This window comes from Oncorhynchus tshawytscha, linkage group LG14 (assembly GCF_018296145.1).
Source record: "Oncorhynchus tshawytscha isolate Ot180627B linkage group LG14, Otsh_v2.0, whole genome shotgun sequence".
Classification (NCBI taxonomy): domain Eukaryota; kingdom Metazoa; phylum Chordata; class Actinopteri; order Salmoniformes; family Salmonidae; genus Oncorhynchus; species Oncorhynchus tshawytscha.
This window is the reverse complement of record NC_056442.1, coordinates 19,579,716-19,703,490: the sequence shown is the minus strand read 5'-3', so window position 1 is coordinate 19,703,490 and position 123,775 is coordinate 19,579,716. Positions and strand designations below refer to the sequence as shown.

The following is a 123,775-nucleotide window of genomic DNA, read 5'->3' as shown; positions in this document are numbered from 1 at the left end:
AAAATAGGTATTTGTAGGAGGCCATTGGTAGTGTTTCATAGGCCTGTTACAAGAGGTTTCTAACCTACATTGTACAAATTCTGGAGCTTTGAGACATTACAACCAGACTAGAGAGAGCCGGATGGATGGAGTGAGATGCCTATGCAAAATGACAATCACCTTTGTTGGTTTCAGGTTGGTTTGATGCTCTCTGGTGACGATATAGAATAAGAATACTGTGTATCTCAATGAGTGTTTTGCTGTCTTATGTTCTGAGGTAGGGGATGTGAACCTGGTCTGTAGTTGTATGAGGTTAAGGTGATACTGCTTTGTATGGAAGGAATTAAGACTGTTAATGTACGAGGGTTACATGTAGTAATCCCCTTCACTTAGAACCACGGACACAATCAAATCAAATTGTATTTGTCGCATGCGCAGAATACAACAGGTGTGGACTTTACTGTGAAATGCTTACTTAAGAAAATATTTACTAAATAAACTATAGTAAAAAATAAATTTAAAAAAATCAGAAGGTAACACACAAATGACTTAACAATAACAAAGCTGTATACAGGGGGTACCGGTACCGAGTCAATGTGCGGGGGTACAGGTTAGTGGAGGTCATTTGTAAAGTGACTATGCATAGATAATGAACAGTTGCAGCAGTGTAAAAAAAAAGAGAGGGGGGGGAAATCAATGTAAATAGTACAGGTGGCCATTTGTTCAGCAGTTTTATTGCTTGGGGGTAGAAGCTGTTAAGGAGCCTTTAGGTACTAGACTTGGCGCTGCGGTACGGCTTGCCCTGCAGTAGCAGAGAGAACAGTCTATGACTTGGGTGACTGGAGTCTGACCATTTTTGGGGACTTCCTCTGAGACACCTAGTGTAAAGGTCCTGGATGTCAGGAAGCTTGGCACCAGTGATGTACTGGGCCGTTCGCACTACCCTCTAGTGCCTTACGGTCAGATGCCAAGCAGTTACCATACCAGGCGACGATGCAACCGGTCAGGATCCTCTCTGGTGCAGCTGTATAACGTTTTGAGGATCTGGGGATCTTTTCAGTCTCCTGAGGGGGAAAATGTGTTGTCATTGCCCTTTTTTTTCTTCTCACCTTTATTTAACCTGGTAGGCTAGTTGAGAAAGTTCTCATTTGCAACTGCGACCTGGCCAAGATAAAGCAAAGCAGTTCGACACGTACAACAACAGTTACACATGGAATAAACAAAGATACAATCAATAATAAAGTAGAAAAATCTATATACAACATGTGCACATGAGGTAGGATAAGAGAGGTAAGGCAATAAATAGGCCATGGTGGCGAAGTAATTACAATATAGCAATTAAACACTGGAATGGTAGAATGTGTAGAAGATGAATGTGCAAGTAGAGATACTGGGGTGCAAAGGAGCAAGATAAATAAATACAGTATGGGAATGAGGTAGATTGGATGGGTTATTTACAGATGAGCTATGTACAGGTGCAGTGGTCTGTGAGCCGCTCTGTCAGCTGGTGCTTAAAGCTAGTGAGGGAGGTAAGAGTCTCCAGCTTTAGTGATTTTTGCAGTTTGTTCCAGTCACTGGCAGCAGAGAACTGGAAGGAGTTGCGGCCAAAGGAATTGGCTTTGGGTGTGACCAGTGAGATATATCTGCTGGGGCGCGTGCTACGGGTGGGTGCTGCTATGGTGACCAGTGAGCTGAGATGAGGCGGGGCTTTACCTAGCAGAGACTTGTAGATGACCTGGAGTCAGTGGGTGTGGTGACAAATATGACGCAAGTGCCAGCCAACAAGAGCGTACAGGTCACAGTGGTGGGTAGTATATGGGGCTTTGGTGACAAAACGGATGGCACTGTGATAGACTGCATTCAATTTGTTGAGTACAGTGTTGGAGGCTATTTGTAAATGACATCGCAGAAGTCTAGGATCGGTAGGATGGTCAGTTTTACAAAGATATGTTTGGCAGCATGTGTGAAGGAGGCTTTGTTGTGAAATAGGAAGCCAATTCCAGATTTAATTTTGGATTGGAGATGTTTGATGTGAGTCTGGAAGGAGAGTTTACAGTCTAACCAGACACCTAGGTATTTGTCCACATATTCTAAGTCAGAACCGTCCAGAGTAGTGATGCTGGACGGGCGGGCAGGTGCGGGCAGCGATCGGTTGAAGAGCATGCATTTAGTTTTACTAGCATTTAAGAGCAATTGGTGGCCACGGAAGGAGAGTTGTATGGCATTGAAGCTTGTTTGGAGGTTAGTTAACAGTGTCCAAAGAAGGGCCAGAGGTATACAGAATGGTGCCGTCTATGTAGATATGGATCAAAGAATCACCAGCAGCAAGAGCGACATCATTGATGTATACAGAGAAGAGAGTCGCCCTGAGAATTGAACCCTGTGGCACCCCCATAGAGACAGCCAGAAGTCCGGACAACAGGCCCTCCGATTTGACACACTGAACTCTATCAGAGAAGTAGTTGGTGAACCAGGCGAGTCAATAGTTTGAGAGACCAAGGCTGTTGAGTCTGCCAATAAGACTGTTGTGATTGAGAGAGTCTAAAGCCTTGGCCAGGTCGATGAATACGGCTGCACAGTAATGTCTCTTATCGATGGCGGTTATGACATCGTTTAGGACCTTGAGCATGGCTGAGGTGCATCCATGACCAGCTCTGAAACCAGATTGCATAGCGGAGAAGGTACGGTGGGATTCGTAAGGGCCGGTAATCTGTTTTGTTAACTTGGCTTTCAAAGGCCTTTAGAAAGGCAGGGTAGAATACATATAGTTCTGTAGCAGTTTGGGTCTAGAGTGTCTCCCCCTTTGAAGAGGTGGATGACCGCGGCAGCTTTCCGAACTATATGAATCTCAGACGATACGAAAGAGAGGTTGAACAGGCTAGTAAATAAGGGTTGCAACAATTTCTGCAGATAATTTTAGAGAGAGGGTCCAGATTGTCTAGCCTGATTTGTAGGGGTCCAGATTTTGCAGCTCTTTCAGAACATCAGCTATTTGGGTGAAGGTGAAGTGGGGGAGTTTTGGGCGAGTTGCTGTGGGGGGTGGAGGGCTGTTGGTAGGGGTAGCCAGGTGGAAAGCATGGCCAGCCGTAGAAAAAAATGCTTATTGAAATTCTCAATTATAGTGGATTTATTGCTGGTGACAGTGTTTCCTAGCCTCAGTGTAGTGGGCAGCTGGGAGGAGGTGCTCTTATTCTCCATGGACTTTAGTGTTTTTAGTTTGTGCTATAGGATTCAAATTTCTGCTTGATAAAGCTAGCCTTAGCTTTCCTAACTGCCTGTGTATATTTGTTGATACATTTATATGAATGTTCTTACGTGATGTGGACACCAAGGAACTTGAAACTAATACCCGCTCCACTTCAGCCCTGACGATGTTAATGGGGGCCTGTTCGGCCCTCTTTTTCCTATAGTCCACGATCGGCTCCTTTTGTCTTGCTCACAATGAGGGAGAGGTTTTTAGTCCTGGCACCACACTACCAGGTCTCTGAACACCTCCCAATAGGATGTCTTGTCGGTGATCAGGCCTACCACTTGTGTCATCAGTGAACTTAATGATGGTGTTGGAGTCGTGCTTTGCCAAGCAGTCTTGACTGAGCAGGGAGTACAGGAGGGGACTAAGCACGCACCCCTGAGGGGCCCCGGTGTTGAGGATCAGCATGGCAGATGTGTTGTTGCCTAACCTTATCACCTGGGGGTGGCTCGTTGGGTCCTGAATCCAGTTGCAGAAGAGGGAGGTGTTTAGTCCCAGGGTCCTTAAGTTAGTTATAAGCTTTGTGGCACTATGGTGTTGAACGCTGAGCTGTAGTCAATGAACAGCATTCTCACATAGGTGTTCCTTTTGGCCAGGTGATAAATGGCAGTGTGAAGTTCCATTGAGATTGCGTCATCTGTGGAGCTGTTTACGCGTTATGCGAGTTGGAGTGGGTCTAGGGTTTCCGGCATGATGGTGTTGTGAGCCATGACCAGCCTTTCAAAGCACTTCATACTAATGTCCCGTTGGTAGGATAGTCTTAATTGTAGATCGTCCAGTTTGTTTTCCAATGATTGTACGGAGGGTAGTGGTGGTTTACCAATAGTACGGAGGGTAGTGGTGGTTTACCTACTCTTCGGCGAACTCTTACAAAGCACCCCTTCCCCTTTTCCTCCGTCATTTCTTCACGCTGATGATGGGGATTTGGGCCTTGTCTTGACAAACCAGTATATCCTTCGCGACGGACTCATTAAAGAAAATCATCTTCGTCCGAGGTGAGTAATCGCTGTTCTGATGTCCAGAAGCTCTTTTCGGTCATAAGAGACGGTAGCAGCAACATTATGTACAAAATTAGTTCCACAATGCGAAAAAACAAACAGCTGGTTTAGAGCCCTTAAAACGTCAGTCATCCCCTCCGGGGCCATTATTACACCATCTGGAACTACAATAACAATAGTGGAAGTCTGATTCGCATACCAGTCTAAGGCCCAGTACAAGAGCTGACGGAGATAGTTTGGTCAGGCTAGTGACCCCTCTGTGCAATATGTGACCTTTCAACTTTCAAGGGAAGTATTGAGAGAACTGGATATGTCACTGTCTATGCTGTTTTGGTTGTTTGCCATTGTTTTTTTTAAATGGAATATCCTTTTTTTTCTTTGAATTTCTATCTTTTTTTTTTGTCCATTGGACATGTGTACTGATAGAGATGGTTCTAAAAACAACAGAGAGACCACTTCGATCAGCGATTGCGTACTACAACGACACGGCATACATGAAGTATGAAGTGCCATCTTGGCCAAGCATTCAGTACTATTCTGGTATGGATATTTATATTCTCTGTTATGTCAAGACTCAAAAGGTTTGTCTTTTAAATCAGATTTTAGGAGATGGCAGATTCAGTCTTAACTTTCCAAAATGTGACCAAATGTTAAGATGGTACGTTGAGGGGTGAGGCGGTTCACCGGACCCCCTGAGACGGGCTCATGGGGCGAGGGTATTGTGTGTATGTTGGGGGGGGGGGTCTGTTCTCTTTATATTACTAATTCTGTTCTGAAGGAATTCCAGCCAATACTAATCCAACCCCACCCTCCCACCCCCAGCCGCTTGAATGATCATGAGCTAGAGAGAGGAAAGGAGAGGGGGCCAGAGAAAGCCTTAAACATAAACTTCAGAAGTGAAACTATATAGTGGATAAAAATGGAATGATCCTTCATTCCATTCTCTTTCTGTACAGTAGACTCATGTGACTTGATTGGATAGAGAGACTAAGGGCAGAACCTGGAATTTAAAAAAACTCAATAGCCATGTTAACATTTAAGAACTCTTTTTCTTTCATGTTTTTTTCCCCTTTTCCTAGTGTATCTATGCAAGTATTTCCTTTGTTCTACTTTTCCCCAGCCCAAACTGCCACCCATGAATTGGCTTAAATCCACAATGAAAACAACACTGAAAACGAATTAAAACGCGACCTTCAGTTCTAAGTCTGATTTTCTCAGCTTCCCCGTTCACCTTTCATTTCGGTAAACCTAGAAGTAATGCAGTGGGTTTCTGCTCCCAGTACACCTCACCTGAAATACATTGGTGTTGTCTTTAGCGCACAGGCAGGCTGTTGAGGTGAATCATATAAGCAATGGATGTGCAACATTGTGACCTGTGGTGTTTTGTAGCTTCACCTACGTCTCATAATGTGCTCTTCTAAACTATCTACGAAGGTGAAGTGTCTCTTGTTTTTCTTTATTTGTGTTAAAAGTTTTTATGGGATTTGTGTATAATGTTGGTTGAAATGAAGGGTTTCCTCATTTCCCGTGTCTCTTGGTTTCATGTTTGTTACCTTGCCTGACTCTTCTTTACAGCTAGGTTCATATGCACGTCTCCAAACTATGGGGGACAAAGCCTTCATGCTCCCTTGCCCCTCACCTATAGAATGCTCTCCCTGACCATCTGAGACCCGCTTTGTCCACGGGGGGCTTTAAAACCCACTTTTACAGACTTTCTCAAAACCTAGATTGCTTGCCCACTGTTTTTATTGTATCTATATTTATTTATTTTCCCTTGTTAGTTTCTGTCATGAAAAGTGCTTTACAAATTACATTTTATTTGTTATTTACTGTATTTTCCACAGGTGTCTTGGTGAAAAATTGTGTAGCATTTGTATGACAGAAAATCCAATGGGCAAACCTGCAGTGTCAACCGTGTTTCTCAGCTGTGTTGAGCACTAGTGTTGTGGTTGACACTCTGCTGTAGTTTTCTGTTCCAGCAGACTGAGTGAAACCGGAGGTGGGACAGAGAAGATGTCCCATCAACATTTAACAGGTCAACAATCTGGTGTCTAGTTAATAAACCAATGTGGATGTCTTGGAAAGTTACGAGTCAGCAATGTTAGCTATTAAACTATTTGGGAGTCAGTGGACAGACCAGGCTCATTGTCTTGTGTGTCCGTTCTGGCTAGTGATTCCCTTTGGCATCCGGACAACATACCCAAACATCACTGTCATAACGGTGATGACATGCCCAGTGAGCACAAGATGTCTTTTCAACATCTGATGCTCATAAGAGGGAAATGATGCACATCCACAGATGTCCCGTAGCTTTCCCAGCACCTGTTGATTCTATGTGGGGTAATATATTGTGTTGGCTGATAGATGAACAAATACTCCACGTTAGATGTTATGTCTTGTAATATTATGCGAGTTGTCTAATCAACCAACCGCTGGAGAGCGTGTGCCTGTGATGTTGAAAGAGCAGCTGTAACCTGAGAATGTATATGAGGAGAAACGTTACTAATTATCTGCTACTCTGGCTGATGTCACTCATACCTTTATCCTCTTTTTCATCAAAGGGTCACAAAATCTGTAGGAACCAGCTATTTAACCTTTTTAAAGGAGTGTTGTTTTTTTCAAAGGACAGTGGCAAGTGATCAAATGTTTCCTTGCCAGGCCTTTCCTTGGGCTTAGCAGGGCCTGAGGAATGTGCAGGCGTGTTGGTATAAGAGAGAAAGGGGACTTTGCCATGGTGTCAACCCTCATCTAGCCTGTTGGCTCACTGTCCACTGGACTGCACCAAGCTTCTGCATTTAGGCAGGGAGGAGCTGTCAGAGATGGGGCTCTGGCACCGTAATCTAACAGAGTGCCTTTGGAAAGTATTCAGACCCCTTGACTTTTTCCACATTTTGTAACATTAGTTTTATTCTAAAATGGATTAAATAAAAACACACAATACCCCTTAATGATAAAGTGAAAACAGGTGTTCAGAATCTTTTGCAAATTATTCAAATAATAAACGTGCTTTATATAAGTATTCAGACCCTTTGCTATGAAATGTGACTTGAAATTGAACTCTGCATCCTGTTTGCATTGATCATCCTGGAGATGTTTCTACAACTTGTTTGCAGTCCCACCTGTGGTAAATTCAATTGGTTGGACATGATTTGGAAACACACCCCTGTCTATATAAGGTCCCACAGTTGACGGTGCATGTCAGAGCAAAAACCAAGCCATGAGGTCGAAGGAATTGTCAATAGTGCTCAGAGACCGGGGCGGCAGGGTAGCCTAGTGGTTAGAGCATTGGACTAGTAACCGGAAGGTTGCAAGTTCAAACCCCCAAGCTGACAAGGTACAAATCTGTTGTTCTACCCCTGAACAGGCAGTTAACCCACAGTTCCTAGGCCGTCATTGAAAATAAGAATTTGTTCTTAACTGACTTGCCTAGTTAAATAAAGGTCAATACAAAAAACAGGATTGTGTTGAGGCACAGATCTTGGGAAGGGTACCAAAAAATGTCTGCCTCAATGAAGAACACAGTGGCTTCCCTCATTCTTAAATGGAAGTTAGGAACTACCAAGACTCTTCCTAGAGCTGGTCTGCCCAGCCAAACTGGGCAATCGGTGCCATGATTACTTTATATATGTGATAACCTTTGTATGCTTGCAATGTGCAATGATGAAAAAGTACTGGGTAAATGGAGATGTACTGCTTTAGTTCTGACTGAGAATGGTCTGCACCTGCTGATAGTCACGCAGCCTCAAGGCCCGAGACAGCAGAGTGAGAAACCACAGTCTAGACATGTTTTTCTCATTTTAGATACTTTGTATCTAATCCAATGCAACAATATGATTGGCGGTAGGTTGTCTGCACCAACTAGTATAAGGAGGGTTGTTTCGCCACACATCTTTACTATAGACTACAGAGGTATTCTGAATGTGAATCTGTCTGCAATTGCATTTTATTACTTAAAAGTTATATACCAATGTTCCTGTGTCTGTGTCCTCTATCTGGAAGACTGATTGTTGAAGGAAACTTACATCACCCCATGCAAAGGACCACCCAACAGCAGCATCATGCTGTGGGGATGTTTTTCAGCGGCAGGGAGACTAGTCAGGATTGAGAGAAAGATGAATGGAGCAAAGTACAGAGAGAGCCTTGATGCTCCAGAGCGCTCTGGACCTCAGACTGGGGTGAAGGTTCACCTTCCAACAGGACAACGACTCTAAGCACACAGCCAAGACAACGCAGGAGTGGCTTCGGGACAAGTCTGAATGTCCTTGAGTGACCCAGCCAGAGCTTGGACTTGAACCTGACCGAACATCTCTGGAGAGACTTGAAAATAGCTTTGCAGCGATGCTCCCCTTCCAACCTGACAGAGCTTGAGAAGGATCTGCAGAGAAGAATGGGAGAAACTCCCCAAATACAGGTGTGCCAAGCATGTAGCGTCATATCCAAGAAGACTTGAGGCTGTAATCACTGCCGAAAGTACTACAACAAAGTACTGAGTAAAGGGTCTGAATACTTATCAAATGACATATTTCAGTTTTTTTAAATGTTATATTTATTCTTATTGATACTATGTGCATATACTGAACAAAAATATGAAGCACACCATGTAAAGTGTTGGTCCCATGTTTCATAAGCTGAAATAAAAGAGCCCAGAAATTTTCCATACACACAAAAAGCTTATGTCTCAAATTTTGTGCACAAATTTGTTCACATCCCTGTTAGTGAGCATTTCTCCTTTGCCAAGACAATCAATCCACTTGACAGGTTTGGCATATCAAGAAGCTGATTAAACAACATTACACAGGAGCACCTTGTGCTGGGAACAACAAAAGGCCACTCATGTGCAGTTCTGTCACACAACACAATGCTGCAATTGGTATGCTGACTACAGAAATGTCCCCCGGGTCTGTTGCCAGAGACCAGCCACCTGGACAGCTGATGAAACTGAAGAGTATTTCTGTCTGTAATAAAGCCCTTTTGTGGGTGGGCCTGGCTCCCAAGTGGGTGCGCCCCTGACCAGACATGGGAAATCCATAGATTAGGCCCTAATCAATTTATTTAAATTGACTTGATTTCCTTGTATGAACTGTAACTGAATAAAATCGTTAACGTTTTTGCATGTTGCGTTTATATTGTTGTTCAGCATAGTATCATCTTTGTTCAGGTTTAAATTATTTTCACTCGGCATCATCTTTTCCTGAAGTGTGGTCAGTAAAGGGTTAAATGGGTGGGTGGGCTTTCCTCTTAACCCCCACAAGGGAATGGGACAGCGGATAAATGAGGAGGATGATGAGAGCGAATCACCTCACATGACAGCGATTATAACCTGGGAGTTTGGTGGGCGTGGGAGAGAAAGAGAACGAGAGAGAGAATAACAGAGCACAGAACACGTGAAGAAATGTCTTAATTCGGCGCGCAAATGTGCATGTATAATCTCACCGCCATTTACCGGGTGATTATTTGACGCTTGTGATCTACCGTTCATCAAAGGTAAAGAAACTCTAAAACAATAATATATTAATTCCTACCATTAAAAAGTGATAGTGGCAAACCATTTGCCAGGGAGTTTTTTTTCTTCCGTCAGACTAGCCTACATTTAAGTGCTCTGAATTTGGAGCATATTGACATATTGGTAAATTCATATGGTAGTGTGTGAGTGTGTGTGTGTATGTGTGTGTGTGTGTGTGTGTGTGTGCGTGTGCACGCGTGCCAAGCAGGTTATTCATGCTGTGAAACATGAATTCCTATGTGACTTTTTAGGATCAACTAGGCTGGAGTATTAGTGAGTTTGGTTGGGACCATTGCAAGGTAACACATTCCACTGAACAAGAGACATGCTAAAGCTCCTTTGATACATTTCAAATCAAAATGGTCCATTTATGGCACTGGGCAGACAGGCTAATACTAAAGGTTAAAGAAGGTGCCTGGTTTGTTTGTTTCTATCAGTGCAGTCTTAGAAAAAAAGGTGCTATCTAGAACCTAAAAGGGTTGTCCCCATAGGAGAATTGGAGTGTATATTGTACTTTGGGTTACCAAATAACCTTTGCAGCAGTGGTCATTAATAGGAAGTCCTGGCTTTTACAGACCTTTATGTCATTTTTACATTAACTTGCATCTGATGGGCTGCTCCACCAATATCGAGCATGACATTTGACTTTTTCGTGTGCCTGTATCTTCTGACAGGTGAGATGGCGAGCAGGTTGGGGCTCCCCCATGACAGTTCCCTACACAGATGCATGCTGGTCCTGACCTTCCTGCTCCTACTGTGTGAGATCGTTGTCAGCCGCCTCTGTAACTCCCTCATCACCATGGTGGATGTCTTCCACACCCTCTTCATCCTCATGCACATGGCTCTTCCTCAACCCACCCTGGGCAGAGGTTCCCCAAAACCCCCACCTGCCTCCCCTCTCTCCACCCCCAACACCTCCACCCCCACTCAGTCACCTGTCAAAACTTCCCCATATTCACCAGCCACCTCCGGTGTGTTACCCAGACCCCTCACCCCTGTGGCCTCCCTGTGTGGCCTGTCCTACAGTGGGGCGAGGGTCCAGCCCCTGGGGGCTCTGATCTCAGCTCTTCTGCTGGCTGCCTTGTGTGTCTCTGTCTCTCTAGAGATCCTCAGCCACACCCTGCAGCCCCACCCTATACAGCGCCCTCTTTTGGCCGCGGTGATGGGGGCTGTCAGCCTGCTCTACAACCTCCTGGTGCTGGGGCTCAGCTGGGGCAGCTGGCTTGGGACCAAGACTAGAGCTGCCTGGGAGGGGGAGGAGAGCTCTGTCCTTGGTGTGAATGGAAAAGGCACAGTGCATTCTTTGCTTTTAATATTAATGTCTGTGTGGGAGGGAATTGTGTAAAAGTTCTGCATTATTATAGTAGGTTCAGTAGAATATAAGCAATGAGCATCTGTTTGTTTTTCCATTCTTTCCAACACACCACAGTCAAGGTCCAGACCAAAGACAGCAATGCAGTGGGGGGAGAGAATTACATCAGTAACCTCCCTACATCTCTAGATGGTACCTTCCAAGATGGAACACTTGTACTCTGTAACCCTGGGACCTCCAGTGTCCTGAACCCTGACAGTGATACTCCGCACCCATCCCAGACATCCCCACTCCATACGGTGGCCCCTCAGGGTCCCCTTTCAGACCACTGCCACGGAGCACACACACTCCCTGCAGACGAGCACACACTCCCTGCAGACTGCAGAACTTCAGAGACACCAAGCAGCTTCCCACATCCAGTGGCCAGTGTCTGTCATCCAAAGGACCCCCACTCTGAAGTGTCTAAGTATAGGGCCTGCATGGGACACAGAGGTGAGGAATGGTATCTTCCTGCCTTTGGCCTTGGCAGTACATTTTACTATTTGGTAGATGAGTAATTTCTATGCTTAGGGACCATGTTGCATTTTGTGGTCTTATCTGTCCTAGTCTGGAATTTAAACAACAAATCAAAAGGAGGATTAGGGAGTCGAGACATGGTCAAAGACTATCCACTTATTTTTTGGGGGTGGGGAGGGCTACACCCCATCCTCTGATTGGAGTAAACTATCAGACAACAATACTTGTACTGCGACATACAGCCATTTTCACTCATGTAAGGTACATGTAGTTAAATAATTATACATACCTGTATATCCCTAATTTCCTTTTTCTGCAAATGCTGGATTTTCACTGACAGCAGCCAATCCACCATTCATTCTGATTTGAACTCCAACCCTCCGATGTCCACAGATTAACCCATCTTTCCCAGCAAAATACCATTTTGTATTGCAAAAGGAAATAGCATCTCCCCATTTTACTGTGATGTCTTACGAGGGTCTTGAACCTACCTATTTTTAAAATGTTGACTGATATTTCCCTATAAAATAAACACATTACCCAAGACTATAATGATATTTCCCATTGACTGATCATGATTTTTCAGATCCCCCAACAATATCTTGCAGGTCCATCTGAACCCGGATATTATGACATAGCCATCACAGAAGTGGTCCACCGATGGACAGCACTAGTAAAGATGCCCTATTTATTCTGTTTCCTCATGGCGGCCCCGGTCACACTGTTCAATGTCCTACATATTGAGCATTCTTTTTATAGCAAGTATTTTATATAATAGTTTAAATTGAAATGAGCTAATTGATGTGTCAATTTAATATAATAATTAATAATTAAGATATCAGTTCATAGTTCATGTTCATGGGGCGGCAGGGTAGCCTAGTGGTTAGAGCGTTGGACTAGTAGCCGGAAGGTTGCAAGTTCAAACCCCCGAGATGACAAGGTACATATATATAGGTTCCAGGTTCCAGAAAAACAGTTGCTTCCAAACTAGTGATTTTGTGCCTAGATTATGCATTTATGAAGTACACATTGACACTTCCAGCCCACTACAAAAAAAGTAGTAGGCACAAAATCACTAGTTTGGAAGCAACTATTTTTCTGGAACCTGTGCTGTGCCATTTCCCCCCATCTGGGCCAGCCTCCCAGCAATTCGATTTCAACCAATGAGCTTCAGCCCCTTGCTATATGAGTGACAGCTAGCAAGATGCACATGATGCACACACACAGCAGCACGACAGAGAGAATAATGACATGGTGCACTTATCTGCACATTTTCTGGGACCACTTTTGTCTCGTTAACACTACTTTCAGAACTACTGGGTAAAAAGTAACCAAAAGTACCAGAGAATCTCTAAGTGAGACAGAGGTGTTTTTCAGTGTTTATACTAATCAAGTTAAGCCATTTCATGTGTGGCAGACAGACTAATTATTACATTATTTCAGATTTGTTCAGTTCTTCCTGCCTTACCCTCTTTTTATCCTGTCTCCTCAGAAAATCAGACAGAGCCCACCACAGCCTCAGCCCTAAAGTCAGAAAGCCATACAAGCCTCAGGGTCCAACTTCCCGCCTGCCTCCCATCCCTCATCGCCCTCACTCAGGCACTGCTAGGTTCCATCCTGGCACTCACCAACGGACTTACCCTGCTACTACTGGGCCCAGACTGCATGCATGGCTCTGGGGCCTGTGGCCCCTTCGTCTACCTGGACCCTGGCTTCTCCATGGTGGCTGTGGGGGTGCTGCTGGCCACCACTCTGCCCCAGGTGTGCCGCTACGGTTGGCTGCTGCTCCAGGCCGTCCCGCCCCAGGTGTGTGTGTCTGATCTGGGCCGGCGGATCGCCAGTGTGCCAGGGGTGCAGGCGGTGCACGACCTCCACGTGTGGCAGCTGACAGAGAGCTGCCTGGTGGCGTCTGTACATGTCCACTGCCACGCTGGGTTCCAGATACACAGGTTTGTGTCTGTTTTTATAGTATAATACAATGCATGTTGCCGATGGGGAAATGGTTTTGGATGGACAGTAAATATAGTTAACTCAATATGCATCTATTCCCACAGGTGTGGTGATCTGTTGTCGGGGGTCACCAAGGTGCTGCAGAGTGTAGGTGTGAGCTGCTGCACCGTACAACCAGAGTTCCTCCTCTCTTCTCCCACAGCCAACGGCAACCTGGATAACAACAGCACCAACCCCGCCATCATCCATAGGGAGATGCCCTCACACCTCGCCTGCAGCCTGGCCTGTGGGAAGGGCTGTGCTGGGAAGATGTGCTGTGCTCCTCTGGAAGAAGGGTCTACAGAGCCACTGGCACCCCCTGCTGGGGAAACTGAGGAGGAGCCTCACGTGCTGATCATCGAGAACACCTTTCTTTGAGGGAAGGATCTCTAGGATGTATCTCAGTAGTGTAGAGTGGGCTCCTTGCATCCTTTCCTTCATATAAAACTGATGTGAGAGGCCTGAAGTGGAGCAAACCACTTTTGGCAATTAAGATTCAGCTTGGGGATTGAATAGAATACATTATTATTGTCAGAATATTCTTAAAGACTTGTGTCCCCATGTCATTGAGGTACTTTTAGAGAGCTAGATAGCCTAATGTAAGAATTAGGCTCAGGTAAAGAGTAGAAATCCCAGTAGTCATCATGCTTGTGTGTATTTTGGGATGGGGTTGGATAATAAACAGCATTCCTATGGGTACTCAGAAAGGGCCTGTATGTGTACTGTATCTACTGTATGTATGTATGTATGTACTACATCATTATGTTGGGATTGTATTTCATTGTATTAACACGGTGCCATAACAAAGATACAGTAGATTGTAAGCCAAGTCACTCACCTAATTAAGTGTTTATTCAATAATGCCATTTCAACATACACTACCGTTGAAAAGTTTGGGGTCACTTAGAAATGTCCTTGTTTTTGGAAAAAAAAGCCACCAAAAATTGTCCATTAAAATAACATCAAATTGATCAGAAATACAGTGTAGACATTGTTAATGTTGTAAATGACTATTGCAGCTGGAAATGGCTAATTTTTCTATGGAATTTCTACATAGGTGTACAGATGCCCATTATCAGCAACCATCACTCCTGTGTTCCAATGGCACGTTGTGTTAGCTAATCCAAGTTTGTCATTTTAAAAGGCTGATTGATCATTAGAAAACCCTTTTGCAATCATGTTAGCACAGCTGAAAACTGTTGTTCTGTTTAAAGAAGCAATAAAACTGTCCTTTAGACTAGTTGAGTATCTGGAGCATCAGCATTTGTGGGTTCGATTACAGGCTCAAAATGGCCAGAAACAAAGAATTTTCTTCTGAAACTCATCAGTCTAGTCTGAGAAATGAAGGCTATTCCATGTGAGAAATTTCCAAGAAACTAACCAGAATCGAAAGAGGAGTGGGAGGCCCTAGTGCACAACTGAGCAAGAGGACGAGTACATTAGTCTCTAGTTTGAGAAACAGACACCTCACAAGTCCTCAACTGGCAGCTTCATTAAATAGTACCCTTAAAACACCAGTCACAACGTCAAGATTGAAGAGGTGATTTTGGGATGCTGGCCCTCTAGGCAGCATTGCAAAGAAAAAGACGTATCTCAGACTGGCCAATAAAAAGAAAAGATTAAGATGTGCAAAAGAACACAGACACTGGATAGAGGAACTCTGCCTATAAGGCCAACATCCCGGAGTCGCCTCTTCACTGTGGATGTTGAGACTGGTGTTTTGCGGGTGCTAACATTAACAATGTCTACACTGTATTTCTGATCAATTTGATGTTATTTTAATGGACAAAAAAACGTGCTTTTCTTTCAAAAACAAGGACATTTCTAAGTGACCCCAAACTTTTGAATGGTAGTGTATTTTCACTGCCATTATTGCACATTAATGACAAAGTTGTATGTCTAATCATTCACTTTTTGTGTACATTGAATGTGTAAAATATTTAGGGCTGTCAAACAATCACAGTAATTGATGGAGTTAATTGCAAAATAAAGATTTTTACATTTAATTAAAAGGCAGTGCTTTGAGGTAGAGGCATACTATGCTTTGATTGTAAGGGACGGAAACACAACATTATCTACAACATAATTTTCACCGTAAACAACACAAATGTCACTAACATATAGCTATTAATGCTCCCAATGTTTAAGCATGTCTACTCCCTCTTATCAATGTTCTTGAAGTTTAATAACACTTGAGCACAGCAGACAAAAACACATACGCACATATACGCTCTCTTGTGTAACGATAGCAGATTTTAGAGAAACAACAAATGTCGGTACATATAAGTGTCTTATATCGGCTGAAAGCTTAAATTATTGTTGATATAACTGCACTATCCAATTTACAGTAGCATTTACTGCTAAATAATGCCATGCTATTGTTTGAGGAGAGCTCCTAACAACAAAACACTTTTTCACCGCGATAGGTTTGATAAATTCAACTCTGAAGGTGAAATGTGTACTTAAATTCTGAAATCTTGCTCTGATTTATCATCCAAAGGGTCCCAGAGATAACATGAAGTGTCGTTTTGTTAGATAAAATCCTTTTCATATTCTAAAAAGGTCCATATAGCATGCACGATCGATGTTGTACTTTACTCGTTCAATTTGCAAAGAAAGGAATCTGAAAATCTAACCCTAAACATTGTTTCAACCAGTCAAACCACGTTCATATTTATTCCTCAGAGATCCTAGAACGTAACCAGACTTCACTATATCATTAGGGGTGTAGTATATCCTATAGGACAATAATTTGGTCAGAGAGCGACGCCTTCATGGCACACCGATGATGCGGCCGAATCTGTCGCAAAATGTAGCTGCTAACCTTGTGCGACAGCAAGCCTTTTCCTTTTGGACAAAAATCATAAGAATATGGAGAGTTATAAAGATATGGAAACTGGGTGTTTTGCAAATGTTGAACTTATAATATGACTACTAATACTGGAAAAGCTAGTCCAAGTAAACAGATTTGACGATATTCTTGCAAAAAAATGTCATGTGAATGTCTCCTTCACAATTTGCCCAAATGTACCTGGGTATGGAGTTGGCTCATACTTCAACTTTGCTCATACACTGCTGCCATCTTCTGGACACTATTGGAATTACAACCAGGGTGATGGCTCGATGTGGGACCTTTCTGTTGCATTTCACAGATGGTGATCTATTGTGTTATATTCTCCTACATTCAATTCACATTTCCACAAACTTCAAAGTGTTTCCTTTCAAATGGTACCAAGAATATGCATATCCTTGCTTCAGGGCCTGAGCTACAGGCAGTTAGATTTGGATATGTCATTTTAGGCGAAATTTGAAGTAAAGGGGGCTAACCCTAAGAAGTCTCCAAAACACAACATAATGATGTCTTTTCAATGTAGTCGCCTTAACTACCAGTTAATCCAATAGCAAATGTAAGATATGTGTTTCAAATCACCCTTAGAAGTGCTGAAAGTAATATGGTACAGTACTGTAAATTACAGTACAGTTTTAACATTAGGCAATACACTTATATTACCCAACAAAATTGACAGAAAATCTTTCATTTCCATAATACAGTTCTGTATATATCCAATGTGTAATCAAAGGTGTGATCAATGAAGGAATCCTTTACAAAATAAGTATACTAACTGTAATCAAATGTAAGAAATTATTATTTATTTATTTTAAACAATGTTTAGCACACATTAATTTGCATCAAGCCTGTCTTGAGCATTTGGCCATAAATTCTCTTGCACATCACAGTGAATGTCCTCATTGTTCATGCACCTTGAGAAAAACCTTTTGCCATGGTGAATCCAAGCTTGACATTGGTCTGCATTGATGTTGTCGCATGCCTCATCCATGGAAGGAGGGTGGCACACCAAACCATCTTAAGAGATAGCTACGCACACACAAATGTTTCCCCCACATTGTGCAGGCACTTGGAGGGTTGCCTGTTGGCCTATGAGCTGGTTTCCATGTATTTGATAACATTCCATTTACTCCGTTCCATACATTATTATGAACTGTACATTATGAACACAGCAGCCTCCTGTGCCTTAGACACCCTTGGAGAATGGGGTCAAAGCTAGGGACCAGCCATTATTTGATGGTGACCCTGGATGCGCAATATAAACACTCCACCCCTTTTGTTATCAACCAGCCAATCAAATCTTAGCAATTTTGCATCCTTTCGAAAAGCCCTCCCATAACAACACACTTCGTTTAATTTGTGTGTTTCTTTCATTATACAGTCACTAAAATGCTTGCGATTTTCATTGTAGAAAAACGTACATTCCTTATACTAAATAATACGGTTGCTTTTACCACAACATTTTGTCACCGACACTGAAACATTTATGTACACGCTCAGGTTTATATAGGCACTGTGAACTCTCATTCAAGTGCCCGGATGAGCCTCGGTGGTCCGGTGTGCAGGCTTCAAACCTGTAGCTGCTTAGCGGCAGAGTGGTTCAATTCCACCTTTCGGGCGTAATTTATCAATATTCAAATGTATGTACTTCGATCACCAACAATGTTCGCAAAAATTCGCTGATATTATATACTACAGCAGCAAAAGAAACGTAATTGTGTTTTTGGAGGTAAATAAATATAAGTAAAAAATTGTAGATGGGCCACCTACGTCCTACCAAATTTTAAGAGATAAGTGCACACATTCCCTCCCCCACGCTGTCCAGACTGGCCAATAAAAAGAAAAAGATTAAGATGTGCAAAAGAACACAGACACTGGATAGAGGAACTGCCTATAAGGCCAACATCCCGGAGTCGCCTCTTCACTGTGGATTTTGAGACTGGTGTTTTGCGGGTGCTAACATTAACAATGTCTACACTGTATTTCTGATCAATTTGATGTTATTTTAATGGACAAAAAAACGTGCTTTTCTTTCAAAAACAAGGACATTTCTAAGTGACCCCAACCTTTTGAATGGTAGTGTATTTTCACTGCCATTATTGCACATTAATGACAAAGTTGTATGTCTAATCATTCACTTTTTGTGTACATTGAATGTGTAAAATATTTAGGGCTGTCAAACAATCACAGTAATTGATGGAGTTAATTGCAAAATAAAGATTTTTACATTTAATTAAAAGGCAGTGCTTTGAGGTAGAGGCATACTATGCTTTGATTGTAAGGGACGGAAACACAACATTATCTACAACATAATTTTCACCGTAAACAACACAAATGTCACTAACATATAGCTATTAATGCTCCCAATGTTTAAGCATGTCTACTCCCTCTTATCAATGTTCTTGAAGTTTAATAACACTTGAGCACAGCAGACAAAAACACATACGCACATATACGCTCTCTTGTGTAACGATAGCAGATTTTAGAGAAACAACAAATGTCGGTACATATAAGTGTCTTATATCGGCTGAAAGCTTAAATTATTGTTGATATAACTGCACTATCCAATTTACAGTAGCATTTACTGCTAAATAATGCCATGCTATTGTTTGAGGAGAGCTCCTAACAACAAAACACTTTTTCACCGCGATAGGTTTGATAAATTCAACTCTGAAGGTGAAATGTGTACTTAAATTCTGATATCTTGCTCTGATTTATCATCCAAAGGGTCCCAGAGATAACATGAAGTGTCGTTTTGTTAGATAAAATCCTTTTCATATTCTAAAAAGGTCCATATAGCGTGCACGATCGATGTTGTACTTTACTCGTTCAATTTGCAAAGAAAGGAATCTGAAAATCTAACCCTAAACATTGTTTCAACCAGTCAAACCACGTTCATATTTATTCCTCAGAGATCCTAGAACGTAACCAGACTTCACTATATCATTAGGGGTGTAGTATATCCTATAGGACAATAATTTGGTCAGAGAGCGACGCCTTCATGGCACACCGATGATGCGGCCGAATCTGTCGCAAAATGTAGCTGCTAACCTTGTGCGACAGCAAGCCTTTTCCTTTTGGACAAAAATCATAAGAATATGGAGAGTTATAAAGATATGGAAACTGGGTGTTTTGCAAATGTTGAACTTATAATATGACTACTAATACTGGAAAAGCTAGTCCAAGTAAACAGATTTGACGATATTCTTGCAAAAATGTCATGTGAATGTCTCCTTCACAATTTGCCCAAATGTACCTGGGTATGGAGTTGGCTCATACTTCAACTTTGCTCATACACTGCTGCCATCTTCTGGACACTATTGGAATTACAACCAGGGTGATGGCTCGATGTGGGACCTTTCTGTTGCATTTCACAGATGGTGATCTATTGTGTTATATTCTCCTACATTCAATTCACATTTCCACAAACTTCAAAGTGTTTCCTTTCAAATGGTACCAAGAATATGCATATCCTTGCTTCAGGGCCTGAGCTACAGGCAGTTAGATTTGGATATGTCATTTTAGGCGAAATTTGAAGTAAAGGGGGCTAACCCTAAGAAGTCTCCAAAACACAACATAATGATGTCTTTTCAATGTAGTCGCCTTAACTACCAGTTAATCCAATAGCAAATGTAAGATATGTGTTTCAAATCACCCTTAGAAGTGCTGAAAGTAATATGGTGCAGTACTGTAAATTACAGTACAGTTTTAACATTAGGCAATACACTTATATTACCCAACAAAATTGACAGAAAATCTTTCATTTCCATAATACAGTACTGTATATATCCAATGTGTAATCAAAGGTGTGATCAATGAAGGAATCCTTTACAAAATAAGTATACTAACTGTAATCAAATGTAAGAAATTATTATTTATTTATTTTAAACAATGTTTAGCACACATTAATTTGCATCAAGCCTGTCTTGAGCATTTGGCCATAAATTCTCTTGCACATCACAGTGAATGTCCTCATTGTTCATGCACCTTGAGAAAAACCTTTTGCCATGGTGAATCCAAGCTTGACATTGGTCTGCATTGATGTTGTCGCATGCCTCATCCATGGAAGGAGGGTGGCACACCAAACCATCTTAAGAGATAGCTACGCACACACAAATGTTTCCCCACATTGTGCAGGCACTTGGAGGGTTGCCTGTTGGCCTATGAGCTGGTTTCCATGTATTTGATAACATTCCATTTACTCCGTTCCATACATTATTATGAACTGTACATTATGAACACAGCAGCCTCCTGTGCCTTAGACACCCTTGGAGAATGGGGTCAAAGCTAGGGACCAGCCATTATTTGATGGTGACCCTGGATGCGCAATATAAACACTCCACCCCTTTTGTTATCAACCAGCCAATCAAATCTTAGCAATTTTGCATCCTTTCGAAAAGCCCTCCCATAACAACACACTTCGTTTAATTTGTGTGTTTCTTTCATTATACAGTCACTAAAATGCTTGCGATTTTCATTGTAGAAAAACGTACATTCCTTATACTAAATAATACGGTTGCTTTTACCACAACATTTTGTCACCGACACTGAAACATTTATGTACACGCTCAGGTTTATATAGGCACTGTGAACTCTCATTCAAGTGCCCGGATGAGCCTCGGTGGTCCGGTGTGCAGGCTTCAAACCTGTAGCTGCTTAGCGGCAGAGTGGTTCAATTCCACCTTTCGGGCGTAATTTATCAATATTCAAATGTATGTACTTCGATCACCAACAATGTTCGCAAAAATTCGCTGATATTATATACTACAGCAGCAAAAGAAACGTAATTGTGTTTTTGGAGGTAAATAAATATAAGTAAAAAATTGTAGATGGGCCACCTACGTCCTACCAAATTTTAAGAGATAAGTGCACACATTCCCTCCCCCCACGCTGTCCAGACTGGCCAATAAAAAGAAAAGATTAAGATGTGCAAAAGAACACAGACACTGGATAGAGGAACTGCCTATAAGGCCAACATCCCGGAGTCGCCTCTTCACTGTGGATTTTGAGACTGGTGTTTTGCGGGTGCTAACATTAACAATGTCTACACTGTATTTCTGATCAATTTGATGTTATTTTAATGGACAAAAAAACGTGCTTTTCTTTCAAAAACAAGGACATTTCTAAGTGACCCCAACCTTTTGAATGGTAGTGTATTTTCACTGCCATTATTGCACATTAATGACAAAGTTGTATGTCTAATCATTCACTTTTTGTGTACATTGAATGTGTAAAATATTTAGGGCTGTCAAACAATCACAGTAATTGATGGAGTTAATTGCAAAATAAAGATTTTTACATTTAATTAAAAGGCAGTGCTTTGAGGTAGAGGCATACTATGCTTTGATTGTAAGGGACGGAAACACAACATTATCTACAACATAATTTTCACCGTAAACAACACAAATGTCACTAACATATAGCTATTAATGCTCCCAATGTTTAAGCATGTCTACTCCCTCTTATCAATGTTCTTGAAGTTTAATAACACTTGAGCACAGCAGACAAAAACACATACGCACATATACGCTCTCTTGTGTAACGATAGCAGATTTTAGAGAAACAACAAATGTCGGTACATATAAGTGTCTTATATCGGCTGAAAGCTTAAATTATTGTTGATATAACTGCACTATCCAATTTACAGTAGCATTTACTGCTAAATAATGCCATGCTATTGTTTGAGGAGAGCTCCTAACAACAAAACACTTTTTTCACCGCGATAGGTTTGATAAATTCAACTCTGAAGGTGAAATGTGTACTTAAATTCTGATATCTTGCTCTGATTTATCATCCAAAGGGTCCCAGACATAACATGAAGTGTCGTTTTGTTAGATAAAATCCTTTTCATATTCTAAAAAGGTCCATATAGCGTGCACGATCGATGTTGTACTTTACTCGTTCAATTTGCAAAGAAAGGAATCTGAAAATCTAACCCTAAACATTGTTTCAACCAGTCAAACCACGTTCATATTTATTCCTCAGAGATCCTAGAACGTAACCAGACTTCACTATATCATTAGGGGTGTAGTATATCCTATAGGACAATAATTTGGTCAGAGAGCGACGCCTTCATGGCACACCGATGATGCGGCCGAATCCGTCGCAAAATGTAGCTGCTAACCTTGTGCGACAGCAAGCCTTTTCCTTTTGGACAAAAATCATAAGAATATGGAGAGTTATAAAGATATGGAAACTGGGTGTTTTGCAAATGTTGAACTTATAATATGACTACTAATACTGGAAAAGCTAGTCCAAGTAAACAGATTTGACGATATTCTTGCAAAAAAATGTCATGTGAATGTCTCCTTCACAATTTGCCCAAATGTACCTGGGTATGGAGTTGGCTCATACTTCAACTTTGCTCATACACTGCTGCCATCTTCTGGACACTATTGGAATTACAACCAGGGTGATGGCTCGATGTGGGACCTTTCTGTTGCATTTCACAGATGGTGATCTATTGTGTTATATTCTCCTACATTCAATTCACATTTCCACAAACTTCAAAGTGTTTCCTTTCAAATGGTACCAAGAATATGCATATCCTTGCTTCAGGGCCTGAGCTACAGGCAGTTAGATTTGGATATGTCATTTTAGGCGAAATTTGAAGTAAAGGGGGCTAACCCTAAGAAGTCTCCAAAACACAACATAATGATGTCTTTTCAATGTAGTCGCCTTAACTACCAGTTAATCCAATAGCAAATGTAAGATATGTGTTTCAAATCACCCTTAGAAGTGCTGAAAGTAATATGGTGCAGTACTGTAAATTACAGTACAGTTTTAACATTAGGCAATACACTTATATTACCCAACAAAATTGACAGAAAATCTTTCATTTCCATAATACAGTACTGTATATATCCAATGTGTAATCAAAGGTGTGATCAATGAAGGAATCCTTTACAAAATAAGTATACTAACTGTAATCAAATGTAAGAAATTATTATTTATTTATTTTAAACAATGTTTAGCACACATTAATTTGCATCAAGCCTGTCTTGAGCATTTGGCCATAAATTCTCTTGCACATCACAGTGAATGTCCTCATTGTTCATGCACCTTGAGAAAAACCTTTTGCCATGGTGAATCCAAGCTTGACATTGGTCTGCATTGATGTTGTCGCATGCCTCATCCATGGAAGGAGGGTGGCACACCAAACCATCTTAAGAGATAGCTACGCACACACAAATGTTTCCCCCACATTGTGCAGGCACTTGGAGGGTTGCCTGTTGGCCTATGAGCTGGTTTCCATGTATTTGATAACATTCCATTTACTCCGTTCCATACATTATTATGAACTGTACATTATGAACACAGCAGCCTCCTGTGCCTTAGACACCCTTGGAGAATGGGGTCAAAGCTAGGGACCAGCCATTATTTGATGGTGACCCTGGATGCGCAATATAAACACTCCACCCCTTTTGTTATCAACCAGCCAATCAAATCTTAGCAATTTTGCATCCTTTCGAAAAGCCCTCCCATAACAACACACTTCGTTTAATTTGTGTGTTTCTTTCATTATACAGTCACTAAAATGCTTGCGATTTTCATTGTAGAAAAACGTACATTCCTTATACTAAATAATACGGTTGCTTTTACCACAACATTTTGTCACCGACACTGAAACATTTATGTACACGCTCAGGTTTATATAGGCACTGTGAACTCTCATTCAAGTGCCCGGATGAGCCTCGGTGGTCCGGTGTGCAGGCTTCAAACCTGTAGCTGCTTAGCGGCAGAGTGGTTCAATTCCACCTTTCGGGCGTAATTTATCAATATTCAAATGTATGTACTTCGATCACCAACAATGTTCGCAAAAATTCGCTGATATTATATACTACAGCAGCAAAAGAAACGTAATTGTGTTTTTGGAGGTAAATAAATATAAGTAAAAAATTGTAGATGGGCCACCTACGTCCTACCAAATTTTAAGAGATAAGTGCACACATTCCCTCCCCCACGCTGTCCAGACTGGCCAATAAAAAGAAAAGATTAAGATGTGCAAAAGAACACAGACACTGGATAGAGGAACTGCCTATAAGGCCAACATCCCGGAGTCGCCTCTTCACTGTGGATTTTGAGACTGGTGTTTTGCGGGTGCTAACATTAACAATGTCTACACTGTATTTCTGATCAATTTGATGTTATTTTAATGGACAAAAAAACGTGCTTTTCTTTCAAAAACAAGGACATTTCTAAGTGACCCCAACCTTTTGAATGGTAGTGTATTTTCACTGCCATTATTGCACATTAATGACAAAGTTGTATGTCTAATCATTCACTTTTTGTGTACATTGAATGTGTAAAATATTTAGGGCTGTCAAACAATCACAGTAATTGATGGAGTTAATTGCAAAATAAAGATTTTTACATTTAATTAAAAGGCAGTGCTTTGAGGTAGAGGCATACTATGCTTTGATTGTAAGGGACGGAAACACAACATTATCTACAACATAATTTTCACCGTAAACAACACAAATGTCACTAACATATAGCTATTAATGCTCCCAATGTTTAAGCATGTCTACTCCCTCTTATCAATGTTCTTGAAGTTTAATAACACTTGAGCACAGCAGACAAAAACACATACGCACATATACGCTCTCTTGTGTAACGATAGCAGATTTTAGAGAAACAACAAATGTCGGTACATATAAGTGTCTTATATCGGCTGAAAGCTTAAATTATTGTTGATATAACTGCACTATCCAATTTACAGTAGCATTTACTGCTAAATAATGCCATGCTATTGTTTGAGGAGAGCTCCTAACAACAAAACACTTTTTTCACCGCGATAGGTTTGATAAATTCAACTCTGAAGGTGAAATGTGTACTTAAATTCTGATATCTTGCTCTGATTTATCATCCAAAGGGTCCCAGAGATAACATGAAGTGTCGTTTTGTTAGATAAAATCCTTTTCATATTCTAAAAAGGTCCATATAGCGTGCACGATCGATGTTGTACTTTACTCGTTCAATTTGCAAAGAAAGGAATCTGAAAATCTAACCCTAAACATTGTTTCAACCAGTCAAACCACGTTCATATTTATTCCTCAGAGATCCTAGAACGTAACCAGACTTCACTATATCATTAGGGGTGTAGTATATCCTATAGGACAATAATTTGGTCAGAGAGCGACGCCTTCATGGCACACCGATGATGCGGCCGAATCTGTCGCAAAATGTAGCTGCTAACCTTGTGCGACAGCAAGCCTTTTCCTTTTGGACAAAAATCATAAGAATATGGAGAGTTATAAAGATATGGAAACTGGGTGTTTTGCAAATGTTGAACTTATAATATGACTACTAATACTGGAAAAGCTAGTCCAAGTAAACAGATTTGACGATATTCTTGCAAAAAAATGTCATGTGAATGTCTCCTTCACAATTTGCCCAAATGTACCTGGGTATGGAGTTGGCTCATACTTCAACTTTGCTCATACACTGCTGCCATCTTCTGGACACTATTGGAATTACAACCAGGGTGATGGCTCGATGTGGGACCTTTCTGTTGCATTTCACAGATGGTGATCTATTGTGTTATATTCTCCTACATTCAATTCACATTTCCACAAACTTCAAAGTGTTTCCTTTCAAATGGTACCAAGAATATGCATATCCTTGCTTCAGGGCCTGAGCTACAGGCAGTTAGATTTGGATATGTCATTTTAGGCGAAATTTGAAGTAAAGGGGGCTAACCCTAAGAAGTCTCCAAAACACAACATAATGATGTCTTTTCAATGTAGTCGCCTTAACTACCAGTTAATCCAATAGCAAATGTAAGATATGTGTTTCAAATCACCCTTAGAAGTGCTGAAAGTAATATGGTGCAGTACTGTAAATTACAGTACAGTTTTAACATTAGGCAATACACTTATATTACCCAACAAAATTGACAGAAAATCTTTCATTTCCATAATACAGTACTGTATATATCCAATGTGTAATCAAAGGTGTGATCAATGAAGGAATCCTTTACAAAATAAGTATACTAACTGTAATCAAATGTAAGAAATTATTATTTATTTATTTTAAACAATGTTTAGCACACATTAATTTGCATCAAGCCTGTCTTGAGCATTTGGCCATAAATTCTCTTGCACATCACAGTGAATGTCCTCATTGTTCATGCACCTTGAGAAAAACCTTTTGCCATGGTGAATCCAAGCTTGACATTGGTCTGCATTGATGTTGTCGCATGCCTCATCCATGGAAGGAGGGTGGCACACCAAACCATCTTAAGAGATAGCTACGCACACACAAATGTTTCCCCACATTGTGCAGGCACTTGGAGGGTTGCCTGTTGGCCTATGAGCTGGTTTCCATGTATTTGATAACATTCCATTTACTCCGTTCCATACATTATTATGAACTGTACATTATGAACACAGCAGCCTCCTGTGCCTTAGACACCCTTGGAGAATGGGGTCAAAGCTAGGGACCAGCCATTATTTGATGGTGACCCTGGATGCGCAATATAAACACTCCACCCCTTTTGTTATCAACCAGCCAATCAAATCTTAGCAATTTTGCATCCTTTCGAAAAGCCCTCCCATAACAACACACTTCGTTTAATTTGTGTGTTTCTTTCATTATACAGTCACTAAAATGCTTGCGATTTTCATTGTAGAAAAACGTACATTCCTTATACTAAATAATACGGTTGCTTTTACCACAACATTTTGTCACCGACACTGAAACATTTATGTACACGCTCAGGTTTATATAGGCACTGTGAACTCTCATTCAAGTGCCCGGATGAGCCTCGGTGGTCCGGTGTGCAGGCTTCAAACCTGTAGCTGCTTAGCGGCAGAGTGGTTCAATTCCACCTTTCGGGCGTAATTTATCAATATTCAAATGTATGTACTTCGATCACCAACAATGTTCGCAAAAATTCGCTGATATTATATACTACAGCAGCAAAAGAAACGTAATTGTGTTTTTGGAGGTAAATAAATATAAGTAAAAAATTGTAGATGGGCCACCTACGTCCTACCAAATTTTAAGAGATAAGTGCACACATTCCCTCCCCCACGCTGTCCAGACTGGCCAATAAAAAGAAAAGATTAAGATGTGCAAAAGAACACAGACACTGGATAGAGGAACTGCCTATAAGGCCAACATCCCGGAGTCGACTGTGGATTTTGAGACTGGTGTTTTGCGGGTGCTAACATTAACAATGTCTACACTGTATTTCTGATCAATTTGATGTTATTTTAATGGACAAAAAAACGTGCTTTTCTTTCAAAAACAAGGACATTTCTAAGTGACCCCAACCTTTTGAATGGTAGTGTATTTTCACTGCCATTATTGCACATTAATGACAAAGTTGTATGTCTAATCATTCACTTTTTGTGTACATTGAATGTGTAAAATATTTAGGGCTGTCAAACAATCACAGTAATTGATGGAGTTAATTGCAAAATAAAGATTTTTACATTTAATTAAAAGGCAGTGCTTTGAGGTAGAGGCATACTATGCTTTGATTGTAAGGGACGGAAACACAACATTATCTACAACATAATTTTCACCGTAAACAACACAAATGTCACTAACATATAGCTATTAATGCTCCCAATGTTTAAGCATGTCTACTCCCTCTTATCAATGTTCTTGAAGTTTAATAACACTTGAGCACAGCAGACAAAAACACATACGCACATATACGCTCTCTTGTGTAACGATAGCAGATTTTAGAGAAACAACAAATGTCGGTACATATAAGTGTCTTATATCGGCTGAAAGCTTAAATTATTGTTGATATAACTGCACTATCCAATTTACAGTAGCATTTACTGCTAAATAATGCCATGCTATTGTTTGAGGAGAGCTCCTAACAACAAAACACTTTTTTTCACCGCGATAGGTTTGATAAATTCAACTCTGAAGGTGAAATGTGTACTTAAATTCTGATATCTTGCTCTGATTTATCATCCAAAGGGTCCCAGAGATAACATGAAGTGTCGTTTTGTTAGATAAAATCCTTTTCATATTCTAAAAAGGTCCATATAGCGTGCACGATCGATGTTGTACTTTACTCGTTCAATTTGCAAAGAAAGGAATCTGAAAATCTAACCCTAAACATTGTTTCAACCAGTCAAACCACGTTCATATTTATTCCTCAGAGATCCTAGAACGTAACCAGACTTCACTATATCATTAGGGGTGTAGTATATCCTATAGGACAATAATTTGGTCAGAGAGCGACGCCTTCATGGCACACCGATGATGCGGCCGAATCTGTCGCAAAATGTAGCTGCTAACCTTGTGCGACAGCAAGCCTTTTCCTTTTGGACAAAAATCATAAGAATATGGAGAGTTATAAAGATATGGAAACTGGGTGTTTTGCAAATGTTGAACTTATAATATGACTACTAATACTGGAAAAGCTAGTCCAAGTAAACAGATTTGACGATATTCTTGCAAAAAAATGTCATGTGAATGTCTCCTTCACAATTTGCCCAAATGTACCTGGGTATGGAGTTGGCTCATACTTCAACTTTGCTCATACACTGCTGCCATCTTCTGGACACTATTGGAATTACAACCAGGGTGATGGCTCGATGTGGGACCTTTCTGTTGCATTTCACAGATGGTGATCTATTGTGTTATATTCTCCTACATTCAATTCACATTTCCACAAACTTCAAAGTGTTTCCTTTCAAATGGTACCAAGAATATGCATATCCTTGCTTCAGGGCCTGAGCTACAGGCAGTTAGATTTGGATATGTCATTTTAGGCGAAATTTGAAGTAAAGGGGGCTAACCCTAAGAAGTCTCCAAAACACAACATAATGATGTCTTTTCAATGTAGTCGCCTTAACTACCAGTTAATCCAATAGCAAATGTAAGATATGTGTTTCAAATCACCCTTAGAAGTGCTGAAAGTAATATGGTGCAGTACTGTAAATTACAGTACAGTTTTAACATTAGGCAATACACTTATATTACCCAACAAAATTGACAGAAAATCTTTCATTTCCATAATACAGTACTGTATATATCCAATGTGTAATCAAAGGTGTGATCAATGAAGGAATCCTTTACAAAATAAGTATACTAACTGTAATCAAATGTAAGAAATTATTATTTATTTATTTTAAACAATGTTTAGCACACATTAATTTGCATCAAGCCTGTCTTGAGCATTTGGCCATAAATTCTCTTGCACATCACAGTGAATGTCCTCATTGTTCATGCACCTTGAGAAAAACCTTTTGCCATGGTGAATCCAAGCTTGACATTGGTCTGCATTGATGTTGTCGCATGCCTCATCCATGGAAGGAGGGTGGCACACCAAACCATCTTAAGAGATAGCTACGCACACACAAATGTTTCCCCCATTGTGCAGGCACTTGGAGGGTTGCCTGTTGGCCTATGAGCTGGTTTCCATGTATTTGATAACATTCCATTTACTCCGTTCCATACATTATTATGAACTGTACATTATGAACACAGCAGCCTCCTGTGCCTTAGACACCCTTGGAGAATGGGGTCAAAGCTAGGGACCAGCCATTATTTGATGGTGACCCTGGATGCGCAATATAAACACTCCACCCCTTTTGTTATCAACCAGCCAATCAAATCTTAGCAATTTTGCATCCTTTCGAAAAGCCCTCCCATAACAACACACTTCGTTTAATTTGTGTGTTTCTTTCATTATACAGTCACTAAAATGCTTGCGATTTTCATTGTAGAAAAACGTACATTCCTTATACTAAATAATACGGTTGCTTTTACCACAACATTTTGTCACCGACACTGAAACATTTATGTACACGCTCAGGTTTATATAGGCACTGTGAACTCTCATTCAAGTGCCCGGATGAGCCTCGGTGGTCCGGTGTGCAGGCTTCAAACCTGTAGCTGCTTAGCGGCAGAGTGGTTCAATTCCACCTTTCGGGCGTAATTTATCAATATTCAAATGTATGTACTTCGATCACCAACAATGTTCGCAAAAATTCGCTGATATTATATACTACAGCAGCAAAAGAAACGTAATTGTGTTTTTGGAGGTAAATAAATATAAGTAAAAAATTGTAGATGGGCCACCTACGTCCTACCAAATTTTAAGAGATAAGTGCACACATTCCCTCCCCCCCACGCTGTCCAGACTGGCCAATAAAAAGAAAAGATTAAGATGTGCAAAAGAACACAGACACTGGATAGAGGAACTGCCTATAAGGCCAACATCCCGGAGTCGCCTCTTCACTGTGGATTTTGAGACTGGTGTTTTGCGGGTGCTAACATTAACAATGTCTACACTGTATTTCTGATCAATTTGATGTTATTTTAATGGACAAAAAAACGTGCTTTTTTTTCAAAAACAAGGACATTTCTAAGTGACCCCAACCTTTTGAATGGTAGTGTATTTTCACTGCCATTATTGCACATTAATGACAAAGTTGTATGTCTAATCATTCACTTTTTGTGTACATTGAATGTGTAAAATATTTAGGGCTGTCAAACAATCACAGTAATTGATGGAGTTAATTGCAAAATAAAGATTTTTACATTTAATTAAAAGGCAGTGCTTTGAGGTAGAGGCATACTATGCTTTGATTGTAAGGGACGGAAACACAACATTATCTACAACATAATTTTCACCGTAAACAACACAAATGTCACTAACATATAGCTATTAATGCTCCCAATGTTTAAGCATGTCTACTCCCTCTTATCAATGTTCTTGAAGTTTAATAACACTTGAGCACAGCAGACAAAAACACATACGCACATATACGCTCTCTTGTGTAACGATAGCAGATTTTAGAGAAACAACAAATGTCGGTACATATAAGTGTCTTATATCGGCTGAAAGCTTAAATTATTGTTGATATAACTGCACTATCCAATTTACAGTAGCATTTACTGCTAAATAATGCCATGCTATTGTTTGAGGAGAGCTCCTAACAACAAAACACTTTTTCACCGCGATAGGTTTGATAAATTCAACTCTGAAGGTGAAATGTGTACTTAAATTCTGAAATCTTGCTCTGATTTATCATCCAAAGGGTCCCAGAGATAACATGAAGTGTCGTTTTGTTAGATAAAATCCTTTTCATATTCTAAAAAGGTCCATATAGCATGCACGATCGATGTTGTACTTTACTCGTTCAATTTGCAAAGAAAGGAATCTGAAAATCTAACCCTAAACATTGTTTCAACCAGTCAAACCACGTTCATATTTATTCCTCAGAGATCCTAGAACGTAACCAGACTTCACTATATCATTAGGGGTGTAGTATATCCTATAGGACAATAATTTGGTCAGAGAGCGACGCCTTCATGGCACACCGATGATGCGGCCGAATCTGTCGCAAAATGTAGCTGCTAACCTTGTGCGACAGCAAGCCTTTTCCTTTTGGACAAAAATCATAAGAATATGGAGAGTTATAAAGATATGGAAACTGGGTGTTTTGCAAATGTTGAACTTATAATATGACTACTAATACTGGAAAAGCTAGTCCAAGTAAACAGATTTGACGATATTCTTGCAAAAATGTCATGTGAATGTCTCCTTCACAATTTGCCCAAATGTACCTGGGTATGGAGTTGGCTCATACTTCAACTTTGCTCATACACTGCTGCCATCTTCTGGACACTATTGGAATTACAACCAGGGTGATGGCTCGATGTGGGACCTTTCTGTTGCATTTCACAGATGGTGATCTATTGTGTTATATTCTCCTACATTCAATTCACATTTCCACAAACTTCAAAGTGTTTCCTTTCAAATGGTACCAAGAATATGCATATCCTTGCTTCAGGGCCTGAGCTACAGGCAGTTAGATTTGGATATGTCATTTTAGGCGAAATTTGAAGTAAAGGGGGCTAACCCTAAGAAGTCTCCAAAACACAACATAATGATGTCTTTTCAATGTAGTCGCCTTAACTACCAGTTAATCCAATAGCAAATGTAAGATATGTGTTTCAAATCACCCTTAGAAGTGCTGAAAGTAATATGGTACAGTACTGTAAATTACAGTACAGTTTTAACATTAGGCAATACACTTATATTACCCAACAAAATTGACAGAAAATCTTTCATTTCCATAATACAGTACTGTATATATCCAATGTGTAATCAAAGGTGTGATCAATGAAGGAATCCTTTACAAAATAAGTATACTAACTGTAATCAAATGTAAGAAATTATTATTTATTTATTTTAAACAATGTTTAGCACACATTAATTTGCATCAAGCCTGTCTTGAGCATTTGGCCATAAATTCTCTTGCACATCACAGTGAATGTCCTCATTGTTCATGCACCTTGAGAAAAACCTTTTGCCATGGTGAATCCAAGCTTGACATTGGTCTGCATTGATGTTGTCGCATGCCTCATCCATGGAAGGAGGGTGGCACACCAAACCATCTTAAGAGATAGCTACGCACACACAAATGTTTCCCCCACATTGTGCAGGCACTTGGAGGGTTGCCTGTTGGCCTATGAGCTGGTTTCCATGTATTTGATAACATTCCATTTACTCCGTTCCATACATTATTATGAACTGTACATTATGAACACAGCAGCCTCCTGTGCCTTAGACACCCTTGGAGAATGGGGTCAAAGCTAGGGACCAGCCATTATTTGATGGTGACCCTGGATGCGCAATATAAACACTCCACCCCTTTTGTTATCAACCAGCCAATCAAATCTTAGCAATTTTGCATCCTTTCGAAAAGCCCTCCCATAACAACACACTTCGTTTAATTTGTGTGTTTCTTTCATTATACAGTCACTAAAATGCTTGCGATTTTCATTGTAGAAAAACGTACATTCCTTATACTAAATAATACGGTTGCTTTTACCACAACATTTTGTCACCGACACTGAAACATTTATGTACACGCTCAGGTTTATATAGGCACTGTGAACTCTCATTCAAGTGCCCGGATGAGCCTCGGTGGTCCGGTGTGCAGGCTTCAAACCTGTAGCTGCTTAGCGGCAGAGTGGTTCAATTCCACCTTTCGGGCGTAATTTATCAATATTCAAATGTATGTACTTCGATCACCAACAATGTTCGCAAAAATTCGCTGATATTATATACTACAGCAGCAAAAGAAACGTAATTGTGTTTTTGGAGGTAAATAAATATAAGTAAAAAATTGTAGATGGGCCACCTACGTCCTACCAAATTTTAAGAGATAAGTGCACACATTCCCTCCCCCACGCTGTCCAGACTGGCCAATAAAAAGAAAAGATTAAGATGTGCAAAAGAACACAGACACTGGATAGAGGAACTGCCTATAAGGCCAACATCCCGGAGTCGCCTCTTCACTGTGGATTTTGAGACTGGTGTTTTGCGGGTGCTAACATTAACAATGTCTACACTGTATTTCTGATCAATTTGATGTTATTTTAATGGACAAAAAAACGTGCTTTTCTTTCAAAAACAAGGACATTTCTAAGTGACCCCAACCTTTTGAATGGTAGTGTATTTTCACTGCCATTATTGCACATTAATGACAAAGTTGTATGTCTAATCATTCACTTTTTGTGTACATTGAATGTGTAAAATATTTAGGGCTGTCAAACAATCACAGTAATTGATGGAGTTAATTGCAAAATAAAGATTTTTACATTTAATTAAAAGGCAGTGCTTTGAGGTAGAGGCATACTATGCTTTGATTGTAAGGGACGGAAACACAACATTATCTACAACATAATTTTCACCGTAAACAACACAAATGTCACTAACATATAGCTATTAATGCTCCCAATGTTTAAGCATGTCTACTCCCTCTTATCAATGTTCTTGAAGTTTAATAACACTTGAGCACAGCAGACAAAAACACATACGCACATATACGCTCTCTTGTGTAACGATAGCAGATTTTAGAGAAACAACAAATGTCGGTACATATAAGTGTCTTATATCGGCTGAAAGCTTAAATTATTGTTGATATAACTGCACTATCCAATTTACAGTAGCATTTACTGCTAAATAATGCCATGCTATTGTTTGAGGAGAGCTCCTAACAACAAAACACTTTTTCACCGCGATAGGTTTGATAAATTCAACTCTGAAGGTGAAATGTGTACTTAAATTCTGATATCTTGCTCTGATTTATCATCCAAAGGGTCCCAGAGATAACATGAAGTGTCGTTTTGTTAGATAAAATCCTTTTCATATTCTAAAAAGGTCCATATAGCGTGCACGATCGATGTTGTACTTTACTCGTTCAATTTGCAAAGAAAGGAATCTGAAAATCTAACCCTAAACATTGTTTCAACCAGTCAAACCACGTTCATATTTATTCCTCAGAGATCCTAGAACGTAACCAGACTTCACTATATCATTAGGGGTGTAGTATATCCTATAGGACAATAATTTGGTCAGAGAGCGACGCCTTCATGGCACACCGATGATGCGGCCGAATCTGTCGCAAAATGTAGCTGCTAACCTTGTGCGACAGCAAGCCTTTTCCTTTTGGACAAAAATCATAAGAATATGGAGAGTTATAAAGATATGGAAACTGGGTGTTTTGCAAATGTTGAACTTATAATATGACTACTAATACTGGAAAAGCTAGTCCAAGTAAACAGATTTGACGATATTCTTGCAAAAAAATGTCATGTGAATGTCTCCTTCACAATTTGCCCAAATGTACCTGGGTATGGAGTTGGCTCATACTTCAACTTTGCTCATACACTGCTGCCATCTTCTGGACACTATTGGAATTACAACCAGGGTGATGGCTCGATGTGGGACCTTTCTGTTGCATTTCACAGATGGTGATCTATTGTGTTATATTCTCCTACATTCAATTCACATTTCCACAAACTTCTGTGTTTCCTTTCAAATGGTACCAAGAATATGCATATCCTTGCTTCAGGGCCTGAGCTACAGGCAGTTAGATTTGGATATGTCATTTTAGGCGAAATTTGAAGTAAAGGGGCTAACCCTAAGAAGTCTCCAAAACACAACATAATGATGTCTTTTCAATGTAGTCGCCTTAACTACCAGTTAATCCAATAGCAAATGTAAGATATGTGTTTCAAATCACCCTTAGAAGTGCTGAAAGTAATATGGTGCAGTACTGTAAATTACAGTACAGTTTTAACATTAGGCAATACACTTATATTACCCAACAAAATTGACAGAAAATCTTTCATTTCCATAATACAGTACTGTATATATCCAATGTGTAATCAAAGGTGTGATCAATGAAGGAATCCTTTACAAAATAAGTATACTAACTGTAATCAAATGTAAGAAATTATTATTTATTTATTTTAAACAATGTTTAGCACACATTAATTTGCATCAAGCCTGTCTTGAGCATTTGGCCATAAATTCTCTTGCACATCACAGTGAATGTCCTCATTGTTCATGCACCTTGAGAAAAACCTTTTGCCATGGTGAATCCAAGCTTGACATTGGTCTGCATTGATGTTGTCGCATGCCTCATCCATGGAAGGAGGGTGGCACACCAAACCATCTTAAGAGATAGCTACGCACACACAAATGTTTCCCCCACATTGTGCAGGCACTTGGAGGGTTGCCTGTTGGCCTATGAGCTGGTTTCCATGTATTTGATAACATTCCATTTACTCCGTTCCATACATTATTATGAACTGTACATTATGAACACAGCAGCCTCCTGTGCCTTAGACACCCTTGGAGAATGGGGTCAAAGCTAGGGACCAGCCATTATTTGATGGTGACCCTGGATGCGCAATATAAACACTCCACCCCTTTTGTTATCAACCAGCCAATCAAATCTTAGCAATTTTGCATCCTTTCGAAAAGCCCTCCCATAACAACACACTTCGTTTAATTTGTGTGTTTCTTTCATTATACAGTCACTAAAATGCTTGCGATTTTCATTGTAGAAAAACGTACATTCCTTATACTAAATAATACGGTTGCTTTTACCACAACATTTTGTCACCGACACTGAAACATTTATGTACACGCTCAGGTTTATATAGGCACTGTGAACTCTCATTCAAGTGCCCGGATGAGCCTCGGTGGTCCGGTGTGCAGGCTTCAAACCTGTAGCTGCTTAGCGGCAGAGTGGTTCAATTCCACCTTTCGGGCGTAATTTATCAATATTCAAATGTATGTACTTCGATCACCAACAATGTTCGCAAAAATTCGCTGATATTATATACTACAGCAGCAAAAGAAACGTAATTGTGTTTTTGGAGGTAAATAAATATAAGTAAAAAATTGTAGATGGGCCACCTACGTCCTACCAAATTTTAAGAGATAAGTGCACACATTCCCTCCCCCACGCTGTCCAGACTGGCCAATAAAAAGAAAAGATTAAGATGTGCAAAAGAACACAGACACTGGATAGAGGAACTGCCTATAAGGCCAACATCCCGGAGTCGCCTCTTCACTGTGGATTTTGAGACTGGTGTTTTGCGGGTGCTAACATTAACAATGTCTACACTGTATTTCTGATCAATTTGATGTTATTTTAATGGACAAAAAAACGTGCTTTTCTTTCAAAAACAAGGACATTTCTAAGTGACCCCAACCTTTTGAATGGTAGTGTATTTTCACTGCCATTATTGCACATTAATGACAAAGTTGTATGTCTAATCATTCACTTTTTGTGTACATTGAATGTGTAAAATATTTAGGGCTGTCAAACAATCACAGTAATTGATGGAGTTAATTGCAAAATAAAGATTTTTACATTTAATTAAAAGGCAGTGCTTTGAGGTAGAGGCATACTATGCTTTGATTGTAAGGGACGGAAACACAACATTATCTACAACATAATTTTCACCGTAAACAACACAAATGTCACTAACATATAGCTATTAATGCTCCCAATGTTTAAGCATGTCTACTCCCTCTTATCAATGTTCTTGAAGTTTAATAACACTTGAGCACAGCAGACAAAAACACATACGCACATATACGCTCTCTTGTGTAACGATAGCAGATTTTAGAGAAACAACAAATGTCGGTACATATAAGTGTCTTATATCGGCTGAAAGCTTAAATTATTGTTGATATAACTGCACTATCCAATTTACAGTAGCATTTACTGCTAAATAATGCCATGCTATTGTTTGAGGAGAGCTCCTAACAACAAAACACTTTTTTCACCGCGATAGGTTTGATAAATTCAACTCTGAAGGTGAAATGTGTACTTAAATTCTGATATCTTGCTCTGATTTATCATCCAAAGGGTCCCAGAGATAACATGAAGTGTCGTTTTGTTAGATAAAATCCTTTTCATATTCTAAAAAGGTCCATATAGCGTGCACGATCGATGTTGTACTTTACTCGTTCAATTTGCAAAGAAAGGAATCTGAAAATCTAACCCTAAACATTGTTTCAACCAGTCAAACCACGTTCATATTTATTCCTCAGAGATCCTAGAACGTAACCAGACTTCACTATATCATTAGGGGTGTAGTATATCCTATAGGACAATAATTTGGTCAGAGAGCGACGCCTTCATGGCACACCGATGATGCGGCCGAATCTGTCGCAAAATGTAGCTGCTAACCTTGTGCGACAGCAAGCCTTTTCCTTTTGGACAAAAATCATAAGAATATGGAGAGTTATAAAGATATGGAAACTGGGTGTTTTGCAAATGTTGAACTTATAATATGACTACTAATACTGGAAAAGCTAGTCCAAGTAAACAGATTTGACGATATTCTTGCAAAAAAAAATGTCATGTGAATGTCTCCTTCACAATTTGCCCAAATGTACCTGGGTATGGAGTTGGCTCATACTTCAACTTTGCTCATACACTGCTGCCATCTTCTGGACACTATTGGAATTACAACCAGGGTGATGGCTCGATGTGGGACCTTTCTGTTGCATTTCACAGATGGTGATCTATTGTGTTATATTCTCCTACATTCAATTCACATTTCCACAAACTTCAAAGTGTTTCCTTTCAAATGGTACCAAGAATATGCATATCCTTGCTTCAGGGCCTGAGCTACAGGCAGTTAGATTTGGATATGTCATTTTAGGCGAAATTTGAAGTAAAGGGGGCTAACCCTAAGAAGTCTCCAAAACACAACATAATGATGTCTTTTCAATGTAGTCGCCTTAACTACCAGTTAATCCAATAGCAAATGTAAGATATGTGTTTCAAATCACCCTTAGAAGTGCTGAAAGTAATATGGTACAGTACTGTAAATTACAGTACAGTTTTAACATTAGGCAATACACTTATATTACCCAACAAAATTGACAGAAAATCTTTCATTTCCATAATACAGTACTGTATATATCCAATGTGTAATCAAAGGTGTGATCAATGAAGAAATCCTTTACAAAATAAGTATACTAACTGTAATCAAATGTAAGAAATTATTATTTATTTATTTTAAACAATGTTTAGCACACATTAATTTGCATCAAGCCTGTCTTGAGCATTTGGCCATAAATTCTCTTGCACATCACAGTGAATGTCCTCATTGTTCATGCACCTTGAGAAAAACCTTTTGCCATGGTGAATCCAAGCTTGACATTGGTCTGCATTGATGTTGTCGCATGCCTCATCCATGGAAGGAGGGTGGCACACCAAACCATCTTAAGAGATAGCTACGCACACACAAATGTTTCTCCCACATTGTGCAGGCACTTGGAGGGTTGCCTGTTGGCCTATGAGCTGGTTTCCATGTATTTGATAACATTCCATTTACTCCGTTCCATACATTATTATGAACTGTACATTATGAACACAGCAGCCTCCTGTGCCTTAGACACCCTTGGAGAATGGGGTCAAAGCTAGGGACCAGCCATTATTTGATGGTGACCTGGATGCGCAATATAAACACTCCACCCCTTTTGTTATCAACCAGCCAATCAAATCTTAGCAATTAAGCATCCTTTCGAAAAGCCCTCCCTTAACAAGACACTTCGTTTAATTTGTGTGTTTCTTTCATTATACAGTCACTAAAATGCTTGCGATTTTCATTGTAGAAAAACGTACATTCCTTACACTAAATAATACGGTTGCTTTTACCACAACTATCATCCAGAAGGCGAGGTCAGTACAGGTGCATCAAAGCTGGGACCGAGAGACTGAAAAACAGCTTCTATCTCAAGGCCATCAGACTGTTAAACAGCCACCACTAACATTGAGTGGCTGCTGCCAACACACTGACACTGACACTGACTCAACTCCAGCCACTTTAATAATGGGAATTGATGGGAAATGATGTAAATATATCACTAGCCACTTTAAACAATGCTACCTTATATAATGTTACTTACCCTACATTATTCATCTCATATGCATACGTATATACTGTACTCTATATCATCGACTGCATCCTTATGTAATACATGTATCACTAGCCACTTTAACTATGCCACTTTGTTTACATACTCATCTCATATGTATATACTGTACTCGATACCATCTACTTTATCTTGCCTATGCTGCTCTGTACCATCACTCATTCATATATCCTTATGTACATATTCTTTATCCCCTTACTCTGTGTATAAGACAGTAGTTTTGGAATTGTTAGTTAGATTACTTGTTGGTTATTACTGCATTGTCGGAACTAGAAGCACAAGCATTTCGCTACACTCGCATTAACATCTGCTAACCATGTGTATGTGACAAATAAAATTTGATTTGATTTGAACATTTTGTCACCGACACTGAAACATTTATGCACACCCTCAGGTGTATATAGGCACTGTGAACTCTCATTCAAGTGCCCGGATGAGCCTTGGTGGTCCTGGGTGCAGGCTTCAAACCTGTAGCTGCTTAGCGGCAGAGTGGTTCAATTCCACCTTTTGGGCGTAATTGATCAATATTCAAATGTATGTACTTCGATCACCAACAATGTTCACAAGAATTCGCTGATATTTTATACTACGCAGCAAAAGAAACGTAATTGTGTTTTTGGAGGTAAATAAATATAAGTAAAAAATTGTGGATGGGCCACCTACGTCCTACCAAATTTTAAGAGATAAGTGCACACATTCCCTCCCCCCACGTTGTCCAGGCCCTTGGACAATGAGCTTCTGCCCACAGTCCTGAGTTTTGGCCAGGTTGAACCAGCATCAAGCACCATCACTCTCTAAAAATATATTTTGGTTCGTTATTTTTAAGGTACAGTTCCAATATGATATGGTGAAGTAAGTTGCATAGCATGTGCATCAAATAGTAACACTAATACACTATATAGTGCTGTACCTGAACATACTCGGACCCCAGTTGTTCCACCCGGTCATTGTTTCTCTCAAAAGGCACCAGAAAAAATGTGTTTCATAGATACCTGGTGCCTCTTCAAAAGGCGATTGTTGGTGTCAACGTTCTCCTCAATGGGCCAGCGTCATTTCCGACAGCCGTATGTCATTCCTGGCTTTCACCGTTTCCACCACTGCCCACTACTGCTGGTCGGTCAGCACACGGCCACCACCATGTGGTCTTCTGTCAATTCTGAGGGTAAAACAGGGTCAATAGAATCAGAATACTGTCAGAATACTGTAACATGTTTTGCGAATTTACATGTGTTAGAATGTAATTTACTGTAAATGTAATAGTAAAGTATTGATATGTAGGCTATGAGTGCCTTTTAAAAAAAACTATTTAGTTCTGTCCTTGAGCTTTTTCTTGTCTATTGATGTTCTTTATTATGTCATTCTTTGTAATGTTTCATGTTTTGTGTGGACCCCAGGAAGAGTAGCTGCTGCTTTTGCAACAGCTAATGGGGATCCTAATAAAATACCAACAAAAAAAAGTATAGTGCATATCCTGCAGACTGGTTTTCTTGGCGAAATGCTCGTGATCGAATTGGCAGTTGATCTTCTCAGATTGGGGTGAATTTATCTGGCAGCCTCTGCCATGGTAAGGCCGGTGTTTACCACATGGTCAATTACAACGGCCCAGACTTCATTAGACACAACAGTTCCCTGCCGTCTGCCTCTCTCCCTCTGATGTCCACATCTTTGATGGGGCCCATGCCCACCTCTTTGACCTCTTTGATGGGGCCCATGCCCACCTCTCTGACCTCTTTTCTGTGGCCCATGCCCACCTCTTTGACCTCTTTGATGGGGCTCATTCCCACCTCTTTGACTTCTTTGACGGGGCCCATGCCCACCTCTTTGACTTCTTTGACGGGTCCCGTGCCCACCTCTTTTGAGCTCTTTGATGGGGCTCATGCCCACCTCTTTGACTTCTTTGATGGGGCCCATGCCCACCTCTTTGACGGACCCTTTGTCCACAAGCTATTTGATTTCTTCCTCTCCCTTGCTGTCTATCCTGCTCCGTATTGAAATCAATTAGCAATAACAAGTAGTCATTATGCATGGTTATCATGTATCATACATGTCATTCAGATGTTTATACTTTAAACACATTTTATTTCTGTAGTTCTCAAAATCCATTAATCGCAGTTGGATTAAATGATGGTCAAATGTATTTAAGCAAATGAGAAGAAAATCATATGAAAAGTATTTTTGAGCAATTATTTTATATGAAAGGTATTTCAAGATGAAACTGATTAGGTTTGGTGAAAAAGTTACTGTGTGAATTTGTGTGTTGTACTTGAGATTGTGATTACATTTTTGGAAAATAAACAGCCTTTTTGAAGATTTGTTTTGAGTTTTGTATTAAGAGTTGTGAAATTTTATCACATACTTGTGAATATAGTTTACTTTCATCATCACTCAATGCCTAGGTTTACCTCCACTGTATTCACATCCTACCATACCTTTGTCTGTACACTATACCTTGAATCTATTTTATCACCCCCAGAAACCTGCTCCTTTTACTCTCTGTTCCGGACATCCTAGACGTCCAATTCTCATGGCTTTTAGCCATACCCTCATCCTACTCCTCCTCTGTTCCTCTGGCGATGTAGAGGTGAATCCAGGCCCTGCAGTGCCTAGCTCCACTCCTATTACCCAGGCGCTCTCTTTTGATGACTTCTGTAACCGTAAAAGCCTTGGTTTCATGCATGTTAACATTAGAAGCCTCCTCCCTAAGTTTGTTTTATTCACTGCTTTAGCACACTCTGCCAACCCGGATGTCTTAGCCGTGTCTGAATCCTGGCTGTCACCACCGGTAAATCCACTATAATTGAGAATTTCAATAAGCATTTTTCTAAGGCTGGCCATGCTTTCCACCTGGCCACCCCTACCCCGGACAATAGTACTCCACCCCCCACAGCAACTCGCCCAAGCCTTCCCCATTTCTCCTTCTCCCAAATCCAGTCAGCTGATGTTCTGAAAGAGCTGCAAAAGCTGGACCCCCACAAATCAGCCGGGCTAGACAATCTGGACCCTTTAATTCTAAAATTGTCCGCCGAAATTGTTGCAACCCCTATTACTAGCCTGTTCAACCTCTCTTTTGTGTCGTCTGAGATTCCCAAAGATTGGAAAGCAGCTGCGGTCATCCCCCTCTTCAAAGGAGGGGACAATCTTGACCCAAACTGCTACAGACCTATATCTATCCTACCCTGCCTTTCTAAGGTCTTCGAAAGCCAAGTCAACTAACAGATTACCGACCATTTCGAATCCCACCGCACCTTCTCTGCTATGCAATCTGGTTTCAGAGCTGGTCATGGGTGCACCTCAGCCATGCTCAAGGTCCTAAACAATATCTTAACCACCATCGATAAGAAACATTACTGTGCAGCCGTATTCATTGACCTGGCCAAGGCTTTCGACTCTGTCAATCATCACATCGTCATCGGCAGACTCGATAGCCTTCGTTTCTCAAATGATTGCCTCGCCTGGTTCACCAACTACTTCTCTGATAGAGATCAGTGTGTCAAATCGGAGGGCCTGTTGTCCGGGCTTCTGGTAGTCTTTATGAGGGTGCCACAGGGTTCAATTCTTGGTCCGACTCTCTTCTCTGTATACATCAATGATGTCGCTCTTGCTGCTGGTGAGTCTCTGATCCACCTCTACGCAGACGACACAATTTTGTATACTTCTGGCCCTTCTTTGGACACTATGTTAACAACCCTCCAGACGAGCTTGAATGCCATACAACTCTCCTTCCGTGGCCTCCAACTGCTCTTAAATACAAGTAAAACTAAATGCATGCTCTTCAACCGATCACTGCCTGCACCTGCCCGCCCGTCCAGCATCACTACTCTGGACGGTTCTGACTTAGAATATGTGGACAAATACCTAGGTGTCTGGTTAGACTGTAAACTCTCCTTCCAGACTCACATCAAACATCTCCAATCCAAAGTTAAATCTGGAATTGGCTTCCTATTTCACAACAAAGTATCCTTCACTCATGCTGCCAAACATACCCTCGTAAAACTGACCACGCTACCGATCCTTGACTTCGGCGATGTCATTTACAAAATCGCCTCCAATACCGTACTCAATTAATTGGATGCAGTCTATCACAGTGCCACCCGTTTTGTCAGGGTCTGGAGGTTGCAGGACCCTCGGACCGGAAATAGCACGGTTCTTGCAGGTGGGGCTCCAGGCTTGGGACTGGCAGGTCCCACCTGGCTGTGACTAGAGAGGCCTGAACGTCTGGGCTGTACTTGACGTCCGCTGTATACGTATAACTGATTGGTTTGGTTCTGTCCTCTACAGTGCTGTCTGGTTAGAACATGATGTTGAGGCCCATCACTGTGCTCTTGATAGTCACCACCACACAGTTTTCTTTGAAGATGTTCATATGATTTTGGTCATCCGAATTACTTGGAATCTTATTCTTGTGGGTATTTAGATACACGCACAACATTCAGACATTCAGGTTACTATCGACAATAAAAGGTCCTCAGAAACATGTGACTTCCCCCCTTTGGATGGCAATAACACTCAGAACTGAGTGGGCGGGTGCAGTGTCCAGATGCACATTTCCAACCGCTCTGATTGGTTGGTAATGACAGGGCTATAATGGGTGGGGGATAACTTAGGTAGGCTGAGCAGCAAAACTAACAGGACTTAAGGGAAGCTGAAGGGACTGTGAGGGGAAGTTAGGTCTAGAAGAGAGGAGCAGGACGGCCTTTTTTACACCCACACTACTTCCCGCGGCTATGAGAGGCACAGAGACTCACATCAATACCTTTGTCAGATAACACTATTAATTAAACAAATAGTTGATGCCATTGCTAGCAATCTACCAGGCTTATGCTGTCCAAATGGATGTTAGCTGTGAGCGTGCACGTACACGCTATACATGTCGGAGGATGCTATTCACGATTATTGTTATTTTGTGTATGTGAATAACTCACGGCGAAGAGTTTGGTAAAATGCAAGCATAGTCCTTTACTCAGATATTTCGTGTTACAGGTCACGGCATCCTCATCAGACAATCATAATGCACCTGTTTATATATCCTAGGTATGATATGGTACTTCCGGCGCTGACAGAGATGGCCGCCTCGCTTCGCGTTCCTAGGAAACTATGCAGATTTTTGTTTTTTTACGTGTTATTTCTTACATTGGTACCCCAGGTCATCTTAGGTTTCATTACATACAGTCGAGAAGAACTCTGTACTCGATACCATCTACTGCATCTTTCCTATGCCGCTCTGTACCATCACTCATTCATATATCTTTATGTACATATTCTTTATCCCTTTACACTTGTGTGTATAAGGTAGTAGTTTTGGAATTGTTAGCTAGATTACTCGTTGGTTATTACTGCATTGTCGGAACTAGAAGCACAAGCATTTCGCTACACTTTCATTAACATCTGCTAACCATGTGTATGTGACAAATAAAATTTGATTGATTTGATTGATTTGATTTGATAGGTGCCCCACCAGCGTCATCTTTGGGTTGGCATTATGCCCATTATCTTAACACCAAGCATGAAATGGCACAGGGGATGTTCTGTGTGCTGTGTGGCTATATTGACGAAAACAGATTCCATGGGATCGAATGGTGGGCTTTTGCACAGATGGGTATGGAAAGGTGAAGAAAATCATGTGTACAAAAAATGACATTTGACACTTGAAAAAAGCAAGTGAAAAAATATAATTATCAAGTATTCAAATCACCTGTAAACACACACTGGACAAGTGAAAAAAACACATGTAAAGAAAAGGACATTTGACACTTGATAATGATAAAATTATAATTACAATTGCTAAGACGTGTTCCAGGTAAGACGATTTGAACATTTTCGCTTTCCATATTTGGGACCTACTTCCCAATCCATTTGACTGTGATCCTGGCTCAGTTGACTTGTCGGTAAGTGAAATTGAACAGTTGATCGAGCTGTCATGTGGCAGAATGACACATGCCGTCTCCCTCTGAGAACCAATACCGCTTCGAAGCAACTTGGAACTCGGAACTGAGAACTCGGAAATCTCCAACTTCTGACTTCAGTGCGTTCAACACTAGCTCCGACTTGGAAAAATCCATTTGAACAGTGATCCAACTCAGAATGCCAACTCGAGAACTTGTGCCTCTTTCTAGAGTTCCGACTTTCCGACATGAAGATCACTGACGTATTTGTCCGAGTTCGCAGCTCTCTTGAAAGCATCGTAAAACTCATGGTACTCTTCACAAGCTCATATCTGTGTGAAGCTGGATTCAGTACTCTCATCTGCATTAAAACCAAATATCGATCCAGGTTGGATGTGACAGCAGAGATGAGGTGTGTGATGTCGACCACGCCCCCTGACTTTAATGCAGGATTCAAAACAACTGGGAACTAGGTTGAATCCTGACGTCGGTGATCTTCATTTCGGAAAGTCGGAGCTGTAGAAAGAAGCCCGAGTTGGAATTCCGTGTTGGACGACATTCAAAACGATTTTTTTCCTGAGCTCCCAGTTATTTTGAACACACTGAAGCCGGAAGTAGGAGATTTCTAAGTTCCCACTTCCCAGTTGTTTTGAACGCGGCATAAGATGCTCCAACGCTACATGCATCAAGCACACCCATCTCATTAGTGTTGGTGAGATAAGAGACATTATGTCAGACTGCAATTGATTGCAGATTGCAATTGACTGTCATAGTCCCACATTAAAAGTATGTGATGGTGAGTTGAGAAGGCAATCAGAAATATGGTTAGAATGTTTTTCAATTGACTACCATAGACCCAAATAAAAAAAATAAACATTGGTTGTTAATTAGGCTGTATCATTTTTTTCACATGGTTGGGTGAGCAATAATTTTTAGATATCTAAATGGGGTCGTGGTGCAAAAAAGTTTGGGAACCTAGGTCTTAGTATATATGAATATGTATACATGATCCTGAAATATCATTTGGATTGCTTTTTTACAGTCGTGTGTCTATCTTCACCAAAAGTGCTGGAATAAAATAATTTAAGAAATTCTGCTTCCTTTGTGCACAAAACATGCTTGAAATGAATGAACCCATAAATAAGAGTCCTGCTCTTCCTACCATAGAGAAGCTGATTACATCGCCGACTGTAATGCATTTTGTCATCATTTCTCTTTATAATGGGCAATTCTATCCTCAGTGTCCTGCCAACCATATAGAGTAAATTGGCCCAAAAATACAGTATTTTGCCTAAGACACCTCACTACAGAGATAATAAAATAAGATAATTAGGTGGGTGCTTACATTTGTCCTATTTCACACATGTAAAAGTGCATGTGTGAATTGGAAATGAATTTTTTTGGATATCCCACTCCCCCTGAAACCACAGGAGGTTGGTGACACCTTAATTGGGGAGGGTGGGCTCGTGGTAACGGCTGAAGCGGAATCAGGGGAATGGTATCAAATAAATCAAACACATGGTTTCCATGTATTTGATAACATTCCATGTACTCCGTTGCATACATTATTATGAGTTGTACTGTTCTCAGCAGTCTCCTGTGCCTTAGACACACTCAGAGAATGGGGTCAGAGCCAGGGACAAGCCATTATTTGATGGTGACCCTGGATACACACTATAAAAACTCCACCATTTTGTTATCAACCAGCAATTTTGCATTCTTAGCAATTTTGCATTCTTTCGAAAAATCCTCCCTTATTAACAACATACTTTATTTCTGTGTTTCTTTCATTATACAGTCAGTAAAATGCCTGCGATTTTCACTGTAGGAAAACGTACATTCCTTATACTAAATGGTACGGCTGCTTTTACCGCAACATTTTGTCACCGGTACTGAAACACTTATGTATACGGTTAGGTATAAATAAGCACTGAGAACTCTTCATCAAATCCCCGGATGAGCCTCGGTGGTGCGGGGTGCAGGCTTCAAACTTGTAGCTGCTTAGCGGCAGAGTGGTTCAATTCCACCTTTCGGGCGTAATTTATCAACATTCAAATGTAATGGATTTTGATCACCAATGATGTTCTTACGAATTCGCTAATATATATATATCGCTAATATATATATATACTACGCAGCAAAACAAACGCAATTGTGTTCCTGGAGGTAAATATAGAGTCACAAATTGTGGATGGGCCGGGACCTAACAATGACATCTTCACATTGACAGGTCCTACTTGCATTTAATTGTGCGGTGTTGTAGGATCCAAGTAATGGCCTACGTCCTACCACATTTTAAGCAATGAGTGCGCACATTCCCCCCACGTTGACCGTGGATAAACCCCGGATACACACTATAAAAACTCCACCCCTTTTGTTGCCAACCAGCCAATCAAATCTTAGTAATTTTGCATTATTTCGAAAAGCCCTCCCTTTAACAACATACTTCGTTTCATTTCTGTGTTTCTTTCATTATACAGTCACAAAAATGCTTGCGATTTTCATTGTAGGAAAACGTACATTTCTTATACTAAATAGTACGGCTGATTTTGCCACAAGATTTTGTCACCGACACTGAAACACTTATGTAAACCATCAGGTATATATAGGCACTGCGAACTCTCATTTAAGTGCCCGGATGAGCCTCGGTGGTCCGGGGTGCAGGCTTCAAACCTGTAGCTGCTTAGCGGCAGAGTGGTTCAATTCCACCTTTCGGGCGTAGTTTATGAACGCTCAAAATGCATGGACTTTGATCACCTACAAATCTTAAACACATTCGCCGATTTATATACTACGCAGCAAAAAACAACAATGTAAGTCTGTTCCTGAATATATATATTTTATAGTTAGTTGTATTTCAACAGAGTCACGCTTGTCTGGGACATTTATTTGGGTATTGATGATGAGAGGTAGTTTAGCGGTTAGAGCGTTGTGTCAGTTGCCGCAGGCCCGGTGGTTCAAGGTGAATTAGGTGAAATATCTGTCAATATGTCTAATTGCTACTATAAATTGCTCTGGATTACAGTGTTTTATAGAATGATTATTGCGTCACTCAAAACAGTAAAAAAAAATCTGGTGCAGCGCGGCGCAAATTATATGCATCCTTCAAACGAACAAGACCGGAAGCACATAATGACTGCCAAACCCGATAAACCAATCATCGCTTCGCCGTCTTTTTTCTTAAACAAGCAATGTCCTTGTTGGAGTAGGCGGAAATGTTGCATGTTCTTGTTTTTGTAACGTGGAGAGATATAAACGGCATCTGATGGTGTAGTTGGTCGTTTATCCAATTCAAAGGTAAATTACCGTTTGAACTGAGTAGAGACTAGTATTTGGCAACAAATTAGAAATTATATTATAAATAGCCTCATAGCTGTCCTATCCAGCTACTGTAGCTAGTTTAGTGAAACCGAACGTGCGGCATTGTTGCTGCTGGGTGGTCTGGAGGTCAACCAGGGCAGGAGATAGAAGAAACACAATAATGTGTTGATAAACTAATAATTCATATACTGAACTAAATATAATGCAACGTGTAAAGTGTTGGTCCCATGTTTTATGAGTTTGAATAAAAGATCCCAGAAATGTTCCATACGCCCAAGAAGCTTATTTGTGCACACATTTATTTACATCCCTGTTAGTGAGCATTTCTCCTTTGCCAAGATAATCCATCCACCAGACATATCAAGAAGATTATTAAACAGTATGATCATTACACAGGTGCACCTTGTGCTGGGGACAAAAGGCCACTCTAAAATGTACAGATGTGTCACATTGAGGGAGCGCGCAATTGGCATTCTGACTGCAGGAATGTCCACCAGAGCTGTTGCCAGAGAATTTTAATGTTAATTTCTCTACCATAAGCTGCCTCCAATTTCATTTGAAAGAATTTGGCAGTATGCTCAACCATCCTCACAACTGCAGACCAAGTGTAACCACGCCAGCCCAGGACCTCCACATCTGCCTTCTTCACCTGCAGGATCGTCTTGAGACCAGCCACCAAAACCAAGTATTTCTGTCTAATAAAGCCCTTTTGTGTGGAAAAACGGGTGGTCTGGAGGTCAACAGCGAGCAACTAGCTAACGTTAGTGAGCTACACCGACTCTTCCATATTCATATTTAAATAGCTATTTCTCCTTACCTTGCTGTTGTCTAACAATGAGTTTAACAAAAACACAATTAAATGTAACGATATTTAATTTAACAAATAAGTAAAGGAATTGCAAATAAGACTATTCTTGGTCCAATTATATTTTTGTTTTCCCAGCTAGGCATGCGTCAATACCAACCCAGTGACCATGCCTCTCTGAAGCAGGGGATCTATGCCTTCCTCCCCAAACACTACCTCTGCTCTCTGGAGGAGACCACGCAGGCCACCCTGGTCCACTGGAAGGCCCTGGGAGTCAAATACAGGGCCAACCCCAAAACAGGGCACAAGAAGCGGGTCCAAGACTTCCCCATTTACTACCCCCTGAGTCCCAGGACGGCCTATGGGGAGGTGAAGGATGGATATCAGGCTTCAGATATGCAAACAATGACAAAGTGAGTACTATGAAGGGCATTAATGAATATCATGAGCATTTGTTGTGTTCCCCGTATTCACAGACACACTTTATTTTATATCTGAGCATGTATCCTAACATTGTCTATCTCTTCAGCTCTCCACCAGGCTGGAAAGTGTCTGGAAGCCACAGCTGTTCACCAGAGAGCTGTACAGTGAGATCCTCAACCACAAGCTCACCATCACCGTCACGGCTCGCACCCTAGACCTCATTGATGCCGCCTACGGCTTTGACTATTACATCCTGAGGGTGAGAGAGAGGAGTCTGCATGTTGCCGTCTTTAGCTATAGTGTGTGGATACATGTCAATTGTGCCGTGTTTTGAGAAGATGGCACAGCGTGGGTTTCATCATCCAATGACTCGCTTGATTCTCCTCCAGACACCAAAGAGGACCTGAGGCGGGCCATGCTCCTGAGGCTGTCCTTTAAAGACACCCAGCTTGACCCAGAGGACCCTGTCAAGAAGGATCTACACCAAGCACAAGGTCGGTGCGTTATGTTTTGGACCATGACGGTTTGAAATTCCAACACACTTTTGTCTTGAGCTTTCACCAAGTTGCTATAGGAGATGACGCAACAACCGTTCATAAAGTCAGTGAAAGTGCTGCACAAAGTTTATAGATGACGTAATGAGGTCTCCCTCATCTCTCTCCCTCGCATTCTGTCCTCCGCCCTTCTTCCATTGCCCCCAGCAGCAGTTTGAGATCCCCGCAGAAGAGGCTGAGTGGGTTGGCCTGAGTGTGGATGAGGCCGTGGAGGAACAGAGACAACTGGAGCACAAGGTAACTGCATCGTTTCAGTCACATGGGACATATGGTGTCCCACAGTAATCACCTTGCCAGGGTAAAAAATGCACGGGTGATATTGACTGATTTTTAGATTGTATCTGCCCGTGCCCATAATCTCTCTAACGGGACTCTATTGTTTTGTTTCCCAGGAGCCGGAGCCTTTGTTCAAGAGCTGTGTGGAGAACCCGGTGAAGGAGCTGGCCATCCAGAAGCTCTCTGAACCACAGCTGATGGAGGAAAAAGTAAGGGCCATTTTTTTCGAGGAGCGCTGAGGTCACTTCCTGTTGATGGTGACACTTGGGGACACTTGGTGGTCACTTGGTCCCATTGAAAGACACTTATTTATTCAGGTTCTATTTTTCAGCAGCTAATTTGGGCTGATTCATCTGGGTTGTTACCTTGTAAATATTACCCATTCAGTGCTATATCATTTGTCTAAGGAATAAAATATTCATTTTTAATCTGTTTTTATTGGCTGATTCTTAGTTATTGTTGTGGTTAGTTGTACGGTACTGGGCTCTTGATTCCCAATCTAGACTGTCATACTCATGTTTATCCTCTAGATGGGAGTGATTACCACTTTTTCAGTATCATTTTAAGAACGTTAGAAGACAGCCACGGGCCTCATTTATCAAAGGTGCGTGCACACAAAAAAATACTCTAAAATTTGCGTGTGCCCGTTTTTCCACAAAGGTTGGTATTTCTCAATTTTGAAGTTTATGGGAAAGTGTGCGTATCGCACATACAGCTCAGACCATATGCGAAAAACTCATTTATTTGAATGCATTCAGTTGTGCAACTGGCTAGGTATCCCATTTCCCCATGCCTATGCACAACTTCTAGTGGTTGAACAATTGTATTGCAAGCAAATGTTGTTCTTTTGGGGGTGTTTGATGCATGGGTATTATAGTAATGGTAGGCTACTAAAAATATTTAATGTAGGCCTAATGATAAAATTGATGAATAAGATCAGATAGCAGCATAAATCCTCATATTTATTTTGCTATTATTATATAGCTTAGGCCTAAATCATCATCATTTGCAGGACATGTCTCTCCATTTCTGTCATGACTGGTTTATTCCTGCTACAAAACAAATAGGTTATTCCACAAAAACAGTGCCCTGTGATATTTTAAGGGGAAATTGTACACCAATATTTAATTTTATAAAATGAATGCCCTTTTAGTAAAGACCACATGGAGAAGTCAATAAATCCAATTTTTATATGAAAAGGCTTGCTAAAGTGACAAAATTCAGCATTTTGAAATGTCAATCCCGAAATGTCTCCGAAGTTTCTCCATCCTTGTAAAGCGTTACTTATTTTGTTTCTTTGACATTAATTTCTGAAGATTATCATTCAGTGACTCTTTTATGTCTCTCCCTCATTTTAAGGTCAAGTGTTAACTGAACACTTTTTTTTTTAATATGATGAAACAATTCCTTTTTAAAGTATTTTTTTCCAAAATAAATATCTAATAGTCAAATCATAGTGTAAAAGCAGGTGAGTTGGTTCTACTCTTTTTGGCCATTTTGTGCTGGAAAACTGAATGGGTTGAGCATCCAACATTTTTGTGAAGCTTGCCACTCCCTGTTGCGCACAAGCTTCCATTCCCCCTGCCACAAGGGAATTTATGGCTGATTTTAAGAAGAAATCATCAACCCTGTCACTTTATTTGGCACTTACTATAGTTCTTTTTTATATATAACCACAAGTTGAACATATACTCTTTAAGACGATGTTAATATGAGCTCAAATCAAGTTTGTTTTTAACCAAGTCACACTTCTCAAAAGACACTGAATTGGTAGAACGACCCAAATATTAGGCTACCATTTATCCATCGCTCATTCAATAGCCAAGTATGCTCTGAAGTAAATAGACCAATAGCCCTGTTTAATATATTTGATGGTGTTGCTGTGCGATAGGAGCGCAACATCATAGCCTATACCAGGGCAGGAGATAGAAGAAACACAATCATGTGTTGATAAACTAATAATTCATATACTGAACTAAATATAATGCAACGTGTAAAGTGTTGGTCCCATGTTTTATGAGTTCGAATAAAAGATCCCAGAAATGTTCCATACGCCCAAGAAGCTTATTTGTGCACACATTTATTTACATCCCTGTTAGTGAGCATTTCTCCTTTGCCAAGATAATCCATCCACCAGACATATCAAGAAGATTATTAAACAGTATGATCATTACACAGGTGCACCTTGTGCTGGGGACAAAAGGCCACTCTCTAAAATGTACAGATGTGTCACATTAAGGGAGCGCGCAATTGGCATTCTGACTGCAGGAATGTCCACCAGAGCTGTTGCCAGAGAATTTTAATGTTAATTTCTCTACCATAAGCCGCCTCCAATTTCATTTGAAAGAATTTGGCAGTATGCTCAACCATCCTCACAACTGCAGACCAAGTGTAACCACGCCAGCCCCGGACCTCCACATCTGCCTTCTTCACCTGCAGGATCGTCTTGAGACCAGCCACCAAAACCAAGTATTTCTGTCTAATAAAGCCCTTTTGTGTGGAAAAACGAATTCTGTTTGGCTGGGCTCCCCAGTGGACCTGGTTCCCAAGTGGGTGGGCCTATGCCCAGTCATGTGAAATCCATTGATTAGGGCATAATACATTTAAATTTACTGATTTTCTTATGACCTGTAACTCAGTAAAATCGTTAATTGTTGTATGTTGCGTTTATATTTTTGTACATTATATTTTGCATAGAAGTGTGGGCTGCAGCACTTTTAAATTGTTTCAATATTGCAGAATATGCGGACAGTATTTGGCACTCGCTGTAGGCGGCATGCATTTGGTTTGAAAAAGTAACTTCAGAACATTACCCTTCTGCCCACACCTTTCCAGAAATGTGCTAAGATTGGCCATTGCGCTTTCTTTTAGAGACCGTCAGGGACCAGCTCCAAAATCTCAATCATACAGCAAATGAGTGTGTTTTTGTTACCATAAAAGGTGAATGACGTTTTCCAGACATGGTTGTAATGCTGGTTCACGAGCACACACATACAGTGCCTTGCGAAAGTATTCGGTCCCCTTGAACTTTGCGACCTTTTGCCACATTTCAGGCATCAAACATAAAGATATAAAACTGTATTTTTTTGTGAAGAATCAACAACAAGTGGGACACAATCATGAAGTGGAACGACATTTATTGGATATTTCAAACTTTTTTAACAAATCAAAAACTGAAAAATTGGGCGTGCAAAATTATTCAGCCCCTTTATTTTCAGTGCAGCAAACTCTCTCCAGAAGTTCAGTGAGGATCTCTGAATGATCCAATGTTGACCTAAATGACTAATGATGATAAATACAATCCACCTGTGTGTAATCAAGTCTCCGTATAAATGCACCTGCACTGTGATAGTCTCAGAGGTCTGTTAAAAGCGCAGAGAGCATCATGAAGAACAAGGAACACACCAGGCAGGTCCGAGATACTGTTGTGAAGAAGTTTAAAGCCGGATTTGGATACAAAAAGATTTCCCAAGCTTTAAACATCCCAAGGAGCACTGTGCAAGTGATAATATTGAAATGGAAGGAGTATCAGATCACTGCAAATCTACCAAGACCTGGCCGTCCCTCTAAACTTTCAGCTCATACAAGGAGAAGACTGATCAGAGATGCAGCCAAGAGGCCCATGATCACTCTGGATGAACTGCAGAGATCTACAGCTGAGGTGGGAGACTCTGTCCATAGGACAACAATCAGTCGTATATTGCACAAATCTGGCCTTTATGGAAGAGTGGCAAGAAGAAAGCCATTTCTTAAAGATATCCATAAAAAGTGTCATTTAAAGTTTGCCACAAACCACCTGGGAGACACACCAAACATGTGGAAGAAGGTGCTCTGGTCAGATGAAACCAAAATTGAACTTTTTGGCAACAATGCAAAACGTTATGTTTGGCGTAAAAGCAACACAGCTCATCACCCTGACCACACCATCCCCACTGTCAAACATGGTGGTGGCAGCATCATGGTTTGGGCCTGCTTTTCTTCAGCAGGGACAGGGAAGATGGTTAAAATTGATGGGAAGATGGATGGAGCCAAATACAGGACCATTCTGGAAGAAAACCTGATGGAGTCTGCAAAAGACCTGAGACTGGGACGGAGATTTGTCTTCCAACAAGACAATGATCCAAAACATAAAGCAAAATCTACAATGGAATGGTTCAAAAATAAACATATCCAGGTGTTAGAATGGCCAAGTCAAAGTCCAGACCTGAATCCAATCGAGAATCTGTGGAAAGAACTGAAAACTGCTGTTCACAAATGCTCTCCATCCAACCTCACTGAGCTCGAGCTGTTTTGCAAGGAGGAATGGGAAAAAATTTCAGTCTCTCGATGTGCAAAACGGATAGAGACATACCCCAAGCGACTTACAGTTGTAATCGCAGCAAAAGGTGGCGCTACAAAGTATTAACTTAAGGGGGCTGAATAATTTTGCACGCCCAATTTTTCAGTTTTTGATTTGTTAAAAAAGTTTGAAATATCCAATAAATGTCGTTCCACTTCATGATTGTGTCCCACTTGTTGTTGATTCTTCACAAAAAAATACAGTTTTATATCTTTATGTTTGAAGCCTGAAATGTGGCAAAAGGTCACAAAGTTCAAGGGGGCCGAATACTTTCGCAAGGCACTGTATATACTGAACAAAAATATAAACATATAAACATGTAAAGTGTTGGTCCCATGTTTCATGAGCTGAAATTAAAGATCCCAGAAAATGTCATAAGTATTCAAACCGGAGTCAAAACTTTGTAGAAGCACCTTTGAGTCGTCTTGGGTATGTCCGTTTCAGCTTTGCACATCTGGATTTTGGGGATTTTCTCCCATTCTTCTATATTTTCTCAAGCGCTGTTAAAGTAGATGGGGAACGGAGGTGAGCAGAAATGTTCAAGTCTTTCTACAGATTTTCAATGGGATTCAAGTCTGGGCTTTGGCCGGGCCACTCAAGGACTGTCACATTCTTGTTCTGAAGCCATTCCAGCTTTGCTTTGGCTGTATGCTTGTGGTAATTGTCCTGTTGGAATGTAAATCGTCGCCCCCAGTCTATGGTCATTTTCACACTGAAGCAGGTTCGCATCAAGGATTTGCTTGTATTTGGCCCCGTTCATTGTTCCCTCTATCCTTACCAGTCTCTTAGTCCCTGCTGCTGAAAAGCATCCCCATAGCATGATGTTGCCACCACCATGCTTCACTGTAGGGATGGTGTTAGATGAGTGATTAGCTGAGCCTGGTTTTCTCCAGACATAGCGCTTTGCATTCAGGCCAAATAATAACATTTTTGTCTCATCAAACCATGTTATTTTCTTATGCTCTGTCTTTCATGTGTTCTTTTTGCAAACTCCAGGTATGTTGTCATGTGTCTTTTCTCAGGAGTGGTTTGTTTCGATCTGGCCACTCTCCCATAAACCCCAGATTAGTGTACTGTAGAAACGGTTGTCCTTCTGGCAGGTTTTCCCATCTCAGCCAAGGAACTATGTAGTTCTGTCTCCTCCCAGATCAAGGTCCTTCTTGCCCGGGTTGCTCACTTTGGTCGGACGGCCAGCTCTAGGCAGAGTCTGGGTAGTTCCATATTTTTCCCATTGACGGAGACCACTATGCTCTTGGATACTTTCAATACCCAAGAAATGTCGGAGATCTATGGATAGTTCCTTGGATTTCATGGTGTAGTTTCTGTTCTGACATGCACCCCTATCAACTGTGGGACCTTATATAGAAAGGTGTGTTTCTTTCTAAATCACGTACAAACAATTGAATTGGCCACAATTGAATTGGTCCAGTCAAGTTGTAACGACATCTCAAGGATGATCATAGGAATGCACCTGAGCTCAATTTGGAGTGTCTTAACAGAGGGTTGTGAATATTTATGTACATTTGATATTTCTGTATTTCATTTTAAATAAATTGAAGAAAATAAATAAGTAACTTCATCGTTATGGGGTATTGTTTGCAGATGGGTGATATTTAAAAAAAAAAAAAAAGATTTAATCAATTTTGAATTCTGGCTGTAACACAACAAAATGTGGAGTAAGTCAAGGGATATGAATACTTTCTGAAGGCACTGTATGTTCCATGTGACAGTTTGATAAATTCCAATAATAATTGGTTCCACAGGCAAAGCCTAGAATCTCCACCTACGCCAGAATTTTGGACGAAATGTACACGCCGTTGATAAATGAGGCCCCAGGTCGTCATCATGGTATTAGTCTCAACACAACAGGCAATAGCCTAGAATAATTGAATCTTAAACAAATAAGCTTAGTTTTCTCATTTCCATTTTGGATATAACGCAGCTGTGTAAATGTCCCACTCTCTGTTTGTGCTTCTTGGAAGATTACAAGGACTATAAGGCAAGATGGAGTTCATCCACACACTCCTTAACTCACTTAAATGTAATGAAGACCACATACACCCATGTCTATGAAATTCCCTTATATGGTACACAACTATATTATTGAAAAAGAAGTTGCTTGGCTCTTCAATAAACACTGTGTTTTTTGTTGTTGTGTGGCTTTTGCTTTCGACTCCTTCAGTGTGCTGTTCCATTACCAAATAGTGTGTGTTTAGGCGGGGAAACCCTCTTAGTTGGGGGACTCCCTGTGGGTGTTGTAACCTAGCAACCGAGTAGGACTTCTCAACAATTACCTGTCTAAAGGTTCATCTTCAACTTATAAGGATAGGCGATGTTGTATGCCAAAGGCTGGAATTACCCTCACTCTAAATCTAAAAGGCCCATACCTTTTTTAAAAACCTGTCTTTATGCCATTACGCAGGCAGAGTCTTTGATGAGGATTGCACAGTATGCAAACTAAGCATTAAACAGTGAAATATACCATGCGTGGATCGTCGGTCAGGGAAGATGCCTCATTTGCTGTGTGATCAGGGCATTAAATTATTTAATTTCATTGTAAAGATAGTGAATGGAATGACAGTGTAGTATACTATAGATTTGAATATGGACATGTGACATGATCTGATCATTGTGACTTGACACTTAGCTTCTCAACGACTTTGAATTTGACCAGATGTGGTAATTGCTTTGTTCCATTCCCTCATGATTGTATGGGTATGTATTTATATTTTGTCATTGACTGACAAGTGGGTCGGCGGGCGAGGTTTATTTACTTGGTGAACCTTTTCTGGATTGAAATCAAACAGTCATCAGGAGATGACATACACTGAGTATACAAAATGTTAAGTACACCTGCTCTTTCCATGACATGACCAGGTGAATCCAGGTGAAAACTATGATCCCTTATTGATGTCACTTGTTAAATCTACTTCAGTCAGTGTAGATGAAGAGGAGGAGACAGGTTAAAGAAGGATTTTTAAGCCTTGAAACAATTGAGATATGGATTGTGTGTGTGTGTCATTCACAGGGTGAATGAGCAAGACAAAAGATTAAAGTGCCTTTGGTAATAGGTGCCACGCGCACTGGTTTGAGTCAAGAACTGCAACACGGCTGGGTTTTTCACATTCAATAGTTTCCTTTGTGTGTCAAGAAATGTCCACCACCCAAAGGACATCCAGCCAACTTAACACACCTGTGGGAAGCAATGGAGTGAACATGGGCCAGCATCGCTATGGGGAGGGGGCAACTCAATATTAGGAAGGTGTTCCTAATGTTTTGTATTCACACTTTCCCCTTTTGCAGGTATTCCCAAATTGGGGTATATATATTCCCCCAGGGATACGCGCAATGCCTTCGGGGGTACACCAAATAATAATGTGATTCACATTAAGAAAAACAGTCCATTTATATTTTCTAACGGGGCTATACATTTGGGTGAGGTTTTTTTCTCGCCTGAGTAGCCTCGTTTCACTGCCAAAAATACAATTAAACCGACTAGTGTTCAGCGAAATAACAATACAATGTCAAATACAGGTAGCCTCGTCAAATAGTTAACATCCAATCGCATTAACCGTTACTCTCTCGCGGGAATTCCACTAACGGTCCATATGTAGCCAAAGGTAGCTGCTGCTCATGTTGGTATCTGTACTGATGGTGCAAAAGCCATGACAGGGAGACATTGTGGAGTGGTAACGCGCATGCAAGCAGTTGCCCCACCACTTGGGTACACTGCAGCATCCACCGAGAGGCTCTTGCTGCCAAGGGAATGCCTGACAGCTTGAAAGACGTTTTGGACACTACAGTGAAAATGGTTAAATTTGTTAAAGCAAGGCCCCTGACCTCTCGTGTATTTTCTGTGCTATGCAATGATATGGGCAGCGACCATGTAACGCTTTTTACAACCTACAGAAGTGCGCTGGTTATCACTGACACTTTTTTTTTACTGACCATCATTTTCACTTGTCTGATCGCTTGCATGATGACTAGTTTCTCACACGACTGGCCTACCTGAATGATCTGAATCTAGGATTACAGGGACTCTCCGCCACTATATTCAATGTGTGGGACAAAATTGAGGCTATGATTAAGAAGTTGGAGCCCCTCTCTGTCTGCATTAACAAGGACAACACACGTCTTTCCATCATTGTATGATTTTTTGTGTGCAAATGAACTCAAGCTCATGGATAATGTCAAATATGATATAGCGAAGCACCTGGGTGTGTTGGGTGCGCAATTACGGAGGTACTTTCCTGAAACGGATGACACAAACAACTGGATTCGTTATCCCTTTCATGCCCTGCCTTCAGTCCACTTACCGATATCTGAACAAGTGAGCCTCATTGAAATTGCAACAAGTGGTTCTGTGAAAATTGAATTAAATCAGAAGCCACTGCCAGATTTCTGGATTGGGCTACACACAGAGAATCCTGCCTTGGCAAATCTCACTGTTAAGACACTGATGCCCTTTGCAACCACATACCTATGTGAGAGTGGATTCTCGGCCCTCACTACCTTGAAAACTAAATACAGGCACAGACTGTGTGTGGAAAATGATTTAAGACGGAGTCTCTCTCCAATACAACTCAACATTGCAGAGTTATGTGCATCCTTTCAAGCACACCCTTCTCATTAACCTGTGGTGAGTTATTCACAATTTTCGATGAACAAATAAGGTTTCATATGTAAGCTGGCTAAATAAAGAGCAAAATGATTGATTATTATATTATTATTTGTGCCCTGGTCCTATAAGAGCTCTATGTCACTTCCCACATGCCAGGTTGTGACAAAAACTCACACTCATTCTTATGTTTAATAAATGTATCGTATAGTGTGTGTGTGGCAGGCTTACAATGATGGCAAAAAACAATATTTGAGAGTGCGCTGAACCTGGTGCTAGAGGGGGTACACGCAGCTGGAGGTTGAATGTTTGAAGGGCTACAGGGACTATAAAAAGTTTGGGAACCACTGCCCTATTGTAACCATTGTGGTTCAGGAGGTGACAACACTATCAGCTAAATTCAGATAGCATCTTGTTTGCTAATTGTTTCCACACTAAGATCAGCCAGTCAGCCTACAAGGCCAGGATTCCCTTGAATCCCCCAGAGAAACAGCTATGAAGGCCATCTCTAAACCACAACATCCTCTGCACACAAAGTACACATCACACTAGTACATATTTTCACCTTAGGCTGCATTTAGACAAGCAGCGTAATTCTGATATTTTTTTCCACTAATTGGTCTTTTGATCAATCAGATCAGTTATTTTGCAAATAACTGGGCAAAAGATCAGAATTGGGCTGCCTGTGTAGATGCAGGCTTTGTGACTGCTTGTGTTAATGTCGCCCATGATAAATTACAGCTGAGTCCCACTGTGTATAGGGCCATCAACATTCAATGCTCCCAAACCAGGGCTGGGTAGGTTACTTTGTAAATATAATCTGTTCCAGTTACCTGTCCAAAATTGTAATCCGTTACTTTTTGATTACCTGAACTCAGTAACGTAATCTTATTAATTTTTTAGATTACTTTCCCCTTAAGAGGCATTAGAAGACAAAAAAGATCCATCAAATGCATTTGTTGTGTCATCATAGCGGTCTCTGACTTGTGGTCAGACTCACTCAGGTGGAACAAACTTGCGCTTTTTTTCAATGCTGAATTGAATGTCATTGAGAAAAAAGAAAGGTGTCAATGTATTTTTCCCGTAAATATCCTTAGGGAACCACTAGGAAGCAGTAGCGAGTCTGCTTAAATGGAGTGCTAGGAAAACTGCCTAGTCATACTGTACCACTACCAGGCCTCAGCCTGGTTCATCCTTATATAACCAACTTCTCTCCTGTATTTCTGTTATGTGGTAATTAAGTTTTATCCTTTATCATGATTGAAATGATTTAATCATTCCACATTTAGGACAATCTAGTTTTAATTCATTCTAAAGTGCCTTCGGAAAGTATTCAGACCCCTTGACTTTTCCCCATTTTTTTAACCTTACAGCCTTGATTTATAATTGATTAAATAAAAACAAATCTTCAGCAATCTACACACAATACGCCATAATGACAAAGCAAAAACAGATTTAAAAAATAAACTTTTTTACATAAGTATTCAGACGCCTTGCTATGACACTCGAAAATGAGCTCAGGTACATCCTGTTTCCATTCATCATCCTTGAGATGTTTCTACAACTTGATTGGAGTCCACCTGTGGTAAATTCAATTGATTGGACATGATTTGGAAAGGCACACACCTGTCTATAGAAGGTTCCACAGTTGACAGTCCATGTCAGAGCAAAAGCCAAGCCGAAGGAATTGTCCGTAGAGCTCCGAGACAGGATTGTGTTGAGGCACAGATCTGGGGAAGGGTACCAAAAAATGTCTGCAGCCTTGAAGGTCCACAAGAACACAGTGGTCTCCATCATTCTTAAATGGAAGAAGTTTGGAACCACCAAGACTCTTCCTACAGCTGGCCGCCTGGCTAAACTGAGCTATCAGGGGAGAAGGTCCTTGGTCACGGAGGTGACCAAGAACCCGATGGTCGCTAAGACCATGAGAAACAAGATTTGATGAAACCAAGTTTGAATTCTTTGGCCTGAATGCCAAGCTTCACGTCTGGAGGAAACCTCGCACCATCCCTACGGTAAAGCATGGTGGTCGCAGCATCGTGCTGGGGAGGATGTATTTCAGCGGCAGGGACTGGGAGACTAGTCAGGATCAAGGCACAGATGAACAGAGAAAAGTACAGAGAGTTCCTTGATGAAAACCTGCTCCTGAGCCCTCAGCACCTCAGACTGGGGTGAAGGTTCACCTTCCAACAAGACAACGACCCTAAGCACACAGACATGACAACGCAGGAGTGGCTTCGGGACAAGTCTCTGAATGTCCTTGAGCTTTGCTTGCTTCAACAAAGTAGGCTACTGAGTGAAGGGTCTGAATAGCTGTGTAAATGTGATATTTAATTTTCCCCCTCCATTTTAAATAAACCTGTTTTTGCTTTGTCATTATGAGGAATTGTGTGTAGATTGATGAGGGGAGAAAAACTATGTAATCAATTTTAGAATAAGGCTTTAACGTAACAAAATGTGGAAAAAGTCAAGGGGTCTGAATACTTTCCGAATATGTCACAGAGATTCAATATGTCTCACACACACAGGTTGTTTTTAGCACCAGAGAAGGTGGCGAGAGGAGAGGTTAGACGTTGACTTTGTTATGTCACACATTCTCATTTGCGTTCAACCACATTTGCAGAACGTAAAGTCAGTAACGTGTCAGTAAGATCTATCGATGGTTTGAGGAGGTGGAGGATTGTTGTATGGCCACACAGGACATTTCAACTTCCTCAGTCAGACTCAAGTGTTTGGGTGTGTAATGTTAACCTTTTAGCTTTCACCTCTACTATAAAAAGGTTTTCTCCGGAATGAGGAGGTATGACTCTTAGCTCAGTGCAATGGTATGTAGGCCTACTTGTGTGAACACTCATGTCTGCTTTCCTATGACTAATCCGTATATTAGGAAAAAGCTCTTCTGCATGAATTTATGGGAATTTTTTGTGTTTCAAAATCCCAAAGTTTATTTCTGGGCAAGTATGCAAATTCTTCTGAAGCTGCTGAGCTAGTTTTAAAGTGAATTCAGACCAAAACTCGTGGGCATATACAGTAGGCCCATAGAAATAAAACATTTTAATGAGTGTGTATACTTTAGTCAAGTATGAAATGCACTATATAGTAAAGTAGGAAATGTGTATAGATTTACCTCTAGTAATACTCATCAGTGTGTAACTAACTGTGTACATACAGTAATTCAACTTTTGGCTGCGAGCCCAGCGTGGAGTTTCCCTGTGGCTTTATGCAACGCTATTTCCAGTGTTGGTGAGCAGTGAAAAGCACAGTGTGAGATACACCTGCTCAGACTGGGCCTTATTGAGCGTATTAAACAAATGTATGTCGTCATATCGTTCACCATGGACCTGTGAAGAGAGATCCATTCAGGTTTGTGCCGTTTAGCAGATAAAAGGGTGGTGTGATTTGTGCCTCTCTAGTGAAACATTTGCTGCCATACAGTAGCCTTTCACTGGGTTGTGTTCAGTAGGCATAAAAAAAACAGATCAAACCCCTAAACTTCTCCTGTAAGAACATATGAAAAAATTGTTATTGTTTGTACTTGAACTGCTACCCTGCGTGGGATTTTACAGTGGCCTTATAACTTCCCATAACGCTCCTCTGACTCAGCAAAAACTCTGAACACAAAGGGATTCAACTATTATGTTTTAATAAATACATCCAAATAGAAATGCTTCCAAATAAAGTTTCAGCAGCACTACACAGAAGGTGTATGGGAGAATGAGTCATCGTTGATGCAGTGACTCACAGGTGGTGTAATCTCATCAGGCAAAAAGCCATATCCAATGGCATTGGAGGACAAAGTGAAGCGCCTCATCAGAGCTCTTCCCCAGAAACTGATGGGCTAACAAAAGAGCATCTCTGCTTTTACATGAGATAAAACACCAGTTACATACAACACAAACCATATATTTATGTGTTGTACACTTATTGTCAAGTCAGGGCCCATGTACAAGACTGTGTTGTGTTGGTGAGGTTAGGGGAAGTCACGTCGTTTTTGGAGTAAATGTGAGTGAGGCTTTTAGGAATGTGAGTGGGCTGGACTATGACCCGGCAACAAAAGCTGTGGCAGCTAAAAATAGGATGGCATTAAAAGCGGCAGTGCCTGAACACAAAGACGAACCCAGGAGGACAGACACTCGTCTGGCTCACCGTTCTCCCACAGCCTTTGCCTCTTTCCCTCTGTCTTTCATTCAGTCCCTCTCTCTTTTTCTCTCTCCTTTGTCATTGGCCAGTTAGGTTTTTACAAAATGAATAAAGCTATCATGTAATTAATATTAAATAGCCTATATGGCCAACAACAAAACCCACTTGATGTGACCAGAGTTTAAGATGAAGACTTGGAATCATTTTATTTTTTGAAATACTAAATGACAAAAATCAAAACACTACAGTGTGAAGGGTGGAGTCTGGCATACAGTGTACAATGAAGCTGGGAATCTGAACATACACAGAACATAATCTGAACATGTTTAAAACTAGGAACAGATGGACAGCGCATTGGACTATGGTCGTTTCTACTGTACATGGAGATTGGTTATTACAATGAACAGAGTCAACAGGTGAGCCAGAGGTTAAAACTAATGTCAACATTCAAAAACTACAGATACCAGTCAAAAGAAAGGAACTTTTGACGATACAACTTTGACTATACACCAAAGAATATATCACATATGGAAAGTGAAAAATAAAACAGCATTTGTGGTTGGTCCCTTTTTATTTAACAATTTCTCCACAGAGGGTTAGTTTTCAGGTTGTCTTGCGCCAACAATTAAATGCTTAGGGCTCGATTCAATGTGTAGTGCTGAAGATCCTTGCTACAGTGCGATTAAAATGTAACGGCAAAGTATGCCGCATTCGCAGAGACTGCTTTCCTGGTAAATGGTGCATGTGTCGGCTCAATTGGAAATGACCTTGAAATTTCAATCGCGCTATAGCGCTGAACATCCGCGATACGGATTGAATCGAGCCCTTTTGTTGTGCTTTCCCTTCAGTTGAACCCTCAAAATCAGGGATCTCCTGCGGGTCCTGGTGGTAGTCTGCCTCAGTCACAATATATACACAGTGAGGACGGAGCCTGACAAGGAAAACTGACATGGCAGACAAGGGTTGAGTTTGTGTGCCCGTTTTGTATTTGGTCACCACAGGTAGTAATGACAATGGGTAGGTAGGAATCGTTCTTAACACCCATGGTTAGCCTAGTGGAAGGGCAACTCGCCTCCACCAGTATCACTCTGGTCCCCCGGAGGAGCTAAAGCTACATGTCTTCCGTGAGTGCTGTGCTGATCACAGCTATTAGCCTTAGGCTAACGTTAGCAGCATGGTGAAGGCAGCACAGTACACTCAGAGACTTGGGTCCGGGCAGACATTTTGAAACGTATCCTTTTAGGGTCTGGTAGTGGTCGTGTGTGGGAAGGGGGGGCAGGGGTCTGGATTATAGCCTCATCCAGCGAGGCCTTTGGGGGCAAGGGGTAACCACAACGTTAAGGTACAAGGTGCTTCCGCTACTGCTATTACCTGTGTGTGTTCAAACTCTCATACTGTACTTTATTTGGGTGAGATGACTGTCACAGGGCACAGTTAGGACTTTACACACCCTACACTTCTGGTTTGAGGAGCAACACAGCAAAAGCCCCTTAACGTTCAGGGGCTACATTCGCACCACATTCAGTCTTAAGGGGTTACGTTTTGTCCTCATAGGTCCCCCTCTGTCTTTACCTGGACCAAATCACACCCCTCGTTATCACACTGGCCCTGGTCCTGAGGGGCGGAGCCGCGGAGTAACATTGGGAGGAGGTCCATCGGAGAGGCCTGATTCTCGTTGACCAGCTGGTTGAACTGCAGGTCGTTATAGTAGCCCAAGTCCTGCCCAGACCCACCCTGGTTGAAGTTAAAGTTCATGTCCATGACGCCTGGGGTGAAGTTGGAGTTGAGCTCCTGGCCAAAGCCAAGGAGGGCAGGGTCACTGAACAGAATTCGAGAGAGCATACTGATGTCGTCTGGGCTCATGTCCTCATTGAAGAAGTTGTCCTCCTGGAGGTCATTGTAGTGGATCTCCCCCATGGTGGAGGCCCCAGACTGGGCAGGAGGATGCAACTCTTCTGGGACCAGCTGGCTCTCTGCTGGGGGGAAGGTGAACGGCTCGAATGGCTGAGAGGTGGAGGCTCCTGCTGCAGCCACATTTTGAACTGTGGGCGATAGAAAGGACTTACAGTGTATTCGGAAAGTATTCAGACCACTTGACTTTTTCCACATTCTGTTACATTACAGTCCTATTCTAAAATGGATGCAATTATATTTTTTCCTCAACAATCTACAGACAATACCCCATAATGTCAAAGCAAAAACAGGTTTTTAGAATCTTTTGCAAATGTATAAAATAATGAAATATTACATAAGCATTCAGACCCTTTACTCAGTACTTTTTTAAAGCACCTTTGGCAGCGATTACATCCTTGAGTCTTTTTGGGTACGACGCTACAAGCTTGGCACACCTGTTTTCCTGGAGTTTCTCCTATTGTTCTCTGCAGATCCTCTCAAGCTCTGTCAGGTTGGATGGGGAGCGTCGCTGCACAGCTATTATGAGGTCTCTCCAGAGATATATGATCGGGCTCAAGTCCAGGCTCTGGCTGGGCCCCTCAAGGACATTCAGAGAATTGTCCCAAAGCCACTCCTGTGTGTTTTCAAATCAAATTTTATTTGGCTCTGTGCTTAGAGTTGTTGTCCTGTTGGAAGGTGAACCTTCGCCCCAGTCTGAGGTCCTGAGCACTCTGGAGCAGGTTTTCATCAAGGATCTCTCTATACTTTGCTCCGCTCATCTTTCCCTCGATCCTGAATAGTCTCCCATTCTCTGCCACTGAAAAACATCCCCACAGCATGATGCTGCCACCACCATGCTTCAAGGATGGTGCCAGGTTTCCTCCAGATGTGACGCTTGGCATTCAGGCCAAAGGGTTCGATCTTGGTTTCACCAGACCAGAGAATCTTGTTTCTCATGGTCTGAGAGTCCTTTAGGTGGCTTTTGGCAAACTCCAAGCAGGCTGTCATGTGTCTTTTACTGAGGAGTGGCTTCCATCTGGCCACTCTACCAGGCCTGATTGGTGGAGTGCTGCAGAGATGGCTGTCCTTCTGGAAGGTTCTCCCATCTCCACAGAGGAACTCTGGCGCTCCGTCAGAGTGACCATCAGTTTCTTAGTCACCTCCCTGACCAAGGCCCTTCTCCCCCGATTGCTCAGTGGCCGTGTGGCCAGCTCCATGAAGAGTCTTGATATTTGCATATTTCTTCCATTTACGAATGATGGAGGCCATTTTGTTCTTGGGGACTTTCAATGCTGCATTTTTGGTACCCTTCACCCAGATCGTGTCTCGGAGCTCTATGGACAATTCCTTCGACCGCATGGCTTGGTTTTTACTCTGACATGCACTGTCAACTGTGTGACCTTATATAGACAGGTGTGTGCTTTTCCAAAGCATGTCCAATCAATTGAATTTACCACAAGTAGACTCCAATCAAGTTGTAGAATCATCTCAAAGATGATCAATGGAAACAGGGTGCACCTGAGCTCATTTTCGAGTCTATTAGCAAAGGGTCTCAATACTTATGTAAGTGAATAAGGTATTTCTGTTTTTTATTTGTAATACATAAGTAAAACTATGCTAAACTTTCTAAAAACCTGTTTTTCGCTTTGTCATTATGGGGTATTGTGTGTAAATTGATGAGAAAAACAATAACAATTGAAGTCTGTAATGTAACAAAATGTGGAAAAAGTCAAGGGCTCTGAATACTTCCCGAATGCACTGAATATAAGAACACCTTATTGACACTCAGATGTACAGTCATTTGTTTCGGAGAGGGTCCTGTGTAAGCAGCTGTTATTGTTCTCGCTTTCATTTTCTTTTTTTACTTTCTGTCCTGCAATAGGTGCAGAAGTTTAAGCTGGAAAGAGAAAGAGCCCGAGGCCAATCCTCACCTGCCACACAGGACCTCTCTGTGAAGCCGATGTCCGACTTTATCTTCCTCTTCCGCTTCACTTCATATGGATCTGAACACGGCATCAAAACAGAAAAAAATATCTTTCATCCCTCTGTTTGAATAGCTCTTGTCTCTATAATGTTATATTATTGCACAATACATAACATAACACAGCATTATGATATCATATATATATATATATATATATATATATATAAAAAAAAAATAACATTCATAAGTTGTATCAACCTGTGTTGTTGGGCTGGTAGGTAAACGTGACGGGGTCACTGTCCATGTGGTCCGAGAGACGACGCAGGAGGACATTTACTTCCACTTCCTCCCCCACGTCCTGTTCCTGGTAGGACGGGGTCTTGAACACGATAGCGATCTGCCGGTGGACGTCCGTCTGGGCAAACTCCGCCTTGGCCTCCCAAGACCCCCTCTTGAAGATGATCTCTATGTCATCTGAGCGGGAAACACACACACACACACCAATCAGCTTGTATAGTCCTGCAGGCTGTATGACTTCAACAGTGTATTTCCAGAGAGGTGTCATTACACATCATGTGCCACTTCCATCGAGTTGTTTAAAAACAGGATTTTGCCTTCACCCTTTAATTTGCTAGATATCAGCGCGCTCAACAGTGTTTCTATGTTACAACTTGGGAGTCTGGCTCGATCTCACCTTTCTGGACTTTGTCGCAGAGCATGTAGATCTCAGTCTTGCCGGTGCATGGCCCTTTAACAATGTTCAGACGGTTGATCTTCAACTCAGATGTGGTGGTCGCCTCTGTAAACACACACACACACACACACACACACACACACACACACACACACTGAGCACCTGCTAGATGGTTCAGGAAGGAAGTACATTTACATAGCTGTGGTGTGACGGTACTGGTTCGTATCACGTTTGAAGACTATTGTAAAAGCAGTCATGCGCAGGTGTCCATGTCAGGAGGACGTTTGGGAGGGGGGGGTGTGATCTTACTCTTGTCATAGACGGGGTTGGACACTATGGGGTTCAGGAAGTCCTTATTTCCATCCTCCCACTCCAGCTCACACTGGAAACACAGCCGCACCACATTCATGTCCATGTCCTCAATGCTTTTAGAGTGGCCCGCTGGGAGGACAGAGGAGATGATATTACCCTACGGCTAATGAAAATACAACTTTCTTGTACAATGATATTGGGTTTATGTAATTGGGTAAGTTCTGTGTGCGCTTGCGATGTGCTTTGTGTGCGCGTGTCAGGGCTCTACTCACTTTTAAAGGGGTCGATCTTCTGATTCCGTCTCTTCTCGAGTGAGGCATCCAGCTCCTTCCGCCTGACACACTGGATGCCCAGGTTAGCGAAACTGCAAGATGCACACAAAACATGGTCGGTTACAAACCATTAAAAACAGACATGTTTACACTAACCTAGTTTACACTAACCTAGTGCACTTTCCTGGCAAAGCACTCCCAAAGAGGTGAAGAATGAACGAGAAAGAAATAGGATATGGGCCTCTGGTGGACAAAAGGGAGAAAATGCACTTGTCACGAAAAGAGAGCGATGAATAGAGGAGAGAAAGAGAGGGGCACCTGTGACGTCGGTTGCTGTGAGGGTTTAAGCAGATGACACAGATTCCGGTACCGTCAGCACAGTCTTTACCCACAAGGCAGTGGGGGTGTGGGCGGTACGGGTAGTCTTTGGTCACCAGGGAAACAGTGACCATCACTTTTTTTATGTTCTGAATGGGACCCTGGAGCTGAAAGAGGGAGGAGAGGGGAAAGAGTGTGAAGACGAGAAAGACATGGGGAGAGAAAGCGGGAGAGAGGGACAAAGAAAGAGGGGGGGGAGATATGCATCAATCAAACCGTCTTTCTTCCTCCAACGCAAGTGAGAGCATGATTAAAACTGAATAAATGTGCAGTGATTAACCAAAACTCTCCCTTTCAACTGTCAAACTTCACACTTGTCTGGTAGTGTTAATCTTAGAGGGATGCGGTCTGAATTGTAGTATGTGGGTGCGAATCAACAGTGTTTAAAGGGGGGGTGGTAATCCCCTTAGTTTGAACCACACAAAGATGTGGATTTGTGGGGTACTTTCTATTTCAGTTACATGTAATTCCTCCCCCTTCCCTTCTGCCCCTGCTCCTTACACTAGCAAGGCTCTACATGTTGAGGGCAGCCAAACCAACAAGGGGAGAAACACTTTTATTCTGGGATAGATGGTACATTCCGTTAACCCCCTTCCACTTCCCACACAAACATACAAATCCAGTGCAAGTTAGGGATGACATTGGGAACACAATTTGCAGTAAACAAATATAAGGACTAGGTTCTATATTAATGAGACGTTAAATGGTCACGATGAAAGATGTCCCTTATCACAAGAGTAAGGGCATTAACTGTGACTTCGCTAAGTTGTTTTAAATGAAAGTGTTTCCAATCAACTTCAAATAAATACAAACTACAATATGGATCTATTGGGTACCTCTATAGCAGGCAGGGTCTTGGTGGAGTCTCCACTGGAGGCCCCTAGGATGCTCCCGGCCGAGCGGCCCTCACACTCATAACGGAATCTCATGCCTCTCTCTTTGGGCTGCTCCACCACAGCCAGGGTGGGCCTCTTCAGGATCTGCTCCAGCAGATCTGTGTCTGTCTGGGCCTGTCGAGAGGGACTATCTGGCCCCCTGGAAGTCCCTGAACCAGAGGACCCCCGTCCTCGTCGGTTTAAGCCCGAGTGAGAGACCCCACGAGTGGGGTGAGGTGCTGCCATATCTCTGGTGCTAGAGGGGTGCTGGGGCTGAGGGAAGAAGCAGGGCGGCTGCGGAGAGGCATCGTTTAAGGTCAGTGGCCATGTTTAAAAATCCATGTAAAGAACACAGCAGACAACAAACAGTTAACTTTGCATCCAAAACATCATCATGACGGTACTGAGAGTGAAATGGTGAGAGCGTTTTCAAAGATAAACAATAACAATGCAGGTTATCTACATATTCCCTCTCGGTACACCACTTTCTATGTCCTCATTTGACACATTCTGTTGCCATGCCCCCCTTTCAACCGTTAAACTAGAGAGCACCCCTTCCGTTTTTGGTTAACCCCTCTATACTTCCGTCTCCCTTCCACCCTCTCAGGCTGCTGAGATGCATGACTGTTCTTCATCCTTCATGCCTCCATCTCTCTAGCTCTGTCCGTCTGCCCATTTCTCCTAGGTTCTCTTACACGTCAAAATGGTATACTTATATACATTTTTTTTTTTTTTAATGGCCTGTGGTCATTACAGACAGACACAATCTCTCTCACACACACTTTGCCCTTCACTCTCCAAGTTCAACCACATACCTTCTAATTAACAGCCCGTTTTGAAGAATCCCTAGAGACCAGCAACAGGAAAAACTACTCACCAAAAACAAACCGGACAAAGAAAAAAAGCTGACCGACTTAAGGGATCGCCTTCTCCCTTTCTTATTACAAGCTGCCCTACAACTCAAGTCTGTCTAAACAAACCGCCAGAAGTTGAGCAAGTATGAGCAAAAAGAGGTGCGTGTGAGATCATTGTGCTCCACCGCAAAGTAGCGTCTACAGGCGGAGTATGTGTGCGAGTGTGTAAGAGTAATAGTGTTGGCATGCCAAAGAGCCTCTACACAAAAGCAACTAGGATCGAGCCGGGAGGCGCATGTTCAGGAAACAGGAAGTTGACATAATCTACAGCAGATCGACCAATTAGAAAAGCAGAAAAGCCTCCGAATGTGAACTTCCACCCTGAAAGGGTTGGGTCCCGGAAGGGAGGGAACTCAAAACGAAAGTAGGAATCAGATGACACTCTTTCTCTCCTTTTTCTGCCACCTCCCCCACGAGATGCCACAACATGCAGACGGGGGTGTGTCAACTCAGCTCACAGTCTCTCTCAAGGCACAGCTTTGACTCACAGACGTACACAGACCACAATTGTCTCACTGTGAGTTCCAGACTATTGGAGAACAGCAACCCAAGGCATGACAACAAGGTAATCAAGGCCGCCTTAGAAGTCAAAGCACCAGTGAATTGAGTCACCACGCTTATCCATGGAAACTGTGAGTAGTTGAGTTTCACTTATCCCTGAGGTGTGTCTGTCTGCCTTGGTTCCCACAACTAGCCCACGAGGAAGCGATAGCACACGTCCCAGATAACAGCTAAGGTCTAGTCTTTTCTTGACTTTATCTCCCAGCTATTACAACAAACTGAGATACCAAGCCCTGACATTGTGAACTGATGCGACTACAAAGAGTACCTGAGTGGCTGCAGAAACAAATCAAATCACTAACTAACCACCACACAACAACTACAAGTTTTGAGCTGGTGTGTAGGCCATCTGTGGACCCCAGGAAGAGTTGCTGCTTTTTCGACAGCTAATGGGGAACCTAAATGAAATGTCAAATACCAAAAAGTCAACCCCTCCATTTTTCTGTTGAACTCTATGAATCAATGGCCAAACAAAGACTATCTCCCTTGTAGAACTGTATCATTTATTGAATATATTTTTGTATTAGATCCCGAAAGGCCTGGTACTCACCCTGGAGGTTGTGCCTCTTGGCACCAGTACTGGGGGCGTCGAAGAGAGGATCTGCGTGGGCATGGCCCTGTGGTTCTGGGCCTGGGGGTCAGAGTCTACAGGGGGATGAGGAGGTCTGGGGAGGCAGAAACGAGACTGGGCCTGACAGGGAAACTCTCGGTCTGCAGAGATCACCTCCTGAATGATGTCTAAAAAGAGTAGAGGGAGTGGGATTGGGAGACTGCAAACACGCTGATGGGGGACCTGCAAACATTGAGCTGGTGGGTTGGCCATCTGAGTGTGATCCACGTCTGTATGTGTACAGTACCAGCTACATCAAACCATGAGCATGATGCACAGGCCTAGGAGGCACGTACGTAGACTATATGACTACTAGCCATAAGAAAAAAAAGTAACTATACATTAATAACAAATAGCCTACTCACCCAAGTCATTTGCTGTTGTATAAAGCGGGAGAAAAAAAAGTTAACTCATTAATGATTACTTTGTGACAGGCAAGACTATATACATGTATGACAGTGATTGTAATAGTGTAAGTATAACAGGTAAGTATATGTATTGCAATGTAATAGTATAGGTTTAACAGGTAGCCTAAGACTAGTGTCTAAGACTAACGTCTCTGAAGTGGGTGTTGACCCTTCTACTCAACTGTCAGTCACGCTGGGGAAGACAGAATGACAACACAAACTGTCAAATGAATAGCATGGGCAGTGTGTGCCGTTTGAATAGCATGGGAGTGTGTGCAGTTTGAATAGCAAGGCCGTGTGTGCCGTTTACACTATAGGATCTCTTGTCTAGGCCCCTGCAGTCTGTCCACTTTTTGACACAGACCCGTGACAATGCGTTTACACTACAAGTAGATCAATTATTTATTAAAATTATACTACTGTTCGTGCGAATGTGAATGACTTGGGACACCGTTGATGCATAACTCAGATTCCGTTTATTTAAAAGAAAAGACACTTACTTGCAGTGCAGTTTTGAACACTCATGTTTCTCATGGCACGTTACGACGTTTGTCCTGGAGCTGAAAACCTTGTTCGAGTATAAAATTTAAAAAAACAGACACAAACACAATTCCGCCCTATTTCCCCTGACTGATCATTTCGTGGCCATGGTAGGCTACTGCAATCAAATATTGTCCTCTCTTCGCTCTCGTACTTCGATATGGTTCAATTGGCCTTTCGTTGTTAAAAAGCATACAAATTCTACATCTCCTGCATGCGATGAGCTAGTGCATATGTTATGGCTAAAATGAGTCGCCTCACAAGCGCCCTGTTCGAGTGTGCGTTTAGTTCCGCACTTGTTGGATGGATTTGACTGGCTGTTCGGTTGGGTGGAAATCCCCTTACATCACTGCTTGGGAAACCCCCAGAGGCAGTGTTGTGCCGGCAGTAGCCATGTAGAAACTTCAGATGACGGCTCATTCCATCAACTATATTTTGCAAACTACTGTTTTAAAATAGCCGCAAAGTGCAATGACCCGAGTGTGAATATCCTGATATAAAAAAGAAGACCCTTCCTCATGTCCGTTTTTTTACGCACAATGGGATCGATTATTGTACTTTAAAAATATATCTACTTGCACTAAGTATATTTCAGAAAATAGAATAGTATATTTTCATTGTTTAATGCAAAATAGAGTGGGATATTTATAATAGAATGAGGAAGGATACTGGTAGTGCACAAACATGCAATTTCTCATGGTGGTGCATCCCGGTGTGATTCAAACGATATGCCAACTAATCCAATTAATCTATCCTTTATGTCAGAGATGAGCAATTTTGACAGTGGTGAGGGCCACAAAAAAAAAACGAACTCATCATGAGGGACCGCAGTTGCTCGCAGGTCTGCATACCCACATCAATACCCACACCTCCAAACAGCGCCGGCCCTGGCGTTTTGGAGAGCATAAGTGAAAATATGTTCGCGTAAGAGTGACTAACCAAATCAATGGGGGTGTCATGGCAAAAAGTGTCTCTCCAAATCACAATGGGGTTCGATCAACTATTAGCTTTCGTTGCTATATCAACCTAATGCATCGAATTTTGGAGATCATTACCGCGACACTTTCGCTGTTTTAAACGAGTTTTGTTGAGCTAATATGACGAAAACATTACTTCCAAGTGTTTTTGGGTACCTTGTTAACATTTCAAGAACATGACATCCATGTCTTAAACTTTGCTACGTTTCGGAAATAGAGAAAATGTGTGATCTGTTTGACACATTAATGTTACTTACCTTACAGATCACAAAGTCAGCTAATTTCCACTTCATTCATATGCAAATGCGTTTGATTCATACACTAGCTTGTCTGGCTGGCATGTTTTTAATTTGACCTGTCGTTCCCTTATCTACACTGAAATAATATTACTTTCAGTAGTTCTCTTATGATACTTTTTTCTATCTTGCATAGCTCATTAGTACACCCTTGTGGTTGAATATATGCATCTATTGTAGGTCCTAGGACACAATAATGAATCATGTTGAACTAACGAATACCGTAAAGGGATACCTTACCATTTACAACAATGAACACCTTGTGCAACAGCTGTGAAAACCAACCTTCGATTCTGGGGGGTGATTCTGCAACTTCGGGCACTTTGGCCCTAAGCTTTCAGAATTTTTATTTTTATTGAAACACCATTTTTACCAGTATTATAATTGTGTTTGATTTGTCTAGAAATAATATCTGATAATAGCTGCGATCGTAGTATTCAGGAATGCATATATTTTTGTCATTTTTCTAAAACAGCTATAAACAAATGTAATTTACATCACGTCATTAACATATAAAGAATAAAAACATTGACCCTGAGGACATAGAAGCTCCGTAGTTGCAGAATCACCCAGGTACACTCACATGACAATCATAGACTGAAATACTGAATTATTGTGTGTGGAATAGAGAGGTGGGTGCTGTGTGGGTGGGAGGTTCTGCCTGTCTCTCAAGGGGGACTCAAAGAGGGAGACTGCAAAGTCCAGGCACTGCTGCTCTCTTTGTTCTGAGTGTTTGCAGTGCTAGTGTTTTTAGTTCATCTGTGTATGTAATCAAACACAAGGCACCTGTGAGAACATTTGATGGATTAGTGCAGTGTAAATGGGAGATATTTACTTTTCAACAGTTGTTTAATGTATAGCCTACCTCAAGCTCCAACTCAGAGCACAGAGAATCAGACTGATCAGAACTCACTGGCTCTGGTGGATAGGATACCTCCTGTGTCTCAGACAGTTGATGGTCCTAAATTAATTCGGAGAGGTAAATTGAAGAGGTACACTTTTTATAAGCTAAGCATAACTACCATTTCTTGCTTTCTCATGTCACCCAAAGCTTATTATCACGTTTCAGGCAAAAACCCAGATGCAGACAATGTCGAATTAACAACAGTTTATTTATCCAACAGGGGCAGGCAAAAGACAGGTCAAGGGCAGGCAGGCAGGGGTCAGTAATCCAGATAGGTGGGGAAAAGGTACAAGATCGCAGGCAGGCCCAGGGCAGGCAGGTAAAAACCGGGAAAACTAGAAAAATCGAACAGCCGAGAGACAGGAACAGAGGGAAACCGCTGGTAGGCTTGACCAAACAAAACGAACTGGCAACAGACAGAGAACACAGGTATAAATAAACAGGGGATAATGGGGAAGATGGGCGACACCTGGAGGGGGGTGGAGACAATCACAAAACAGGTGAAACAACATACACTCCTAAAAATATTTTTAGATTAAAAGACTATAAGAGCACAATATAGAATTTAGGAACAGCATTAGCTAGGCCAACCAAATGTTTATTTATTGATTGATTGACTTCGCTAGATAGAGGTGCACACACAACCCCAGACTTGACACAGGAGACTTAACACTTAACACAGGACAAGTAAAATTATACAATCTCAGCCTTTGCCACTCATGCTGTACAAATGTAACAACTTTCCATCTTGGTAAAGTTCACGTTGTTGGATGTCCTTTGTCTCTTGTAGGAACTCCTCTGCCTGCAACAGCAATTAGATTGCTGGCCAACTCTTCATCAATCAAATGACCGCTTGCCCACCGAAGGCTCCGCAACATGGTCTAACAATGACAACCGTGCGATACAGTTTTAACTACATCGCTAGCTGGCTAACGTTACTACGTTTTATTGATTCCATAACTAGATCATAGACGAGTGACGTTAGCTAGCTATCTTGAGTTCAGTTTACTGTCAATGGCAGATCTCTAGCTAGCCAACGCCGTTGGTAGCGTTACATTATCTAACCGTGACTAACCCCTTTCGGTACACATTTGCGTAACCACTACATTCAAACGAGGTTGCAATGAAAACGAATGGCACTGTAACGTCTGTGTTGACATCAAAATCTTGAGCGTGAACTACATTTCTAATCAAGCGTTGATTGACATGGTAATGGCTCAATAGTATTGGAGAAAGTTGCAAAAACGGACCCCCCCCCCCGTACGTTAAATTGTGATGCGTCATGACGTAAACTACAGCACGCATAAAGCAACTCATTCTGTGTCTTTTCAGCCTCTCTCCACCAGGTGTAGCGCTTCTCTCACCGTTTAAAAACAACACAGGGACAGGGTAAGGTGGATATCTAGTCCTTTTTCGTTTTCGTCATCACTGCAAGTCATCATGATTTGAAAAAGCCGCTGTTTACTTCTGAAGATAACTTTAGCGGCGCCCTAAAATTCCCGATTCAATTTCGACACAAACCTTCCAATAGGTATAGGTAATGACACATTATAGAAACTCTTTATAGTGTTTTATTTACATTTTAGAGGTGAAGGTCGTCATTGATTTTGTTGGAAAGGGGAGAAAGTGTGCTTTACAATGGTATTGATATTACAGTTGATCTGGAAGTATTACGTTTTTGGGGGCGCTAAAATAAGGTAAATTGTACGGACCAGCGATGTAGATTCCAAGAACACAGGATGAGATGTTTACTATCCTTTGTGCAAGCACTTCCAAGAGTTAATGAACAGTGAGCTTGGTGAAATTTGGGGAGCGCATCGTCAGTAGTGTACCTTTGGTTCCTAGGGTGTTTCGGCCTTTCACACTATTCACCCTCCCCAGAGGCGGCCAGCGACAATCCTACGCTTGCGTCCCATTCCCATTTTTTGCTATGATTGGTGTTAAAACAATTCTAATTAAATTATTAAATTAAATCATACTCTACCTTAATCACAATGCATTTAAAAATGCATTGTTTTGTTATGAAAAATAATGCTATTAAACATTTCCATTTAAAGTATAACTTTTTAATGTATATAAACAAAGTGCATATCAATCTGACCATTCAAAACGAATACAATCTGAACAGCATAAAATAATATTGCACCATATCAAAGAAAAATAAATAACAATTTGCAAAACTGCAGCATCCCACAAATTGAAATACATTTTAAAAAGAAGGATGCTATTACACATGTGCATTTAAAGTATAACTTTTTAAATATATATAAACAAAGGTCATATAAATGTAACAATTCAAAACGAATACAATCTGAACAACATAATAATAGAATATTGCACCATATCAAAGAAAAATAAGTAACAATGTGCAAAACTGCAGCATCCCACTTAAAACATTAAACTGGTCCCTTTTTCTCTCTCGCTTCTTTATTGCCATGTTATATCCAGCAGCACACAGCAATGCTGACCATATTTTGCTTTTATGAAAGGTTTGCATTCAGAAATATAAGCTGAATGCAAAGGGGGCTGATGGGGCTGATGCAGTTTCTTCTCAGTAATTATTTGTCCCGTTTTCGAGAAGACCCTCTCAGAGGGAACGGATGTGGCCACTATGCAGAGTCTCCCTGTCGCGACTTTAGTAGGCCGTGGGTAGACAGAGGCCTTGTTCTTATACCAGCTCAGAGGATCTGCAGATCTTTGGAGGAGGGGCTCCTCCAAATAGGATCGGACCTCCATTATGGCATCTGTTGAGGGATTCCTTTGTGCTGCATCCCCAGTTGCTCTCTCGTCAAACAGCAGACATTTGTGGCACTACTGCTGGTTCTTCTGCTCCATCTGATCCCTCTTCTTCCTGTTGCCCTGGTGCCTGAGCCAGCTGACTGCTGGGGATGTCCCTCCCTGCTGCTGAGGTTATTCTTTGAAGAGCCTCATCAATCGCTCTGGCATCACTGAAGGCTAACTTCTTAAACCTGGGGTCAAGTGCAGCGGTTTCTGATAGCACGTGATTATATTCCATTCTGTGGAACTTTCTGTCCATTGATGAACATAGGGTGTCCATCAACTCTGTCACATGTCCTGTGGTTACATTTGCTTCTCTCTGGCGGCTGGCTGTGATTCGCTGCAGACCTTTACACAGGAGTATCATTTTTTAGGCTGTCACATAGCTGAAAAGAGAGAACAGTACCTTATTAGTTCAGGTTCATGTTTTGTCCACAGATACTACATTCTCATATACATATATAATACTGGATTAAATAATGATGTAGTAATAACTGCTTACTGTATCTCTCTCCACTGATCTCCATAGTGACCTGCTCAAAGGGTTCCAGGACTCCTCCACCACCTCTCATTACTCTTGGGTCAGAGCATCAACAGGTGCATTGACAATGGCCAGGGTAGAGATGATGGCATCTTTTGACTCAAGAAACCGCTTCAGCATATAAAATGCTGAATTCCACCTTGTAGTGCAGTCTTGTTTAGGCCTCTGCTCAGGCATTCCCATCTGGCATTGTGTAGACCTTAGTTTTTCAGCACCTACTGTGCTCCTGTGAAAGTATTCCACAGCTGCTTTCACTTTGTCCACAGTGGTCTTCATCAACGTCAGAGCACATCTTACGATCAGGTTGATTGTGTGGGCAAGACATGGATGATGTGTCCAGTTGAACATTTTCATGGCTTTGGTTATGCTAGCTGCATTGTCGCTAACACAACAGACCACTTTTCCATCTACTTGCCATTCTCTGGTCACTCTCAACAGTTCCTCTGCCAATTTCTCTGAGGTGTGTCTGTCGCTGAACTCAAAGCAGTCCAGAAGACAGCTAGACATCGAAAAATCTTCAATGAAGTGACAGGTAACCGACATGTAAGAAGTGGGTTCCCTTGATGTCCAGCAGTCAGTGGTAAGGCAAACTGCAGTAGGTTTTTGGACTCCTTCCCATACTGAAGCATGTGTGCTCTCGTACAGTTGTGGGATAAGTGATTTTTGAAAGGGTTTTCCTGCTTGGAATTGTGTACATTGGATTTAGACTATTGCTATAATTTCTAAAACCTCTGTCCTCCACGATCAAAAATGGCTGGAAATTGGTGGCAATCATTTTGGCCTGCTCTTAAATGCAAGTAAAACTAAATGCATGCTCTACAACCGATCGCTGCCCGCCCGTCCAGCATCACTACCCTGGACGGTTCTGACTTAGAATATGTGGACAAATACATATACCTATGTGTCTGGTTAGAATGTAAACTCTCCTTTCAGACTCACATTAAGCATCTCCAATCCAAAATTAAATCTAGAATCTTTAAATCTAGAATATACAGATTTGGTAAAAGATCAAGTCCATATTACAGCAGGAACAGCTCAAATAAGCAAAGAGAAACAACAGTCCATCATTGCTTTAAGACATGAAGGTCAGTCAAATCGGACAATTTCAAGAACTTTCAAAGTTTCTTCAAGTGCAGTCGCAAAAACCATCAAGCGCTATGATGAAACTTGCTCTCTTGAAGACCGCTACAGGAAAGGAAAGCCCAGAGTTATCTCTGCTGCAGAGGAAAAGTTCATTAGATTTAATTGCACCTCAGATTGCAGCCCAAATAAATGCTTCACAGAGTTCAAGTAACAGACACATCTCAACATCAACTGTTCAGAGGAGACTGCATGAATCAGGCCTTCATGGTTGAATTGCTGCAAAGAAACGACTACTAAAGGACACCAATAATAAGAAAAATATTGCTTGGGCCAAGAAACACGAGCAATGGACATTAGACCGGTGGGAATCTGTCCTTTGGTCTGATGAGTCCAAATTTGAGATTTTTAGGTCCAACCGCCGTGTCTTTGTGAGACGCAGAGTAGGTGAACGGATGATCTCCGCATTTGTGGTTCCCACCATGAAGCATGGAGGAGGAGGTGTGGGGGTGCTTTGCTGGTGACACTGTCAAGTGATTTATTTAGAATTCAAGGCACACTTAACCAACATGGCTACCACAGCATTCTGCAGCGATACCCCATCCCATCTGGTTTGCGCTTAGTGTGACTATCATTTGTTTTTCAACCGGACATTGACCCAACACACCTCCAGGCTGTGTAAGGACGATTTGACCAAGAAGGAGAGTGATGGAGTGCTGCATCAGATGACCTGGCATCCACAATCACCTGACCTCATCCCAATTGAGATGGTTTGGGATGAGTTGGACTGCAGAGTGAAGGAAAAGCAGCCAACAAGTGCTCAGCATATTTTGGAAATCCTTCAAGACTGTTGGAAAAGCATTCCAGGTAAAGCTGGTTGAGAGAATTGTTGACCGGGGCACCTCTAGTTGGGTAGAAATTTGACGAACTGACTTGTGGGAAAGGTGGCATCCTATGACAGTGCCACTTTGAAAGTCACTGAGCTCTTCAGTACTGCCAGTCTACTGTCAATGTTTGTCTATGGAGATTGCATGGCTGTGTGCTCAATTTTATACACCTGTCAGCAACGAGTGTGGCTGAAATAGCTGAATCCACTAATTTGAAGGGTTGTCCACATACTTTTGGTGATGTCGTGTAGTTTCCGCCATTGCAAAAATCGAGGAGTCGATTTGTTGCAGAATCGAAGCTTGACATCCCAGAAATTGGAGTCGATGGGCAAGGAATCTATTATTTTGGAGTTGACTCCCCACCACTAGGTGCTTGTAGGTGGGGCTGAATTGTACTACTTGTCTCAGCTCATCTTAAGCTTCCATCTATGAATGAGATTGCTTTATGGAAAGAAACACCATGACCACTCCACTACGGATGTTTGGTATGTGACCATCACTGTCAAACTCTGCACATTTGCTAGAATTTGTGTGTACAATCTCTGGACTTCCTTTCCTTAACATTTGTTTGTTTCATTTTCTGCAGTTCTTCTGACTCTACCCTGCTACAGCACACATGGTAGGTGGAAAGCACTCTCATCTCTTGCATCTGTTTGTATGAATTAAATGGGGCCAGTTGTTGAGAGGTGTAGGGCTGTGTGGGCCACTATTCTGCCTCTCAGATTGATGTGTGTACAGTAGACATCAGAGATGATATTGTAATGTGGGATACTATTCTGCCTCTCAGATTGATGTGTGAACAGTATACAGCAGAGATAGTATTGTAATGTGGGCTACTACTCTCCCTCTCAGATTGATGTGTGTACAGTAGACAGCAGAGATAGTATTGTAATGTGGGCTATTAATCTGCCTCTCAGATTGATGTGTGTACAGTAGACAGCAGAGATAGTATTGTAATGTGGGCTACTACTCTGCCTCTCAGATTGATGTGTGTACAGTATACAGCAGAGACAGTGTTGTAATGTGGGCTCCTCATCAGTTACAATAATCCCCAGTGGAATACATTATTACTTATTGTTCTGTGGTTTGGACTTCGGAGTAAAAGTATAATTAATTTATTCCCGGTACGGGACCTATATGTGCTTGCTATATTATTACATATATAATCCCTAGAATTAAATAGGGTCTCTGTGGACATAGTTGTAAAGGTTTGTCATTTCACTTTTAAAATGCATTACCTTTTTATTGTGGCGTAAACACAACCAGTTTTGACTTTTTCATCTGATTGTCAAACCGTCACTTCAAAGGGCTCCTTTACCAGGCTAGCAGCGCACGTTCATCCACTTCCTACCATATTTCAAGCCTCCAAACAGTGGTGAATGGAAAGAGACATCTGTTACACAAAATACCAAAAAAGTGTAATGATATTTGTCGATTGTCATTAGGCCAGAATTGATGTGTCCACTCCTAGGCGGCGTGTGAGTTTCAAGTTAGGGGAAGCTAATGTTCACCATAAAAATGCACCTTTATAATAAAGCATTACATGCGTCATCACATTTGCAGACTTATGTAAGATAGCCTACTATTCCTAAGGTGATCTGTGCATTGGATATTCATCATTTAGGCTAATATAACAAGGTCACTGTTCACAAAATGACCGTTCAATTCTTGGCTGAGCGCGTACAGTAGAGTTACATTTCTTATACAATATTTTCTTTGCCCGTGAAGAATTTGGCCTTTTATAAACACATTTCATGCAATTCTACTTCACTTTATATGACTGGAGACATTGAAATAATCTTTTTTGATTAGACAAATGACAGGGTAGTCTACTCTGCTGACACTTACAAACAGATCAGTAAAAACAATATCTGATTAGGGCTTGGTGGTATGGCCAAAATACCATGTCACGGTATAAAAAAAAGGTATTTTATGTTTTTGAATAATAAAAGTTATAAAATTGCTTTGAGTAGTGCGTGACCCTAGGCTGGCAACACATACATTCTATGTGATTTCAATGGGTCTTTCCCCATGCTGATTGTTTTACAGTATACTGTTTAATTCAACTTCAACCCAAAATGACTTTCTGCATTTTCATCAATTTCTGCATTTCCATCACTCATTTGAGGTCATTTCCATACTGCCTTGAAGGGCTGCACAATATAAGCAAACAATCCAGGCCTTATTTTTGACCAAATGTTGCAATTGAGATTTTATTAGCGATTTAGCTCAAAACACTTGGGTGAACTGTTGGAATCATGGAAGTATGATGGTTATTCTAATTCTATAGTTAGAATATAATAGTGGACACTTTGAATACAGTGTTGTTGGACATGACAACGAATGAAAATGCCCAAAAATTATTGTGACAGGGTAGGAGGTGTTAGTAACTGTTAGTAACTGTTTCCTAGACCCTATAATCTTTGGCTATATTTAATGTTTTTTCTTAGCTACTTTATGTAGCTAACATATTCATGCTTTGTGTATTCCTCTTTGATTTAGAAGATACTGTTGCGCAAACAAGATATATCAGGCTGTATAGCTAGTTACTTTTGCTCTGACTCAGTACATGTATTAACTAGCTAGCCAGCTAACTAGCGATTAGCATTAGCAGCTAACACAATGTAGGCCCAACTTGCTAAGGAAAGCCAAACTAGCCGTTTGCAGATGTAAGAAACTCACTTTTCCACATTTTGTCTCGTTACAGCCTTATTCTAAAATGGATGGGAAAAAATGCCCCCATCACCAATCTACACAATTACCCCATAATGACAAAGCTATTTTTTATTTATTTATTTATTTTTGCAAATTTATTTAAAAAAATGAAATAACACATTTACATAAGTATTCAGGCCCTTTAAGCAGTACTTTGTTGAATCACCTTTGGCAGCGATTACAGCCTTGAGTCTTCTTGGGTATGACGCTACAAGCTTGGCACACCTGTATTTGGGGAGTTTTTACCATTCTCTGCAGATCCTTTCAAGCACTGCCAGATTGGAGCATCACTACACAGCTATTTTCAGTTTTCTCCAGAGATGTTTGATTTGGCTCTGGCTGGGCCGCTCAAGGACATTCAGAGACTTGTCCCAAAGCCACTCCTGCGTTGACCTGTTGGAAGGTGAACCTTCGCCCCAGTCTGAGGTCTGATCTGGAGCAGGTTTTCATCAAGGATTTTGTTGTACTTTGCTCTGTTCATCTTTTCCTCGATCCTGATTAGTCTCCCAGTCTCTGCTGCTGAAAAACATCCCCACAGCATGATGCTGCCACCACCATGCTTCACTGTAGGGATGATATTGGCCAGGTGATGAGCGGTGCCCGGTTTCCTCCATATGTGACGCTTGGCATTCAGGCCAAAGAATGGTTTTACCAGACCAGAGAATCTTGTTTTCTCATGGTCTGAGAGTCCTTTAGTTGCCTTTTTGGCAAACTCCAAGTGGGCTGTCATGTACTTTTTACTGAGGAGTGGTTTCTGTCAGGCCACTCTACCATGAAGGCCTGATTGGTGGAGTGCTGCAGAGATGGTTGTCCTTCTGTAAGATTCTCCCATTTCCACAGAGGAACTCTGGAGCTCTGTCAGAGTGACCATCGGGTTCTTGGTCACCTCCCTGACCCAAGGCCCTTCTCCCCCGATTGCTCAGTTTGGCCTGGCGGACAGCTCTAGGAAGACTCTTGGTGGTTCCAAACATCTTCCATTTCAGATTGATGGAGGCCACTGTGTTGTTGGTGACCCTCAATGCTGAACACTAGTGGATGCACATTAAGAAGCAAAGGGAAAACATTATTGTTGTCATCAACATTGTTGCATGTGCTGCATTGACCATGCAGACTGAAAGCAAGTGTGTCAGGGTCGAGGAACAACAAATTCGCTCCATGAGTAACAGGGGGAGGGACAAGGTCTATATGGAAAGCGGCATGGAGAGAGTGAGATGACTCAAGTAATGGAGTAAACATTTAACAAACCAAAATCAAATACTGTTATAAAAGGTAATGTAAAAATCCAAACAGGTTTGTGCATCAATACTGGTGTATCATAAAATACAGTATAGTAGACTTCCATCTAAACTGGAAGAGGAAATTATTGTCCAAAAACAAACGTTTTTAAGTGGCATTGACACAACAGTGATGAGAGTGAATATGCACACTCACCGGGGATATGGCCGATACTCTCCGCTGGTGCCAATATCCTAAGATAGGCTACAGGCCTACTGTTCGCTCAATTAAGATGAGAATTTTGATAACTTTCAAGACCCTTCTCTTTCCAGCAATAGCCATTTGCTTTCCAAACTACATTACTTATACAAAAGTACTGTATGTGGACACCCCTTCAAGCTCACAGAACGGGACCGCCTAGTGCTGAAGCGGGTAAAAAATTGTCTGTCCTTGGTTGTAACACTCAATACCGAGTTCCGAACTGCCTCTGGAAGCAACGTCAGCACAATAACTTTTTATCGGGAGCTTCATGATATGGGTTTCATAGCCGAGCAGCCGCACACCAGCCTAAGATCACCATGCCAAACGTTGGCTGGAGGGGTGTAAAGTTCGCCGCCATTGGACTCTGGAGCAGTTGAAACGTCTTGTCTGGAATCACACTTCACCATCTGGCAGTACGACAGACGAATCTGGGTTTGGCAGGTGCCAGGAGAACGCTACATGGCCCAATGCATAGTGTTGACTGTAAAGTTTGGTGGATGAGGGATAATGGTCTGGGGCTGTTTTTCATGGTTCGGGCTAGGCCCCTTAGTTCCAGTGAAAGGAAATCCTAACGCGACAGCATACAATGACACTCTAGACGATTTTGTGCTTCCAATTTTGTGGCAACAATTTGGGGACCAACACTTTACATGTTGTGTTTACATTTCTGTTCATTGTAGCTAGTTGAAAGTGACGTACATGTGTGTCAAGTATGGAAAATGTGTGCTAGACATCCGGCAAAACAAAACGAATATGCATCTGGTGGACTTCGGGCATTACTTTCACCCCTGTGCATTATGTACCTTACTTCCCTGACAGAGTTCTGCTTGTATAGGGATATCTGCAATCTGTGATAAACAAAAATATGAATGCAACAAAAGTCCTCCGAAATTTTCCCAACACACAAAAAGCTTATTTCTGACACATTTGGTGCACAATTGTGTTTACGTCCCTGTTAGTGAGCATTTCTCCTTTGCCAAGATAATCCATCCACCTGACAGGTGAGGCATATCAAGAAGCTGATTAAACAGCATGATCACGACACAGGTGCACCTTGTGCTGGGGAGGCCACTCTAAAGTGTGCTAGGTGTTGAGGAGTATTTCTGTCTGTAATAAAGCCCTTTTATGGGAAAAAAAAAATTCTGATTGGCTGGGCCTGGCTCCCAAGTGGGTGTGTCTATGGCCTCCCAGGCCCACTCATGTTTGCGCCCCTGCCCAGTCATGTGAAATCCATAGATTAGGGCCTAATTTATTTATTTAAATTGACTGATTTCCTCATATGAACTGTAACTCTGTAAAATTGTTGAAATTGTTGCATGTTGCGTCTTATAGTTTTGTTCAGTATAGATAGTAAGTCAGTGAAATGAGTTGTCATTATTACTCTAAACAGTATAGCCTTCTAGGGCATACTAGTGGATGTGTTTTTTATAGTTGCTGTGGAGATATTAAGCCTGCAGAGAACTTTAAGGAGCGCTAACCGCAGCCATAGGTACTGTTGCTTCCTGACAATACCTTATTCAGTTTTTCAGGCATTTTATCATCGAATGATCTTTATGCATTTTATCCTAATCAACTTCAGTCACTGATAGGCAGTTGTAATATGCGATTTTTAAAGCAATAAATTATTCAGTGCTTTACTTTTTCTTTTCTTTTTTTTTACTGTAAAGCAACTTACAGTTACACTATTTTCTTAGTGTGTGTTTTGCAAATATCACACTTAGATTAACAGCATAACCTGAGAAAGCTTTTCACAGAATACGTAGCCAGGACATTGTCTTGATGTGGGGATGTTACTTGTCTCACAGGGCAGATCAATGCTTTTGGAATTCCAGTCTCCGTCCATGCTGGGAAGTTCTACGGCACGTGAGTATAGCAAGTGCCCTTATTGTCTCTGCTCTGGTTAGAAGCTGCCCTTGGGCCCAGATCTTTAGTGGGGATATGCAAAACTGACCTTAGAACAGTGTTTAGGGGCAACTTCATCCTACTACCTTTCTTTAATTAAGACGTGTCATCATGATGTAACTGTATTTGTGAGCATTGTGACTCCAGTTTGTCTATGTCTAGTTTATGTGCTGCATATAGACGAAGATAAATGCCCTCTAGACATGAAGATGAGCCTCTGCCTTTCAGGTCTCCCAGAGATCACGTCTGCGGCGGGGTTAATTATAGCGGTCTAGATTTCACCTGCTGTGAAGGAGTACGGCATAAAGGGGCGGGACTGTCCTGCTGTGGAAGCAGAGCCTTTAACCTCACCCAGGCTTCCTGCTGTACCTATTCACTCGAACCTGGTAAATGGGTTAAAATCATACTTTTTTCAGCACCTCCTGAATTTGAATTGATATGCTGTGTGGGTGTTTATCTGTGATTCAACCATTGCAGGTCAACTGACTCTGAATGTAAGCCAGCTGGTGTCAGATTGCTGTGGGTTGAGGGCCTACGACCCACTCAACCAACTGTGTTGTGACTCACGGATCCTGAACAGGACCCAACCCCATGCCAAGTGTTGTGGAAAAGGTCAGTGAGGTGCAGTCTATTGACGTGTTTGCTGTAATCATTGATGATGTAGCTGTGTTTGTTTTGTTCTCCCCAAAGGCAATAACAGAGGTGGTGTTATAGTGTGCATTTCAAACTGCCTACAGCAGGCAATATATTGTTACCCCACTCTGCAGTCTATTAAAGCCAAAAAAGGTGAACATGCTTGTGTTCCTTGCTAGAAACCTTTAGGTAGGTTAATATATAATGAAAAGAAATATGGTCAGAATGGTTCTTCATTGCACTTTTTATTTGTTACATTTTCAAACGCCTGTATTCACAGATGTCTTCCTCAAAATAAATGTAGCCTAGGCTAGAATATTCTGTTGTGTGCCTTAAACCTATTTGCACTGTAATTTATTTGGTTAATTTCATACTTGTTTTGTTTAATTTATTGGTTTTGTAATTTGTTGCCTATCCAAATGTGGGTTTATAGGCAAACGTTTATTTTTTGTTTCAGTTTTAGGTTTGTTTTTGTTCCAGGTTTGCAAGGATTTTCCGGCGGCACACAACTTGTTTTTCCAAAAAGTTTTGGTCAAGTGGAGGCCCATTCGATTATTCTATCTTGCAATTGTTGGTTCTCTCTCTCTCATTATTACCATATCATACTTTTATTTAGACTATTCACAAGCATAACTTTCTGAGATAGAACTTGGTTACTGGCCTCTTATATTCATTTGAAAGTTGATCATGAAAGATATGCTTGGACCAACAAGTCGCATTCAAATAAAATGGGAAATGGGATAAAAAGGGAAATTAAGCTTTTAAAACAAGCCATTCGAGAGGCCCATGATCATCCGACATTGGAGAGGTGAGTGAGATAAATGCTATCAGACATTTTACGCAGATTTTGGCACTCTCCGCTTCGTCTACAATCTACATTGTAGGCCTACTCTTGCATCACGTTAATAGTTGGCTAAGTCTAACTCCATATTTATTGAAAAAGGCTATTGGTGGAGTGCTGCAGTGATGGTTGTCCTTCTGGAAGGTTCTCCCATCTCCACAGAGGAACTCTGTAGCTCTGTCAGAGTGACCATCGGGTTCTTGGTCATCTCCCTGACGGTCGGCCAGCTCTAGGAAGATTCTTGGTGGGTTGAAACTTCTTCCATTTAAGAATGATGGAGGCCACTGTGTTCTTGGGGACCGTCAATGCTGCAGAAATGTTTTGGTACCCTTCTCCAGATCTGTGGATCTCCACGGACAATTCCTTCAATCTCATGGGGTGGTTTTTGCTCTGACATACACTGTCAACTGTGGGACCTTATATAGACATGTGTGTGCCTCTCCAAATCATGTCCAATCAATTGAATTTACCACAGGTAGACTCCACTGAAGTTGTAGAAACATCTCAAGGATGATCAATGGAAACAAGGCTAGTCTTCCCAAGGACATAAACAGAGGTGGTGTTGTAGTGTACATTTTAGACTTGGCTCTCAAACTGTATTTCCCAGTGGCGGTCTGTCTACTCAGAATGCTGTTTGGGAGATGTTTCCCGATTCTCATTGTGACAACCACCTTCACCTCACGGCTTCTGTGTTCACTCACTCCCCTTCACAATGTCAAGCTTGTAACACTGTAGCACTTGAAAGCTCTTGAGTTCTTTTAAACAGTAAATCTCATCAATTGTTATTACCTGTCCCACAGAGCTTTACAATGAAGACCACCAGCTTTGCTGTGGAAATATTGTCAAAGGAAGGAAGGTCCTGGCCAAAATGTCCAGTCACCACCGATGCTGTGGAGACCACCAGTTTGACCAGCAAAGCCACTGCTGCTGCTCTGAAACACTATCCCCAGAGCCTCTCAATGCAAGCTGCTGTGCATCATCAAGTTATAATGTTAGTAAAAAGCCAACCTGCTAGTTTTGTATGGCTGTAATGAAACTTCACATTATGATCGTTTGTCATCTTTGTGTGTATTTTGTTCTCTCTTTTTTTTCAGCTGAAGGGAATTGATGCGAGTTCTCCAAACTGGTAAAGGTTGCCTTCATCCGTATAAAGAACCTCACTTTTATTTATTTAATGTTCCATTCAACCATTTCATTAACAGTCAGGGTTTCAAATAACAATTTTGATGTCTCAGTTGCTAAAAGCCACATTGGGGGTGGCATCTGTTTCAAATTATGCAATATCATTCAAACTACCACTACATGTCAATAGATTTCAAATTAACTGAACAATCTGCAGGTGTCAGGGATTGCTTTATTTTCCTTGTGGCTTTTGGCCGAGGCCCGAGATATTGAATGGCCTGCCAACAAGCACAAGAAGGGAGTTTAACTGGTAACCTTTTGTCTGTAGAAAAAGAGTGGTGGAATAATTAGAAACGTAACAATGATTGTTTTTTAACATGGTTTTTCACAACTATGCTTGTGTTTGTGTACATATACGTTTATTGTTTATGTATGTGTAGGTGCATGTTGTTGTATTGCATCTCTCTCGCTCTCTGCATGCCTCCAGTATGCCAGGGGAGAGGCCCTGTGGTCGAGGTGCCTGTTTTAACCCAACAACAGAGGGTTGCTGTGAGAACCCTACATCTCTCCAAGGGAAGCGTTACTTGCGTCACCAGACCTGCTGTGAAGGAATACTCAGCCGCAACCCATGTAAGACAGCACAAGGTGTCCGACTAGTTTGATTTTTTATTTTGTTTTTGTATCGGAGGCTGGTGGGAAGAGCTATAGGTGGACAGGCTCATTGTAATGGCTGGAATGGCTCTAACCTCTAACTCGTCTCATTGATTCGACTCCAGGTTAGTTGACTCCTAACTCCCAATTAGCTTTTGGAGAAGTCATTAGCCTAGGGGTTCAGATACTTTTTCCAACCTACACTGTGAATGTTTAAATGATGTATTCAATATAGACAAGAAAAATATAATAATTTGTGTCAATAGTTTCAGCACACTGAGTTTGTCTATTGTTGTGATTTAGATGAAGGTCAGATCAAATTTTATGTCAAATTTATGCAGAAATCCAGGTAATTCCAAAGGGTTCAGATACTTTGTCTTGCCAACTGTAGGTTAAATTATCGTCTGTCGCATCACGGTGTTATTGCCATTGACGATGTCTATCAAACATCGTTGATTTCTGATTTATATCGTAATATTGTCCAACCCTAGCCCTCAATCCTTACATCATAGCACATTGAGTTTGATTTACAGCCATTCATCTAAAATAATTCATAGATTTTAAACAAAAAACGTTATGTTCGTCATAGATGGACAACATTGATATGGGGTGAAAGGCGGGTTCCTAACAAGTTCAGGAAGCCAAGCAAGAGCTCTGTGTGATGTTTACAGCAGTGGGAGCAAGAGGGACTTTTAGAAAAGATGTACATTTCTCTAACACTAAACATACAAATATGTATTTTACAGTTATAAGGAAGGTGAAATCTCATAGTTAGTGGTTTTATAATTGTATTATACGATATTTAGAAAGCTGTGTGCTTAGGGTTGTTGTCCTGTTGGAATGTGAACCTTTGCCCCAGTCTGAGGTCTTCAGTGCTCTGGAGAAGGTTTTCGTCAAGGATCTCTCTGTACTTTGCTCCGTTCATCTTTCCCTCGATCCTGACTAGTCTCCCAGTCCCTGCCACTGAAAAACATCCCCACAGCATGATGCTGCCACCATCATGCTTCACCGTAGGGATGGTGCCAGGTTTCCTCTAGATGTGACTCTTGGCATTCAGGCCAAAGAGTTCAATCTTGGTTTCATCAAACCAGAGAATCTTGTTTGTCATGGTCTGAGAGTCCTTTAGGTGTCTTTTGGCAAACTCCAAGTGTGCTGTCATGTGCCTTTTACTGAGGAGTGGCTTCAGGCCACTTCCATAAAGGCCTGATTGGTGGAGTGCTGCAGAGATGGTTGTCCTTCAGGAAGGTTCTCCCATCTCCAAAGAGGAACTCTGGAGCTCAGGTTCTTGGTCACCTCCCTGACCAAGGCCCTTCTCCCCCCAATTGCTCAGTTTGGCCGGGCAGCCAGCTCTAGGAAGAGTCTTGGTGTTTCCAAACTTCTTCCGTTTTAAGAATGATGGAAGACACTGTGTTCTTGGGGACCTTTAATGATGAAGACATTTTGGTACCCTTCCCCAGACCTTTGCCTTGGCACAATCCTGTCTTAGGGACAATTTATTTGACCTCATGGCATGGTTTTTGCTCTGACATCCACAGTCAACTGTGGGACCTTATATAGACAGGTGTGTGCCTTTCCAAATAATGTCCAGTTAGTTGAATTTACCACAGGTGGACTCCCAATCAAGTTGTAGAAACATCAAGGATGATCAATGGAAACAGATGCACCTGAGCTCAATTTCGAGTCTCATAGCAAAGGGTCTGATTACTTATGTAAATAAGGTATTTCTTCTTTTCTTTATACGTTTGCAATCATTTCTAAAAACCTGTTTTCGGTTTGTCATTGTGGGGTATTGTGTGTAGATTGAGGAGGAAAATAATCAATTTGATCAATTTTAGAATAAGGCTGTAACGTAACGAAATTTGGGAAATGTCTAGGGGTCTGAATACTTTCTGAATGCCGCAGTAAGTTCTATAGATGTCTATAGCAAACAAGTATTTTTTTCATGCGAGTCATCACCATCTCTGTCTTCCCTCCTTCCCATCTCTCTAACCAGGTCCCTACAATGTTGCTAGCTGCGGCTCTCAGGTTTACAATCCAGATATCAACATCTGCTGTGCCGGACAGATTTCTCACAGGGTGCTTGGGAAAAACCTGGTGAGTCCATTAGCCCACAGAGCTTAGGCCTACAGCTAAATTTAGTTCACTGAACCTCCTCCGCAACATAAAAATGTGCTAATCTCAGTCAAATGAATGTATCATCCACCCACTTGTTGAGTAGTTGTTTGTCAAGGCATGAAGACAATGCTGTACTGTAAACGGATGTGTTTGTAAAAAAAAAATGTTAATGGTCAAAATAACTAAAAGTGTCAAACTATACGTTGTCCACAGACTAGTTTCAATACACTCAGAATGTTTAGACAGGGCCCCAGTTGGAAGTGGGTGTCCTATACTCCAAGCCAATGTCCTAGAGTGCTGTTTGATCTAAAAGTATATCAGGGAGAAAATCTGCCCCATGATTTGCCAGTAACAAGGACTATTTGTAGTGGTGAAAGCTTTACTTTGGCTATATGCTGTACTATGTCAGTTTAGTCCGCACAGATATTTACTTAAGCCCCATTCCGCAACCAATTAGAGTAGTACAGCCCCTCTTCAGTGTGAGAGTGTACCTGACGAGTAACGAGAGCTCTCTTTGGGTCTCTTTTCTATCACGGCACTCTGTCGGTAGAAGATGTGTGCACAGGTTTACTGGTAAGAAAGTCAGACTTTCTTTTCTAGCGCTTTCTTTTGTGATTGTGTGTGAATTTTGTGTATTTGCATGCTATGGTTTGTGAGTGCATGAAGATGTCTGTATGTGTGTGTGTCTGTTATTTGTGTGTGCGCGTGTGTTGATACCCTGCTGACTGGTGTGTGTCTCTCCCAGTGCTGTGGTAAAACTCCCTATGCTGTAGAGGAACGACGGGTGCTGTGCTGTAACCAGAGGTTGCACCGTGGGGTGGAGGCTGGGCACCAGTGCTCCACAGGTGGCCACTTGTATCGGCCATCCCGTGACATGGTGTGTGAGTCACGCGTTCATCTCAACAATCCAGGCAAACACTGCTGTGGAGAAGAGACCTACAACCCTCAGGATGAAATCTGCTGCAATGGACACAAGTGAGTTGCTCTGTAGGGTGGAAACTGTAGGTAGAATCTAGCCAGGCAGTTTATCCCAAAGACGTGAGGTTATCACTGTCTGCAAGTAGAGTTCAGAGTGCCTGAAGGCTAACGATTAGATCACTTCATCTTCAACAGACTGTATCCAGCCTCCCCTTTCCAAGTGATGATACAATCCCACTAGGCACGTCAATTCAACATATCTATTCCACGTTGATTCAACATAATGTAATTGAAATGATGTGGAAACAATGTTGATTCGACCAGTGTGTGTGTGTGTGTGTGTGTGTGTGTGCATGTTTGTACTTTAACTAACGGTGGAAAGTATTCCCAACCATCAGAGACTGGGTATGCATCTTTGTATTTTATTTATTTATTTTATTTTACCTTTATTTAACCAGGTAGGCAAGTTGAGAACAAGTTCTCATTTACAATTGCGACCTGGCCAAGATAAAGCAAAGCAGTTCGACAGATACAACGACACAGAGTTACACATGGAGTAAAACAAACATACAGTCAATAATACAGTATAAACAAGTCTATATACAATGTGAGCAAATGAGGTGAGAAGGGAGGTAAAGGCAAAAAAGGCCATGGTGGCAAAGTAAATACAATATAGCAAGTAAAACACTGGAATGGTAGTTTTGCAATGGAAGAATGTGCAAAGTAGAAATAAAAATAATGGGGTGCAAAGGAGCAAAATTAATTAATTAATTAAATACAATTGGGAAAGAGGTAGTTGTTTGGGCTAAATTATAGGTGGGCTATGTACAGGTGCAGTAATCTGTGAGCTGCTCTGACAGTTGGTGCTTAAAGCTAGTGAGGGAGATAAGTGTTTCCAGTTTCAGAGATTTTTGTAGTTCGTTCCAGTCATTGGCAGCAGAGAACTGGAAGGAGAGGCGGCCAAAGAAAGAATTGGTTTTGGGGGTGACTAGAGAGATATACCTGCTGGAGCGTGTGCTACAGGTGGGATATGCTATGGTGACCAGCGAGCTGAGATAAGGGGGGACTTTACCTAGCAGGGTCTTGTAGATGACATGGAGCCAGTGGGTTTGGCAATGAGTATGAAGCGAGGGCCAGCCAACGAGAGCGTACAGGTCGCAATGGTGGGTAGTATATGGGGCTTTGGTGACAAAACGGATTGCACTGTGATAGACTGCATCCAATTTGTTGAGTAGGGTATTGGAGGCTATTTTGTAAATGACATCGCCAAAGTTGAGGATTGGTAGGATGGTCAGTTTTACAAGGGTATGTTTGGCAGCATGAGTGAAGGATGCTTTGTTGCGAAATAGGAAGCCAATTCTAGATTTAACTTTGGATTGGAGATGTTTGATATGGGTCTGGAAGGAGAGTTTACAGTCTAACCAGACACCTAAGTATTTGTAGTTGTCCACGTATTCTAAGTCAGAGCCGTCCAGAGTAGTGATGTTGGACAGGCGGGTAGATGCAGGTAGCGATCGGTTGAAGAGCATGCATTTAGTTTTACTTGTATTTAACAGCAATTGGAGGCCACGGAAGGAGAGTTGTATGGCATTGAAGCTTGCCTGGAGGGTTGTTAACACAGTGTCCAAAGAAGGGCCGGAAGTATACAGAATGGTGTCGTCTGCGTAGAGGTGGATCAGAGACTCACCAGCAGCAAGAGCGACCTCATTGATGTATACAGAGAAGAGAGTCGGTCCAAGAATTGAACCCTGTGGCATTGTGAGATTGTGAGAACCCTGTGAGATTCGAAATGGTCGGTAATCTGTTTGTTGACTTGGCTTTCGAAGACCTTAGAAAGGCATGGTAGGATAGATATAGGTCTGTAGCAGTTTGGGTCAAGAGTGTCCCCCCCTTTGAAGAGGGGGATGACCGCAGCTGCTTTCCAATCTTTGGGAATCTCAGACGACACGAAAGAGAGGTTGAACAGGCTAGTAATAGGGGTGGCAACAATTTCGGCAGATAATTTTAGAAAGAAAGGGTCCAGATTGTCTAGCCCGGCTGATTTGTAGGGGTCCCGATTTTGCAGCTCTTTCAGAACATCAGCTAAATGGATTTGGGAGAAGGAGAAATGGGGAAGGCTTGGGCGAGTTGCTGTTGGGGGTGCAGTGCTGTTGACCGGGGTAGGAGTATGTTTATGTCTGGGAAACAGGAATGGATGTGACTGTAATGAAATTAAACATACCCACATTCCCAGGCCCACTACCTTCGATTTTGTAGAATTCCGTGGGCAGCTAACTGCTTAATGGAATGCACCAAGTCATACAAACCACTGACTCCCAGAGGGCGTCTACCGCTGCAGCCAAAGGTCTAAAGGTCTCCTCCCATCCTGTACTTCACTTCCCTTTTTCCAGTCAGAGGCATTCAGACAGACTACCAGACATTTTAAGAGAGGTGGTATGTCTGCTTTGGGGTCTCTAAGAGGGGGCCAGACACCTCTTTGGGTTTGGGGGGTGGGTAGTGACGCACTTCGATTTGCTTTCGTTTTGACTCTGTGGTTGAATCCCAAATCACTCCCTCATCCTTGTTTGTGTCTGATTTCAAGGCATGACACATGTAACAAAGTAAATGCATCCCAAAACTTGTTCTCAACTGGCCTGCCTGTATGTCTGCTTTGGGGTCTCTAAGAGGGGGTTTGGGGGGTGGGTAGTTGTTTTTGTCTAACTAGTCCTGTTGTGTGACTTGTGCTTGACCTCGGTGTCTGACTCAAGGAGGAAGCTGGTTGATTTCTGGGGGGGGATATGTTCCTTTGAACATCATGCTTGTTTTATTATTTCAATGTGAAACATGAATTGCGTCATTCAAGTCACGAGTGTGTCCTGAAGTTGAGGGGTTGACCCTCTCGCTACTCTTGAGGTCACCCTCCCGAGTTTCCTCCGCAACATGTGACAACGGAGGGCCCTCAGAGCGAGTTGGCAAGCGCGAGGGGCTGGTTTATGATGGATAATGGGGTGGGAAAAGTACCCAATTGTCATACTTGAGTAAAAGTAAAGATAATGTAATAGAAAATGACTCACGTAAAAGCCATCCAGTAAAAGTCTAAAAATATTTGGTTTTAAATATACTTAAGTATCAAAAGTAAATGTAATTGCTCAAATATACTTAAGTATCAAAAGTAAAAGTATAAATAGATCATTTCAAATTCCTTATATTATGCAAACCAAACAGCCCCATTTTATATTTTATTTACGGATAGCCAGGGGCATACTCCAAAGCTCAGAGATCATTTGCAAATAAAGCATTTGTGTTTAGTGAGTCTGTCAGATCAGAGGCAGTAGAGATGACCAGGGATGTTCTCTTGATAAGTGTGTGAATTGGACCATTTTCCTGTTCTGCTAAGCATTCAAAATGTAACGGGTACTTTTGGGTGTCAGGGAAAATGTATGCAGTAAAAAGTACATTATTGTCTTTCGTAAAGTAAAAGTTGTCAAAAATATAAATAGCAAAGTACAGATATTTTGTTTAACTAGGAAAGTTAGTTAAGAAACAAATTCTTATTTACAATGATGGCCTACCAAAAGGCAAAAGGCCTCCTGCGGGGATGGGGGCTGGGATTTAAAAAATAACATATAAATATAGGACAAAACACACATCACGACAAGAGAGACAACACTACATAAAGAGAGACCTAAGACAACAACATAGCAAGGCAGCAACACATGACAACACAGCATGGTAGCAACACAACATAACAACAACATGGTAGCAACACAACATGGTAGCAGCACAAAACATGGTCCAAACATTATTGGGCACAGACAACAGCATAAAGGGCAAGAAGGTAGAGACAACAATACATCATGTAAAGCAGCCACGACTGTCAGTAAGTAAGTCCATGATTGAGTCTTTGAATGAAGAGATTGAGATAAAACTGTCCAGTTTGAGTGTTTTGTTGCAGCTCGTTCCAGCTGCAGCGAACTGAAAAGAGGAGCGACCCAGGGATGTGTGTGCTTTGAGGACCTTTAACAGAATGTGACTGGCAGAAGGGGGAGTGAGGCCTAAGAGGGTTTTATAAATAAGCATCAAGAGACTGGTATACAGAGATGACCTGTTTACAGAGGAGTATAGAGTGCAGTGATGTGTCCTATAAGGAGCATTGGTGGCTAATCGGATGGCCGAATGGTAAAGAACATCTAGCTGCTCGAGAGAACCCTTACCTGCTGATATATAAATTATGTCTCCGTAATCTAGCATGGGTAGGATGGTCATCTGAATCAGGGTTAGTTTGGCAGCTGGGGTGAAAGAGGAGGAATAGAGAAAACCAATAGAGGAAACCAAGTCTAGATCTATAGAGGAAACCAAGTCTAGATTTAACTTTAGCCTGCAGCTAGCCATACTCCCAAGTACTTGTATGAGGTAACTACCTCAAGCTCTAAACCCTCAGAGGTAGTAATCACACCTGTGGGGAGAGGGGCATTCTTCTTACCCAACCACATTACTTTTGTTTTGGAGGTTTTCAGAACAAGGTTAAGGGTAGAGAAAGCTTGTTGGGCACTAAGAAAGCTTTGTTCTAGAGCATTTAACACAAAATCTGGGATATGTTCGAGTGTGCCCCTGGCTATCCGTAAATTTAAAAACAAGAAAATGGTTCTGTCTGGTTTGCTTAATATAAGGCAAGATAGGCAGCACCTATCTGGGCCAGGGCGCTCTTGAAAAATAGATTTTAATCTTAATGAGCCCTTCCTGGTTAAATAAAACATTAAAATAATACATTTTTGAATTATTGATACTTTTACTTTTGATACATATTTTAGCAATTTTATATTTTAGCAATTACATTTACTTTTGATACTTAAGTATATTTAAAACCAAATACTTTTACTCAAGTAGTATTCTACTGAGTGACTTTCACTTGAACTTGAGTCATTTTCTATTAAGGTATCTTTACTTTTCCTCAAGTATGAGAATTGGGTACTTTTTCCACCACTGGGTTTTGGTAATCTCTCTTCATTGCTCAATCTGTTGATTCAAGCAATCAATGGGCTAAAATAATTCATTCTTATAGCTAGACTCTCCAGATTGCATTTATTTGAGTGCTATATTCATTGAAATATAATGGTTAAAATCCATCAAATTCTAAATAATCCGTACTTATGGCTTTGAGTTCACCGAACATGACAGCTCTTTAAAAAAGATGAATCCCTATTAATCCCTCTTCAGAGGACAAATATCTTTTAACTTTTTTTACAGCTTTTTTGCTACATAAACTCAGCAAAAAAAGAAACGTCCCTTTTTCAGGACCCTGTCTTTCAAAGATAATTCGTAAAAGTCCAAATAACTTGACAGATCTTCATTGTAAAGGGTTTAAACACTGTTTCCCATGCTTGTTCAATGAACCATAAACAATTAATGAACATGCACCTGTGGAATGGTCGTTAAGACACTAACAGTTTACAGGCAATTAAGGTCACAGTTATGAAAACTTAGGACACTAAAGAGGCCTTTCTACTGACTCTGAAAAACACCAAAAGAAAGATGCCCAGGGTCCCTGCTCATCTGCGTGAACGTGACTTAGGCATGCTGCAAGGAGGCACGAGGACTGCAGATGTGGCCAGGGCAATAAATTGCAATGTCCGTACTGAGAGACGCTTAAGACAGCGCTACAGGGAGACAGGACAGGAGTTGACTGTCCTCATAGTGGCAGACCACGTATAACAACACCTGCACAGGGTCGTTACATCCGAACATCACTCCTGTGGGACAGGTACAGGATGGCAACAACAACTGCCCGAGTTACACTAGGAATGCACAATCCCTCCATCAGTGCTCAGACTGTCCGCAATAGGCTGAGAGAGGCTAGACTGAGGGCTTGTAGGCCTGTTGTAAGGCAAGTCCTAACCAGACATCACCGGCAACAACGTCGCCTATGGGCACAAATCCACCGTCGCTGGACCAGACAGGACTGGCAAAAAGTGCTCTTCACTGACAAGTCACGGTTTTGTCTCACCAGGGGTGATGGTCGGATTCACGTTTATCGTCGAAGGAATGAGCGTTACACCAAGGCCTGTACTCTGGAGCGGGATCGATTTGGAGGTGGAGGGTCCGTCATGTTCTGGGGCAGTATATCACAGCATTATCGGACTGAGCTTGTTGTCATTGCAGGCAATCTGTGAGTTACAGGGAACACATCCTCATCCCTCATGTGGTACCCTTCCTGCAGACTCATCCTGACATGACCCTCCAGCATGACAATGCCACCAGCCATACTGCTCGTTCTGTGTGTGATTTCCTGCAAGACAGGAATGTCAGTGTTCTACCATGGCCAGTGAAGAGCCCGGATCTCAATCCCATTCAGCACGTCTGGGACCTGTTGGATCGGAAGGTGAGGGCTAGGGCCATTCCCCTCAGAAATGTCCGGGAACTTGCAGGTGCCTTGGTGGAAGAGTGGGGTAACATCTCACAGCAAGAACTGGCAAATCTGGTGCAATCCATGAGGAAGAGATGCACACTTAATGCAGCTGGTGGCCACACCAGATACTGACTGTTACTTTTGATTTTGACCCCCCCTTTGTTCAGTGACACATTATTCCATTTCTGTTAGTCACATGTCTGTGGAACTTGTTCAGGTTATGTCTCAGTTGTTGAATCTTGTAATGTTCATACACATATTTACACATGTTAAGAGGACAGTGAGAGGACGTTTCCTTTTTTGCTGAGTTTATACATACATTTGACATATACATTTTACATATACATTTGATATACATGGTACTTTTATATAAAGCAGTCACATAACAATGATACTTTACCAAACACAAGCTCTTTAATCCCGCCACTCAGCCCATCCCACCTGTCTCCATAGACCACCCTCGTTTGGTTTCCATGTGCCATATATTTTTCAATTGGGCTGTGATGTTTTACCTATTTTTTTTACCTTTCTAATTGTATACTATCCACAGTTTATGAGCTAAAGATGAAAACCTTTCCTATGATTATTATTATATTATTTATTGACTGACTATGACTTTCCAAATCGCCAAACACTGCTATTTGTAAGGTTAGTTTTTAAGTGCATGTAGTGATTTTTTTTTAACCATTCCTGTACCTGTGACCAGAAACAAGCTACATAGGGCCAATACCAAAATGAATTATCTATTGATTCGGTCTCTTCGCAGCAAAATCTACAGAGCTGAGATTGTTTTATGCTCCATATTATATACATATATATATATATATATACATAGCATTCTGTTGGTGGCAAGAATTTTATATAATAATTTAAAGTGTTGTATAATAATTTAAAGTGTTGAATCAAGTGTAGTTTTTTTGTACCAGTTCATGAACCATATGACATGGAATTGGTACTTCGAAAATATCTTCCCATTTATTTTGCAACCGTTATGGTGCAGCTGTCCACATTTTTGTCCTCAAATTAAACTGGAATATTTTTCTATTTATGCCAGTTCATTTCAGCCAATTTGTATATTTAATATATGGCAGTTTTATGGCGGTTTTGGAGCAGTGGCTTCTTTCTTGCTGTACGGCCTTTCAAGTTCCCTACCTTCTCCCTTTTCCACTTGCCTCCATTTTTGTTGTAGTGCTGCAATCAGTTGTTTGGATTGAGGTTGTACGTTTGGATCCCCCCATATATTTTCGATAACTGCATATGTGACATAACTCCTCTGTTTCTATTCATAATATCATTAACAAATATAATACAATTTTTAAACATTTTTTCCATAAAGAATGTTTTTTTTTTTAAATGATCAGTATATTTGAGTTTAACCATAACCATTTGTTGTAATATTTGTTCTTTCTTTTCTGGAGGATAAAACTGAAATTGTAACCAGCTTTGCATGGCGATACTTTAAACAAAATGTCATTTTCAATTAGTAGGAAATGAGAAGTTGTAATCTGTATAGAGGCAAAAAAGACATTTTTGAACAATGGATGAGCCTTTTGTGATAATCTACTCGAGGACCATTTTGGGTTTAAGTATAACTTATGTATGAGTGAAGTTTTTAGTAAGAGGTTTAAAGCTTTAATAGTTTATAATTTTAGCCCCCCAAACTCATATTCGTTATAGAAATAGGCACGTTTAATTTTGTCTGGCTTAGCATTCCAAATAAAATTAAATGTTTTTTGCTCATTTGATTTAAAAAAATAAGTCATCTGGAGTAGGCAGTGCCATTAGTGTAACGATCGTCGTTGGAATGAGGTAAGGACCAAAGCGCAGCGTGGTAAGTGTTCATATTTTTTATAAAATAACTGAACACTGAACCAAACGACAAACGAACAGTCCCGTAAGGTGAATGACAAAACACTAAACAGGAAATAAACACCCACGAAACACAGGTGGACAAAGTATGATTCTCAATCAGACAACTAACGACACCTGCCTCTGATTGAGAACCATACCAGGCCAAACTCAAAAACCAACATAGAAAAGCAAACAGACTGCCCACCCCAACTCACGCCCTGACCGTACTAAAACAAAGACAAAACAAAGGAACTACGGTCAGAACGTGACAATTAGTAAGTAAATTAGTAAGTAAGTATTCTGTGATAGGACCAAAGAGTTAATCAATATGATTTTTTCCATAAATAGACAAGTGTTTACCTCGCCATGGTTTCAGAATATGATCTATTGTTGCTAACTTTCTATTGAAATTAATTGTGGAAAGTTAATTTATACCAGGTATGTCTACTTCACCATCCACCCGTTTTATTGGTAAATTAACAAGGTAGTGTCAACACTATTTTTTTTACGATCCAACACGTAATATGGTGCACTTGTCATAATTAGTTTTTAATCCAGAGAGGCTAGAAAAGTGATCAAGATCTTCAATGAGACTGTGCAGGGATCCAGATTGCGGACTTGTGAAAAAAACGCTTCATGGTTGGGATGGTGTTCTTCGGCTTGCAAGCCTCCCCCTTTTTCCTCCAAATATAATGATGGTCATTATGGCCAAGCAGTTCCATCTTTGTTTCATCAGACCAGAGGACATTTCTCCAAAAAGTACAATCTTTGTCCCGATGTGTAGTTGCAAACCGTAGTCTGGCTTTTTTATGGCGGTTTTGGAGCAGTGGCTTCTTCCTTGCTGAGCGGCCTTTCAGGTTATGTCGATATAGGACTCGTTTTACTATGGATATAGATACTTTTGTGCCTGTTTCCTCCAGCATCTTCACAAGGTCCTTTGCTGTTGTTCTGGGATTGATTTACACTTTTCGCACCAAAGTACGTTCATCTCTTGGAGACAGAACGCGTCTCCTAATTTCTTTTGATTTTCCCATGATGTCAAGCAAAGAGGCACTGAGTTTGAAGGTAGACCTTGAAATACATCCACAGGTACACCTCCAATTGACTCAAATTATGTCAATTTGCTTATCAGAAGCTTCTATAACCATGACACTATTTTCTGGAATTTTCCAAGCTATTTAAAGGCACAGTCAACTTAATGTACAGTGGGGCAAAAAGGTATTTAGTCAGCCACCAATTGTGCAAGTTCTCCCACTTAAAAATATGAGAGAGGCCTGTAATTTTCATCATAGGTACACTTCAACTATGACAGACAAAATTAGGGAAAAAATCCAGAAAATCACATTGTATGATTTTTAATGAATTTATTTGCATATTATGGTGGAAAATAAGTATTTGGTCACCTACAAACAAGCAATATTTCTGGCTCTCACAGACCTGTAACTTCTTCTTTAAGAGGCTCCTCTGTCCTCCACTCGTTACCTGTATTAATGGCACCTGTTTGAACTTGTTATCAGTATAAAAGACACCTGTCCACAACCTCAAACAGTCACACTCCAAACTCCACTATGACCAAGACCAAAGAGCTGTCAAAGGACACCAGAAACAAAATTGTAGACCTGCACCAGGCTGGGAAGATGGAATCTGCAATAGGTAAGCAGCTTGGTTTGAAGAAATCAACTGTGGGAGCAATTATTAGGAAATGGAAAACATACAAGACCACTGATAATCTCCCTCGATCTGGGACTCCACGCAAGATCTCACCCCGTGGGGTCAAAATGATCACAAGAACGGTGAGCAAAAATCCCAGAACCACACCGGGGGGACCTAGTGAATGACCTGCAGAGAGCTGGGACCAAAGTAACAAAGCCTACCATCAGTAACAGATGGGACTCAAATCCTGCAGTGCCAGACGTGTCCCCCTGCTTAAGCCAGTACATGTCCAGGCCCGTCTGAAGTTTGCTAGAGAGCATTTGGATGATCCAGAAGAAGATTGGGAGAATGTCATATGGTCAGACGAAACCAAAATATAACTTTTTGGTAAAAACTCAACTCGTCGTGTTTGGAGGACAAAGAATGCTGAGTTGCATCCAAAGAACACCATACCTACTGTGAAGCATGGGGGTGGAAACATCATGCTTGGGGCTGTTTTTCTGCAAAGGGACCAGGACTACTGATCCGTGTAAAGGAAAGAATGAATGGGACCATGTATCGTGAGATTTTGAGTGAAAACCTCCTTCAATCAGCAAGGGCATTGAAGATGAAACATGGCTGGGTCTTTCAGCATGATAATGATCCCAAACACACCGCCCGGGCAACGAAGGAGTGGCTTCGTAAGAAGCATTTCAAGGCCCTCGAGTGGCCTAGCCAGTTTCCAGATCTCAACCCCATAGAAAATCTTTGCAGGGAGTTGAAAGTCTGTGTTGCCCAGCAACAGCCCCAAAACATCACTGCTCTAGAGGAGATCTGCATGGAGGAATGGGCCAAAATACCAGCAACAGTGTGTGAAAACCTTGTGAAGACTTACAGAAAACATTTGACCTCTGTCATTGCCAACAAAGGGTATATAACAAAGTATTGAGAAACTTTTGTTATTGACCAAATACTTATTTTCCACCATAATTTGCAGATAAATTCATTAAAAATCATACAATGTGATTTTCTGGAGTTTTTTGTCTGTTATAGTTGAAGTGTACTACCTATGATGAAAATTACAGGCCTCTCTCATCTTTTTAAGTGGGAGAACTTGCACAATTGGTGGCTGACTAAATACTTTTTTGCCCCACTGTATGTGAACTTCTGACCCATTGGAATTGTGATACAGTGAATTATAAGTGAAATAATCTGTCTGTAAACAATTGTTGGAAAAGTGACTTGTGTCATGCACAAAGTAGATGTCCTAACCGACTTGCCAAAACTATAGTTTGTTTACAAGAAATTTGTGGAGTGATTGAAAAATAAGTTTTAACGACTACAACCTAAGTGTATGTAAACTTCCTACTTCAACTGTAGATTAATTAGCCAGATCTGTTTTTGGTCCACGAGCATATTTAAAAGAATCCATCTTCCTTGTGGCGCTGTTCACACAGTTTGCACAATCGGATCAAAATGTGTATTAATTAGTATAATCACCCCTTTTGAGTTTCTTTGCCCATGACACAAATATATTTCTCCTTCCCAGTCCTTTTTCCACCCAACCTCATCTATATTTGTAGAATGAGTTTCCTGTAAACAATAGATATTATTATTCTCTTTTAGCCATGTAAAAATTAATCTTCTTTTTTTATGATCTGCTAAGCCATTACAATTATAACTGGCTATACTTATTTCCAGACTTACCATAAAAGCACCACAATGATTTAAGTGTCACAAAATGGTGCCGAAGAGGATGGCTAACGTTTTACATGTCTGTAATCAATTGTGCTATTTTGTTCGATTTTCAGCGTTGTTTGTAACTTATTTTTTTACTTATTTTGTACACAATGTTGCTGCTACCGTCTCTTATGATGGAAAATAACTTCTGAACCTCAGAACTGGGATTACTCACCACGGACTGTAAGAAGCTTTTTCATTTAACGAGTCCGACGAGAAAGATATACTGCTCTCCCGGGAACAGGCCCAGATCCCCGTCATCAGCGTGAAGAAAGACAGAGAAAGATATACTGCTCTCCCGGGAACAGGCCCAGATCCCCGCCTTTTGCGTGAAGAAAAGATGGCGGAGAAGAGGACGCAGATCAGGCTGCCTTTTGAGAATTCTTAGGCGAGCGAGTAAACTCCCATTGCCATCAATTCTAGTTGCTAACATGCAATCATTAGAAAATAAAATAGATGACCTATGATTACGATTATCCTATTAACGGGACATTAAAAACAGTAATATGTTATGTTTCACTGAGTCATGGCTGAACGAAGACACAGACAATATAGAGCTGGAGGGATTTTCAATGCACCAGCAGAACAGAGACGCTACCTCTGGTAAGACGAGGGGTGGGGGTGTGTCTTTTTGTCAATAACAGCTGGTGCACACAGTCTAATATTAATGAAGTCTCGAGGTATTGCTCGCCTGAGGTAGAGTAGCTTATGATAAGCTGTAGACCACACTATCCACCAAGAGAGTTCTCATCTATATTATTTGTAGCTGTCTATTTACCACCACAGACCGATGCTGGCACTAAGACCACACTCAACCAACCCTATAAGGCCATAAGCAAACAAGAAAATGCTCACCCAGAAGCGTAGCTCCTAGTGGCTGGGGACTTTAATGCAGGCAAACTTAAATCAGTTTTACCAAATTTTTACCAGCATGTCACATGTGCAACCAGAAGGGAAAAAATTCCAGACCACCTTTACTCCACACACAGAGATGCATACAAAGCTCTCCCCCGCCCTCCATTTGGCCAATCTGACCATAATTATATCCTCCTTATTCCTACTTACAAGCAAAAACTAAAGCAGGAAGTACCCGTGACTCGCTCAATACGGAAGTGGTCAGATGGCGCAGTTGCTACGCTACAGGACTGTTTTGCTAGCACAGACTGGAATATGTTCCGGGATTCATCCAATTGCATTGAGGAGTATACCACCTCAGTCATTGGCATCATCAATAATTGCATCGACGATGTTGTCCCCAAGGCTAGAGCTGCCGCTTTCAAGGAGCGGGACAATAATCCGGACGCCTATAAGAATTCCTGCTATGCCCTCAGACAAACCATCAAACAAGCAATACATGATTAAGATTGAATCCTACTACACTGGCTCTGACGCTAATCAGATTTGGCAGGGCTTTAAAACTATTACGGACTACAAAGAGAAACCCAGACGCAAGCTGTCCAGTGACGCGGGCCTACCAGACGAGCTAAATGCATTTTATTCTCGCTTCAAGGCAAGCAACACTGAAGCATGCACTAGAGCACCAGCTGTTCTTGATGCCTGTGTGATAACGCTCTCGGTAGCCGATGTGAGCAAGACCTTTAAACAGGTCAACATTCACAAAGCTGCAGGTCCAGATGGATTACCAGGACGTGTACTCAAAGCATGCCCGGATCAACTGGCAAGTGTCTTCACTGACATTTTTAACCTCTCCCTGACTGAGTCTGTAATACCTACATGTTTCAAGCAGACCACCATATTCCCCGTGCCCAAGGAAGAAAAGATAACTTGCCTAAATGATTACCGCCCGTAGCACTCACATCGGTAGCCATGAAGTGCTTTGAAAGGCTGGCCATAGCTCACATCAACAGCATCCTCCCGGATACCCTAGACCCACTCCAATTCAAATACCGCCCCAATAGATCCACAGATTAAGCAATCTCAATCGCACTCCACACTGCCCTTTCCCACCTGGACAAAAGGAACACCTATGTGAGAATGCTGTTCATTGACTACAGCTCAGCGTTCAACACCATAGTGCCCACGAAGCTCATCACTAAGCTAAGGACCCTGGGACTAAACACCTCCCTCTGCAACTGGATCCTGGACTCCCTGACGGTCCGCCCCCAGGTGGTAAGGTTAGGCAACAAGACGTTTGCCACGCTGATCCTCAACACTGGGCCCCCTCAGGGGTTTGTACAGAGTCCTCCCTGTTCACTCTCAACTGCGTGGCCAAACACGACTCCAACACCGTCATTACGTTTGCTGATGACACAACAGTGGTAGGCCTGATCACCGGCAATGATGAGACAGCCTTTAGGGAGGAGGTCAGAGATGTGGTCGTGTGGTGCCAGGACAACAACCTCTCCCTCAATGTGAGCAAGACAAAGGAGCTGATCGTGGACTACAGGAAAAGGCGGGCCGAACAGGCCCCCATTAACATTGTCAGGGCTGTAGTGGAGTAGGTTGAGAGTTTCATGTTCCTTGGTGTCCACATCACCAACGATCTATCATGGTCCAAGCACACCAAGACAGTCGTGAAGAGGACACGACAAAACCTTTTCCCCCTCGGGAGACTGAAAAGATTTGGCATGGGTTTTGGCATCCCCAGATCCTCAAAAGTTCTACAGCCTCACTATCGAGATATAATATTCCACCCACTAAAACCTCCCCCCATATCTAGGTCTGTTATCACTAAGACCATCAGACCATCTCCCTGACTCATGACGCACCTTCGCGTCCTAAGGCAAACCCTTGGCCGCCAATTGGCGTTGGCCAGAGGGAAATATGGGCAGTCCCATGATAACATATCTATGAGGGTGTTTAAGAGAACTAACCAAATAACATGGAAAACAGTCAGAAAAAAATAAATAGTTACAATAATTGATAATATTAATATAAATAATAACAGCACAATCAGCACAAGCCTGCTCAGTTCATTGGATTCAATTGTTTGAAAATGTTTGAAAAAATGAAGAGAAAACAACCTAAATATATCACAAGACCAGTCCTTTTTTAAAATGTCCAATACATGCAAGACATATTTCATGTAGTCCTCATCATATCCTGTTGTTTTCCGACAAAAAAAAGTAAGGAAAAAAGAACATGGATTCTAACGGCTGCTAATGACTGGAAGTAAAAATGTGTCTTAGGAATCACACTGCCCATAAAGGAATACCCAAGTTTACAATCGACTCTGACACAGCCATGGCACGACAGCCAAGAATACATGCAGTACTGACAATCCAGAGCGAGTGAACCTGTAAAACCAACCCTCTCTCCACCCATACACATTTTGTTTTTTATTCCACAGTCATTACTCTATCACATTGGCTGTTGTACATCTAGGCCTAAATCATTAGGATCAATGATATAAAAGGTAGCATAAATAGTTTATATATAAATATATAATTATACCTCTCTCTCACATAGAGAAGTGCTTCCATAAGCCAGTTATTGTGTTAGTGTTAGTTAGTGTTCGGTTTTTTTTTCAGAGTTTTACCCCCTTTTTTCGCCCCAGTTTCGTAGTATCCAATTGTTTTAGTAGTTACTATCTTGTCTCATTGCCACAACTCCCGTACGGGCTTGGGAGAGACGAAGGTCGAGAGTCATGCATCCTCCGAAACACAACCCAACCAAGCCGCACTGCTTCTTAACACAACGCGCATCCAACCCGGAAGCCAGCCGCACCAATGTGTCGGATGAAACACTGTGCTCAATGAGACAAGGACATCCCTACCGGCCAAACCCTCCCTAACCCGGACGACGCTAGGCCAATTGTGCGTCGCCCCATGGACCTCCTGGTCGCGGTCAGCTGCGACAGAGCCTGGGCTCGAACCCAAAGTCTCTGGCCTTAGACCAGTGCGCCACCTGGGAGGCCCGTTGTACCGTTAACTTTAATCAGTTTATCCAAGTGTTAACTAACCCGCCACACACTAATAGAGACAACAAACCTGTTGACAATACCTAATCAATTTGCTGGTGTGTATTGGAACAGCTCTCTTGCTATTGGGTCAAATCTTTTTTTCTCTGCACAGACACCGCAGGTTGGGAAACATGTCCTGCTGCGGAGGGAAGGGCTACAGCCCCAGCACGGGCCAGATGAAGTGCTGTGCAGGGACTCTGTACGACCTGCAGGTTCAGGGCAGGCTTACAGAGGATGCCCAGTGCTGTGGGAATATCCTGATGGAGGCCGGCTCCACTCAGACCTGCTGCTCTGCCCCAGGGCTAGACCTCCTCTACCCTACCCAGTCAGGGTTCACCTGCTGTGGGCACCGCTACCCCAACTCCTCCCTGTGGTCTTGCTGCGCGGGGGTCCTGCACCCAAGGTCTGAACGAAACACCACCAGCATGAACATGATTCCAGGTCAGTGGGAACAGGATACATTCCGAGCTTGACTCCCATTTTTCATCGATCCATGATTTATGCCACAGTTTGTTTTACGTCTTTTTATCTCTGGGCCATACGAAAGACCAACCCACAGCCCAGACGAATGATATGATGATTCTATATGTAGTTCATAAATAATAAACGGGGTGTGTTTTGATGGGTCCCTGCATGGATTCTGTCTCTGTCTAAGCCCATTTGATTAGACTGTTGTTTTACTACCCTCAGGACCCTGGCTTCTACCACTGGGGGATTTGAAGACGGAAGATCTGTGTTACACCGAAGGTAAGGACTCCAGTTTGCAGCACAGAGTGAAGGAAACATGAATCTATACTTTGACCCCTAGCAAGAACAGTGGGAAGCACTTGAATCTACACTGAACAAAAATGTGACCGACCGGCTGGATTCGGTCTTATGTAGCAACATTTGAGGTGGTGTTTTTCACATTGGATAAAAGTATAGACTCCAAGCTAGAAAATGGCATATCATGCACTAGAGTTGAGGAACAATGGGAAAGTAAATTCTGCTTTGAAAGTTGATAAACTTGTAACCCCACTTTTGAGAAAATGGCCCTTGAATATTTTGGTACCACTACTGGAGAGCTCTTCTTTGTCTACACCCATTCAGCATCGTTCACATCCCCTTAAGCCAGCCCCACCCTTCTCTTTAAGGATTCACATGTGAGGCTAAACAGAGTGAGTACACCTTGTAGTGGGGACAATAAAAGGCCACTTTAAAATGTGCAGTTTTGTCACACAACACAACCCCAGAGACGTCTCAAGTTTTGAGGGAGCGTGCAATTGGCAAACTGACTGCAGGAATGTCCACCAGAGCTGTTAATTGTTCTACCATAAGCTGCTTCCAACATCGTTTGATAGAATTTGGCAGTACGTCCAACCAGCCTCACAACCGCAGACCACGTGTAACCAGCCCAAGACCTCCACATCTGGCTTCTTCTTCATCTGAGGGGTGGTTGGGAGGGTGCTGAGGAGTAGTTCTGTCTGTAATAAAGTCATTTTGTGGGGGGAAATTATTTCTGATTGGCTGGGCCTAGCTTTCTAGTGGATCCCCTCCCAGGCCCAGCCATGGCTACACCCCTACACAGTGATGTGAATTCCATAGATTAGGGCCTAATTTATTTATTTAAATTGATTGATTTCCTTATATGAACTGTAACTTAGTCAAATCTTTGAAATCGTTGCATGTTCTGTTTATATTTTTGTTCAGTATACAGTTGAAGTTGGAAGTTTACATACACTTAGGTTGGAGTTATTAAACATCGTTTTTCAACCACTCCACACATTTCTTGTTAACAAACTATAGTTTTGGCAAGTCGGTTAGGACATCTACATTATGCATGACACAAGTAATTTTTCCAGCAATTTTTTACTGACAGATTATTTCAATTATAATTCACTGTATCACAATTCCAGTGGGTCAGAAGTTTACATACACTAAGTAGACTGTGCCTTTAAACAGCTCGGAAAATTCCAGAAAATTATGTCACGGCTTTAGAAGCTTCTGATAGGCAAATTGACATCATTTGAGTCAATTGGAGGTGTACCTGTGGAGGTATTTCAGGCCTACCTTCAAACTCAGTCTCTCTGTGCTTGACATCATGGGAAAATCAAAAGAAATCAGCCAAGACCTCAGAAACAAAATTGTAGACCTCCACAAGTCTGGTTCATCCTTGGGAGCAATTTCAAACACCTGAAGGTACCACATTAATCTGTACAAACAATAGTACGCAAGTATAAACACCATGGGACCACGCAGCCGTCATACCACTCAGGAAGGAGACGCGTTCTGTCTCATAGAGAGGAACATACTTTGGTGCGAAAAGTGCAAACCAATCCCAGAACAACAGCAACGGACCTTGTGAAGATGCTGTTGGAAACAGGTACAAAGGTATCTTTATCCACAGGAAAACGAGTCCTATATCGACATAACCTGAAACCTAAAAACCACACCACAAAACTGCACATGGGGACAAAGATCGTACTTTTTGGAAAAATGTCCTCTCTGATGAAACAAAAATATAACTTTTTGGCCATAATAACCATTGTTATATTTGGAGGAAAAGGGGAGGCTTGCAAGCCGAAGAACACCATCCCAACCGTCAAGCACGGCGGTGGCAGCATCATGTTGTGGGGGTGCTTTGCTGCAGGAGGGACTGGAGCACTTCACAAAATAGATGGCATCATGAGGGATGAAAATTATGTGGATATATTGAAGCAACATCTCAAGACATCAGTCAGGAAGTTAAAGCTTGGTTGCAAATGGACAATGACCCCAAGCATACTTCCAAAGTTGTGGCAAAATGGCTTAAGGACAACAAAGTCAAGGTATTGGAGTTTCCATCACAAAGCCCTGACCTCAATCCTATAGAAAATGTGTGGGCAGATCTGAAAAAGCGTGTGTGAGCAAGGAGGCCTATAAGCCTGACTCAGTTACACCAGCTCTGTCAGGAGGAATGGGACAAAATTCACCCAACTTATTGTGGGAAGCTTGTAGAAGGCTACCCGAAACGTTTGACCCAAGTTAAACAATTTAAAGGCAATGCCACCAAATATTAATTGAGTGTATGTAAAGTTCTGACCCACTGGAAATATGATAAAATAAATAAAAGCTGAAATATATAATTCTCTCTTCTATTTTTCTGACATTTCACATTCTTAAAAAATTGTGGTGATCCTAGGATTAAATGTCAGGAATTGTGAAAACTGAGTTTATATGTATTTGCCTAACGTGTATATAAACTTCCGACTTCAACTGTACTTTATTTTTGACACTGAGTACAGTGGCTTCACAAAGCTGATCTGAATTTTGTGTCCAGTTCTGCTAGGAACAGTGGAGAGTGTGTCTATGAAGATGAACGAGCGGTCCATCGTGATGGTAAACGCCATGTCTTTGCTGGCCTCTCATGGCAATGTCAGCACCCTGCCTTCCCCTCTGTACCACACATTACCTGACCACTGCAGCTCTCCTGAACTGGTGCCGGGCAACACTTACATCTGGGTGAAAACAGGATTCATCTCTGATCTCAGCGATCATTCCTCCCCTCTCCATTCCATCCTTTCCAGGTGCTGAACCTTTATCTCGCCCAGAGGAAAGAAGCCCAACCCTCTCAACATAATGTGAATTCTGTGTATTTCCATAGCCTATTGCTGAGAAATCTGGTATGTTAACTGTTAAGCTTAAAACTAGCATCTTTATAGTCTCTAATGAGCCAAATCTCTGGATAAGCCATATTGTGTCAGTCTGGGTAGTGGTGGTGTACTGACTAGATGTTTTGTTGGTTTAAAGATGCAATTGGTGCATCCATTTCTGGACTTTCACGTTAGTGCATTCAGAAAGTATTCAGACCTTGACTTTTTCCACATTTTGTTATGTTACAGCCTCATTTTAAAATTGATTGAATAGTTTCCCCCCCCCATCAATCTACAGACAATACCCCATAATGACAAAGCAAAAACAGTTTTTATTTTGCAAATGTTCAAAAAATATTTTAAAAATATCACATTTACATAAGTATTCAGACCCTTTACTCAGTACTTTGTTGAATTACCTTTGGCAGCAATTACAGCCTAGTGTCCTCTAGGATATGATGCTACAAGCTTGGCACACCTCAAATCAAATTTATTTATATAGCCCTTCTTACATCAGTTGATATCTCAAAGTGCTATACAGAAACCCAGCCTAAAACCCCAAACAGCAAGCAATGCAGGTGTAGAAGCACGGTGGCTAGGAAAAACTACCTAGAAAGACCAGAACCTAGGAAGAAACTGTTAGTGGAATTCTAAATTCCTCTGTAGTATTTCCCAATCAGAATTATTACTCTGTCAATGCATTCTAAAGGGATTGTAAGACCCAATATTTTTATAAGAAATGGACAGAGTCCCGGTCTTAAAAGTCAGGTAGCAGCGTTTAATTCAAGAGAGTACTCCCACATACACATTTTTCCACAAGTTATAAACTGAAAATGACGTCAGCGTTTTCTAAATGTTCTATCTCTTAGAGGCCCTATAGTTTCTCGAGCTTTCGCTCCACGCCTGAAGTCAAGGTCAGTCAGTATAAATCAGCATTCTAGACAGTCTGGAGATAGTCCGTTCCTGCCACCTGGAGATTGTACAAATGAATGAACTAAGGAACAGACCTTCATTGTTACTAAACTCCTGACTACATTATATACAATTGGGAATGGGAGCAAGAGAGAAAATTCATATATGTACAGTACATTATAGCATTTGGACTAGTCAGTTCTGATTGGAATGTATACATAATTAGTCACTTCAACCATAATTTCCTCCAACAGAAACCTAGAGAGGAACCAGGCTATAAGGGGTGGCCAGTCCTCTTCTGGCGGTGGAGATTATAACAGAACATGGCCAAGATGTTCAATTGTTCATAAATGACCAGCATGGTCAAATAATAATAACAGTAGTTGTCGAGGGTGCAACAGGTCAGCACTTCAGGAGTAAATACCCAGACAGGAAGAGCTGTATTTGGGAGTTTCTCCCATTATTCTCTGTAGATCCTGTCAAGTTCTGTCAGGTTGGATGGGGAACATCTTCAGCGTTGTTCAATCGGGTTCAAGTTCAGGCTCTGGCTGGACCACTCAAGGGCATTAAGAGACTTCTCCCGAAGCCACTCCTGCGTTATCTTGGCTGTGTTGTTAGGGTCGTTGTCGTGTTGGAAGGTGAACCTTCGCCCCAGTCTTAGGTCCTGAGCAGGTTTTCATCAAGGATCTCTCTGTACTTTGCTCAATTCATCTGTACCTCGATACTGACTAGTCTCCCAGTCCCTGCTGCTAAAAACTATCCCCACAGCATAATGCTGCCAAATCAAATCAAAGTCCAATTTTATTGGTCGCATACACATATTTAGCAGATTGCATTGTAGGTGTAGAGATATGCTTTCCACCACCACCATGCTTCACTGTAGGGATGGTGCCAGGTTTCCTCCAGACGTGACGCTTGGCATTCAGGCCAAATAGTTCAATCTTGGTTTCATCAGACCAGAGAATCTTGTTTCTCATGGTCTCAGAGTCCTTTAGATTCCTTTTGGCAAACTCCAAATGGGCTGTCACGTGCCTTTTACTGAGGAGTGGCTTCCATCTGGCCACTCAACCATAAAGGCCTGATTGGTGGAGTGCTGCAGAGATGGATGTCCTTCTGGAAGGTTCTCCCATCTCCACAGAGGAACTTGGGAGCACTGTCAGAGTGACCATCATGTTCTTGGTCACCTCCCTGATCAAGGCCCTTCTCCCCCGATTGCTCAGTTTGGCAGGGCAGCCAGCTCTAGGAAGAGTCTTGGTGGTTCCAAACTTCTTCCATTTAAGAATGATGGAGACCAATGTGTTCTTGGGGACCTTCAATGCTGCAGAAACTTTTGGTACCCTTCCACAGATCTGTGCCTCGACACAATACTGTCTCAGAGCTCTCTGGACTATTCCTTCAACCTCATGAGTTGGTTTTTGCTCTGACATTCATTGTCAACTGTGGGACAGGTGTGTGCCTTTCCAAATCATGTCCAATCCAATCAAGTTGTAGAAACATCTCAAGGATGATCAATGGAAACAGGATGCACCTGAGCTCAATTTCGAGTCTCATAGCGAAGGTCTTATTACTTATGTAAATAACGTATTTCTGTTTTTTTGTTTTTACTAAATTTGCAAACATTTAAAACCTGTTTTTCGCTTTGTCATTATGGGGTTTTGTGTGTAGATTGAGATTTTTATTTAATTTAATCCATTTTAGAATATGGCTGTAACGTAACAACATTTGGAAAAAGTCAAGGGGTCTGAATACTTTCCGAATGCACTGTATATATATATATATATATATATATGAAATATATATATATATATATACACCGATATATATATACCAATTGATTCTTAAAGAATATAATTTGTCTCATGGGTTTAGTTCAACAGTGGTTACATCCAATGAGGGGCACCCTCAGCTGTTTAACCAAAGACAGTGGCAGGGTGTACCTGCAGATTTGTTGCCTGAACATTTGTTTGGACAACAGAGTGCCCCTTTAATGGTGCTATGTTAATACAAATATTTTCTTAGCGTACCACAGTATGAGTCATTATACCCATAGCTTTTATTTTAAAAACACTTCAAATAAGGGCTGAGTTTTGTGAAGGCTTACCATGGCATCAGTTTTTGATAACTGCCGAATCGAGGAAAAGCTAAGAATTTCTGCATTAACCATCTAAATTTAAATTTAGTAAGGAATAAATTGGCAAAACATCCTTAAGTTGACAATTCTGTGAACTGTCTTGGACATGTTTGAAATTTACACAATACCTGTTAGCAAAGGTATCGTCTAAAGATGACGTGCAGGAACTTGCAAGGATTTGTAGTCTTGATGATCTACTTTGATGCTAATTATCATTTTCAAAAGCTGAGAATAAATAGAACCGAATATATTGATAAGTCACCTTGTCCAAGAGAGATTTACACGGTTAATAAAATTTCACGCCCGGATAAGCCTACACAAAACACAGCCCTTATTTGAGGTGTTTCTAAAATCCCCTATGGGAATAATAGATGGTGGAAAACGATTGGAACCATTTCCCTGTTTGACCACTAGGTTTTCTGGGTATATGACTCATCCACTGTGGGACTCTATGGCTATTCCCTCCAAATCCATACTGAAGCCATTTCTTCACTGAATGTTAACGCTTCGTTCAATGTGACACTATCATCGTAGGAGTAAACATGTCTGTGAAGTGATTGCACTACGTTTGTGAAACATCAGGAAATAAAGCCTAAATTTAAGCAAGTATTTGTGTAGGTGTGTGACTTTACCGCGGGTTGCCTTTATGCCAGTGTTTCCCAAACTGGGTCCTGGGCACCCCAAGGGGTGCATGTTTTGGTTTTTGCCCTAGCACTACACAGCGGATTCAAATAATCTAAGCTTGATGATTAGTTATTTGAAACAGCTGGGAAGTGCTATGGAATAAAAATGTGCAGCCCTTGGGGTCCCCAGGACCAAGAAACACTGTTTTATGCTATTCCACATACAGTGAGTGTACAACACATCACGAACACCTGCTCTTTCCATGATAGACTGGGTGAATCCAGGTGATGTCACTCGTTAAATCCTCTCCAATCGGTAGATGAAGGGGAGGACACAGGTTAAAATATATTTTTAAGGCATGGATTGTGTTTATGTGCCATTGAGGGTGAATGGGCGAGACAAAATATTTGAGTGTCTTTGAACGGGGTATGGTAGTAGGTGCCAGCCGAACCGGTTTGAGTGGCAAGAACTGCAACGCTGCTGGGTTTTTCTCACTCAAAGGTTTCCCGTGCGTATCAAGAATGGTCCACCACCCAAAGGACATCCAGCCAACTTGACAACTGTGGGAAGAATTGGAGTCAGCATTGGCCAGCATCCCTGTGGAACGCTTTTGACACCTTGTAGTGTCCATGCACCTACGAATTGAGGCTGTTCTGAGAGTGGGGTTGTTAATGTCTTAGGTGTTCTTAATGTTTTGTAGACTGTTTATGTCAAGGTGGTCCTGCTTGGCGTGTGAATATAGTATAACAATTTTAAAAATCAAAAGTCCAGGCAAAGACTTGTAAATCAGCTATTGCTAGACATTTTGACATCAGTATTAACATTACAAGCTGAGATTCTGTAGTTTCAGAACATACTAAATAAATTCAAGTGACTGAAAAACAAATCAAGTCATTAATATATTTATATTAATACATACAAGACTGTTGTTGTTTTTTTGCTCAAGTTTGGAACATCGAACATTTGTTTAAAACTTCTTTCGACTGCCGGGATCGATATGACAACAGCCAGGGAAAGTGCAGGGCGCCAAATTCAAAACATCAGAAATCCCATAATTAAAATTCCTCAAACATACAAGTATTTCAGACCATTTTAAAGATACACTTCTTGTTAATCCCACCACAGTGTCCGATTTCAAATAGGCTTTACAGCGAAAGCACCACAAATGATTATGTTAGGTCAGAGCCAAGTCACAGAAAAACACAGCCATTTTTCCAGCCAAAGAGAGGAGTCACAAAAATCAGAAATAAGAGAGAGAATTAATCACTAACTGTTGATATAATTTCATTATTCCAATATATTTTCATTAATTGAATTCACTTAGTCTATTTTATGAGAATTTGTAAGATTCTTATTAGCATAAAATAGACGGAGACCAGTCTTATCAAAATTAGATAGTAGTATTTATTCTCGGAGCGCGCTGCCATGTAACCACGAACAACAGTTTACAGTGCCTTGCGAAAGTATTCGGCCCCCTTGAACTTTGCGACCTTTTGCCACATTTCAGGCTTCAAACATAAAGATATAAAACTGTATTTTTTTGTGAAGAATCAACAACAAGTGGGACACAATCATGAAGTGGAACGACATTTATTGGATATTTCAAACGTTTTTAACAAATCAAAAACTGAAATTGGGTGTGCAAAATTATTCGGATGTTGATGAAAATACAAGTGTTATACATGGAACTTTAGATAAACTTCTCCTTAATGCAACCGCTGTGTCAGATTCAAAAAAGCTTTAGGGAAAAAGCAAACCATGCAATAATCAGAGTACGGCTCTCAGAGCCCAAACAAGCCAAAAAGATATCCGCCATATTGTGAAGTCAACAGAAGTCAGAAATAACATTATAAATATTCACTTACCTTTGATGATCTTCATCAGAATGCACTCCCAGGAATCCCAGTTCCACAATAAATGTTTGTTTCGTTCGATAATATCCATAATTTTTGTCCAAATAGCTCCTTTTGTTAGCGCGTTTGGTAAACAAATTAAAACTCACGAAGCACGTTCACTAGGACAAAAAGTCCAAAAGTTCCGTTACAGTCCATAGAAACATGTCAAACAAAGTGTATAATCAATCTTTAGGATGTTTTTAACATAAATCTTCAATAATGTTCCAACTGGAGAATTCCTTTGTCTGTAGAAATGCAATGGAACAAAGCTCGCTCTCACGTGAACAAGCGTGGTCAGCTTGTGGCTCTCTGGCAGACCTCTGACTCATTCCCCTCTCGTTCGGCCCCCCTTCACAGTAGAAGCATCAAACAAGGTTCTAAAGACTGTTGACATCTAGTGGAAGCCTTACGAAGTGCAACATGACCAATATCCCACTGTATCTTCAATAGGGAATGAGTTGAAAAACGACAAACCTCAGATTTCCCACTTCCTGGTTGGATTTTTGTCAGGTTTTTGCCTGCAATATGAGTTCTGTTATACTCACAGACATCATCAAACAGTTTTAGAAACTTCAGTGTTTTCTATCCAAATATACTAATAATATGCATATGTTAGCAACTGGGACTGAGTAGCAGGCAGTTTACTCTGGGCACCTTATTCATCCAAGCTACTCAATACTTCCCCCAGCCATAAGAAGTTAAAAATGGAGGGTAGTCTGTCTTTCGTGGGTAGCAGGCCCGGCCCTTCCATTAGGCAAGATTAGGCCGTTGCCTATGGCGGCACTTGAATTTGAGGCGACATTTTGACAATTGATTGGCTACTTCACCGCCCGCGGCACCCCGGCCATCAGTTCTTGGCATTGCTGCAGTTCCCGCCCTCACCCCATTCCCGCTTCTCCCGAAGTTCACTCCCATTATCCGAGGAGGGCCCTCGGAGTGTGGTGTCAGGAAAATAACCTCACACTCAACGTCAACAAAACTAAGGAGATGATTGTGGACTTCAGGAAACAGCAGAGGGAACACCCCCCATCCACATCGATGGAACAGTAGTGGAGAGGGTAGCAAGTTTTAAGTTCCTCGGCATACACATCACAGACAAACTGAATTCGGCTTGTCACCAAAAGCACTCACAAACTTCTACAGATGCACAATCGAGAGCATCCTGGCGGGCTGTATCACCGCCTGGTATGGCAACTGCACCGCCCTCAACCGTAAGGCTCTCCAGAGGGTAGTGAGGTCTGCACAACGCATCACCGGGGGCAAACTACCTACCCTCCAGGACACCTACACCACCCGATGCTACAGGAAGGCCATAAAGATCATCAAGGACATCAACCACCCGAGCCACTGCCTGTTCACCCCGCTGCCATCCAGAAGGCGAGGTCAGTACAGGTGCATCAAAGCTGGGACCGAGAGACTGAAAAACAGCTTCTATCTCAAGGCCATCAGACTGTTAAACAGCCACCACTAACATTGAGTGGCTACTGCCAACACACTGTCAATGACACTGACTCTACTCCAGCCACTTTAATCATGGGAATTGATGGGAAATGATGTAAATGTATCGCTAGCCACTTTAAACAATGCTACCTTATATAATGTTACTTACCCTACATTGTTCATCTCATATGCATACGTTGATACTGTACTCTATATCATCGACTGCATCCTTATGTAATACATGTATCACTAGCCACTTTAACTATGCCACTTGGTTTACATACTTATCTCATATGTATATACTGTACTCGATATCATCTACTGTATCTTGCCTATGCTGCTCTGTACCATCACCATTCATATATCCTTATGTACATATTCTTTATCCCCTTACACTGTGTATGACAGTAGTTTTTTTGGAATTGTTAGTTAGATTACTTGCTCGTTATTACTGCATTGTCGGAACTAGAAGCACAAGCATTTCGCTACACTCGCATTAACATCTGCTAACCATGTGTATGTGACAAATAAAATTTGATTTGATTTGATTTGGTAGCTATGGTGATGTGTGTGTTTTTATGGGATTATCCAATTGTGAAACATTAATAAAAATGAATCTGCCAAATAAATGATTGTATTTTTAAAAAATGTGTGTGTGATGAAGACTATTATTGATTAAGGCAGTAGCCTAAACTAGTCTGTTAATGTTAGCTAGCTACTACTAGTGGATATAATTTTAGCTAAAAGTAATATATAGAGATTTGAAACAATTTGCTACCATGTGTAAGAGACAAAAACTGTCAGGAAGCAATTATTTATTTTAAACAATAAGAAAAAAGGCACAATCTCTGGACCAAAGAAATTCACTGGTGAAATGCGTCAGTGTGCAGCAATGTCCATCAGCCGGTGTGGAGAATGACAAACCTACGAGGACAGGCCATTCATACGACGAGCCCCCGTTCGCTGATTCTAGCAGGGAAGAGGGCAAACCGGAGGAGTCCGAGCCATGCACTTCCACTGATGATGACAGCTCTCTGGCTGGACAAGAACAGGTGGTCGCTCCAGGCAAAGCCACACCTCCAAACAATGCCGGCGAAGACCCTACTATCTTGGACCCAGATTCGTACCCTTATCTATTGTTTGCTTTATATTTTGAAATAAATACAAAAAACGTATCCAGATTATATAAGCGTTCTATAACAGTGCTTAACTCGGTGAAGCCTTATGGTAGAAATAAATTCTAAAATGCCCGCGAAAGACGTGACTCCGATGCATATGGGGATATATTGATCCCTCACTATGACAATCTGAAGCTAATCTGCAGCCTATAATATTCGAGGAGATTGTCTCACCTAGGGCGGCAGAATGTCCAGGACCGGCCCTGAAGGGTAGGGTTGGACAGGTCATCCATCTTTTTTGAGTTTTATTTTGATTTCACCTTTATGTAACCAGGTAGGCCAGTTGAGAACAAGTTCTCATTTACAACTGCGACCTGGCCAAGATAAAGCAAAGCTGTGCGACAAAAACAACAATACAGAGTTACACATAAACAAACATATAGTCAATAACACAATAGAAAAAATAGAAAAACCTATGTACAGTCTGTGTAAATGTAGGCAATAAATAGGCCATAGAAGCAAAATAATTACAATTTAGAATTAATACTGTAGTGATAGATGTGCAGATGAAGATGTGCAAGTAGACATTTAATTTTTTTATTTTATCTTTATTTAACCAGGTAGGCTAGTTGAAAACAAGTTCTCATTTACAATTGCGACCATGCCAAGATAAAGCAAAGCAGTGCGACACATAAAGCAACACAGAGGTACACATAAACAAACGTACAGTCAATAACATAGCAGTATGTGCAAATGAGGTAGGATAAGGGAGGTAAGGCAATAAATAGGCCATAGTGGCGAAATTATTACAGTATGGCAAATTAAACACTGGGGTGATAGATGTGCAGAAGATGAGTGTGCAAGTAGAGGTACTGGGGTGCAAAGGAGAAAAATAACAATATGGGGATGAGGTAGTTGGGTGTGCTATTTACAGATTGGCTGTGTACAGGTACAGTGATCGGTAAACTGCTCTGACAGCTGATGCTTAAAGTTAGAGAGGGAGATATAGGGAGATAGAAAGGCGGATAGGTTGGTCATGTTAATCGTTCTTCTTCTCCTCCTCTGCTTTTTCTGTTATGGCGGCGACCTCCCCTGTGGCTGTGACCTCCCACTATGCTGTGCTGTCCTTGTTAGGGTCCACTCCAGTGGGTTCCGCTCCGCTGGTGCCAAATTCGTTCCTCCGGTTGGGATCCACCGGTTGTAGATCCAGTGCTGGTACAGGTAGACAAAGAATACTACGTCTGTAGGAGGGAAACATAAGAGTTATTACAGTGAACTAGAGGTGTAATAGTCAGCAAAACACATGGTTCGGTAAGTAACTGTGGTTTTGGGGTCACCGTTCGGTTTCGGTACAGCGGGAAAATGAAATGCCAATAGTTACTATAGTAACATTTTTGGCCATTTAATAAAATACAAAGTGTTGCTATTCCTGATTCCATGTATGATCATTAGTCATATAATGGCTGATTAGAGTACAAATCAGGAGTACCAACACCAAAACAATTACTCATCAATAAAGTGCAATATCTGTGTGAAATCAATATATAAACATGGCTCAGATATTGTACGTTAAGGACACCTTCCTAATATTGAGTTGACACCCCATGTGTCAATTGTCTCAAGGCTTGAGAATCCTTAACCTGTCCCTTTCATCTACACCAGGGATGAGCCCGCAGAACATTTTGTAGGCCGGTCGACCTACTCAGCCTGGGACTCAACTTTCTGTTAAGACTAAGAATAATAGACAACACATGTGGTTCTGCATCAGTCATTCACTCAATTAGCCCATGTCAGCACAAAAAATATTTGATTGTTTAGTTAGTCTTGCGGCCAGCTTTCTAAACTTGTAGTAAGCATGTTTCGAATTACCGACCTGGGTGGGGCACATTGATCACGAGTGGTCATACTTAAAACTGAAAACATTTGCCTCCACCCTATGCCATAATGTGGAGTAGATTTTTTATTTTTGCTGTCACAAAGAGGGCTGCTAAAATGCTATTTGGTAAACGCATCATACCAGCTGTATTTTGAAAGTTATATCTTAAACTTAATTGCTGACATGCAAATCATTTTTTGGGACTATATCAACAATGGACAAGTACCAACAATGGATAAGTAACAAAATGTAGTTTTGGGGTGTAATTTCCCTTTAATTAGCTCTCTGTAGGCATGGAGATCCATCTGTAGCAGGGATGGGCAACTCCAATCCTCTGGGGCCTGATTGGTGTCACACTTTTGCCCCAGCTGACACACCTGACTCCAATAATCAACTAATCATGATCTTCAGTTTAGAATGCAATTAGTTTCATCAGCTGGCCCCGGAGGACTGGAGTTGCCATCTCATTTGTCATATGAAACTAGCTCCCTGGTATACAGAAAATACCCGAGCTCTGAAGCAAACTTCCAGAAAATTGGAACGGAAATGGCGCTCACCAAACTGGAAGTCTTCCTACTAGCTTAGAAAGACAGTACCGTGCAGTATCGAAAAGCCCTCACTGCTGCTCGATCAGCCTATTTTTCCAACTTAATTGAGGAAAATAAGAACAATCCTAAATTTATTTTTGATACTGTCGCAAAGCCAACTAAAAAGCAGCATTCCCCAAGTGAGGATGACTTTCACTTCAGCAGTAATAAACTCATGAACTTCATTGAGGAAAAGATCATGATCGTTAGAAAGCAAATTACGGACTCCTCTTTAAATCTGCGTATTCCTCCAAAGCTCAGTTGTCCTGAGTCTGCACAACTCTGCCAGGACCTAGGATCAAGAGAGACACTCAAGTGTTTTAGTACTATATCTCTTGACACAATGATGAAAATAATCATGGCCTCTAAACTTTCAGGCTGCATACTGGATCCTATTCTAACTAAACTACTGAAAGAGCTGCTTCCTGTGCTTGGCCCTCCTATGTTGAACATATTAAACGGCTCTATCCACCGGATGTGTACCAAACTCACGAAAAGTGGCAGTAATAAAGCCTCTCTTGAAAAAGCCAAACCTTGACCCAGAAAATATAAAAAACTCTCGGCCTATATCGAATCTTCCATTCCTCTCAACAATTGTAGAAAAAGAGGTGCGCCGCAACTCACTGCCTTCCCAAAGACAAACAATGTATACGAACTGCTTCAGTATGGTTTTAGACCCCATCATAGCACTAAGACTGCACTTGTGAAGGTGGTAAATGACCTTTTAATGGCGTCAGACCGAGGCTCTGCATCTGTCCTCGTGCTCCTAGACCTTCGCGCTGCTTTTGATACCATCGATCACCATATTCTTCTGGAGAGATTGGAAAAGCCAAATTGGTC

General features: G+C 41.5%; 3 protein-coding genes, 10 non-coding genes and 1 pseudogene across 17 annotated transcripts; 13 read left to right on the top strand and 1 right to left on the bottom strand.

Annotated features, from left to right (window-relative positions):
- The first annotated feature begins 9,486 nt into the window (after positions 1–9,486).
- Positions 9,487–14,723, top strand: LOC112267344 (probable zinc transporter protein DDB_G0282067). Its single transcript, XM_042297107.1, has 5 exons — positions 9,487–9,711; positions 10,405–11,019; positions 11,160–11,534; positions 13,051–13,507; positions 13,613–14,723. Exons 2-5 carry the CDS (start codon positions 10,410–10,412, stop codon positions 13,923–13,925), a joined length of 1,755 nt encoding a protein of 584 aa, XP_042153041.1. The 5' UTR covers positions 9,487–9,711; positions 10,405–10,409; the 3' UTR covers positions 13,926–14,723.
- Positions 14,724–17,928: 3,205 nt separating this feature from the next.
- trnastop-uca lies at positions 17,929–18,015 on the top strand. The gene has a single exon. It is a non-coding gene; the product is annotated as a tRNA-Sec (tRNA).
- Positions 18,016–21,000: 2,985 nt separating this feature from the next.
- On the top strand, positions 21,001–21,087 carry trnastop-uca. The gene has a single exon. It is a non-coding gene; the product is annotated as a tRNA-Sec (tRNA).
- A 2,989-nt stretch (positions 21,088–24,076) lies between these two features.
- On the top strand, positions 24,077–24,163 carry trnastop-uca. Its single transcript has one exon. It is a non-coding gene; the product is annotated as a tRNA-Sec (tRNA).
- Positions 24,164–27,150: 2,987 nt separating this feature from the next.
- On the top strand, positions 27,151–27,237 carry trnastop-uca. The gene has a single exon. It is a non-coding gene; the product is annotated as a tRNA-Sec (tRNA).
- Positions 27,238–30,217: 2,980 nt separating this feature from the next.
- Positions 30,218–30,304, top strand: trnastop-uca. The gene has a single exon. It is a non-coding gene; the product is annotated as a tRNA-Sec (tRNA).
- Positions 30,305–33,291: 2,987 nt separating this feature from the next.
- Positions 33,292–33,378, top strand: trnastop-uca. Its single transcript has one exon. It is a non-coding gene; the product is annotated as a tRNA-Sec (tRNA).
- Positions 33,379–36,362: 2,984 nt separating this feature from the next.
- Positions 36,363–36,449, top strand: trnastop-uca. Its single transcript has one exon. It is a non-coding gene; the product is annotated as a tRNA-Sec (tRNA).
- Positions 36,450–40,064: 3,615 nt separating this feature from the next.
- trnastop-uca lies at positions 40,065–40,151 on the top strand. Its single transcript has one exon. It is a non-coding gene; the product is annotated as a tRNA-Sec (tRNA).
- A 7,318-nt stretch (positions 40,152–47,469) lies between these two features.
- trnastop-uca lies at positions 47,470–47,556 on the top strand. The gene has a single exon. It is a non-coding gene; the product is annotated as a tRNA-Sec (tRNA).
- Positions 47,557–48,151: 595 nt separating this feature from the next.
- Positions 48,152–48,238, top strand: trnastop-uca. The gene has a single exon. It is a non-coding gene; the product is annotated as a tRNA-Sec (tRNA).
- Positions 48,164–51,332, top strand: LOC112266663 (annotated as a pseudogene).
- A 12,843-nt stretch (positions 51,333–64,175) lies between these two features.
- LOC112266662 (transcription factor RelB-like) lies at positions 64,176–73,712 on the bottom strand. 4 transcript variants are annotated; one of them, XM_042297102.1, is made up of 11 exons: positions 73,336–73,712; positions 72,794–72,805; positions 72,369–72,611; positions 70,305–70,637; positions 69,409–69,575; positions 69,091–69,182; positions 68,816–68,947; positions 68,507–68,611; positions 68,071–68,286; positions 67,820–67,891; positions 64,176–66,037 (listed from the first exon to the last, which is right to left on the bottom strand). In XM_042297102.1, the coding sequence occupies exons 2-11, from the start codon at positions 72,800–72,802 to the stop codon at positions 65,544–65,546; spliced, it is 1,863 nt and encodes a 620-aa protein (XP_042153036.1). In that variant the 5' UTR covers positions 72,803–72,805; positions 73,336–73,712; the 3' UTR covers positions 64,176–65,543. The 4 variants fall into 4 exon arrangements, with proteins under 4 accessions (XP_042153036.1, XP_042153037.1, XP_042153038.1 ...); XM_042297103.1 differs by having other exon boundaries at positions 72,369–72,556; positions 73,336–73,711; XM_042297104.1 differs by lacking the exons at positions 72,369–72,611; positions 72,794–72,805; positions 73,336–73,712 and adding an exon at positions 71,159–72,265.
- A 7,469-nt stretch (positions 73,713–81,181) lies between these two features.
- Positions 81,182–112,662, top strand: LOC112266661. Of its 2 annotated transcripts, none has more exons than XM_042297101.1 (13): positions 81,182–81,323; positions 81,425–81,457; positions 86,835–86,892; positions 87,160–87,317; positions 87,409–87,543; positions 89,206–89,396; positions 89,500–89,531; positions 90,015–90,172; positions 92,172–92,272; positions 93,039–93,268; positions 108,854–109,182; positions 109,432–109,488; positions 112,040–112,662. In XM_042297101.1, the coding sequence occupies exons 1-13, from the start codon at positions 81,284–81,286 to the stop codon at positions 112,291–112,293; spliced, it is 1,776 nt and encodes a 591-aa protein (XP_042153035.1). In that variant the 5' UTR covers positions 81,182–81,283; the 3' UTR covers positions 112,294–112,662. The 2 variants fall into 2 exon arrangements, with proteins under 2 accessions (XP_042153035.1, XP_024300109.2); XM_024444341.2 differs by having other exon boundaries at positions 81,183–81,323; positions 90,015–90,157.
- The last annotated feature ends 11,113 nt before the right edge of the window (positions 112,663–123,775 follow it).

Excerpts from the sequence above, each read along its gene's own strand:
- LOC112266661 (XM_042297101.1), top strand. The coding sequence starts at position 81,284 with ATGGAAAGAAACACCATGACCACTCCACTACGGATGTTTG. Across the intron at positions 90,173-92,171 it reads CCCATGTAAGACAGCACAAG|GTCCCTACAATGTTGCTAGC; the intron begins GTGTCCGACTAG and ends CTCTCTAACCAG. Across the intron at positions 92,273-93,038 it reads GGGTGCTTGGGAAAAACCTG|TGCTGTGGTAAAACTCCCTA; the intron begins GTGAGTCCATTA and ends TGTCTCTCCCAG.
- LOC112267344 (XM_042297107.1), top strand. The coding sequence starts at position 10,410 with ATGGCGAGCAGGTTGGGGCTCCCCCATGACAGTTCCCTACACAGATGC. Across the intron at positions 11,020-11,159 it reads CCTTGGTGTGAATGGAAAAG|TCAAGGTCCAGACCAAAGAC; the intron begins GCACAGTGCATT and ends AACACACCACAG. Across the intron at positions 11,535-13,050 it reads GGCCTGCATGGGACACAGAG|AAAATCAGACAGAGCCCACC; the intron begins GTGAGGAATGGT and ends CTGTCTCCTCAG.
- LOC112266662 (XM_042297102.1), bottom strand. Across the intron at positions 68,612-68,815 it reads CAACCCCGTCTATGACAAGA|AGGCGACCACCACATCTGAG; the intron begins GTAAGATCACAC and ends GTGTGTTTACAG. Across the intron at positions 68,287-68,506 it reads CTGCGACAAAGTCCAGAAAG|ATGACATAGAGATCATCTTC; the intron begins GTGAGATCGAGC and ends TTTCCCGCTCAG.